The sequence below is a fragment of the Brassica napus genome, chromosome C6 (genome assembly GCF_020379485.1).
Source record: "Brassica napus cultivar Da-Ae chromosome C6, Da-Ae, whole genome shotgun sequence".
Taxonomy (NCBI): domain Eukaryota; kingdom Viridiplantae; phylum Streptophyta; class Magnoliopsida; order Brassicales; family Brassicaceae; genus Brassica; species Brassica napus.
In genome coordinates, this window is record NC_063449.1 from 31,288,460 (window position 1) to 31,412,476 (window position 124,017).

General features: G+C 36.5%; 11 protein-coding genes, 2 long non-coding RNA genes, 2 other non-coding genes and 2 pseudogenes across 28 annotated transcripts; 9 read left to right on the plus strand and 8 right to left on the minus strand.

The window, feature by feature from the left end:
* The first annotated feature begins 2,289 nt into the window (after positions 1–2,289).
* LOC106405001 lies at positions 2,290–4,438 on the plus strand (annotated as a pseudogene).
* Positions 4,439–17,519: 13,081 nt separating this feature from the next.
* On the plus strand, positions 17,520–18,703 carry BNAC06G19880D. The gene is made up of 2 exons (XM_013846758.3): positions 17,520–17,804; positions 18,330–18,703. The coding sequence occupies exons 1-2, from the start codon at positions 17,604–17,606 to the stop codon at positions 18,507–18,509; spliced, it is 381 nt and encodes a 126-aa protein (XP_013702212.1). The 5' UTR covers positions 17,520–17,603; the 3' UTR covers positions 18,510–18,703.
* On the minus strand, positions 18,676–20,971 carry LOC106406153 (E3 ubiquitin-protein ligase RGLG4). The gene is made up of 11 exons (XM_013846756.3): positions 20,732–20,971; positions 20,529–20,613; positions 20,302–20,442; positions 20,114–20,227; positions 19,948–20,045; positions 19,793–19,872; positions 19,591–19,696; positions 19,387–19,514; positions 19,182–19,290; positions 19,043–19,099; positions 18,676–18,940 (listed from the first exon to the last, which is right to left on the minus strand). Exons 1-11 carry the CDS (start codon positions 20,867–20,869, stop codon positions 18,857–18,859), a joined length of 1,140 nt encoding a protein of 379 aa, XP_013702210.1. The 5' UTR covers positions 20,870–20,971; the 3' UTR covers positions 18,676–18,856.
* Positions 20,533–29,358, minus strand: LOC106403804 (metacaspase-7-like). Of its 2 annotated transcripts, XR_007324819.1 has the most exons (14): positions 28,922–29,326; positions 25,536–28,772; positions 25,343–25,411; positions 25,128–25,258; positions 24,984–25,055; positions 24,825–24,895; positions 24,659–24,730; positions 24,518–24,570; positions 23,684–24,045; positions 23,377–23,554; positions 22,854–23,295; positions 22,428–22,765; positions 20,732–22,335; positions 20,533–20,627 (listed from the first exon to the last, which is right to left on the minus strand). XR_007324819.1 is itself a non-coding variant. In XM_013846038.3 (2 exons), exons 1-2 carry the CDS (start codon positions 29,265–29,267, stop codon positions 28,006–28,008), a joined length of 1,113 nt encoding a protein of 370 aa, XP_013701492.1. In that variant the 5' UTR covers positions 29,268–29,358; the 3' UTR covers positions 27,906–28,005. The 2 variants fall into 2 exon arrangements, 1 of the variants encoding a protein (XP_013701492.1); XM_013846038.3 differs by lacking the exons at positions 20,533–20,627; positions 20,732–22,335; positions 22,428–22,765; ... (7 more) ...; positions 25,128–25,258; positions 25,343–25,411 and having other exon boundaries at positions 27,906–28,772; positions 28,922–29,358.
* On the minus strand, positions 22,237–24,160 carry LOC125575472 (probable leucine-rich repeat receptor-like serine/threonine-protein kinase At3g14840). The gene is made up of 7 exons (XM_048759833.1): positions 24,154–24,160; positions 23,684–24,045; positions 23,418–23,554; positions 23,170–23,295; positions 22,854–23,102; positions 22,622–22,765; positions 22,237–22,348 (listed from the first exon to the last, which is right to left on the minus strand). Exons 1-7 carry the CDS (start codon positions 24,158–24,160, stop codon positions 22,237–22,239), a joined length of 1,137 nt encoding a protein of 378 aa, XP_048615790.1.
* A 4,792-nt stretch (positions 29,359–34,150) lies between the features above and the next one.
* TRNAK-UUU lies at positions 34,151–34,222 on the minus strand. The gene has a single exon. It is a non-coding gene; the product is annotated as a tRNA-Lys (tRNA).
* A 174-nt stretch (positions 34,223–34,396) lies between these two features.
* LOC106433655 (nuclear-pore anchor-like) lies at positions 34,397–47,459 on the plus strand. 2 transcript variants are annotated; one of them, XM_022710288.2, is made up of 44 exons: positions 34,397–34,842; positions 34,924–35,070; positions 35,140–35,367; positions 35,465–35,557; positions 35,644–35,709; positions 35,818–35,907; positions 35,994–36,071; positions 36,491–36,594; positions 37,073–37,193; positions 37,286–37,378; positions 37,625–37,673; positions 37,787–37,890; positions 37,964–38,032; positions 38,210–38,350; positions 38,454–38,558; positions 38,629–38,742; positions 38,844–38,922; positions 39,404–39,447; positions 39,562–39,738; positions 39,836–39,970; positions 40,034–40,132; positions 40,212–40,253; positions 40,342–40,395; positions 40,477–40,656; positions 40,975–41,022; positions 41,141–41,188; positions 41,535–41,618; positions 41,693–41,767; positions 41,880–42,064; positions 42,155–42,257; positions 42,536–42,652; positions 42,793–42,885; positions 43,098–43,256; positions 43,349–43,402; positions 43,549–43,662; positions 43,837–43,914; positions 44,037–44,186; positions 44,259–44,330; positions 44,638–44,835; positions 44,941–45,115; positions 45,205–45,281; positions 45,368–45,496; positions 45,601–45,714; positions 45,848–47,459. In XM_022710288.2, exons 1-44 carry the CDS (start codon positions 34,534–34,536, stop codon positions 47,279–47,281), a joined length of 6,228 nt encoding a protein of 2,075 aa, XP_022566009.2. In that variant the 5' UTR covers positions 34,397–34,533; the 3' UTR covers positions 47,282–47,459. The 2 variants fall into 2 exon arrangements, with proteins under 2 accessions (XP_022566009.2, XP_013729935.2); XM_013874481.3 differs by having other exon boundaries at positions 34,398–34,842; positions 39,398–39,447.
* A 62-nt stretch (positions 47,460–47,521) lies between these two features.
* LOC106433657 (YTH domain-containing protein ECT1-like) lies at positions 47,522–50,404 on the minus strand. Of its 2 annotated transcripts, none has more exons than XM_013874483.3 (8): positions 50,259–50,404; positions 49,642–49,712; positions 49,368–49,529; positions 48,918–49,277; positions 48,387–48,827; positions 48,099–48,311; positions 47,883–48,026; positions 47,522–47,768 (listed from the first exon to the last, which is right to left on the minus strand). In XM_013874483.3, exons 2-8 carry the CDS (start codon positions 49,699–49,701, stop codon positions 47,664–47,666), a joined length of 1,485 nt encoding a protein of 494 aa, XP_013729937.2. In that variant the 5' UTR covers positions 49,702–49,712; positions 50,259–50,404; the 3' UTR covers positions 47,522–47,663. The 2 variants fall into 2 exon arrangements, with proteins under 2 accessions (XP_013729937.2, XP_013729936.2); XM_013874482.3 differs by lacking the exon at positions 50,259–50,404 and adding an exon at positions 50,010–50,147.
* A 2,974-nt stretch (positions 50,405–53,378) lies between these two features.
* TRNAR-CCG lies at positions 53,379–53,451 on the minus strand. The gene has a single exon. It is a non-coding gene; the product is annotated as a tRNA-Arg (tRNA).
* Positions 53,452–53,957: 506 nt separating this feature from the next.
* On the minus strand, positions 53,958–56,730 carry LOC106406683 (thiosulfate/3-mercaptopyruvate sulfurtransferase 1, mitochondrial-like). 2 transcript variants are annotated; one of them, NM_001315650.1, is given in 12 exon segments: positions 54,212–54,319; positions 54,437–54,504; positions 54,587–54,653; positions 54,778–54,859; positions 54,935–54,993; positions 55,175–55,234; positions 55,331–55,493; positions 55,599–55,723; positions 55,932–55,994; positions 56,094–56,153; positions 56,239–56,418; positions 56,626–56,730. In NM_001315650.1, coding segments are annotated over 12 exon segments (1,140 nt in total).
* Positions 56,731–57,021: 291 nt separating this feature from the next.
* LOC106402751 (proteasome subunit alpha type-2-A) lies at positions 57,022–59,320 on the plus strand. Its single transcript, XM_013843536.3, has 12 exons — positions 57,022–57,111; positions 57,409–57,474; positions 57,558–57,634; positions 57,736–57,800; positions 57,923–57,969; positions 58,092–58,167; positions 58,342–58,409; positions 58,494–58,563; positions 58,658–58,743; positions 58,815–58,877; positions 58,957–59,022; positions 59,111–59,320. The coding sequence occupies exons 2-12, from the start codon at positions 57,434–57,436 to the stop codon at positions 59,157–59,159; spliced, it is 708 nt and encodes a 235-aa protein (XP_013698990.1). The 5' UTR covers positions 57,022–57,111; positions 57,409–57,433; the 3' UTR covers positions 59,160–59,320.
* A 373-nt stretch (positions 59,321–59,693) lies between these two features.
* LOC106405265 (transcription factor MYB63) lies at positions 59,694–60,971 on the minus strand. The gene is made up of 3 exons (XM_013845839.3): positions 60,734–60,971; positions 60,513–60,642; positions 59,694–60,430 (listed from the first exon to the last, which is right to left on the minus strand). Exons 1-3 carry the CDS (start codon positions 60,870–60,872, stop codon positions 59,956–59,958), a joined length of 744 nt encoding a protein of 247 aa, XP_013701293.1. The 5' UTR covers positions 60,873–60,971; the 3' UTR covers positions 59,694–59,955.
* Positions 60,972–66,812: 5,841 nt separating this feature from the next.
* LOC111206773 lies at positions 66,813–69,598 on the plus strand. The gene is made up of 2 exons (XR_002659033.2): positions 66,813–69,482; positions 69,568–69,598. It is a non-coding gene; the product is annotated as an uncharacterized LOC111206773 (long non-coding RNA).
* A 17,697-nt stretch (positions 69,599–87,295) lies between these two features.
* Positions 87,296–88,108, plus strand: LOC106403805 (glutathione S-transferase T3-like). Its single transcript, XM_022704379.1, has one exon. It carries the CDS (start codon positions 87,296–87,298, stop codon positions 88,106–88,108), a length of 813 nt encoding a protein of 270 aa, XP_022560100.1.
* Positions 88,109–93,705: 5,597 nt separating this feature from the next.
* Positions 93,706–94,911, plus strand: LOC106402486 (annotated as a pseudogene).
* A 6,015-nt stretch (positions 94,912–100,926) lies between these two features.
* Positions 100,927–108,824, plus strand: LOC106403806. 8 transcript variants are annotated; one of them, XR_007324822.1, is made up of 6 exons: positions 100,927–101,482; positions 102,586–104,130; positions 104,298–104,431; positions 104,504–104,675; positions 104,755–106,263; positions 106,348–106,703. It is a non-coding gene; the product is annotated as an uncharacterized LOC106403806 (long non-coding RNA). The 8 variants fall into 8 exon arrangements; XR_007324827.1 differs by lacking the exon at positions 106,348–106,703 and adding an exon at positions 108,682–108,824 and having other exon boundaries at positions 101,316–101,482; positions 103,978–104,130; XR_007324820.1 differs by having other exon boundaries at positions 101,316–101,482; positions 103,978–104,130.
* A 1,336-nt stretch (positions 108,825–110,160) lies between these two features.
* On the plus strand, positions 110,161–112,485 carry LOC106406736 (topless-related protein 2). 3 transcript variants are annotated; one of them, XR_007324828.1, is made up of 5 exons: positions 110,161–110,530; positions 110,628–110,651; positions 110,747–111,273; positions 111,381–111,448; positions 111,535–112,485. XR_007324828.1 is itself a non-coding variant. In XM_013847460.3 (5 exons), the coding sequence occupies exons 2-5, from the start codon at positions 110,793–110,795 to the stop codon at positions 111,560–111,562; spliced, it is 297 nt and encodes a 98-aa protein (XP_013702914.1). In that variant the 5' UTR covers positions 110,176–110,651; positions 110,747–110,792; the 3' UTR covers positions 111,563–112,485. The 3 variants fall into 3 exon arrangements, 1 of the variants encoding a protein (XP_013702914.1); XR_002659418.2 differs by having other exon boundaries at positions 110,171–110,651; positions 110,747–110,828; positions 111,129–111,273; XM_013847460.3 differs by having other exon boundaries at positions 110,176–110,651; positions 110,747–110,828; positions 111,109–111,273.
* The last annotated feature ends 11,532 nt before the right edge of the window (positions 112,486–124,017 follow it).

A 124,017-nucleotide genomic window follows, 5' to 3' on the forward strand; every position in this document is an offset into this window, starting at 1 on the left:
TCTTTGGAAATGTTGATAAATTTTTTTTTGCATCAAACTGTTCTTTTATTAATCAAACTTCAGATAAAATGCGAAACAAAACTAAAACAAAAACAATCAATAAAAATAAAAAAATAACTTTCGATTTCAAAATCTAGCATTCTTGGCTAAGATTGTTATGTTTTCGGTACAAAAACATATAAAGTTGAATATGTGGAAACAGAAATGTTGAAAAAACAAATCAATTTAGATATGTTAAGATTTATCTGTAACTTGAACTAATCAATATGAGGAATTCATAAACTTGTACTTGTAAGTATATAATATATTTAAATGTACATAACTATTCCTATATTCTGTATAATTGTGTTTTTTACTAATTATTCCACCATTCATCTAGATTTGTTACAAAAATTACTCATTTAAAAAAATTTGTTGTCATTTAGTGATTTTATATTGTTCCTGCAACTATAATATTTTGTAAGATGAACAACAAGAATTATGCTACAAAGTAGTTTTATCTATCTGCTTTTCAGAATATATTTTTGCTGCGTTAACACATACTTCATACGTGGAAAGAAATGTGCAACAGAGACTATTAGCATGGAGTAAAATCAATATATCTTGTGAATAGATCCGATACGAGCAGTTTCTTTTTGTACTACACTACGGACTCTTATTTTGAGTCTTTAGACTACCACACACGCCTTTTGGTCCTTTAAATTTGAATTGTTATCATTTTAACTCGATTAGCAAATGATCTTTGTCTTGCTCTTTCGAGGATATATATGCTAATCATTTTAGTGTAATTGTAATTACGATCTCTAGGTGTAATCTTTGTTGGAAAATGACACCATACCTAGTGATATACTGATCCCCTTGATTTTAGTAGAACACTCTTTTTATTTTTATATCAGATAATCATAAGAGCACCATTAGTGGTGGGCTCTAGTAAGATTTCTTATACTTTAAATAATAAAAAATATTGAAAAAGAAGGAGAGAGAACAACAGATGAGAAAATACGATTCTTCTTCAAGGTACTACAAACACCAAAGCTCTACAGATGTCATTCATTTATTTGATTAAGCTGTTAAAAAGTTAAATTGAAAATTAATGTCATAATTTTACTATTGTTGAGAAACATGTATGATCTCTCATCGGTGCTGATGCTCTAAGATGTTGTGTCTTTTGATAAAGATTGCATACAAAGAACAGTCATATCCTATACAATTTTAATATTTTTATATATTCGGGGTGGGTGCTTTGGGCTTCCAAGTTCTCAATTTCTTCTTGAGAAACCAAACTAGTAAGAGCACCTCCCATGGTTATAACTCATGAAAAGTTCTTAAACAAAAAAATATTAATATTTTAATACAATGAAGTTCTTAAAACCTCTTAGTTTAGAACTTCTCTCTCCTCTCTCTTTAATTTTGATTATTTTCAAATTTTTTTTGTAATATACTCATGTTAGATACTTCCATTGGAAGTGCTCTAACCACCAAATTTTCACATAATACTTATGAAATTGTACGAGATTATTTGGAACAGTGAGTGATCAATAGATTCAACAATTCAAAGTTAAGTAGAGAGCTTAAGAACCACAATAAATATAAACATAAATAACATACATACCTCTTGTATTTCAATATGCATGGCAATAACACAAGGTGGCAAGTCACAAGTGAGGATGGTGGCGGACGGCAGACGTAGATGGATAATCTTACAAGCCAAGATTTATCATCATTAGTCACTTTGATAGCACCTTTCTCTATTCATTATTGTTTCTCAAAAATATTTTTTTGAGAAAAGTTTAGAACCGAATCTGAAGTTTAGAAGAACATAAACATTTTCACGTTAATCTTAATAATTCTTTAGATAATTTAGAAGTCTTACTATTTAGTACCTATGTATAATATTCTTTAAAATTTGGAGATTAAAAATGAATGTTTCACCCTGTTGTGTCCAAAACCGACCATGGGCGAGATGTAGATTGTAAACTTTAGAGGTCAAGTTTCATTCATTTCTAGCAACAAGTGGAAGCAGAACATGTCATGGACCACAAGGGTGGTTTGAATTCAAGTAAGAGCCCAAATATGAATTTATTGGCTTTTACTTTGCAGCTCAAATATGAATTTTGAAAGAAACACGTATACATCATCGATAAATAAACATGTCGTGTGGACTTTTCGTAGCCAAACATTTTTTTAATACGCACATGTTTCAATTCCATTATTAGTCAGAAAAAAATAAAGGACAATCTACATACAAATCTCAAAGTCTGAAACACTGATCACTAAAGATCACGATCTTCTGAGTCGTCGACCACGCATTTTATGCGAGATTGGGAAACTTCTCTATAAACAATATATACCACATACCATATTATATAATTCGCCAGGTACAAGTTGATTGTCACCTCTCAGAGAAAAGTCAGCTGAAGAGAGCAACAATGGCGGATTCATCAGCACCATTCTTGACCCATCTTGAAGACGACGAAGAAGAGACTTCTCCACCGTTGAACTTCGACAAGATTTTCGAACAAAGCTTGTCTGATTTCAACTTGTCACAGTTTCTACAAGTGATTCTTGTCGGACTTGCTTTAACATTCGATGCACAACAGATATTCATCACCGTCTTCACTGATGCATACCCCACATGGCATTGTGTTGACCACACTTTGTGCACTCCCGCAACCACCGACATCTGTAAACTCCCTCGGTCAGCTTGGGATTGGGACTGCGGTTTCAAGGGTAAATCCGTCATTTCAGAGTTCGATCTCGAGTGTTCGAGCTCCTTCCTTAGAAGTTTCCCTACGTCTGCTTTCTACATGGGTTCTATCGTTGGAGGGGTTTTCATGGCTATGATTCTAGACGGTTTCTTGGGGAGGAAGCAACTGCTTTTCTACACAACCCTAGCAATGTCGCTCACTGGAATCTCGATTTTCTTCTCCACCAGCATATGGACCTACGCTTTCTTAAAGTTCGCCATCGGAGTCGCGCGTTCTCAGACCGGGACGTACGCGTTTAATCTCATAGGCGAGCGAGTCTCCACCAAATGGAGACCGAGAGCTACTATGGTACCATTTACTCTGTTTGTTTTAGGGTTTATGTCTCTCTCCGGAATCGCCTTCCTTGTTAGACACGCTTCTTGGAGGTTTATCTATCTCTGCACATCAGTTCCAGCAGCTATCCACAGTATTCTTATCTACTTCTTCGCCTTAGAGTCTCCACGTTGGCTTCATGTACAAGGAAACAACAAAGAAGCCATTGAAGTGCTCAAAAGAATCTCACCTGGAAAGAGAGGTTACTTGGAGACAGTGTCGTCTAGGTTACGTTCAAAAGAAACCATAGAACAATCTCCAAGCGGCTCGATCATGGATTGTTCATCAGAAGATGGGCTTTTCGAAGAATTGTAGTTGTTAGGATCATAATGTTCGGGTTAGGAATGATGTATGACGGAGTTCCATTAGCCGTTAGAGACATTAAAGTTTTGAAGTTAATTTTTGGAGAGCAAAAAACTCTATATTTGAAGTTATAGAGTTTCTTTTGGAGATTCTCTTAAGCGAAGCTCTTAACGCAATGGTGGAGTTACCTACCTTTGTTATCACACCGATATTGCTAGAGAAGTTCAACAGAAGAAGCTCCGTGCTTGTGAACTGCTTGGTGGGAGGAGCACTAAAAGTGTTCTGTTTCGTCTTGACCACGTTAGGGCGAACAAACATGGCTTTTGTCTTTGAACTTGGCTCTTTCTTCTGCGCTAGGATCGGGTTTAACTTGACGGCGGTTTATTTGATTGAGATGTTTCCAACATGCGTGAGGAACTTCGCGACGACGATGCTTAGACAAGCGCTTGTAATCGGAGGAGCTTGTTGTCCGATCATTGCTTCGGTTGGAAGGAATGTTCCGTCCATCTCTTTTGCGGTTTTCGGGTTTGTTGTGTCGGGTCTAGGGATTTTTGCTTTGCTTCTTCCAGAGACTAAGGGGGCAAGTCTTTGTGATACAATGGATGAACAAGAGCAGAGTGACCAAGCCTTGAAGACTGGCCATGTTAGTTGCTAAAAATGTTACACTAAACTCTGTTGTGCTACACTATAGAAGTAACCAAACCTACCGGTTCAGCTCCGATTGGTAAAACCATATTTATTTTCTGTCTATTTCATATGTGAAAGTGAAACCTACAATGTTATATATTAATAAATGGAACTCTTTCGATAAATTCTAGGTTTTCTAGCAGACATCTCTCTTTGTTATTCTCAGTATCGTTAGATTAGGGGATTTAGTCTAGAATCGGAAAATATACATTATGTTATAAATCATGGAGCGGATTGCCATTAACCAGATCCGGCCCAAGACCGGCCTAATACCTAGAAGATGGAGAGATGGCTGAAGCCCTAGAGAAAGGAGAGAGAGAGCCGACTTCAGGAGAGAGAGAGGCGGCCACAAAGCTTGGAGAAAAGGAAACCCTTTCCTTTTCCTAGTAGATGTAATCTTTCCATTATTATGTATTCCTAATCCTAGTGAATTTAGGTTTTAGATACTTTCCATTTATCTTCATCTTGTAATCCTTATATAAAGGAACCCCCTTTGATCATTAATAATAACAGAAATATTCAGTCTCAAACCTTCTATTTACAACACGTTATCAGCACGATAGACTCCAAAACCCTGAGACAAAACCTAACCTAAAATCCGCCACACATAAACCCTAAAACAGGCGCAACTTAAAATCGATCGATCTCTCCAACTCTGAGGAACCAGATGACGAGACACATATCATCTTGAAGCTCTCGACGAGACGAATCCATCAGCGCAAACCGTTCGTCAATCCGATCTTAGACTCGCCCACACTCGCAGAAACAATACGCGGCGCCGTCTTGGTCTTTTGGAACCCTAATCCCGAAGAACCCTAATTCGTCCTAGATTGTGTTCCAGATCGTCAGCATCCAATCAGCTCCAGCCCTAAGGTGTTCCAGATCCTAGACGACCTCAGTTTCAAGTTCGCATCACAGCCAGATTGAGTTTCCAATCAACCAACTCGCGAACTCGATAAGAAGGCAGCTCGCGTCAGCGTCGCAGCCCGCGTCCGAGGTTCATCCGTTCATCTTGGAGGTCCGGTTTCTACAATCTGCAAAACAAAGATAATCCTAATTCTGAGAACATGAATTGAACCTGGTTGTTTTGTAAAGATTAAAACCCTAAAAGATAATCTCTAAAACTAAAAGCCATAGGTTAAATAGATCAATCCCCTATGAGTAAATCGAAGCTCTATAAGTTCGATCTAAAACCTAAAAACGAGATTGATCCATTGATCAATTAAAATCAGAACCTTAAAGGTTTTTGAATCTCAAATCAAATCCCCTTGATCAAAGATCAAAGTTTTCGAAATCCCCTAAAACCCTAATTTTGGAAATTCGGTTTTAATTTTTGATTTGAATCTTGAGTGTTTGATTGATCGCCTAGAGCTATGATTAGGATTGTTTTAAAACTTGAATCTGAATCTTGTTTAAACTAAAACCCTAATCTTGATTTATATTCCTAAAGGCCTTGAAACCATAATCTTAAAATCGAATCCTACTAATGTTTAAACCGAAACCCTAGAATTGATTAAGGATTTCTTGCATACATATGAATCTGAATATGGATTGCATTCATACTGTTTAAATAAGAATCGACCAGCATGTAGTTTATACAATCTTGAAACCGTTTGCATTAGATATAACTACATGGCTGTGTGGCTTGATGATTGTTCGCACCATGGTTTTTCATAAATGCGTAAGACATGTTTGTGGCCGAGCTTGTTAATATATCTTGCGGCTGCATGATCACATTGTGAAGCTTAATTTTGAATGATGATGTGATTCAGATGTCGAAAATCTCAAACAGAGACTATGCAGCCCTTAATCTCTCCGGAGATAACTATTTGCAGTGGGCGCTAGATTCAAAGATCAGTCTAAGGTCAAAGGGACTTGGTGATACTATCATCAAGGGCAACAATGAGACCGATAAGAATCGGTACATGGCTATAAGTATTATACGTCATCACCTCATTGAAGGTCTAAAAGATCAGTACATCACGATGGAAAATCCACTAGAACTTTAGGATGCTTTACAGCATAAATATGATCACCAGAAAACGGTGTTACTTCCAAAGGCTAGAAACGACTGGAAGAATCTTAGATTCTTGGATTATAAGTCGGTGGATGAGTACAATTCAGTCTTATTTAAGACGGTCTCGAAGCTGAGACTTTGTGGTGAAGTAGTAACCGAAGAAGAGTTACTTGAGAAGAATTACTCTACATTCCAATCATCGAATGTGATACTGCAACAGCAGTACAGAATGAAAGGCTTTGCCACATATACTGATCTGATCTCGTGCCTGCTTCTGGCCGAGGCAAACAATGAGCTCCTGATGAAGAACAGTGAAGCTAGACCTGTTGGAACAGCACCATTACCGGAAGCTAATGAGGTTGAAAAGAAAGGACCCAACGAGTGCAATTACGTCCAAAACAATAAGAGATCACACGACAATGGCCGTGGTGGTTACAAGGGGCGTGGCAGTGACAATTACTCGAACAGCCGAGACAACTACTCGACCGGCTGGAAAGGAAACCACAATAACCATGGTCGTGGTTCCAATTATGGCCGTGGCCGAGGTAGTTATGGCCGTGGTCGAGGCGGCATATCCAAACCGTCTTACTCGACCAAATCTGTTTGTCACAGATGTGGAATGGGAAACCATTGGGCCAAGAACTGTAGAACCCCTAAGCACTTATGTGAGCTCTACCAAGAAAGTCTTAAGAACAAGAACCCGGAGGCTCACATGGTTCACGATTCCGGATATGAGGCCGATAATGATTCCGACATTGCTAAAGATGACCAGATGGACTTTGAGACTTCTGATTGTCTCAAGGACTAAATTTCGATACGACTTGTCTTATTGTTTTATGATTTGCTTTGATGTTTCACGATTTTATATATATATAATAGAATTGATTTTGAGTTCATTATCTTGCCTGATCTTACTTGAACATATGAATGTTCTTATTGATAATGAATCGCCTAAAGGGCATAAAACCAAGTAAGAAATCATGAATGGGTATAGTAAGCATAGTAAAGAAACTATGGCTAAGGCATTGCCTTAAAAGACATTATACACACCCAAAAGAACATGTGACCCATTGAAGTTATAATGTATGGTTTCCAAGTAAAAACAATGGGTAAGGAAGGAAACAAGTTCCTTTAGATTTTAAGAAGAAAAACGCCTAAGACCTTGAAAGAAAGTGGTCGAGACTATACCTATGATCTCTACTGATCAAAACTATGTTACAGATCAGTATGATAAAGAAACAAAAGATGTGGTAACCATATTGAGATAACACCACGAAATTTTACACTATATGGCATGATAGGATTAGCCATCCTAATCTAGAACTTGATGCAAAGATTGAAATTGAAAAGGCACAAAGAGTTATCCCGTAAAATATCTCACGTTGTGAAACATGTACACAAAGGGAAACTCATTAGGCTTAATTGTCCCAAGCACCACGACCTTATAGTATGGTCATGAGGGGGAGAGAGGATAAACCCATGATCAATACTACAAGTTCGTGTACCACTATGGTCTAAGACCATGTTATATGGCTCGGTCATTACTCGGCCATAAAGGACCATTCCTCGGTCGTAGAGGCCATGAGAGACAACGGCCTTCGGCCGCAAAGGCAATAACCGGCCTCATGTACTACTACGGTCTAAAACCATGTTTAGGACGGCCAAACCATAAAGGCTATTACTTGGCCATGTTATAAATGACTCGGCCATAACCGGCCTTCGGCCACAAAGGCCATAACCGGCCGGAAAGGCCATTACCATAAAGGATCGGCCATGTAAGCCATTACCTATAAGACTAAGACTCTAAAAGTCTATAAAGCTTGGGGACATTAGTAGTTTACATGTATAGAATGATAATATGCATCAGGCCATATAAGTGAGCATAGATATATTCCCATCTCAGATTGAATAAGGGTCATAAAACCAGACATACACCATCTTAAGAGATTTTGAATAAACCACCACATACATATGTGTGCCGTCTAAGATGGAACCTCAGAAGAGGATTGGGAATATATAAGAATAGGATCTTCTCCACGAATTCAAAGGACCGTGAGCCAAAACATGGGTGATTAAAATAGTGGCCAGGTACGGATTGCATGAAACAAATGAATCCGAATTATAAAGGAGAAAGATTATAAGCTGGATAAAGAATGTTAAAAGTACGAATGGTTTTAACCATCATTGTCTTGGTAAGATCCTCAGACTAGAGATTATAATTTAAGACGTCCAAAGAAAGATTATATAAAGCTAGATAATTGAGAAGCTAATCGAAATGCCAGACACTGACCCGAGAAATGACTAACCAGCTTAGCACCAAATGAATGTCCTAGAAGAGACATAATAAAGTTGCTATAGAGTCTATACAAGATAGACCAAGTTTTCCATAAGATAAAGGAATCTCGGATAGAAAAAGAATGGTGCATAGAATACAGATCCGAGATTATAAGAGAAACCATACCAGACATTGAGAAAAGGCTGCGCAGCTACACATCTAAGGTACCAAACCATGTGGCTTGGGACGCCAAGCTACTAGGTAACAAAGGTCCTGGATAATGAAATCTCAAAGTGATCAGATCATGTCTGGAACATAATGGAACCACATGAAAGTGTCGACACACACACATAAAGATATATTTGTATAAAGATGCATAAGAGAATAGCACTTGTACATAAAGAGATAAGCGAGGATCATGAACCCACGAATGAGTACTCATACAATCATAAAGAATAAAGATTATATTGAAAGCTAAACGTGGAGGTTCAAAGTATCTAAAGAAGAGATAGGCGTATTGGCCATATACATATACAGAAACGCCATCTGATCAACCAGTGAAATAGATGGATCTTGTGAGATAAAGAAACCGTGAGAACAGACACATGATCATGAGGTCTAGAGTGTTCATGTCTCCTAATAACAACATTAGATCATAGCTTGTTACACAAGGTACTCACAGAGATCAAAGGAACAGATTATAAGGAGATAAACTCCTATGTGGTGGTTGCTGCTACAGATTTCGAAATTGACAATGATCTGGTCATGAGAAAGAATTAGATACAATAATGATGTAGTAAAGCAGCATATGGATCACTGGATAAAATTGAAAGAACAGCTCCGTTCCTAAGCTGATTCATGGACTGAAACGTAAAGCAGCTGCATATAGTATGTAAAAGAAATTGATCACGCATGATCATTGATCTTGGAGTTGTATAAAAGACAATCCAATACAGTCCATATATTTGAAATTCCTTGTGATTATACTAAACCTAAAAGAGGTTAAGGGCATAGAATAAATCTATGTGGGTGTCCGATCAAAGCGTCCGGCCCCGGCCCTTCAAACTAAAGATGTCCGACTCTGTCCGTCTAAGGGCGTCCGGCTCTTCAGCTAAGAACGTCTGGCTCTTCTACTAGACGCGTCCGTCTTTTAATACTAAAAGACGTCTGGCCCTCCTTTGATCACGGGCTGGTAGAGACAAAAGATCAACCGGATACAAATGTATTGTAATCCATAAGCTTGTAAGAGCCGAGATCTATGACCTAATACTGTATACGTAGCGTGTGATATAATCCACAGCAACAGAGGTCATAAGACACCATCTAGAGATGGATAAGGGACAACAATGTCCGAGATAGATATGGTACTGCCTAAAGGCAAAGAAATCGATGACCACATCCATGAGAGTGTTCGGCCGCAGAGCCATAATAAGAGATTATAAACTCACAACAAAGATCATTGATCTTGAACACTCATGAGACAAGTAGTGGACATGTATAGACAAGGTATATGACCCAGACATGGATCGGCCAGATCGAGACATAGGTTCATGATAACCATGTCTAGTACATTGTCTATAAGTACTTGGTTTATCCGACCATAGTAAAGAGTTAAGAGTAGACGATCACGTCTAGACTATGGACATATGCAAACACGATTTGCAAAGACCCAATAGTGATCTCCGAGGACAATGTGATTCACATTGCTTAGCACACATGCTTTACGAGACACTTAATGTCAAGAGACATGAGAAACGATCTAAGAAGTCGAAATGGTCTAATTACGGTTCAGTAATGAAACTGGCTGATTACTCCCATCCTATACATACAGGAAATATCACGCATCAGATGCGTAGAATGTAGAAACCTACCATGAGGTTCACATCAGGGGGAGTAGTGCGTGTTGTACTATTTTTCCTTCATCATGGTTTTGTCCCACTGGGTTTTCCTGATAAGGTTTTAATGAGGCAACATGAGGTGTACTACGAATCCTGTATGGTTATGGCATCCAAAGGGGAGTGTTATAAATCATGGAGTGGATTGCCATTAATCAGACCCGGCTCAAGACCGGCCCAATACCTAGAAGATGGAGAGATGGCCGAAGCCCTAGAGAGAGGAGAGAGAGAGACGACTTCAGGAGAGAGAGAGGCGGCCACAAAGCTTGGAGAAAAGGAAACCCTTTCCTTTTCCTAGTAGATGTAATCTTTCCATTATTATGTATTCGTAATCCTAGTGAGTTTAAGTTTTGGATACTTTTCATTTATCTTCATCTTGTAATCCTTATATAAAAGAATCCCCTTTGATCATTAATAATAACAGAAATATTCAGTCTCAAACCTTCTATTTACAACACATTAACAATTTACAAAAAAGTTGGTTATTATCAGGTCTCAACACCATCAACTACATATATTCTAAACCAGAGGTTCTAAACCGAAGTATTTAATCTTCATGGGCTCAAAACAACCAAAAAAAATACTAGTTATGTTCTAAGTATTCGAATTTATACACTTCGAAATTTATCTGTAACACGTTTTCAGTTGAACTAATGAAATTTTAATATCTATACTATCTAATCTATTAAAACAGAGTCCTAATTTTTATCTACTTAAAAATATTGTCATTAACTTTTGGACCTATTCATATCTCATTAGAGATAAATGTAACTTCTCTTAACTTTTGGACCTATTTTTATTTCCAATAATTTTGTTAGTAACTACCACTACAAGAAAACAGGGGGATTCTGATGGCCGAAATCGTCGGTAATTCGTCGGAATCGGTCTATTCCGACGAAATTCCGACGAACCCGTCCGTCGGTATCGTTTCGTCGGAAAAAAAACGTTCGTCGGAATTTCGTCAGAAATTCCGACGACTTTCTGACGAATACCAAGAAACGTCATTCTGACGAACTTCCGACGATATTACGATGCGGCTACAGAAGACCGGAGTTCATCGGAAAACTACAATTCCGACGAACGTGGTTCCTCGGTTTATTCCGACGAACTGTAGGCGTCGGAATTTACCGACGGACATCGGTCGTCGGAATATACCGACGAACCACGTTCGTCGGTATATTCCGACGGAAATGGGTTTGTCGGTAAATTCCGACGGATATATGTCCGTCGGTATATTCCGACGACCGTTGTCCGTCGGTATATACCCTTTTTTTTTTACAAATTAATTTTGCATTTTTATATATTTTTTGATATTAATAAATTTAAAAAATTGGAAATTTAAAACTAATAATATTATAAAATTTAAATTCATAAAAACCGAAATAGGAAAAAAACATTCATAAAGTTTAAAATTCATACAAACCGAAATAGAAAAAAAAAACATTCTGAAAGTTTTATAAAGCCGAAATAAACTAAGAAGAACTCGAAGACATCAAACGATCTAGCTTCTGCATAATCTCGGTGTTGAACTTCTTCTGGGATGCCAACTCAGCAAGGATAGTGGCATTCTCCGAACGGATAGTGGCATTCTCCGAAAGGATAGTGGTGTTCTGCTCCTCCAATGCCCCAATCCGTGCATCTTTGTCATGTAGCTCCTCGAGAATCATGGGATCGGCATACGGAGCTTGCGAAGAAGATGCCGGATACGAAGAAGCACGACGGGCCAACCCAACTAAACGGCCTCCTTTCCTTTTAGGAACCGCCTACAAAAATATTTAAAGTAAGTAAATATGGACAAGTAAGTAATCGACATTATAAAAAAAAATATTAATAAAAAAAATTACCTTTTCAACCATCTCATTTATTTGCAATAGAGACAGGTTGGTTGAAGCTCCCGTGGAGTCGCCGTCATCAGAGAGAGGCTGAGATTGAGAAACTATCTCAGCTTCCACCAAATCAACTACACCTCTGATCACGGGGTCCTGAATTTGACCCGTCGTCTTGTTAGTGTGAGCCACCTTAATGAGTTGGAGACGATCAACGGGATTACCGTCATTTGCTTCGATCTAAAAAAACCGCCATTATTAGCCAAAAAATATATAAAATATTTATTTAAAAAATATAAAGATAAATAATAATAAAAAACTTACAAGTTCATCCTCCTTAGTAGACATGGAGCAAGCGCCGAGATTGTGCACATACATACCTTTCCCGCCACGATCGCTCTTCCGGTTCCTGGAGTTCCTAGAAGACGTCTCTGCAGTGTCTTCCCTCTCCCAATGAGCTATCAACTGCTCCCACACCCCCCCGTTGATGAACCGTGGCTTCTTGTTCTTCTGCCAAACTGTCTTCCACGCGTTTATCTGCTTTGTGTAAGAGTCCATGGCCTTTTCGTTGAATTTCTTACGGACTGTTTCCGTAAGATCGGAGTGCCAGTTGAACTCTTGCTACAAAACAAACACAATTTAATAAGTAAATATATGTAAAAAAATGTAAAAACTTAAAAAAAATGAAGGGTTACTATACCGCAAACTGACGAAACCACAACTCTCGTTCGTCGGAAGGGATCACACTCCACTTTGGATATCCAAAACGGAGCATGGAGTACATCATCTGGTTGATGCTCCGGCTAATGCCATTTTTCGACTTGGTGAACCTTTAAAAAAAAATACAAGTTAGCAAGTTAATTAAAGCAAAAAATATAACGGTACAAATAAAAAAAAATACTAACCAAGTGCTATGGCCTCGTCGTGGGTTGGGTTGGAGAAACGGGAGATGCTCTCGACCTGGTTGTTGAACCAATAGATGAACCGGCATGACCCCCGGATCCTGTTGAGCAGCAGCGTGAGGGGCAGCGTGAGGGGCAGAGGGAGCTGGAGCGGGAATATATACCGGAACCGAGTCATGAGACGATACCGATGCACGGGAACCGCTCACTGAACTACGTCGAAGACGGGCTGCGGGGCGGGCTTCATCCTCGGCCCTAAAAAAAAAAAATTAACCCATCAAACATATTTTCATTTATATATTTACAAAAGGTTTTATAAACGTTTTAAAAAAAACTATTAAACCTTTTATATATATATATATATATATATGTATTCAAAATTATAAAAAATTTATAAATATAGAAAATTTTTTGGATTTGGTCGGAAATTTGTCAGTATTCCGTCGCAAATGTCCGACGACCTTGGTGTCCGTCGGAAGATCCGTCGGAATTCGGTGTGTTTTCTTGTAGTGTACCATATATCTGCTGAAGTTTATTAGTATATTAATTAAATATAGTAACTATAATTGATATATGTATAAAATATATTTATATTCACAAAACTGCACTTGTGTATCTAGGAATATGCAAGATCCAGAGCAATTTTCTAAACTTTATTGATATACTATATATACTAATGATCTTATATTTACGGAATGTGATTAATATGTTTAAAATATTTATATACACTAAACTGTATTTATATCATGTAAAGGAATATAACATCACAAAACATCTTTACAAATTATTTATCTATACTATATTAGTAAGATACTTTCACTTTTTTCAAGATATAAAAGTGTCGATAATGAAAGTTCTAAAAAAATTATTTACATAATCAAAAAATACTCACACTAAATATAAATATAAGTTCTATTTATTTAAGAATCTAATTTATTAATTTAGAGTTCTATTTTTTACCTACTTACAAATAATCGAGGTTGGACAATTACATTTAACTAGCTTTACTATAATTTTTATTTATACCTAATTTAATTATTGTTAAATATATGTATACCCTAACCTAACATTAAGGAACAGAATAACTAATCTATTGTTTTTAACGAATTTAATTTATATTAACACTAATTTTAAGTAAATAATCAATTATATTTTTTATTAATATAAAAATAATTATATATACAATTGTACTTTAATTCAAATGCAAGAACCAAATTCTTTAAAAATCTGACCAAATACATTATAATATGATTCTTATAAATAGAATATTAGAATTAGATATATATATATATATATATATGATAAAATAAATAATAATAGTTATTAATGTTTAGTGATATTGTGGAACATGTTATTATTGATATTTTTTGTGAGTATAGTTTTACGGGCTATTCAAAAATATTTATCAGATATAAAACTAACTGAACAAAACATAAAACATACTTTATTTAGGCTCGGGCGTTCATGTACCCGTTGGATACGGGTTTGGTATTTGAAATTTTGGTTCAAATTTATATCACATCCTATGTCTCATTCTGATAAATTTATAAGTACGGATCGAGTTTGAATATAACACACAGGTTTTGTTTCTAATTTGTACCACATCATAAAATCCATAAAGTAACCAGATATTGTTCTGATTCGGGTTATATGGGTTCGGTTCGGATATATCCGAAGTTAAATCCAAAATTTTTAAGCAAAACATAAGAAATAAACTTATTTAAATAGAATTGTATATTTAAGGTGCTTTTTGAAAATTTAAATACTTACTTTTTTATATAATTTCACTATAAATATAGAACTGAATATTTAAAGCACATATTTAAGTTTCACATTGTATTTATATTTGTGATTAATTTGGCTTTCATATCGTTTTTTGGATTTTTTTTTTTTGGTATTTTCGGGTTGTCTGTTCGGGTTTGGCTAATGACACTTCGGGTTCGGATATATGATATATCACCCTACAAGACCTATTCTGGGATTTTTTACATTTCGTACTGGATATGGATCAGGTTCTTTGGTTTAAGTTCGGTACAGACTTTGGTTTACGGATTTTATGCTCAGACCTACTTTGAATAAAGAGAAAATGCAATTATATAAAGTTTTTACCAAAAAATTATTTTGCGCTTTAGCGCGGGTCAAAATCTAGTTAATACTAATATAGAAGTCATGACTTATTTCATGTGCGATTTTTTTTATTTGGACCATCATTAGAAAAATTATTAAATTTTACATAACATAATTATAATATCTTTTAATATCTTTATGTTATTTGAAATAATAATAAATATCTTAAAGAAATGTCTAACAAAATCTTTCAAATATCTTTTAGAATCTTTTTAAAATGTATTTTCGAAATTAGTTATTTAAATTTTAATTATCATAAAGTATAATTAGAAACTAAATTTTAGTTTAGTTTTGATTGTAAACAAATATTAATAATTATATAAAATACTTTTAATAATATTTTAATGTAAATAATAATTTTAAATTGAATTAATTTTCAAAATTAAATTTAAGAAATATTTTAAAAGATGTTTTTAAAAAGAAATATTCATTTCTATTTATAATTTAAAAATAAAATATCTTACCTATTTAGCACATAAATTATGACTGATTTCATATGTTATTTTTTAATTTATATCACTTGGAAGCCATACCTTTAAATGCTTTTACCATGTAATATAATTAATTTACGTTTCCCTTCATAGATGAAATATTTGATCTTAATTTATATCATATATACAAGATTTTAGCCTGTTGTTATTAACGTATGTGTATTCACTTGAATTAAAAGCAAATTCAGTTTCAGGTCGAATGAATACGAAAGGGAGATCAATCAAAGAAACAAAAAAGGCCATAAAGAAGAAGGTTGACTTGGCAATCTCAATTTATGAATATTCCGTAGATTACTAAAGGCAAAACGGGATTAGATACCCTGGTAGTCCATGCCGTAAACGATGAGTGTTGGGCTAACTTCAACCCTTCGCTATTATTTAAGCATTTATACTAATTTGGTTTAATTAATCACTATACACCAAATTCTCTATCATGTAGGTTCAACTTAATTTAATTTTCACGTATATTTCAAATTTAGAAATAAAACAAAATTTATGTAAATCAGTATTGTTACATAATAATGTTTTCAAAATAAATTTTGTTACAAAAATAAAAAAAATTTATAAATTTTATAGTAGCAATATTATACGCCACACAAATATTATTATAAAATTAGATAATATATACCACCAAATTATATTAATTTATTAACATATTTTATTGCATAACCCAAAATATTTTAGTATTAAAGAAAACTTGCACGGTCGTGTGGATCAAGATCTAGTAGTTTATTATGTTTTCTACATTTTTTATTTTTGTGAAAAATGAGAAGATTTTTTTTGTAATAAAACGTGGTGGTAAAAAATGATCTTATGTATACTTCATAAGTAAGATTGTTTTATACTCCATTCGTTTAAGAAAGATCTATGTTTTAGAAAAAAAAAAATTGTTTCTAAAAGATTTATATTTTACATTTTCAATGTATGTAATAATAACAAATTGTAAAATTTAAAGACATTAATTGTGTTTACTGAATTTTTATTGGTTAAAAATCATAGAAAATAGCTAAACACGAAAAACAATGCATTTATTGTCAAAATTTTACGTGTTTTTTTAATACTCCCTCCGTATCACTTTAAGTGGTGTTTTAAGAGAAAAAAAATTGTTTCATTTTAAGTGACGTTTTCAAGTTTCCATGTAAAAAGTAAATGCATATTTATGTTTTTGACTTTTTGTATTGAATTATTTGTACTTATTGTTATTTTTAGACAAACGAGAAAGATTGAATAAAAATTTATAATTTCTTGATCGGTGTGCAAAAACCTTTAAATCCACTTTTTTTATAGGGCAAATCTCCAAAATAACACTTTTCTAAGTTTATGTCACAAAAATAGTCCTCAAAAACTAAAATGACCAAAATAGCATTTTATCTTTTGAAAAATTAAATTTTTTTTTTATTTTTCAAAATTTGAAATCTTATCCCCAAAACCCCACTCCCCAACTCTAAACTCTAAACCCTAAACCCTAAACTCTAAACCCTAAACCCTAAATCTTAAACCCCACCCCTTAACTCTAAACCCTAATGCCTAAATTAATTTACCGTTGGGGTATAAGTGTATATTATCTCTTTTGATAAAACATTAACTGCTATTTTGGTCATTTTTATTCTTAGATGCTATATTTATGACAAAAACTTTTTTATTGCTATCCTAGTAATTTTCTCTTTTTTATACAGAGGTAGTAATTAAGTATGAAAATTCTAGAATATACATTATTTTGAAACGGAAGGAGTATATATTTTTAGCAAAACTAAAATAATATGGTGTTCCTGATCCAAAACAAATTAAGAATGGTGTTGTAACGTTGTTATTCACAAACTAGAGGGAGTCAAAAATAATTTATAAACTAATAAGGTAAACAGTGAAGCTTAAGATATATCCGGGCGCATATATAAATTATATAGAAATATAGGACTTGTTCGCATATACGCCAAAGTGAAACCAGGAAATCAAGAACCCTAGTAGAAACCAAACCAGTGCGTCTCGGAGAGAGAAAAACGATGTCGTTTCTGTACGAGAAGAGCAACGCATGGAGATGGCTAGTGAGGAAGACGCGAGATTCAAGACCCTTCTTCTTCACATTCGCTACTGTATGCGGCGTCATCCCCGGAATAATCGGCTACGGGGTTATGCAGTTCACCAATTCCACTAACCCGGAGCTCGAGGCCCGTCTCCGACAATCCGCCCGACCCGAAACCACCGTACGTACTTGCTTTTTTCTATCCCTGTAAAGGCTCTCCCTTTAAGCATTCTGATTTAGGGTTTCTTGATCTTCATTTTAGGGTTTTTTCCCCCTCTAAATATGATATCTGTTCGGTAATAGAAACATGTAATTTGTCTTCTACTGATACTTGTCGGAAAGGTAGTTTATTTTTGAGCTTTATGGTTACAGTTTGGTCTCTAGAGAAGCCTTGCTGCGGTGTGTTCTTCTCTTGAAAATGATTAGAACACATCTTGATGATGATTGTTGTGTCTCGTGCTTTCTTTCCTGCTGCTTTGTAAAGCGCCTTGGCATTCATTGAGTCCTTTAAGCCCAGTTGTTCTATGGTGAATAGGAGCTTTATGTATCTGAGTTTTCTTCCTCTGCTGGAGTGAAGTTTCTTGATCATAGCTCTGTGTGTTAATAATCTAAGGCTGATTTGTTAAATATGGTTTGTTGATACTAGCTTATATTGGTGTTTTGTGCTGATGAACAACATTTTTTTTTTTCTGAATTGTATGGTCAGATGATGGGTAAAGTAAACCAAGAGAGGCTAGCTGAGTACCTCGGGGAGTTGAAACAGAAGCAAGATACCAACGACAGATACGTGGCTGCTCTAAAGGGAGAGACTCTTACCAGGAAGCCTTACCAAAGAATTCAACCTGTGCCAAAGCCAAATGACACGGTCACAACCAAACCTCAGTAACGATGATGACTTCTTAGAAGGAGCTATTGTAATGGATGCCTCTCACTCTCGAATCTTTCTTCGATGCAAAGATAGCATGTTTCTTCCTTTTGAATCTGGCATGCTTTGTGGTTTTTGGACTGGTGCAAGATTCAGTCACTTCAAACATTTTTTTTGTGACAGTGAATAAAAATGTAAAACCCATGTTTTGTACATTTCTACTTCATCATTCTTGTTTGCAAGCTAACATCTGTAGTACATAGGATATTTAAATGGTACAAGCTGATTCTGGAACATTGTCAGAGACACTTGGTAAACAAAGCTAAAGACTCTAAGATGGAGAAAGACAGTATGTGCAAAGGCACTGATCACGTGTAAAGCCTTAGCCGGCTTGTGATCAGTACTCTGCAGATGGGACAGTTTGCTATCCTGGATCCGCAATCTCGACACGTCTGCACAAAAAGAAATAAAAATGCGAAGGTAAGTAAACTGTTCTTTTCATGAATGGGTTTGAGTAATAGGAAAACAATCAAGACTTCTTAGGTGACACTTACCATGTGACCACAGCCAAAAGCCACGTCTTTCTGGCTAGTCAGGCAAATTGGGCAACTCTGTTTTAACGAAAATCAATATCAGATGAGATTTGATTCGACAAGGGAGTAACAGAGTGAAAGGTGTAACAATTTTTCGGACCTGAGTATGTTCTTCTGATGCAGGTGATGGTAGTTCAGTACGAATAGTAGGTGTGTAAGGAGTAGGTGGTGGCCTCGGGTTTATTTTCTTAGCTAAGCCCGTTGTTTTCCTTTACAGATAAGAACATCATAAGTAGTTTAAGACAGGATAACAGAAAGACAGTAGTTAAGTTCTGTCTCTTGGAGGATAATATCAAAGGGAGTACCCGAGTAAGCTGAGTTCGGTTGCTGCTTGATACTGAAAGGGAATCTCCATTAGAGCAGCAAGAGCAAATGCGGCTTCTTTGGCTGACTCTGATGAATCTCTCTTCATGATCTCTGTGAAATTCACAAACTTTGCAGAGAGCAGATCAAGATCGAAGAACGGGGAAGGATACAAATGGAACTGAAAACTGGAAATGAGATGTTACCTGAAAGTTGTCGAACTCACGCTTAGGGATCTTGTCGTCGAACTTCCTCATGTCCTCCCATGGCCCGTCTCCAACACCGATTAAAACAATCGACAAAGCATATGAGCTGCAAGGTGAAATGAACTCTGGGATAATCAGCTTCTAAAAACAGAGTAAAACAGAGTTGCAGAAAGGAAGAAGAAGCTATTGCATGTTGTTTCACCTCGCGTTAACAATGGCGTCGATAGTTGTTCTCTCTTGTTGACTGAGTTCTCCCTCGGCCTTATCAACACCTCTCGTTACCTTCACTTTCAGAAATGTGGCTTTGTCATTAAGCGTTCATACTCTGTTTTTCAGTTAAAAAGCTTGAAACTTTACCTGCCCATCAGCGACAATCACCAGAACATGAAACTGACCGTTGTTCTTTTCAACAATGTCGACCGCAGCATCGATGAGTGGTCCGTAAGACGTTGGCCCTTTTGAAACAAAAAGCTATTCAGAAGCTTATGGTTTGGCAATGAAGGTAAGAGGTTAAGTTAAAGACCTGATAAAATCAAGTTAGGTGTGATTCTTCTGTAACATGATAAGACCTCTTCAAAGCCATGGCATGGAGAGTTGTCGCTGTGGAAACTGAACACTTCCTCATCATGGGTCGTTGCTGAATAATGGTGAAAGAAAACATAGCGAGTTAAAGATGTGAAGATGAGATTGTTTTGGGAAACAAAAACTCACAGTCGCCAAAGCCGAAACAGGGGATGAGATTGTCTTCATCGAAAGGAGCCAACGTTTGGCCGATCACAAAGATTGCCTTTTCATATGGATTCTGAGTTGCTCCGAGAGCATGAAGACTTTTTCCATTGAAAGATGTTTTCCCTGAAAAAAGATAAATCACTCTGTTTAAATTCAAAGCATGGTTGTAAATTATACAATAAGTTGTATTTTTTATGGAATACTTTTACCAGACCATTCGTTGCTCTTAGTGAAATCAATTCCAAGAATGAGATTAGATGATTCAAGACCAGCTTCTCTCAGAGCTTTTGATACCTTTTATAAAAACACTTTTAAGACTTGAAGAACTCAGAGAACATGGAAGTAGCAGAAGCCATGTTGGTCAAAAGTCAAGTCAACGACAGAACTTGAGTTATAAAGGAAAGAAAGAAACCTGGTCAAGGGAAGAGAAGCGGTCAGGGATGAGAGCGTACTTCTCCCTGGTGGCGTTTATCTTGTCGGAAACTGAGATTGAAGGATCGGACGGTGATGGACGGCTTTTGCCTTTTCCACTTCCCATACCCGTAGACATTTCTCTTGTTCTTCTTCTTCTTCTTTGAGATGGCTACTCTGAAAGACACCCAACTACTATTTTTATTAACTATCATTTAATGCAGCACCAATTACTCTATCTTCTTCTGTTGTTTGTGAACCACTTATTATTGTTAGCTGCCCCCACATGACTGAACCAAGACCCAGGAATGTTCAAAACTGTATGATATACACCGAAGATCTTATTATATGGGTAAGAAAATGACTTTGTGACCAAATATATTCTGTGTTCACACCATGACGAACAATTTTTTTGACAACCATTAGTAGCAAAAACAGTTTTGAATGAAAACAATACGCTCTAGTTAGCATATAAACGGAGCATCCACAAAAATTTCACAACCATTAGTAGGGATAGCAATCAAGGACCTGGACCGCGGGTCTGGCCCGTAAAGACTTGCTACAGGGCGGGATTGGACCTTCATTTGGTAAGCCCGCAAATTTGCGGACCTCGCGGGACGGGTTCAAAGCGGGACGGGTCGAAAGCGGGACGGGTCGAAAGCGGGATGGGTTTAACCTGCGGGATTTTGAAGACCCGCAACCCTAAGTCCCCATTTCTGCTTTCGCCTAAAACATTGAGAGAGAGAGAGAGAGAGAGAGAAAGAAGGTGATTCGACGTTATGTAGCTCCGGTGATGGTGGTTTCAGGGTCGATGATGCTTCTGGTCTCCCAAACGCCTTCAATCTGCACCGGTGGAGCTTCTTCGAGTCATCATAAGAAGTTTGAAAACTCACTTTCCACCGAAGAAGAAGATCTAGTTCCCGCCATGGGTTCTTCATAGTTTTGCCTATATGTATTTGTTCACATTATCATACATTTTGGAGTTTTAGGTTTCAATATATCTTTAACTAACTTCTATTATTCTTATTTGCAGAAGATGAAGTTGATGGTGAAGAAGAGAAATTTCCATCTTTTTGTCGCTTGTTGGTGACAAAGATGAAGAACAAGAAGTGTGATTGGTGTTTTCTTTTTATTTATTTTTGGGATTAGCATCCTTGATTTGGTGTTGGTTTTATTTAATTTTGGATTCAGAAAACTAAAGCATTTATTATGAACTTATGATTTATAATATTTGGATTCAACAACTAAAGTATTGTTTATTTTAAAAATGTTTGGAGTCTAACAAAAGTAAATAAACTAGTGTTTTGATCCAACTAAAATCCAACTAACAAGGGTTTTGCCATATCCAGTTCAATCCTCGACTAAACTCACTTACTGATGCGTTATGAAATTGATAAAGCGTCCTGAATCATGTCTTGAAGCGTTTAGGAGCCATATGTTCGTTTGTAATTCTATGTCCTGCGGGTCGATCCGCAAAGGCCTACATGTTTTGCGGTACGGGTTTGGTCAGCCATTTTGAGGACCGCAGCCCGTGCGGGCCTGACCCGCCGTGACCCGCTCGAAGACGAACCCGCTGCGGTACGAGACGGAACGGGACAGATCAACCTGTTTGACATTCCTAACCATTAGTAGCAAAAACAGTTTTTAACACTGATTTATTATAAATTATGAAAATAATATATAACCGACAATTTTACATTTTATGAAAATTTATATATCATCATCATTGCTTCTTCCCTGTTGTAATCTGTTCCAAGCCTCGGGGCTACTACTTCCATCAGCTTGTTTTGCTCCCTTGGAACATGTAACTGTGGCAGAAATCAAGATTAACCGAACACGCATAGCGAGAGATGAAACCTTCCCTTATGATCCCTAAAATAGTGGTCTTAACCAATCAATTAGGAGGTAGACGGATTGTGCGCTCGTACTGCTTCTTCCATGAACTATTTCAAGAGCCACGACGCCGCCGAAGCTGTAGACGTCTGCTTTATCTGTCAAGTGACCTCTCATTGCATACTCTGGAACCATGTATCCACTGCACAACAAACAGATTGCCTTGGTCACAAGAAATGTAAACAAAGCTGAAACTTCTTTCTTTGTGATTGAATGGTTAAACGACTCACTATGTTCCTGCGGCTTGTGTGCTCATGTGTGTGTTTTCCTCTTCATCAAGCTTAGCAAGACCGAAATCCGAAATCTTCAGGTTTAGTTCCTTGTCCAGCAAGACATTAGTGGCTTTGATGTCTCTCTGCACGATCTTGAGTCTTGATTCCCCGTGGAGGTAAGCTAATCCGCTGGCTATTCCAACGCAAATCTTCTGCCTTATCGGCCAGTCTAGTTGTATTCGAGTCTCTAGAGGACCGAAAAGTGCTCTTGGAAGATACATAGACTTTCAACTCAAAAAAGGATTGTTAAAAGGTATAAATCGTTATTAAACACCTTTCTCCATCTGACTCTTGGGTCTCAAGCAACCTCTCCACCATAAAATGCCAACCATGAAGAGCACAAGAAACACCAACGAAGCGCCTACTATTATGCCAATAGAGGTTCCACCACCAGTGAAATCTATAGCAATATCATGGGAGATAAAGTCAAGAGACAACAACGACAACAAAAAGGGTTTGTTTTGGGTTTAGTAAAGCTTACCCGGATACAGCTGATATGAGAGCGCCATATGAACCACTTACAGGAATAGCTTGAGCGCCCAAAACAATCTTATCTCCAACGTCCCATTTGTAACCATGGCCTGAAAACTCTTAACCACAGCTCTTCCAGCACCTTTTGCCTCACTCACAATATCAAAATCCTTAACCTCAAGTTTACCCTGCACATTACCACACACCCCAATATCTATAAGCATTACAATATTTTCAAATATTATAGACTCGTGCGTCTACATAATATTTCTCATAAGTTAATATATCATAATAAATCAGCTTTAAAAAACCATTACCTGAACATAAATGTCAAAGAATCGTCTCCCCAAACTGCTATACGTTATAGTGTCACCACTGAACACAGTTTCAGCGAAATGAAGATTAACGGTATAACTTCCTTCTCCAAGACAAAACGCATAGTAAGTGAGGGAAATGGCCGAGAGACGGGCATCTGTATAAAGACTACTAGGCTCTGATGTATTAGTCCATATGGTTGGTACTTTGAGATGACGTTCAACATCCAAGAAGCGCCCGGTGTTGCTAGAAACCCAAGTTGTTCTACTGTCATCGTAGATGCTATCAGAATTATCGGCTTCGTACTTAGTCCCGCTGATTGTTAGTTCATCACCCCCACAGTTTATATGAAGGTCATACAAAGCTGACAACATAAAAAAAAAGATAAATCAGATGTGAGTTCATAAATCAGATGTCTACCATCAAAGAAAGATACAAAGCTGACAACATAAATCATTTCTGCATTGTCTACCATCCATTTTGGATTTTGGTTTATTGATTGTATGTTTTGTATTATTATTTTTGATGAAATGTTAAATTTATTGATCATCGTAAAAGAATATATTTACAAGTTTACAAGAATATATTTATTAATAAGAAATAAATATTTGGCAAAACATATGTAAAAATTAGGAAAACATTAGCAAAAATTTTAATAAAAAGAACGAAATGATAATGAAAAAAATAAGAAAAGACCGAAGAAGATGCATAATATGTGTTAGTGAAGTTAATGTGATAATTACATATATATATATATATATAATTCCACAAACATTTGTTATACTAAATATTCATCAGTTATTTTACATCAAATTTACTTTACGGGTCAAACTCACAATGTTTGCATGGATGTCATGTTTTGGGTGGAAATGGAGAACTAGGTCTTCTCCTACAAAAGTTTCAAATTTGGAAAAATGAAACAGTAAATATCATTGACAGTAACAACGAATCACACACGCAAAGTTTAGTGTACTTACAAGTCTGTTAACTTCACAAGAGTACCAATGGCGCAAGGAATCGGTCCAACTAAACCCCTTGCTTGAATAACCCTATAACAACATGCAACAATATTTAATATTCCACAGCTTATTAAGTAGCCAATAACCAAAATGCAAAAACAAAAGAAACTGATTCTTTGCTTACAGTTTTGTAAGTTCTGTCCAGTTCTAGATGAAATCTGGTATAGTTCCGGTAAACTGTTGTTACTTATACGTCTATCAAGCAAAGAAAACAATGTAATAAAAATGTCAGAATCATCAAAACACATCGTCTATGATCTAAGCAAAGCAGATGAGTACTTACAAATCAGTCAACGCAGTAGGTTTGGAAAATGTACTTGGGATGTCTCCAGTCAAGTAGTTCGAGCTAAGAATGCTACGAAGAGAAAATATAGTCTCATCATTAGTAAATGAACCTATTTTAGAGAACTTGGACAAATATTCTTACATTCTTTGAATGTTCTTTAATTTCCCGAGTTCTTGAGGTAATTTCCCTGAGATCTGATTAGATTCTTAAGGGTTGTAATGTTTCCAATCTCTTTTGGGATTGGACCGCTTATCCGGTTTGCAAGCAGTTGGCTGCATTTCATCATCCAACAAAGTTGCTCAACTCAATCTATACACATACACACATGTAAAGTCTAGATGAAAAGAGATACATACAGATTTATAAGTTGCAAGGTTCCCCATTCAGGAGGAATGGAACCGTTGAGATAGTTTCTAGACAGATCACTGCAAAAGAGAAAATATGACAATTAAGTAAGGTAATACTGTAAAAGATAGTGGTTGTAGTGGAATATATTGTAATAATGAGAACGTTTTGAGTGGTAATGATTTTGCTGCTATTCAGTCTTACATCTCTCGCATAAAAGGAAGTCCTGCAAACTCTTTAGGAATCCTTGGAGGCGTGCCTTGAGAACTTTGTTTCAACAAAGACTAGGATACGACGCATGGTGATGCACAACAAAAAAATAAAATGTTATATATATGAAAAACATAAATTATATTTGATAGATCAATATACGTACATAATCATACTATAATCACTCCGTAGATCCAAAGCGTTGCTAATGGCGTTTAATCCGGTAAAACCGAATCAATTAAACCAAAACCGAAATAGAAAAATTGGTTGAAATTTGGTAATACCGAATAAACCGAATGGACGTTATTTTTAAGAAATTACAGTATATGAATATATTTGGTATTTTAACTGTTTCAACCGAATAAACCGATTAACTAAAATATATTAGTACAAATTTTATAAAAGAAGTAATAATATATACATAAATTATTATATGATCTTCACAATTAATTATTTTAATAATTTGTTATTTTGCTCTAAGTTAAAAAGGTTATTTTGTTTTTCTCATTTTGATCAAATTAACTAAAACATAATTTTTTATTTTTACTGATAAAAAATTGTGCTAAAATATAGTTATATAATAAAATAATTTATAATCATATAAACTGAAATTAGAATAATAAATATATATATATATATATATATTTATATATATATTAACATTCATTTACGGTGGCACTAAGAGCATCATTATCACAGTATGCAATTGCCGTACGTTAGCATTAGTTGAATTTAAAAAAAAAAAATTGGGTTAGTTAAAAAGAAACGTATCTTAATTAGGGGAAGGAAGAGACCAGACACGGACACGTGTTGTGTTGTGGGTGTTCAGAAGCAACCCCTGTCTCTCTCCCTTCTTCGATTTCGTCGACGACGATCTCCTCACAGAGCCGGCGATGGAGTCCAGTGTGTCGGAAGTGCGAGTCTTGTAACGAGTGGAGGTGGATTTCAATTTGAATCGGAGGTTAATCTGGATCTGCTCTCCTCCCTTCGTCTTCACAGAAACCATGTCGGACACTCTGATAAATGGATGGCTGGAGCTGGGGGTGGGATCATCGCTCAACTCCTCACTTATCCTCTCCAAACTGTAACGATTCTATTTTTGCGTTCTCACGGCCAATTTCTCTGTGATCTTCCTTGTTGATGATAATCTTCGATGGTGTTTGTTTGTTGAAATTAGGTAAATACGCGGCAACAGACGGAGCGTGATATCAAGAGGGGGAAGAGGAAGCTTGGAACTATCGAACACATGTGCCAGGTTAGTTTTGAGATTGTGTATTGCGCTTGAGAGAGAGTCTGAGAGAATTGATTACTGGATTTTCTTATGAATGTTCGAAGATTTTTGAAATGATCTTCGAGTTGCCTTTGGATTGCATGACAAGTTCTTGATTTGTATTTGAAAGGTTGTGAAATAAGAGGGAGCGTTTATACGGTGGATTGGCTCCGTCTCGCTGGAACCGCGGCGTCACATGTGACATATTCTTGATTTGTATTCTGTGTGTTGAAGTTTTAGGAAAGAGGCTAAACTCGGAGCAACAGTCACATAGACATTTCTTCTTGGAGCTGTGGCTAAACTTGGAGCAACAGTCACAACTTATCCTCTCTTGGTTGTAATGTCACGACTTCAAGCCAAACAGGTCACAACAGGGGACAAAAGACATCAGTACAAAGGTTCTTGGTTGTACAATATTGTCTCCTAATTAGAAGTTAAATATTTCCCCTTCAGCTTAGGCTTGTTATAGCTCCATGCTCAGATAAAGCGCTTGCTCTAGACAGTTGAACGCTTTCTTGTAGCTCAAGAAACCCATAAACCAGAAATCAAAGCCATCCACCGTGACTACTTCTAGGTAGTTCTGACATGGCTTCTTGTGTTCACACTCTGGTTCACTCCATTGATCTTGGACAATGGGATTGACACTTTGTAGTGAACCCTAGTTCAATGTTATGTTATGTTTCTTAAGCTCCGACTTCTTCCAAATAATTCTCGTTTATTTTACTAATCTTTGGTTTTATCTTTTTATTTAAAAATCTATGTTCAAAATGTTATGTTTAATAATTTAATCAATAAATTTGAAGTTTAAAAAAAAAATAATGTAATATTTTTTTTAAGAACCCGAAAATAAGAAACTTGCAATGGACACACAAATATGTTCATCTCTTAACTAAGTCTCTTAAACTCATTTTTTTCCACTAAAAATTATTAAAAAAAAGATTAAGAACTCCTAAACGAGTACGTGGGGTGGGATAACGATGCTCTAATTTTTTTTTTTTTTTTTTTTTTTTTTTGAGCACACAACGATGCTCTAATTACTCTCTATCTTCTTCTGCTGTTTGTGAACCACTTATTGTTAACTGCCCCCACATGAGTGAACCAATACCTAGGAATATATACTCTGTGTTCACACCATGTCGAACAAAAACTTTCACAACCATCAGTAGCAAAAACAGTTTTGAATGAAGACAATAGTTAGCATATAAACGGAGCATCCACAAAACGGTCATTACAATACAATCCTGGTCTCTGAGTAAACCCTTGTTCTTTCAGCATCTCTCTTGCTCTCAAAACCAGTTCCCTATTGGTGATCTTATCTTTCTCCCCACCACCTTCCGACAAAACCATCTGAATCGCGTTACTAAAAGCTCCATAAGCTTCTCCACTCTTCTTCACATCTGCTGATGTCTCATCCGTTTGACACCCACTCAACAGTATCCCTCTGTCTGGAACCAATCCACTGCTTGATCCTCCTCTATAGATCTCACGACCACTCTCAACTAAACCACTTTGATCTAGCTTGGTGAGCATCGCTTTTATGAACTTCTTCACCTTGGGACTCGCATCTTCACCGAACACATCGAAAAGGGTCGGTCTGATTTTACCAATCTCGATGTTGTCTTTGCCAGTTTTCTCTTTGAGAACGTTGATGAAGCTCTCCATTGGCAGATACCTTGATTTGCCAACTTCGTATCTCGCTGTGATCTCAATCTTGTCTTGTTCTTCCTGAGATCTCCAGATCCCACAAAGCGCAAGAAACTTCATCAACACGCTATAAAAGAAGTTCCATATCTCGAGTTCGAAAAAGTAAGCTTTTGGTTCTTGGTTTCGGTTCTTATTGGTGCTCTCTCCAATATGTTCCTTGGCTCCATCGATGAGTCCACCACTGTGACAAGAGTCTGATACGAACGTAATCTTACACCCTGGGGGAACCTGGTCCACTAACTCCCTGAAATCATCATCTGCAAATGCAACACACAAGACGGTACCCATTATTCTATCAATGTCCAAACATCATTCAAAACAGAGTACTCTGTTTCTCTCTGTTTGTGAACAGAGTACTCTGTTCTTTCTTTAGAAACGGAGAACTAAATGTAAATGATCTGCTTACCAGGGATTGGATTCATGTCGCAAGGAACAATACACTCATCAAACCCTGTTTCATCCTCCTCCCCTTCTTCCAGTGGGACCCTCGTACCGTGTCCACTATAATGCACGAACAGAACATCACCGGACTTTGCTGGCGTTATGAGTTCAGACAAGGCATTACGGATGTTTTTGCCTGTGGGTTGCGTGTAAGAATCGTCGGTGTCGATCAGCACCGTGATGTCTTCCTCGGAGAACCCGTACCGGTCAACGAGGCACTTGTGCATCCGGTGAACGTCGTTGACGCAGCCTTTTAGTTCTATCTTAGTTCCTGGATAGTTGATCCCGATCAACACAGCTTTCTTCGCCATTGTTTGGTAAGAACCTTCAAAGTTCTTTGCAAGGAAGAAAACTTTTGACTAGATCTAAATATTCGTTGTTGGGTGTTGTTTAGTGGACTCCATGTTTGTTTATTCAATTGCAAGTCTTTTTCACGTGGCTTGAACTATTTGGAAAATAATACTATTAGCCAACGGACACGGTATTAAAAGTCACGAGCTCTAGTGATTTTCAAAATACATTTACATGAATTTTCCTTTTTTTCTTTAACATTAACTTTTTTTTTTTTGAACATTTTCTTGCATATATTAAAAAGGAAGAAGCAAAAGGGTTACAATGCCCTACTTTTAGTGTTTTTGCCCGAACTAGAATTTAGAAACCCATTAAGAACCTAACTTTGGAAAAGCCGGATCAAGTAAATGCCCAAAATAAAAAGCCCAACAATAGTAACTAGAGAGGAAGGGAGAAGGGAAAAGTACGAACCCTAGTTATGATCTAACTAGTTCCGTCGAGAGAGAACCAAAGTTGTAAAATAGCACTTGCCTTTGTGTTATTCTCAGGTCTCAAGGCAGAGATTTTGTTCTTGATCATGCTCTTAAACCTTTTCCAAAGTGAATCTGTTGATCTGTATTTCCCTCGATGCAGTCTTTCATTTCTTTCCCACCACAGTTCGTAAATTGTCGCTTGCCAAGAGAGGAGAGATAGGTATTTATGATGTCTTGATCCAGAGAGGGACAGGAGAGAGTGAGTTACGTCATTCCAGGAGTTCGAAGAGGAAGTGATACGAAGCCTTGTAGCAAAGTGATTCCTTGAAAATGGGCATTCAAAATACAGGTGATCCCTTGACTCATTGGAGCTATTACAGAGGAGGCAGAGAATATCGGTTTGCAAGCCCCAAGAGATGAGTCGATCACGAGTAGGGCTCCTGTTCAATAGCATTAGCCAAGCGAGAGAGCTGTGTTTTGGTATACTTTTTTGAACCAGATGATATGGTGCCAAGGAACTGTTGGCGTATCCTCAAAGAATGAGTGGTAGACAGTTGAAGGGGAGAAAGTATGCTTAGGCGTGCCATTGACAATCCATTCAGTGGTGCTCGGCTCGTCAGTAAGCGATATAGTGGTGAGGTGAATCTGAACTTCCTCCATCCGTTGAGATCGAGCATGACGCAGTGACCAGTCACCATTGATCCAGAGGTCAGCAACCAAGGTGGAAAGTGGAATGCCCGTGAGACGGGGGGCCTTGAGCTCCGATGAAGGTGATGAGGCGACCATACTGCGTCCAGGGATCCAACCAAAACTTGACATCGCTTCCATTGCCAGGAGAGATCCTAATCCATTTAAGCACTGTCTCGCGTTCCGCCAGAATCCTTTTGAAAATCCAGGTATGACTTTGCCTTGGCTTAATTTCCCAGATGCTCTCATCTTTGATCACATTGTCTTGGATCCATGCCACCCACACTGACTCTTTTCTAAACAGCAGGAGCCAGAGAAACTTGATCTGTTCCAGAGAGCAAGGTTTCGAAGGCCTAGCCCTCCATTCTGTCTAGGAGTTGTGACTTTTTCCCATGCGACCGGAGCTACATATTTGCCTTCCAGCGTACCTTTCCATAAGAATGCATTGCACATCTTATCGATGAGATTGATGCATTCTTTAGGAAGAATAAAGGCTCCACTCCAGAAGTTGGTAATGCCTCCTATTACCGTAGAGATAAGGACCTGTCTACCAGCAAATGATACATATTTTGAAGTCCATGAATTGATTTTTGATTTGATTTGCTGCAGGAGAGGTTCACAGTTGGCGAGGGAGAGCTTCCGAGTGTTCAGTGGCAAGCCTAGGTATCGAATGGGGAAGGAGCCAGCCGGGATACCACTTGTCGAGACAATAGTTTCGATTTCAGGTTCAGTCAAGCCGCTAGAGAAGAAGCAAGATTTCTCAACACTCACTGAGAGACCAGAGAACGCCTTGAACTCCTCGAGGACTTGGAGGAACATTTGGACAGAGTTGAGAGAGCCATCAGTAAAGATGAGGATGTCATCTGCAAAACATAAGTGGGTGAGTCCTGATTCTTGACATCTAGGGTGAAAACCGAACCTTCCTGATTGTGCTGCCTCGTTTAATTTATTAGATAGAATGTTCATGACCAGGCCGAAGAGGTAAGGAGAGAGCGGATCCCCATAATATAATCCTCTAGTCCCTTTGAGGAACCCGTGAAGCCTACCGTTGATTCCCACTGAGAAGGAGGGCGATGTGAAGCAACCAATGAGCCATTGGATGTAGTCTGGGGGCAAGTTGAGGGATTGGAGGCAGGCTATAAGGAAGTCCCATCTAACAGTATCAAATGCCTTGGCAATATCAATCTTGAGGGTGAGTTTTTTCTCTGAGTTCTTGTAACGACCGTGACCCAATATGGGAAAGCCCATTTGTTTTATTTTTAATTAAAACCCAAAATCCCCTTTTTATTTATTTTGTCCCACATTGGAAGTTTAGAAAACCTTCCTCCATTCCCTTCTCCTATATAAGGAACTCTACCCTTTATTTTCATTCTCATCAAGTCAAAGTATTTCTTTGCACGTGACGAGTTGTTGTTGAATTATATGACGACCAGTCACTAGTGAATTTTTCCGGTGGGATTTCCGGGTGAGCTTCCGGTGAGATTTTTGGGCGAGCTTCCGACAGGATTTCTTGACGAGCTTCCGGTGAATTTTTCTTGTAAGTTTGCCGCCTCCTTATTTCTAGTATAGGAAATAGGTTATTTTAGGAAAGTTTCTATATTAGGAAAGTTTCTATTTTAGGAAAGTTTCTGTTTAGAAAACGTTACTATTTTTAGAAAGGTTCTAGTTTAGGAAAGTTTCCATTTTTAGAAACTTTATTTCCTGAGACTATGAGCCTAAGCCGTTGATACTCGTGTTGCAGTTGACGTCAGTTGACCATCTTTCGTTGATCATTCCAGCCAGTGACTAAGGTGAGGGTCTTTTCTCGAGCTTCTCTTACACGGCTTAGTACCACGAATAAGTATAATTTATTTCTAATGTGTTTCCGTCTGCGTGAAATTGAGTCTGTCATTGCTTGTTTAGTTTGTAAGTTCTTTGCTTAAACTGGAACTAGGGTTATAGATGGTTCAACAATACTTGTTCATTTATAATTGGATGTATATTGATGTGATTTGGATGAAAGCCGACCATGGGTGTATCGGCTACATTGGGTGTGGTGTTTGCCGCGGCACAGCGTAGTCGACCTGTTGTGCCAAGGCGGGGAGGTCGATAAATCGTCTACGGGCGTGTGTTACCGAACACATATTCGGTGGTGTTTTTGGCCTGTTAGTGGGCAGTTTGTTTGATCTCTGGGTACTTTAGGTACCGTGTTTGCAACGTGTTAGAATTAAATTATATTTATTCGGAGTACTCTGTCCGGGTCCATGGACTTCGGGTTTAGTATCCCATACTTCACTGAGTGACTCCCCTGTTACTCACCCCTCTTTCTTCCCCATTTCAGGTGAGATAGATGAGTATATGATATTTGGACTGATTGGTGCTACTGGACTTTTTATTCGGATATTTATTTGGGTTTTGGGTGAGTGTAATTGGGTATATGGGCTTTTATTATACGTGATATTGTTGGTGGCCCGCTGTTCTCCGGATTGGAGGTGACGAGTGTCACAGTTCTGCTTATGATAACCGGACACTAACTCGGAGGCTAGGAGGCAATTTTCCAATAAGAGCCTGCCTTTGATGAAAGCGGTTTGGTTAGGTAGGATGATGGTGGGGAGAAGGGGTTTTAGGCGGTTGACTAAGATCTTGAAAATCACTTTATAGAGGGTATTACAGTATGATATGGGCCAGTAGTCTTTGATAATAGTCGCACCAGGAAATTTAGGTAGTAAAGTCAGGATGGTCGCATTTGTAGATGAGGGCATGATGAAGGTTTTGAAGTAAGATGTTATCGAGTTAATGACTTCCTGGCCTAAGAGATTCCAGGCGGCGGTATAGAAGCCTGAGGTGAAACCATCGGGTCCTAGAGTCTTGTTTTTATTAAGCTTAAACATTGTCTTTGTGATGTTTTCAGGTGTGGGCAGCCTGGTAAGCAGAGCTGCTTGAGCTTGAGAGCAGGAAAACCTTGCTGTGCGGATCATGTCAGCAACAGAGGCGATCATGAGGGTAGTTGTTTGTGGCGTTGGGGGTCCCAGAATACTCAAGAAGTGCTCAACCGCCAGTCTTACAATTTCTTCAGGTGAAGATGCCTCAATACCAGTGACACTGATGAGGATAATGATTGAGTTGAAGGCCTTCCTGGCTTTAGCTACCATGAGGATAATGATTAACATTAACTTTCCATAGATTTTTCTTTTAACATTAATTTTCATAGATTTTAAGGTTAAGAATTAATGATTGTCGTTAAAATATAACATCGACATGATTGGGTGTTGTTATTGGACTTCATGAATCATGATTCCCTATTCACATTGGGAGTTTGTACATTTTTTTTGATAACTATATTTTATAAACAAAGAAACAAGTTTTAGAAATATACAGAGATGCACCCAAAAATGACTCAAACAGGCGAGGAGCCAAAATGGACAAACTTAGCTGAAAACCACTAATCAGACAGGAACCATATTATTGTCAAAGTATTCTTAAGCCAAAAAGGATATCCCCTAGCTACATTATATTGGGAGTTTAATTTGTTAATAATATCAGTAAATTGATTTTTTTTTCTTTGATCAAAATATCAGTAAATTGTTTACATAATAAATTTAGTAGCTTAAAAAAAATAATAATTCAGTAGGCTTTTTTTGTTGGTAAACAAATAAAAAAAACACTAAGCTTTAACTTTTTTTTTTGTAACACAAGCTTTAACTTCTTACTTACTATTGGTTCTCACCACGTGGAGATCTATATAAAATAAAAAATAGAAACTACGCCGACTGTGGGGATCGAACCCACGGCCACGTGATTAAAAGTCACGCGCTCTACCACTGAGCTAAGTCGGCTTAACGATTGGTTATCCTTACTAAAGGTAAATGTATTAAATATACGTAACTAGGTATTGTTTGTGCCAACAAGAGGCCCAACTTATGACAACAAAGGTAAATCAAAGTTGTGGCCCAATTTCTAACGACGTCGTTTATTTAATGCGACGTATAAACACGCCTGAGGTTTTTCTCGAACATTGCATCGTTCTTCGCCTTCCCGAAGCGATTTTTCATCTCCTCCGTTGGGTTCTCTCCGAAAGTTGCCGTAGTTAAAAAAAAAAAAGAGCGTCCAAAGTTATCGGAGAGATCCAACGTTAGGGCACGAAAAGATGCCCTTGTTTATGCCAGACGATGAGCTTGCGCGGCTATCAAACGACGCCGCGTCGGTGGTTGCAGAGAGAGCCGACGAGTACATCCGGAAGCTGTACGCCGAGTTGGACAGTGTACGTGCCAAGGCCGATGCTGCTTCCATCACGGCGGAGCAGACGTGCTCGCTTCTCGAGCAGAAGTACCTCTCGCTCTCTCAGGATTTCGCGTCGCTTGAATCTCAGCATGCGAAGCTTCAGTCTGATCTCGATGATCGGTTATCTGAGCTCGCACAGTCTCAGGCGCAGAAGCACCAGCTTCATTTGCAATCGGTACGTTCTTGTGCTTTAAGCTTTTGTGTTGAGTTTTGAGCGTGTTTTTGGGATTTGATTGGGATACTTGTTTGATTGCAGATTGAGAAGGATGGAGAGTTAGAGAGGATGACGACGGAGATGTCAGAGCTGCATAAGTCCAAGAGGCAACTGATGGAGTTGCTGGAGCAGAAAGATTCTGAGATTAGCGAGAAGAACTCTAATATCAAGAGCTATTTGGAGAAGATTGTGAGTGATGCTGCTTCCATAACTTTGTTGCTAATAAAGGAGGGATTGATTTCTTATTGTGTTTATCAGGTTAAGCTGACTGACGCTAGTTCGGAAAAGGAGTCTAGATTTGCTGAAGCAAGCGCTGAATTGGCACGTTCGCAAGCTATGTGCTTTCGTTTGTCTCAGGAGAAAGAGCTTATGGAAAGGCATACTAAATGGCTTGATGAGGAGTTAACATCTAAACTTGATAGTTATGCTGAACTCCGTAGGAGGCATTCTGATCTCGAGGCTGAAATGTCGGCGAAGCTTGTGGACGTAAGACTAATTTCAGTAGCTTATTCTATTGCTTCTGCTCTTTTCTTTTCTGAAATACAGTTTTTAGTTACTTGAGTGCCATGTCATACTCTGTCAGGTTGAGAAAAATTATAATGAATGCTCTAGTTCGTTGAATTGGCATAAGGAAAGATTGAGAGAGCTCGAAACGAAGATTACTTCATTACAAGAGGTATGCATGTCATAAAGCATTTGTCCTCTTTGTAGCACTTCTCTTCATTGTATCTTATATTTACTTATTTTTCTTCATTTTAAAAGGAACTCAGCTCGTGCAAAGATGCAGCAACGACGACTGAAGAGCAATACAGTGCTGAACTTCTCACTGTGAGTTGTCAAAGATTGTGCAGATTTTCTTCATTTCACATTTCAGAGAAAAGATCTCCCTAGTTGTTGTTTAGTTCAATCTAATCCATTACTTGGGTGCTGGCATAGGCAAACAAGCTTGTTGAGCTGTACAAGGAAAGTTCGGAGGAATGGTCTAGAAAGGCTGGGGAACTTGAGGGTGTCATTAAGGCCTTAGAGGTAAGCTTGCTGTCAAAATTCAGAGGAAACTGATCGTATCTTGTATCTGTATGTTCGCCTGTTGAGTTCACATTATGACTAATCAGGCACGCTTGAGCCAAGTCGAGAGTGGGTATAAACATAGACTTGAGAAAGAAATGTCTACGAACCAGAAGTTGGAGAAGGTAATAAGTTCCCTGACTTCTACAGTTCTACTGCGTTATCGTTATTTATAACATCAGGTGCTTAGCTCTGGTGACTCGTTAGGTGGCATCCCTTACTACTTATATTGAGGGGGTTGCATGTGTGAAAAATTGCTGCTAGGGTATCGCGGCACTCAACCTTATAATCAGATATGATACCTTGAGTATACTATGATTGTTTTCTAAAATAAATTAGTTCGTCCTGTCTTTATGAGGAGCATAAGTACCCATAATCTTTATGATTTTAGTAGGTTTTCTTGCGAAATTCTTTCGTCAGTTTTTGATTACTGGGAAGTGGTTTCGGTGAATGGTATACCTTTTGGATCTACGAGTTCTTTTTTGGTGCAATTTTTTATTTATTTGCGAAACAGATGGTTACTTTTTGTGGTCTTCAACTTCAGGAGAACGAAGACATTAAACAAAAACTTGAGAAGTGTGAAGCAGAAATTGAGAAAACTCGAAAAACAGATGAGCTAACGCTTATACCTTTCAGCAGTTTCACAAGGTATGACTCTTCTGCGAACAAGAAATTGTTCATTTTTGTCAGAACTTTGTACAGCCACGCAAAAACATGGTATATTTGCTTTTTATGGGTACTCTTGCCACTCTGGTTTGCTATACTTGCTTATCAAATTGAGTTAAAAACAAGTAGAAGTAGGGATTAGTGATGTTGGTTGCTTTAAAAAATGCACTTCCAATACAGATTTATAGTTTTCACCTGTTATCCTTTCCTACCAACATGTCTGTCCTTTGACCAAAATATAAGGGCCACAAGTTTTATTGGTTTCTAGCTGTTTCGAGAAATTTTAAAATAGTTAAACTTTAGAGACTTTTATTGGGTTTACAATGAGCGAATTAAGAGTGTTTAAGCCATGAATTAGATCATAGTGGTTGTGAAATATGGTTTTTGATTGCCCTAGTGGCTAGTGCTCATGGAACAATAAAATCCTTACAATGTATCTTTTGAAAATCCTTTGCTCCAGAGGGGTTGACATTTCTGGGACCAGCAACATGATAGTGGAAAGCCATGAAATAATTTCCAAGGTTCCTGCTGGTGTGTCAGGAACAGCACTGGCAGCTTCACTCCTACGTGACGGATGGAGTGTGAGTTTCAGTCTTACTATATTAGTTCAGTTCATCAGCTTCTCAACTTTATTGTTGGTGTGTATATATATATATATTTTTTTTTTTTGTAGCTGACCAAAATTTATGAGAAGTATCAAGAGGCTGTTGATGCTATGAGGCATGAGCAATTAGGTCGAAAGGAAGCGGAGTTGATACTACAACGGGTATGAACTAATTGACCTTTGAGTTTAGATGCTGATCTTATCTAGTTTTGTCTTTTTTTTTTGTCTGTGTTTCGTTTCTACTTTTCCAACTTTAGTTCACTTTTCTTTTCCTGTAAACTTATGCAAGACTCTTGGGCTTGTTGGGTAAAAACCTGATGGAAACATTTTAGGTTTCCTTCTCGTCATAGCAGCGTGTCTGGATTTGATCTGTTTGCTAAAGTGCTGGCCTTGAATCCTGCTTTTTAGGTTTTATCCGAACTAGAAGAGAAAGCTGGGTTCATCCAAGAGGAAAGAGGTATGATTCAATTCTGTGCTCCCAAAGATTTCTATCATTTGTGCAGTTTTTTTGTCTTATTTGAGATATCATGCTTAAACCTATATTTTGGACAATCTGTTTTCTGTTTCCAGGTGAGCATGAGCGTTTGGTTGAAGCTTACTCTCTAGTCAGTCAAAAACTTCAGGATTCTGTCTCTGAACAATCAAATATGGAGAAAGTCATCATGGAGCTAAAGGTACTTGGTATTATCATACTAGCTGTCTAAGATGCATATTTGTGCCGTTCTTATACATTTATTTTATTGATAGGCTGACTTGAGGAGGCGGGAACGTGAAAATATTCTGTATCAGAAAGATATATCTGACCTACAGAAGCAGGTAATTTGACAATCTATTCTCCTTTGTTCACCAGGTTATGATTTTATCTGCATGTTTGTTGTGGTCTTAAGTTTCTTGACTTCTATGATTTGCAATAAATAGGTCAAATTTTAGCTCACAGATATATGACTAGCTGGTTGCCTAATCAACTGCTGCTTTGTTGTATACATGATTTAGGTAACGATACTACTGAAGGAGTGTCGTGATGTCCAACTTCGCTGTGGAGCTGCCGGGGATGAGGAAGAAGATGATACTCAGCTTTCTGATGTTGAGATGGATATGGAATCTGAAGCTGATAAAATAATTTCAGAGCATCTTGTAAGTTTATTTCTTTTCTTGAAGTCATGTTTTGTGTTAGATTTTACATGCGAAATAATTTGTGGATGACTAATGCTTGTCCTCTTGTTTGGATGAATCTCAGTTGAAGTTTAAAGATATAAATGGATTAGTTGAGCAGAATGTTAAGCTCAGGAATCTTGTTCGTAGTCTCTCAGAGCAGATTGAAAGTAGGGAAACGGAGCTGAAGGTATGACGGGTTTTTTTCCAGTTTTTGCTTCGGTAGAACTAAGGTTTTAAATGAACATTTGGAATATCAGGAGAAGTATGAGATAGACCTGAAGAAAAAGACTGATGAAGCTTCTTCCAAAGTAGCCATCGTGCTAGAAAGAGCCGAAGACCAGGGTAAAATGATTGAATCACTGCACGCATCTGTAAGTCCTTCCACCCTTCAGCTCTCTTCTCCATTGCAACACTTGCTTAGATGATCTTGGATTTCAGCTCAGTGATTTATCTTGTACATTGTTCTTTTCAGGTTGCAATGTATAAACGACTATATGAAGAGGAACAGAAACTTCATTCATCTAATTCTCTTTCTTCAGATCCGCCTCCAGGTTCGAGCTCTCTATAGTGACTATCATTGGCTAAGTTTAATTAAATGATTTTAGTTTAATCTTACCATTCCAAATGGTTGAGTAGGAATGCAAGTAATATTGATGTAGTTGGTCCAGATCTCAAATTCAAACAAAAAAGTTTGCTCGTTATCTTTTTTTTTTAAATAAATAATTAGGTTAGGAAGCATCTTGATTTTTTTAAATAACTACCAAGTTTTTAAGGTTGGGTAAGCTCTGAATTTTTAAAGTTCGCTCGTTATGCTTTACCTAGTTTCATATGTCCCAACTATCACTGGCGAAAATCAATGCTGTATTTTTAAAACAAATTTCAATTGAACTCTGGCTTTTGAGCATAATTAGCTTTCTTGAAAAGTAAAGAAGCTTCACAGGCTGTTGCTTGCTTTTCTCATAAATTAGAATACATAATTCAGTAGTATTAGCTTTACAATGGCGTGACTGAGATGTATTTTGTTAGATGTAGTGCCAGGAAGGAAGAACTTCTTACATCTGCTTGAGGATTCGCAGGTGTGATAGATTTCTAAATCTTTCTAACTCTTCTTTCTTCTTTCTTCTATCTCTCTTTTGTTGCATCAATGTAGTTGTTTGAGACTCATTTGTGGTCTTGATTGCTTGCTCCAGGAAGCTACTAAGAGAGCCCAAGAAAAAACATTTGAACGCATTCGAAGTCTGGAAGAAGATTTAGCGAAGGCTAGGAGTGATATAATTGCGATAAGGTCTGAACGGGATAAGTTGGCCATGGAGGCAAATTTTGCTAGGGAAAAACTAGAAGGCATCATGAAAGAATCTGAACGCAAGGTGATCTTTCATCTCTGTCACAAATTCATGTCATCAACTTCTTGTGTGAATTGTGCTTTCTTCAAAGTTTTCCTCATCTTCGATGTCTTTATATCAGAGGGAAGAAATGAACAGTGTTTTGGCAAGAAACATAGAGTTCTCGCAGCTGATCATCGACCACCAACGGAAGTTACGTGAGAGTTCTGAGTCTCTGCATGCAGCGGAAGGGATTTCTAGAAAATTATCTATGGAGGTAGTACATCAATCACACTTTATGATTTCTGTGCTTTCATTCTAACAGTCATCTGTGTTATAGGTATCGGTTCTTAAACAAGAAAAAGAGGTGTTATCAAATGCTGAGAAAAGAGCCTCTGATGAAGTTTCTGCTTTATCTCAGAGAGTTTATCGCCTTCAGGTTTGAAAAATAAGAGTAGTGCAAATTCTGTCTTAAGTTGTGCTACTCTTTTTCTTTTGGCTAACCTGGTTTTCTGCAGGCTACCTTGGATACTATCCAGAGTACAGAGGAAGTTCGTGAGGTAACAAAACCACCTTTGATGTTAGTGTACTAATTCTTTACGGGAGATAATACTGATTAAAATTTGACATCCTTACCAAATATCTCAGGAAGCAAGAGCTGCCGAGAGAAGGAAACAAGAGGAGCATATCAAGCAACTTGAGGTCCAATATCATATTTAATAATTCGACTGTTGGCGTATTCCTTAGCTTTCTTATATAGATTTTTGGATTGTGTTTCCTCAGAAAGAATGGGCTGAAGCTAAAAAAGAATTGCAAGAAGAAAGGAGCAATGCGCGGAATAGCACTTCGGACCGCAATCAAACTTTGAACAATGCTGTTAGGCAGGTCGAAGAAATGGGGAAAGAATTGGCTAATGCCTTGAAGGCTGTCTCGGCAGCAGAGTCCAGGGCTTCTGTGGCTGAGGTAATGTTTAAAGTCTATTTTACGTTAATAATAATAACTCGTCTCATGAACACATGGACCAATTCCACACTGCATCGAGGTGTTGCATACTCAAGCTTTTCTAGATCGACCCTTACTGGTTACCTTTTTCTGTTGGCTACTTTTGTCAAGTGAGTCTTTGTATGTGATTTGGTTTGTACGAACGGGTTTTACTAGTTCTAGATATGTCTAGTGTCCACAACTACATTGTCAGATCAATGTCTAGTGTCCACAACTACATTGTCAGATCATTTTTAGCAGACTGTTGTCGTTGATTATTTCTTTATATGTGTAAATTAGGCTAGACTTTCTGATTTGGAGAAGAAGATAAGATCTTCAGATCCTAAGGTAATGTTTTGATTTAATGATAATTGAATTGTGGGGGTTACTTCAAACGGCAGATTCCTGGATGGAATTTGCAATTGCTAATTTGTACGTGTGATGAATTTCGTTTTCAAACTTTTAGGTTCGTGATATGGAGAGTGGTGGAGTCGTCTCTCTTTCTGATAATGAGGTCAGTGAAGTGTGAAGTTCTTCAGCAATAATTTTTTTTAATGATGATTAAATTCCGTAATTACAGTATTGTTCAGATTTCTTGGTTGCAATGCAACTTTTAGTATTCTAAAGTACAAACAATGCTGCTTTTAAAATAAGGGGAAATTTCTTGGAGCCATAGATGTGTCTCAGGCAGGAGTTAGGATCTGCATTACCCAGCTAGTTGAATTATGTCATGCAGATTTGAGACTTTCGCTTAAGAAATTGTGTTGAGTTTACCTTTTACTTGTTGCTATATAGCAATCTAATGTTTGGTGGTTGTAAGGTTGTCAAACTCCTTTTGATGTGGTTGTTATTTACTCTAGATATCCATAGACCTGCATACTGCTAAGGAAGAAATGGAAAAGTTGAGGGGAGAAGTAGAATCTAGCAAAAGCCACATGCTTCAGGTAATTGTTGAATTGGCTTAGATTGTTTTTATTTTCATCACCACTAGGAACTGACCTTCTGGACCATCTTGTAGTACAAGAGTATAGCTCAGGTGAATGAAACAGCTTTAAAGCAGATGGAATCTGCCCATGAGAACTTCAGAATTGAGGTATTGTTATTGTCCGGAAACAATGATCTCGTCTGGCTATTCAGCTATTTCCTTTCTGATAGAACTAGATCTGTTATAGGTTTTAATTTTAAACCTGATGAGTATTTTATAGGCTGAAAAGACACAGAAATCGTTGGAAGCAGAGCTTGTTTCTCTTAGGGAAAGGGTTTCAGAACTTGAAAACGACTGTATACAGAAATCGGAGCAAATAGCCAATGCTGCTGCAGGAAAAGAAGATGCTCTTGTATCAGCATCAGCTGAAATTGCAAGCCTGAGAGAAGAAAGCTTAGTTAAAAGGTAAATGTTCTATTTTGGGTCAAATGTATATTTCGACCCACACGCATACACTTGTTCGTTTTTAAATTTACATCCTAAACTTAATTGCAGTTCCCAAATCGAAGCAATTAATATCCAGATGTCCATTTTGAAAAATGACCTGGAGAAGGAACATGAGAAATGGCGTGTTGCTCAGAGAAATTATGAAAGACAGGTTTGCGAAGGCTCTCTATTTTAATGAAAATATTCACGTTGCTGGCTATAACGTTGGTTTTTATCGGATAAGAGACTGTAGTAATTCAGTACTCATCCTCTTGCTCCACTTCATGAAGCAGTGGTCTTATGAAACTCTATATTATTGCACCTCTGTCTTATGACACTTTCGATATTTCATGAAATACTTGTTAGGTATCTGCCATAGTTTGTCCTGTTCTATATTCCGCAGACATTTTAACGACCTATCTTTTTGCTTCTCTACTTTTTGAAACGCAGGTTATTCTGCAGTCTGAAACTATTCAAGAGCTTACGAAAACATCACAGGCTTTGGCTTCCCTTCAAGAGGAGGCATCTGAACTTCGTAAATTGGCTGATGCAAGGGGAACGGAAATTGTAACATCTACTCATTTAAAACTTCACTATGCTATTTTTAAATTGCACAGATATTGCTGTTCAGATTCGTTAACTGGTGAAAAACATAAACTTAAATGCTGGTTCCTGACACTATTCAATTTACTGTATATTTTTTTCAGTCCGAGCTTACCTCCAAGTGGAGTGAAGAGAAATTTATGTTAGAGCAGCAAAAGAATCTAGCGGAGAAGAAGTATCATGATCTCAACGAACAGGTGGCCACTGCTCTCTGATTATACCTTTTGGCAACCGTATTTTTTCCCATCCATATGGCATTAGCAATACGAATATGGCACCTCTCGTCGATTATCTATTTGACGTTAGTTAGTGTATTTCATTCCTATCATATATGATGAGGATTGTGTAGAGATTTAATTCATTATCGTGTTATGAATATTCCACTCATCTTAATTGCTCTCTGCATCAGAACAAAATACTGCATAGCCGACTTGAGGCTATGCATCTTCACTCGGCTGAGAAAGATAGCCGTTCTGGAAAAATATCATCTGAAAGCACTGGCTCAGATCAACTTGGAGATTCTGGTTTGCAAAGTGTAGTTAATTATTTGCGCAGAACGAAGGAAATAGTAAGAGAAGTTCCTTTTTGGATTGTTTTCTTTTCTTTCTGCCTCGTGTCCGTATTGTGTGGTTTTCTAAGTTTTGAGCATCTTTTTAACAGGCTGAAACAGAGATATCACTTATGAGACAGGAAAAATTACGGTTGCAATCGCAAGTAAGTCGCTGTCCTTTATCGTTGTTCTGATTTTTGCTATTACATCTCTTTTCAAGCAACACCCTGTTCCAATACACGCACACATCCTATATTATTTCAAAGTTATGGTTGCATTATGAGTTTTCTTACAACATGTTATTGTCTAGCTTGAGAGTGCCGTGAAGATGGCAGAGTCTGCCCGGGGTTCACTTAATGCTGAGCGTTCCAGTTCAAGGGCCTCATTATTGACTGAGGATGAAATCAAATCTCTTCAGCTTCAGGTAAAATTGCCTGATTCAATAACTTATGGTCTTGCTACTTTAGTTCCATAATTCATTACTTTCTGCTGTCTTGCCAAATTAAATACTTTCTGCTTGGAGTTTGTCTTTTGGATCCCCTAGCCAAGGTTGGACTGAAACGATTTAATTTTGCTGACTTCAAAGTTCTTCTTGCAGGTCAATGAGATGAACTTGCTCCGTGAAAGCAACATGCAACTCAGGGAGGAAAACAAACACAATTTTGAGGAGTGCCAGGTTCGTAGTGGAACTTTCAGGAAAACTTCTTCTGCTTTATATCGTTGTGTTAAACTCCCTTACAGCTCCTGATCCTGTTAACTGTCTTAGAGAGAGCTGATGAAACTTGTTTGAAACTTCAGAGACTGCGTGAAGTATCTCAAAAGGCTAGGACAGATTTCGAAAACTCAGAAAATCTATTGAAGCAAAAGCAAACGGAGTTAGACTTGTGTATGAAAGAGACGGAAAGGCTAAGGAAGGAGATAGATCTTCAAAAAAGGAGGGTTGATGAGGTAAGACATTTTAAACTTCTCTCGCTATATATTTATTTGCGCATACTTACAATAGTTTTTCATTTTGTGAAGTTGCGAGAGACGTATAAAAACATTGATGTTGCTGACTACAATCGCCTCAAAGATGAAATGCGGCAATTCGAGGTATGCCTCTAAAGAAAAAAGTGACATTATTGAAATATTATTTTTTCTTAGGTGCGCACGTGTGGATATATCCCTATATAAGTGGACTAGATTTGTTACTTTGCAATAAGTTTCAATCTCAATTATGAAATAATACTGCTGAAGGTGGTTAGTAAGGACTGTATATCAATGACACTGTCTAGGAGGCTTCTGTCTCCTTTTTTTAACCTTTGACGCTTATTTACACTATGGCATTTCGATTATCAAACGCCTATATAATTCTAGTGGATGATAAGTGTCGTTTTAACTGTGTTTATATGACTTTTAGGAGAAACTGAAAGGGAAAGATGCTCATATTGAGGAAATCAAGAAGCTTGTGTTAGAGAAGGAGAATAAGATATCTCTACTAGAGAAGGATCTAACAAACTGCAAAAACGAACTGAGAGAGAGGGAGAAGGATCGAACAAAATGCAAAACAGAACTGAGTGAGAGGGAAAAGAGGTTAGACGCTGCTCAGCAAGCACAGGTAGAAATGATAACGATCTCTCTTGAGGGAAATTTAGCTGTTACATGTAGAATGAGAACTACCCCACGTGGATCGGTAACTCTATCTCTGTATTTTTTTTGTCAGGTGACTATGCAGTCAGAGATTGAGAATTTGAAAGCAGAGATTACTAAGCTGAAAGGAGATTCCGAAAGGTTGAGAAAATCTTTTACTAACATTAAGAGAAAGCTCGATAAAGAAAAGGACGACTTAAACAGAGAAAACCAGTCGCTCTCTAAACAATTAGAGGAAGCCAAAGAGGGTAATTATTATTGTTACTAGTACCATTTTCATAATTTGTGTGGCAAGTTTGTATTGGTATTTGCTCATGTTTTCTATTGCTGCCAAAAGCTGGAAAGAGAACAACATCTGATGCTACGGCGGAGCAGGCCGTTAAGGAGAGAGATGAAAAAGAACAAAAGATTCAGGTATTATTAGATTAATCTATTTAATTTGTGTCTTTACTGCTTCATGTGTTTATGTGTGTGTTTAAACGCATGAACATTTTCTGCAGATATTGGATAAGTTTGTTCATTCACTGAAAGATGACCTGAAGAAGAAAGATGACGAATTAACTAAAGAGAAAACAGAACGCAAGTCTGTTGAGAAAGTATTTGGAGACTCCTTGGCCAAAATTGAACAGGTTCGGTTCTCTCCAGCCTCACTTGCGTGTCTCTTGTCACTCATGCCGTGTGTGTCTCCTCACCCAATACCTTATAGCTCATGTGTTCCCTATCTGTTTCTCAGGAGAAAACAAAAGTGGATGAAGAGCTTGTTAAGCTCGAGAGGTATCAGACGGCATTGGCTCGACTCTCTGAAGAATTAGACAAGTTGAAGCAAGCTGATGGAAATCTGCCTGAGGTAACAAACTTCATCTCTTGGATGTATAATAATATATGATTAGTATCCCTTTTTCTTCGTATATTTGTAAATAATATATTCATATTATGCATCCATACATGATTCTAAACTTTTCAATTTTTTTTGTCAAAAGGGTACTTCAGCTGTCCAGGCTCTCTCTGGAAGCGTATTGAATGACCAAGCCGCTGCGTACGTATCAGCTGTAGACTATTTTGAACGCATGGCTCGTACTATTGTCCACAATTCTCAAGGTAGCACAAAATCTACTGGTACGGTGACTGAAGCTTCCCCTGCTACAGTTGAGCCTTCAGCCATTGTCAAAGCCTCTCCTTCAAAAGCTCCGGTGGAAACTACCCAGCAGCCACCCAAAGAGAAGAGATTGGTTTCGCTGAAACCAAGCGCTGAGCTCCGCAGACCGGTTAGGAGGATTAAACGTCCTCAATTTATTAAACCAGAGGAACCTCCTCAAGCTGATGTTGAGATGCCAGAAGCTGAGGGAGCTGGTGATGAAGGAAAACAGCCTTCCTCCAATGTTACAGAGAGCCAAGTAACCACAATGCCACCACCTTTTCAGACACATATCCGTAAACGCCAGGCCGATCCATTGGCTTCTGAGCCACAACAAGGGACTCGGGAAACCAGTTCAGAAATTGCACCACCTGCGCCGAAGAAGCCTAAAGGATCTGAGTCACAACCTGATACTACCGAAAGTGAAACCCTCCCTAAAGAGCCAGACGTGGATGAATCCATGGATGCGACTACTGCCGCTGAGGATGACAATGAAGAAGAAACAGAAGCCGAGACTGCAGAGGAGAAAACAGAGGAAACTACGGAAGCACAACAAGAAAGTGAAGCTGAAGTCCAAGAGAAAGCTGATGAGCCAGTAGAAGAGAATCCAACTGAGACAGAAACCATTCCTACCGAAGAAGAGTTTAAGGATCAGACCGATCAAGAGAATCAAGATCTTCTGGCAGACGTGGAATTTGATAAAGAAGAAGGAGAGTTCGATCTAGACACTCTGGAAGATCTCGAAGAGGCCAAGGATGTAATTACACCCACGCAGTCACCAATTAGGATAGAGAAATCAACGGAGGAAGCTGAAACAACCATTGAACCAGCACTAGAAGATGCTAAGAACGATGAAGGAGCTGCTGAAGAAGCCTCTGATAAACCCGACAATGGTCACAATCAACAAGTAGAAGAAACCGATCTCAAGCCAGAGACCACAATAGCTACAACTGTCACAGCATCCACTTCCTCTACTCCAGCTTCTGCAAGTCCAAGCGAAACTCAAGAAACTGAAGAAACGAAGAGAGCAGCGTCGCCAAGCAGAACTATTAATATAGCTGATAAAGCAAAAGAGCAAGCAGCTCTAAGACAAGCCGGAGTAGCCACTCTAGGTGGAACCCGAACTCCTTCACCAGGCAACCGAGCTGCTTCATCATCCCTCCTCAGAGGTCGTGGCCGAGTTGTAAACACTCGAGGAGGAAATCGACTGAATACTCGTGGTGGCCGAACCCCTCGTGGTGGTGGTGCTGGACGTGGACAACCCCCGAGCCAGCCGTGATCTGTTTTGGGTATGTTTCATCATTTTCCCACCTCTTGAGCGCCATACAGGATTAGCCAGGCAGGCACGTTGAAGAGAAACTTTATGGTCGTAGAGAACTCATTTCATGTCTAAACCTTGTCTACATTTTGTCCTCCGATTTTCAGATTTCACTATAAAACCAGTTTCTATTGATTGATTACAAATTGCAAAACATATAAGCAAACAAACAACACCCAGGAAGCAAAAAAAAAAAAAAAAAAAAAAAAAAAACTTTTATTGCAACGTACAACAAAATAATAGAGCAACACTTGTTATAAAATAAAACCAATCCGGAGCAATCGGACTGTTTATGTTGATCCTTTAAAAAAAAAACCAAAAAGCACTCTATAGCTTCTTCTAGTTACTTCAGAGAATCAAGAGTCCCTGTTATGTCTGTGTTTCCCTCTTTGACTGTATCTGATATCTCCAGTGTTTGAATGTCAGCAACCAAGTCTTCTTCTTGCTTCTGTAATAGAAAAAACATAAGAAGAGACAAAGAGAGGCCATATTTCTAGTTAGAATAACATACATAGAAGGAGAAGAAGATGATTGCAAGATATAAAGAGGAGAAACTCAGGACCTTTAATACCGGATTGAACCTTAGCTTCTTCTGTACCATAACCCTTTCTCTGTTTTCATAAAAATCGAAATCATCTAATATAGATGTCTTTGCTGCATAGCTTTTGAAGATGTTCAACACTTCATTCCCTTGTTGCAACCTCACCTACATTTGAAGGCAACAGTGTGAGATTACAATGATCCACTTTCTTGAGCAACTAAAAGACTATTTTCTTACCTCTTGTGTGTCTCTGCTATTTGTTACAGGCTTGTTCTCATTGTTCTCTAGTATCACATGCCTTAGTTGTGGATTTGGAACATCTTTAATTATGTGCCACTTGACAGGAAAATAGCCAGTCCACTTATCTTGCTGCCAAAACTCCATGCTCTTCTCATTATCCACTCTCCCAGTCATCTCAGCTACACCACAAAACTGGCCACTTGCATTAACCTGAGTCCAATAAAACGCATCAGAGACCAAACAGAGATGTCTGCAACAAATGAATTACTCATAAGACTGCCTTACCGAGAAGAAGAGGAAGACCGGGCACGTTCCACCGTTCTCTGCAACCTTCTTTTGAGATTCTTGATACGCACTGTCCAACTTCTTGTTCCCATTGAGAGTACTAGACCAAACATTGTACTTGATGCTCTTGTGAATGTCGTCTTCGCTATAAGATTTTATCACAAAAAACATTGCTTCTTCATACTTGCTCTGGAAGCTAGGGAGGTTATATTGATCCCTTTTGATCACAGAACCTACACCGTTGCTTCTTCCCTTCCCTTCACCATCCAACAAACAAGACTCGCATTCTCCATCTTCTTGCACATTTTCACTCATGCTACTACCATTTTCTTTGTTTCTCGCTTTCAACTTCTCAGTTTCATCCCGGTCTGAGGCTCCATACTTCTTCTTCAACGGTCCACCTCTTTCTTGATTATGCGGAGGGAGTGGAGCATAGCTGCTCTGCAATTCATATGACATGAACCAAACAACAAAGAAAATATCAGTCAAGATCTTCTCAATATAAGTGATATAGAGAAGAAGAAGAATTACTTTTTGCGGTGTTTTAGGCCGACCTCCCATGCCATGGCCAGTGAAAGAAGTCTTGCTCTTTGAGTAATAATTGCTATAGTTATGACTTGACGAAGAAGATATGTTCTGTTTCATAGATTGGTTGTTTGAAGCAACACCATAGACATAATTGTCTCCAACAGGGTCCCATAGATAGGTAGGAGATGAAACATTTCCATAACCATATTGGTTCTGGTAATATCCTTGAGCTGCATACATAGGTGAGTTGAGTGCCTGACTCGATACACCAGCCGGGCTTATAGGCATGTAAGTGGGACTAACATCATAAGATTGAAACCCTGGCATCATGTATATCAAAGATCCATTTTCCCCTTGCATAACCTTTAAATCAAGATCAAGAAAATGATCAATTAAAATAAGCTTAATTTATTGAGTAATTAGTTCTTTATTAACAAGGAAGATTTGATTTACCGGGTACTGAACATCTGTGCCATAACCATAGTATCCATTATCCTTTGCTTCTCCAAGTGAACCATCAACACTTGGATAGTAGAATCCATAGTAGCCACCATACGGACAAGGCAGGCCTTGATATGTCTCAAGAGTTTCATAATACGGCTCTGACTGGTTCTTCTAATAACCCCAACAAACCAAAACACAAGAATACAAAACATATATTGTTAAAAATATTAAAAAAAAAAACAATTTCTCAGAGATTATACAAAAGAAGATAAAAACGTTTTACCATGGACGTGGAGGAGGCAGCGACCTTAGCAAGAGGATCAACTTTAAGGTTCTTCACCATATCTTCAGTGGCTGAAACATATAAACAAACGTTCTCTATGAGATCAGATTCAGAAACCTTATAAGCATAGATTATACACAAAGATTAGTAATCCTTAATTTCTTATCGGTGTTAGAAGACAGGTTTGAAACGTTGTCTGAATATTTAGTCGTACCGACAAAACTTTTTTTTTTCTTTTGGAAGATAAGACTATTTAGTTTCAAAACAGAGAAAACATCAGAGCACTAAACCCATACTACACGCATAAAGACTAATCAGAACAACATGGACTACACAACGTGTGTTTGCGTGGGAAAGAAAGACAGTACGTTCACGAGGAGGTTTGGGGACATGAGAAGTCATCGACAAAGAAGTTGGTATAAGAAACTAGATGATGAGATTCAAGAAAACTGGTCAAAGAAAAAAGAAGGTAAGATAAAATAAAAACTTTTCAAAACAATACAAAACACAAAATGAATAAGGAACCAAGACAGGATTATCTGTATTACAGAGGTTTATTTATTAACTAATAAAAGAAAATCATGAAGCAGACATCATCAAGAGATTGTCAACTTTACCTGAAACCAAAGTACAGATACGGAACAGAGCAAAAACAGAGAGATGATGAGATATAGAGAGAGGAGAAGAACGGTAATAGCTGGTGAAGAAGAAATAATGAACAGAGTTTTTTTGTTTCTATTTGTCCCCTTCTTTAATTATTTTAGTTGGAAAATATACAAAATATAGAAAATAATCAAATATACAAAATAAGAACTTTTTTATAAAAAAGATAGAGGTTGAGGAGATGTACAGATGGAGGGTCAGCAATAGTCCACGTCATGGATTCTCGTAAGATGGATGAATGGTAACCGTTGGATTAGGCTACATCTTTTCTTGCTAACTTTTCCATCTGGAATCTATTCTTATACAACTTTCTTCTAAGTGCTTCTAAAGGTTATATAAAAAAAGGAATCTTAATTTGGCATTAGTCAGCTAACACAATTAATTCTATTTTTTCCATAGGAATATATATTATGTCGAAAAATATGAAAGCTAGGACCAGTTCTCTTGGTTGGGCAAACAAAGAAAAAAACATAGAATATGGTTTCAAACAAAAAGAATATAATATTAGATAGTTGAAAACAATGTATCCTTCAATCCTAGCAATACCACAAATAAGGTTGTTCAAAAAAAAAAAAAAAAAAAAAAAAAGAAGCAATACCACAAATAAGAAAAACCCAAATGCTTTCCTTTTCCATTAAAATGACATATTTATATTGATGAATTTTAGCATTGTTTTAGTAATTTTTTTCTAAACCATGTATATAATTTAATTTTTTTTTTATGTACATAGATATGTTTTTTGGATGACAAGCCATGAACACAAATATGTTTTTAGCATACGGTCCAGGTGTTGTTGTTTGGATTTTTCCTTCAAAAATGTTATTTAAGAGCGTAGATTGAGATCTCTTGCCCTCGATGTGGTTCCATTATTGCAAATCTGAGATTTCTTTTTAAATTTGTATCATTAGGTGTCAACTGGCCCATTCGTATATATATCTAATTGTATTCACTCAATGTTTTATTTATACTTTTCCCATCAAATACCAGATCCGATTCATAATTATGATTTAAAATAGGTGGCTAACACATCTATTATAAGTTCAACTATCTTACAATTGCAAGAATGAACACTTAAATACGTTTTAGCTTCTCTTTATAAGATTGCGACTAATAATTAAACTCCTGCCTCACCTTACATGCCCTTTTAGCAAGATAAAATGTGTGTTTCTCACTCTCTCCATTAGTATTATATCCCAAGTAGATATTGCTTCGGGATCAAGTATATTTGTCAACATCGCACAAGAAGAAAATCATATGAAACTACTTAATATACAATAAATCCAAATTTTTATGGAGCAGAAGAGAATTACAAGGTTCCACGTTTTGCCTTTGTCATGGCCTAAACGTGTCTGCTTCACATCTATATGTTCTTTTTGAAACTATGTTTAGTTTTCTTTGCGTCTTTGAATTATTTGTATGTATTGATTTTATGTTGTTATATGTGATTACGTACGTATAACAGATTTATAAGATTGCATAAAAGAAAGAGCTCATTTTGTAGTCTACAAGTATTAAACCACTGAATAAATATCTAGATAATGAACTAATCTTAGGGGGTGTTAGTTGACTTCATCAATTTTATTTATATTAAGCTTTGTTGTTATTCTTTAGACAATCTCCAATAATTCAATATATTTTTTGTTCTAAAATAGAATAACTTATAATAGAGTTGAGTTATACTCTAATGGTATTCTATTTTAGAGTCTAAAATGGAGTCACGAACACAAAACAAACAATTTACTCATACATAGAGTAAATCTATTTTTTACATTATTATAGAACGAGAAATAGAATATCATTGTATCATTTTTACTCTAAATTTTATTTTAGTGTAAAAATAAAGTAGAGTGGGAGATGCTCCAAGTAAATTATGAACTAAATTATGAACTGAAGAGTAAGTAATCATCGGCTTTATGAAATGGTCTCAAATTACTTTCGAACATTAGAGGGCTATAATGGGCCTTTTTAGTGTTATCTTAATAGGTCCGTTTTTGCTCTCAAATTGTCAGCTTCCAATAAATTGTCTAAATCTAACACTAGAGTAGTTTCAAAATGTTCTTAAACAGTTGGATACTACAGAATCATCATAATACGTTTGTTCATGCGAATTGCAGGGTCCTTTTGGCTCTTACTTAAAGACACGTGACCAACAAGATAGGTCTAAACTTCTGAAAAAACTGACATGTGTAACATCACCTTGGCCAGCTGTTGAATTTCAAGAACAAGGGGTGAGGGTATATATATAACTTTAGTTTTGGTGGAGTCAAAAAAGAAGATAGAGAGCGTTAGAAATGTCTGGAGCGCAAAGAGCCGATGGGATCAAAGAAGGCGACGACGTACGAGTCAGTGGAAGGAGGACAGAACAAGACAAAGCTTGATATAAGGTCAAAGGAAGACGAAGGTGGAATTCAAGTTGATAAGCACCAAGAAAAGGTCACCGATGCTGCTGGTCTAGGCGGACCTGTATTTGGCGCTGGTAAAGACGACAAGAAGCAGGATCTTGGTGTTACCGGCACTGACTAGGTCTGTGGTTTTGTAATGTAGAATATGAATGCGTATACGTGGGGGGGGGGGGGGGGGGGGGGGGTCTCTTCTTGTCATGTAATCAATCAATAAAGTAATATCTCACTCAGTGCCGGTCCTGAGATATTTCGGGTCCAATGCGAAACCAAAAATATGGGCCCAAAATGACAATAAAAATTTTAGTTACGAAATTAAAAGTGAATTTACAATATTTTCAAGATTGCAAAAGTTTATCAATCCTAGAAATTATCTATTTACTCTTTTTATATTATAGACTAATGAAAAAAATATTCAAGGTTTTATTATGTTGCAATTTGATTAGGATCCATTCTTCCATTTGTTACAAAAAAAACAGTATAAATTGTAAGCTTTCAAGTGTATAAAATTATAGGCCCCATACCAATGTTTCTTGAGTATCTGCTCAAGACCGGGCCTGATCTCACTCTTGGCATCAAACTTGTACATTAACCTCTATATGTCGTTTAGAAAATGGACATGAAAGTTGATAGTTTCAAAAAACAAATCCATTGAAGACAGTAAAAAATTGATAACGACCACGGTGGGACTCGAACCCACAATCTCCCGCTCCGGAGGCGAGCGCCTTATCCATTAGGCCACGCGGTCAACTTGCTAAGCTCCTGTATCTTTTCAATTTGTATTAAAGAATTTATCTCCATAATCTGTGTTGTACCATTTTCTTAACTTATAAGTTAGTAACATCAGTGCACAAAAAAAAAGAAAAAAATAGTAACATCAATGTCTCAACAATTACAACCTGCTGTGGTTTGCTAGTCCAATGGTTGATTGATGATTCATTAATCTTTTTAGACAGTAACTCTGGATTTCGAATTCCAGATTAACATATTCTACGCTAAATATAAATTTTTTTATAGGACAGCTTGCATGATGCAATGGATCTTTATAAACGGCTTTTTATAGGCAGCCTAAGTGTTAAGCTATGCAATTAGACGTAACAAGATAGTACTAATTCATTTAATGTAGTTTTTTCATAATTGTAACATCATATAAAAAAAATCTGCTAAAAAACTTGCGAGACAACTCTGGCACATGACACTAACAATCTCTTGCTGAACACCCATGCCTCAGTTTCTCATCTATTACCCATCTACTAATAAAAACCTTGTTCATAATTGTTTCATGAATCATGACCATTAACAATTTTCTGTTCGTTGATTTTATTCCAAAGACCATAATAAACCTTTGTCCCCCAAAGAAAAAAAATATATTCCAAGATATATAGACAAGAGTCCTCTTATACTCAAGGCAGATTTCAAACCAAGCTTAGATTCATCCTCAAGTTAAAAAAACATCATCCGTGTTTGTGGCTTGTAATCTTGTTGCTAGCCTTTCACTTGAGGACTGTTCATGAAGAAGAATCCTCCCCTTCCATAGGCAAGTCTGGTTGTGTTGCCCATTCAGTCCACGAGCCATCGTAGACTGGCACATCAGTTTTTCCCACTCGGTGAAGCCCCTAACAAGAGAAAGCAACCAAGACAGATTAAGACTCTCCTGCACCGTTTATATATATATATATATATATATATAATATAATCTCAAACAAAAGTGATGGATGAAGATAATTAATTACCATTGCCAGGATGCAAGCTGTCACGCCAGTGCCACACGAAGCCATAATAGGCTTGTCCAATGAGATCTCTGTAACAAAAAGCCTTGTGTAAGGACTGCTTTATAGAAAATAAGATTGTGAAACTCATTCTTCCAAGTGGAGATAGCATACCTTCTTGTTCAAACCGTTTCTTCAGGTCTTCTGCTGGTAACAATGTTTGAGAAGCAGAATCAAACAACTGCAGAAAGAATAAAGTTTACCACACATTAACTCCGAGGATAAGATGCAGCAGAGGAACTGAGGGAAGGAAACAAGTTCTCTAAAATTTGTCACATAACAATAAGAGTTTATTTACAGGTTACCTGAGGATAAGGGACACACTTGCTTCCAGGGATATGACCACTTCTTATTCCCTTACGGGGTTCTGGAGCCGTACCATCAAACCTACCAGTACAGTGATTATCGATTTAGCGAAAGCATTTCAGCAGAAACAAGTGATAGTTTTGCAAATCATAGTACCTGGCTTTGGAACGTGCGTCTACGTGTTGATATGTTTGATCCTCCATATTGTTCTTGACCTGTGAATTGACCAAAAACCAAGTATACAGATATACTCAATTAAAGCAGAAGTGGACTCTTAATCTGATCCATAAACAGGATATAGACACCAGTTAAAGAACTTGAAGCCGGGTCATCTTTAGGACTCTCTTAATGAAGATAACATCAGCACAAAGAGAAAACCGTTCAGAAAATGCCAACCTGATCAAGTGTCCACACTAGATGTGGCTGGAACTTGGTCTGAAAGGTTATTGGACTCACCTGAGGAAAAAAAGAGAAGAAGTCTATCTTCACTACTACAATCTCATTAATAATGCACAGCAAGAAAACATAGAAAACCATTTCCTGACTACTTACGGAATGTCCTTGATAGATTTTCTCTATAGCCTCACTTGCAGCACTGGCTTTCAAAATAGCATCACCTGATGCACTAGATTCAACATCATATCCTGAAGCACGCCATCTCGGTAGACCTCCATCGAGCACCCACACTTTGTCATGTCCAAAAACTCGGAACATCCTGTGTACAGTAAGTGAAAGGAGCACCCATCAATTGTAAAAATATCTGAGAAAAGGATACTAGACAAACCAAAGGAATTTAAAAGACAAACTGGATCCAACTCACCACCATACACGAGCTGCACTAAAGACACCCTTTGCATCATAAACAACCACTCCATCTTTGTTCTCAATTCCAAGAGCAGAGCAACCAGCAGCAAAAGCTTCCTCAGACGGCAACATATGTGGCAACTGTATCAAGAAATAGATATTTTCATACTATTATTTAGATGGTGTCCTTTAAATCACACACAGAAACTCACAAGCAACACGTAATAAGTATAATAAGAATATATCCCACAAAATGGAAATGATGTTAACAGCAAAGAGTCGAGATTCTTTTCAAATGTTGAGTTGAGAACACAGATCTTCAGTAAAAGGAGAGCACAGTGACTCTTACACTTGTCGATCGATCTGATATTCCATCCAAATCGAAGAAGAGAGCACCAGGAATATGAGCAACCTGTAGAGGAGAGATTCGTTTCTTTACTATAGAACGAATATAGCTCAAACAACAGTAGAATCAAGAGCATATCAATAACCTATTTACTCAAATGATCACCTGATATTCTTGGATGGGATTCCTCTGCTCATCTGGCATGTACCATGACGCATCCAAAACCTGAGCACAGAACAAAAAACAGGTCAAACTAAAGTATGCCAAACAAAGTTTTGAAGAAAACCAAATGGGACAAAAGGGGAGCCACCTTCAAATCAGGCTCTCTAAGATTAGAATGGAGCCAATCGACAGAAACAACAGGCTCATTAGTTGGTACAGATGATGAAGTCGAGAAGCCTGCTCTTGCCCCAATTCCAGCAGAAGCCATAGCTCGAGCTGATCTATAAGCTGTAGAGTAAGAGCCTAACTGAGAGAAGAGCCCTCTCCTCTGCAATTATCATCATCACAACACACACAAAGAAAAAAAGAGTCAAACTTTTATAAACAGAGAATCTCATTCCCTAGGTTCCGATACAAAGACGCAGATCTCATCAACAACAAAGTCTAAACCTTTATGAAAGCACCAAACCCCCCACTAGACCCACTGTGATCTCCTAAACCGATGATCGAGAATGAGGATTGGATTAGGACTTACAGTAAGAAAGGAGGCGAGATTAAGGGTCTTTTGAGGGAGAAGAGACGGAGTGATCAAGCGGTGGCTTGCAGCTAGAAAAGTTCTGGAGAAAAGAGTCGAAGCCATGATGTCACCGTTACAATGCAACTAAAGCAAAAGATGGGTTTGATTTGAAAAAGACTCCAACTTTATTGATCCACTCCAGGTAAAGAAGAGAACCCAGCAAGTTTTACTACTCTAGCTGCCGCCACGGACCGGTCTGGAACAGAGGACACGACTTGGGTCATTTTGTAATTATTACTGAGAAGCCAGAGCCTGTAGTGTAAATAGTATTTTGGTCCGAAAGTAGAAATAGACATAAATATTGGACCATTTTGTAAATTAAACAAGCGACGTCGTATGCTTAACTTTTCTTTTTCTTTAAGAAACCGAAGCTTTATTTCTTCTCCTCTTCGTTCATCTCTCTCTCTCCTTCGTCTACTCTGTTGTTCGATCTGTATATCAAAGGTATGATATTTATATGCATTTTGATTTAAAGTTGATTCCTTTGTTAAACCCATATTGAGAATTGGAACCTATCTTTGGTTGGGTTAAGCCTTGTTCAGATTCAATCGCTTCAGTGTAGTAATTTCGTTTGACTCTGCGTTTATAGTAACTGGGTTTATGTTGATGAACATGAGTGTGTGGATCGTTGGATGTTCTGTGGGTTTAAGTTTAGCAGATTCAGCACTTCCCATGGTGTTCCAAGTTTGTGTTTTTCTATCCAGAAGATTTGTTAAGAAGAATGATTTTGCCTTTTTGCAGGTTTTTGAGCTAAGCTTAAGGTGCAATGGGAGACAGTCAGTACTCGTTTTCTCTCACTACCTTCAGGTACGAACTTGTTTATCTTTCAAACGCATCTCCTTCGAGCATTTAGATTGGGGGGTTAATCAGTGTTGTGGTTATGATAACAGTCCATCAGGGAAGCTGGTTCAGATAGAGCATGCTCTAACAGCTGTTGGATCAGGCCAGACATCTTTGGGAATCAAAGGTTTGTTGTTGTCAATGATGAATGTCCTGATGGAATTCTATATAAAGAGATTCTAAGGAACGTTATTGTTTTGTTATCACGACTGTGGTTTCATTTTGCAGCTTCAAACGGAGTTGTCATTGCAACAGAAAAGAAACTTCCTTCTATTCTGGTTGATGAAGAATCTGTAAGTTTGATGACAACATGTTTCTTTCAAGTTTTATAGCAATTAGATCGTTTTCCTTTCTACCCTTGCTTGTTGAACTTTAGTAGGTTGTAACTAATGTTAACCAAATGTCTCTACTTCAGGTTCAGAAGATTCAGCATTTGACTCCCAACATTGGAGTTGTTTACAGGTTCTTCTTCTCCTCAGCTCTTTAATTGAAAATTGGATTTTTATTACTTAGTATCTCTCATAATTAAGTTGCCTTTTCCTTAGTTCATATCAAAGCTAACTTTGATATTTCATTCTGTGAAGTGGTATGGGTCCTGATTTCCGAGTTCTTGTGCGAAAGAGTAGGAAGCAGGCTGAGCAATATAACCGTCTGTACAAAGTAATGTTTAACATCTCTATTCTTATCTTACTTTTCTTGGAGTATAATAATACATGTATGATGAACCTTCACTCCTTGTTGGATTGATGACTCCAGTTAACATAAACTGTTGCTTATTCGTAGTTTTCAACTTCTAATGTTTTTTTTTTTTTTTTTTTTTTTGATTTGTTACAGGAACCCATCCCCGTTACTCAACTTGTAAGAGAAACTGCAACTGTGATGCAAGAGTTCACTCAATCAGGGTAACTATATGGTTACTTCCTCCCATACGCTCAACAAGAGTTACTTGTCAGCTTCAACTTTTGATTTCCTCCTTCTCTTAATAGTGGTGTTAGGCCGTTTGGAGTTTCTCTACTAGTGGCTGGGTATGATGACAAAGGTCCACAGCTCTATCAGGTATGTAGTAGTAACATTAAAGATGTATATAACCATTATAACCGCTTATGTAAATAAAAACATCTTATTACAGAATTTCTTTTTTTTTCACTAGGTGGATCCGTCTGGCTCTTATTTCTCATGGAAAGCTTCTGCCATGGGAAAGAATGTTTCAAATGCTAAGACATTTCTTGAGAAGAGGTAAATAACATTTTTAACTGTTTGTGTATGATCTTGGAAGCATGTCATGTCATCTTAGTCTCTCTTATCAGGTACACTGAAGATATGGAACTTGATGATGCCATTCACACTGCCATTTTAACTTTGAAGGAAGGGTGAGAGTTCTTACCAAGTCCTGTTTTTTTTCAGAGTTTTGACAGAACTTAACATCTTTCTTTCTCGTCTGTTTCACAGTTTCGAGGGAGAAATCTCTAGCAAAAACATTGAGATTGGCAAGATTGGTGCTGACAAAATTTTCAGGTAATGTTTCAATACTCCAAACGAATAGAATCAAAGACAGTTTTGTTATTGCCATCAATGTTCTGAAAAAAGAGGCTGTTATGTGCAGGGTACTAACACCTGCTGAGATTGACGATTACTTGGCTGAAGTAGAGTAAACTTTCACTTGCCCGTCCGTGCAGCTTAGCCCGCTTTGAATCCTAATGCTATCTTTTTCTTTTCTCTGACTGGTTGCACAAACTTGGTTGTTATTGCTTCTGTAAAACTTTTGGAACTTGTTAAGACTCTAGACCCAATTTTAGAATCTGTTTTCTTTTCATTTATTTATGTTCATAATGTCATGCACACAAATTACTTGAGCCAAAACTTGGAAGTTTTTGTCTCCATTGGATTTCAAGAAACATTCCGGAGAGATGAATCATTATGGAGATTAGCTTCTTTATTCAGTAATGATTTGGTACAAAGTTGATAGAAGTGATGGCATGGGGACAGGGACGTTGCTTGAGTAGTTGAAAAATGCATATGCGTTTACTTGTTATTCAACAAAGCTAGCTGGTGGATTGTTGTTAGATGATGGAGAATGATTATCAAGCTCACCAAATACTCTTCTACAAATAACTTTGAATACCAAAAGTTTCAACATTAAGCATCATCTTTGAAGATGGTTTAGTGTCAGAGCTTTTAGTATAGTATATTCTTTGACCAGCTAGCTATATATGTATCATCTACACACTTGAAAATGCCAAGAAGTCAACTGATATACATTTTGTATATTACCAACTTTCCTTCAAGTATTGATATCCAGGATAATAATTTAAGAATATGCCTTAAACCATATAGTAAAATCATAATTTGGATTTGTTAATGTATCATGAGCTCGTAGGTCTTCAAGAGTGATGATGATGATGATTCTTCTTGTGTTCCATGTTTATGCTGTTGATTATCAGCTTCTTCTTACTCTAGTTCGCTTTCCATGTGCTTGAACCATTTCTTGACTTCATCTTCATCAGACTCTTGTTCTGCTCTGAACTCATTTGCACCAGATTGTTGAAGTGAGTTTGAACTATCTAAGAAACTCCATATGTCAGGATCTGAGTCAAAAGGAATCTCTAGAAGATCTGGTTTGTCTACCTCTTGAATAATGTCATTAAACACGCTATACTTAAACAAGAGGCCTATCTTTGGATCATCTTCCTGGTTTGAGTTGTAGGAACCACCAGAAGACACTGAAGTAGTAAAGTCTTGAGAGGTCTTTTTGTTCAAACAACCTTCTGCTTGAGACTTATCTTCTTTCCCACAAGAAACAGAATTACTTGAACAAGGCGAGGTTTCTGAGCTCTGAACAAGTCTTTTCTTTAGACGAGTATGCCACACATTCTTGATCTCGTTATCTGTTCTTCCTGGAAGTTGAGAAGCGATTCTTGACCACCTTATCAAAAATGCACAAAACCAATGTCAATATCAAATCACTTTTTTGGTCCAACACAAGAAGCATGCATATAGTTATTTACTTGTTTCCATAGTTCTGGTGAAGCTTTATGATTGTTTCTTCCTCCTCTGCAGTGAAGTTACCTCGCTTCACATCTGGTCGAAGGTAGTTGATCCACCTTAGACGACAACTCTTTCCACATCTTAGTAGACCTTCGTTATTTTGCATCTTTATTCAGAAGCATATTAAGAAAAGCCATTCAATAGGCTTTGCTTTGATCATGATCAGAAAGCAACAACATACCAGATTGTTTGGGAAGAGATCTCCAGTTCTCATGACCAAACTTTTGGATGAAAGAGATGAGTTTCAAGTCTTCTTCAGGGCTCCATGGACCTCTCTTCACTTTGGTCTTGTCACAACAAGGTGCTCTTCCCTTCCCCATTCCCTCTCTCTCCCTCTCCTTCTATGTGTATATATTTTATATATACAATCAGGATCAATTTTGAGATTTACTTTTACCAAATAGAATTTGTTGTGTTGTTTATATAAATGAGAGGCAAGAGTGTGATCTTGACATCAGAAAGATAAATGAAAATAAATGGATTTGATAAATGTCAAATCAGATTTGTTGATTGTTATTATTTGGTAGAATTCCATTTTCTCATTTTTACTTGATTTGGCATCTACATGATGCATGCAACTTATCTTTTCTTTTAATAGCGACTAGATTTTGACCCGCGCTTTTAAAGCGCGGGATTGTTTCATTTAAAAATATTATATTTTATAAGATATATTTTTATATGAAAAATATATAATGTGTTTTGTGTATATGTGTAGTAGTTGTTTTACATGTTTAGGATGATCATAATTGAGATATAAAGTTTGTAGTATATAATCTGATGCTAATTTATAATATCTATATTTAGAAATGAGAAGTTTTGAAAGCCATAGAATGATTTTGTTACCGTTTTACGTGTTACATACACCAATATGAAAATTATGACATGCTTGTGAAAATGAATCCGACATAATATATGAGTTCATAAATATTGTTTTGAGATATATAGGTCGTTAGTAAAAACACTTACATTCTCATTAGTTATGATGAATTCCATGGTTTCGCCTGATAAGGAAGTATTTTGTTTTCAAGAGTGTAGTACTTTTACATGAACCAACCATCTCGATGTTAGGTTTCAAATCTTTAAGCTCATTTATCTTGATAGTAGAAACCATAGGGTAAAATGCGTAAGGTCAAAAGGCTTGAGAAAATATTTGTTTTAGAAAAGCATTGACATTATCATATCTATACTATTAACAATAGAAGAAGAATATTAGGTGTTTAGGTTAAGTCTAAATTTAGGAAAGAACGTGTAGCATTTTCTAAAATATCCTAAATTTTATTGTTTTAAACTTGATAGATTTTCTGAATCAAATATATCTTTTGAATATTTCTGGATTCTATTTTCTAGAATGGAAAAAATTCAGGGACCATAATTTGAAAAATCATATTAAATATATTTATATGGCACATTCATCAATACCATTAAAAGATGAACATTCCCCTTAATGAAAATTGCAATTTTCTCAAAAATACTCTTATTTTTGCAAATAATTAATAAAATTCATTAATGGCATTTAAGTCTTTTGATTTTGGGCCTACAGATACACTTAAATGAATTAATAAATAATGGGCCTATATATATATATATATATATATATATATAAACGATATGCAAACTTTAAATTTAATATAAATATTCTAAGTATAAATATATTATGAACAATAAATAATTCTAATATTATGCAGATTTTCAATACAAACCAAAACCCTATATCCTACACCAAAACCAAAATCATATATCATATACATATTTGAATATTATTTTTCCGTGTATAATGTCATTTTGTACATAATATCGATATAGTAATTACGGTGTTTAAGAATATTTTAAAAATTATCTTAAAATCAACTTTTAAATCTTAAATAAAAATACAAACTTATAATAGGTTATCAATCACGAAGATAAACTAATATTATCATATCAATAAGATTTTTTATATTATCATTTTTTATTTGGATAACATAATAAAATTGCATAATATTCTAAGGAATCACAAATTTATGTTATATTAAAAAATATATGAGTAATTTAATCAATTTTTTTAAAAAAATACTATTAGATATTTGTGTTTTTTATTGAATCAATGGTATCAGACCACAGGTTAATTGTGAGTTTTTGGGTTTTTACCAGGTTCTATCGAATTTTTAATTAACAAATTTTTCATTAAATTTGAACCGGATTATGTACAATGTATCGGGTCTATAGGTTCAACCACGAATCTAGGTTGGATATGAAAACAATTCTTAAAACTCAAAACATTATTATAAACAACTACCATATTTCAAACAAATACCATATTTTGAAGGAAAAAAAAACAAATGATACAAACCTAAAACCTCAATTGTTATGGTTTGAAACAAAAAAAAAAGTTAGTTTGTAAATCAATTTTTGATAAATAAACAAAATAAAAATCCGCGCTTTCTAACGGCGGGTCAAAATCTAGTTTACGTTAGATGATAATGATTGATTATTGTCTAAAACTATTTTCAAAAATTAAATAAGAGATTGAAGATAATAAAGAGGTCATATATCTAACAAATCGTTCTGTTTCTTTATTTTAAATGATATTGTTCGTTGACCAAGTTTGAAAAACAATATTTAAAAAATATTCTGCGAATAACAAACAGATGATGACTGTTTATATTATTTTTCATTATCAAACTGATTATAAATGATATTAAAACGGGATTGGGTTATGAATATACTCAGAAAATAATTGGAGCTTACAACGATTTTAATATTCAACGGTTAGTAAAAGTGTTTAATACAATGTGAATCAAAATATATTGTAAAACTCATAATCGAAAAATGATAGTTGAATGCTATAAAAACGGGATTGGATTAGGAATATACTGAGAATATAACTGGAATTTAATCATTTAATATCCAATTATAATCAACAAATTTAATACATTGTAAAAATCAAATATTTATTGTAACTTGAAAGATTGAAAACTTGACAAATATTTCATAAATAGGAAACAATTATAAGCTTAATATTACATGTATAATCTCATATGTTACTTCTTTTAGCTTTGGTTGTAGATAGATAAATATTATGTGTAATTTTATAAGATATATTTTTGTAGGCAAATATATAGGAAAAGTGGTTTATAAATATATAGGAAAAGTATGATTTATCCCGAATTGTTATTATTGTAATATAGTTATATTGTGGTTCTTATTTTGACCAAAAAAAAAGTTATAGTGGTCGCCGAAAAAATATATATCTAATGATATCTTTATTATACTAACTTACATAACAAAGTATTTAATAAAAAAAAAATCATGAATCGGCTAAACCATAAAATCTAAACCATACATTGATTAGATTAATATACACAATGTTGGTCTGCATAATCAAAACCAATATACATAATGTTAACTTGACTATATATTATCACACCTTAATGTACATAATATTTATTAGATCATGCCTAAGAAATCGTGGAGATGAAGATTGTCGTGTATCATTGTTTTGGTATGAAAAAACATTATCTCATTTATTGTTTTTAAAAACTTATGACCGCAGGTTCGGTTTGTAATGGTTAAATAATTAATAAGACAGCTGGTCATAGACTCTCGTAGGTTTCATCGGTTTGGTTTGAGAATAATATAAATAATGATTATGATATGGAGCCATATATTTGGATTAGCCCAAAACAAACCTGCGTATTTAGGGTGATATGAAGAGAACGGTTTACCAAAATTTTTGGATTAGAAAATGTATAAAACGATCACGTTTAAAGCAGTGGCATAAGATTGTAATTTTTGAGAAAAACTCAGGGTTATTTTTTTTTTGTACTCTTGTTTTAATAGATTAGATGCTTGTTCACATTTGTGTTGGAAGTAAATATATAATTAAGTTAAAAAAGAGTAAATAAATAGTTATTTTATTCTTTTAATTATTAAAACTAGTTTCCCAAATAAAAGTTATAAGCTTTGAGATTTTACCGGAATGTATTAGGCAATTTTTCTAATGTAAAACTAGGTATAGACAAGTGTTCATTTTAATATCTTATTTTATTTAGAAATCTATTAAAAAAAGAGTAAATCATTTTAAATTATAATAATGGAATTAATCACATGTATATACTGTAAAATAATAATAGTTATGAAGTGAAAAAATTATATATTATTTTTTTTTGGACAAAATATTAGTTTTTTTATTAGGTTGTTTTGTCTAAAGTTTGCAATGAGACTTGATAATAATCTTCTTCTTTTTTGAAAAAGATAATATTGTTTCTTGTCAGCTAATTTTGTCTAACTCACTCACATAAGCAACGTGGTTCCATGCAACATTGCCAACTCTTGAATATAGATATTATCCCATAATCATGTAGTTCCAAGACAATGATTAAGAAATTCTCTCATGAACAATGCTGTCCAAATTTTAATTATGCATCCATCATGCCATGGAATTAATATATTTATATTTTGTCAAGACTATCGATTGCGTACACAAAAACAAATACGCTGCAAAGAAAAATATAAAAGCTATAAATTAAATCTGAGAGCTAAAATAGAATGCAATAGAAACATCATAAAGTAAGTTCAAAATCACATCGGAAAATACAAAAAAAAAAAACGATGTAGTATATGCGAGCAAAGTGCACGATCTCACCAAACTAAAGAGAGTGGAAAAGGTCAGAGACATACGTCGTTTTTGACTTCTTTGATGTTTGGTGGGTTTGGTTTTGTTGTTGGCACTTGGCTACGTTGATTACTTATTATCACCAAACCTTCATTACTTTATTAATTTCTATGCAACCATCCAAAAATGATTCTTAGTAGTTGTAATATATACTTATTCACTACTATCACTATGCACTCCAAAACCAATTAATGGTTGGAGTATTAAGTATCACCCATGACTGAAGTTAACTCGAAGTAAGAAACCAAAGTAGTTGCTAATATTCAGTGATACATATAAGTTATAAATGTTTGGTTCAAAATTTTATATAAATATATACAAGTCTACAGTTTCGACATACAAAATGACAGTACGGGTTTGGCTTGTTTATGAGGCTCTTGGTAATCAGAAGGTTGGTGAACAAATCATATGAGTGGAAACTATATGTGGACAAAAGTGATATAGTTTTTCAACCTCCCTATGGAGTATGGACCTTATTTAGCATATAAGATTTCATAAAGTAAAATGAAAATTTTGTAAGCTTATGATAAAAGCACGTGTGTTGCTGCTACTGGTAATGCATACGTAAGTCAAAATCATTTTGAGTTTACCGACTTTAAAGTCCAGATCTTAAGCTAATGGAACATAGACTCTGTTTATGTGTTGTGGTTGTTCATAATAGGAGTTTAGTTATATATTCTAATTCATATATTTTGACACTTCAAATTCAAACTATATAAGTTTCAAAAAATATCAATCCTATAAACTATAACATACATTATCCGTGAACATGTTAAATGATTAAACGTGATTTTCTACCATTTTCAAAAGTTAATATACTACCGGATCTTGATCCGCACAACCGTGCGGGTGTTATTTTAAGTTTTATTTGCATATATATTTATTTTACATCATTGGTATACATTTGTAATTTTAATCATATATTTAAATGTTTATATAACTATTTCAAATACAATAATTTATAGTTTACATGCTGTAAATAATCAATTGTTTAAAACCGTCACTTGTATTTGTTGTTTATTATTATAGATTTATCTTATTGTATTTGCATTGAGTTATTAAACAAAATAATATGTGCATCAAAAATACATTTGAAGATTATTTTGTATTTAGTTTATGTTAAATTTTTACCCGCCCTTCAAAACTGGATTTTCTTTTAGCAATATTTTTACGTTTATTCATTTTCCATAATATATTATTGTATATACAAAAGTCTAAGATATGTTAATTTTATATATGTATAAATACTTTATATTTATGAAAATAAAATTTCAAATTTACCATATTTAGTTCAATATAATAATTCTATTTTAAGATGATTAATTATGATTATAAAATAGATAAAAGTAGGATATATTTTTAATTTTATAAACGATAACTGAATATATATATTAATGCATAATAATAGTTCATTGCTAATTACAAAATTAGTGAAAATATTTATATAAACTTTTTGACAATTAAGGTATTGTTAAAATATTTAGATCAACATAATAATTTTATTTTAATATGATTGATTATGATTATATATTAGATAAAACATGATAGAATATCCATTTTTTCATTTTATAAACAATAACTGAATATATTAATGATAATAATATTTCAAAACTAATTATGTAATTAGTGAAAATATTTAAATATAATTTTTGAAAATTAAGATCTTGTTAAATATTCTTAAACAGATACTTTCAAAAATTTTAATATATCTATATATATTTTAAATGAAAAGATATCTAAAGATATTATGATTAAAGTAGTTCAAAGATTCTATATATTATTAGTCTTATGAAAATACATTTAATAAAATATTTTAAGGGTAGTTCAACTTAAAAATTACCCATGAAATGAAGTTGTGACTTCTATTTTAATATAATAGATATTTAAATGTTTATATAACTATTTCAAATACATTAATTTATAGTTTACATGTTGTAAATAATCAATTGTTTAAAACCGTCACATGTATTTGTTGTTTATTATTATATATTTATCTTATTGTATTTGCATTGAATTATTAAACAAATTAATATGTGCATTAAAAACATATTAGAAAATTATTTTGTATTTAATTTATGTTAAATTTTTACCCATCCTTCAAAACTGGATTTCCTTTTAGCAATTTTTTTTTACGTTTATTCATTTTACATAATATATTATTGTATATACAAAAGTCTAAGATATGTTAATTTTATATATGTATTATATAGTCTGCTAATGTTAAGCCGTTTTGTCATCATATTATATTTTTAACATAAATATTCATATTTATTAAAATAAAATTATAAATTTATCATATTTAGTTCAATATAATAATTCTATTTTAACATGATTGATTATGATTATAAATTAGATAAAGTAGGATATATTTTTAATTTTATAAACAATAACTAAATATATATTAATACATGATAATAGTTTATTGCTAATTACGAAATCAGCGAAAATATTTACATAAACTTTTTGAAAATTAAGATATTCTTAAAATATGTAGATCAACATAATACTTTTATTTTAATATGATTGATTGTGATTATATATTAGATAAAACATGATAGAATTTATTTTTCATTTTATAAAAAATAACTGAATATATTAATGATAATAATATTTCAAAACTAATTACGTAATTAGTGAAAATATTTATATATAATTTTTGAAAATTAAGATCTTGTTAAATCTTTTTAAACAGATATTTTCGAAAATTTTAATATATATATATATATTTATTTATTTATATTTTAAATGAAAAGATATCAAAAGATACTGTGATGAAAGTAATTCAAATATTCTATATATTAATAGTCTTATTAAAATACATTTAATAAAATTTGTTAAGGGTGGTCCAACTTAAAAATTACACATGAAATAAAGTTGTGACTTCTATTTTAATAGAATAGATATTCGTATATATATATATACACTGTGGCGTTAGCTAAATGAAAAAGAATAGCAATGGAATAACGACCATGTTATTCAATCAACCCAAACGTAAACTAGTAGAATAATTAGCTCGAGAAATCGAAAAAAAAAATCATGAAAAATCACAAAATATAGAATGTGAATATTTTTGTTGATTGAAAAAAATCACGAAATTGTTACAGAAAAAACATGGCCATATATAACCATGATTTTGCCAGGATTATTTCGTGACAAAATAGTCAGAAAATGACTAAAATCATAGTTAATCAACAAAAAGATTTCTTTGCCAAGATTTGGTCACGAGTTTTTATAACTATTTATAAAAAAAGTTATGAATTTGTCACAATTTTTGCAACAAGATATGATCTTATTAGCTTAAGTAAGTAGGTTTAGAAAGGGGAACACAAGAAAATCTATCGATTTTTTGAACATTTGGTAAATGACTTGCAAACTACTTAGATGAATTTTATTTATACTACATTAAAATCATGTTAATGTTTTTGTTTTATAATAAATCATTTTAAAAAAAATCTAACTTATACCTTTTAGTGTATAAATATTAATGAATCTTCGATAAAACTAATAAACTAACAGTCAAAATGTCAATATATCATCATTAACGTGTTATTTAATATCTTGATATAAATCTCTCATTTGTTCATAAAAATCTCGGACTAACGAAGTATATAATATCATAGAGTTGTTCAGAGAAACAAAAACCAACATCCTCTCTCTAAAATTATTTTCTCCTCCTTCTCTCTACCACTTCTCGTCTTCTCCGCCATAGTTTATGGTTTCCGGCGGTGGCGCGCCCTTGGCGTCACCGTCGGGATTTCTTCTTGTGTTCTCTTGTAGGTAGATCTATCCCGCTTCATTGACCTATCTTCTTCTTTTGATTTCTCTCCTCTTGGGTTTCATCGACCTTGTTGAGAGTTCTTGTTAGCAGTTTGGTTTCCTTTTCCGTTCTGCTTTCAAGCTTTTGTTGATTTGTGGTTTATTGATATTGCATGTCCGAGTCCGTTTGGTGCATGTGGTCTGTCTCTCCTCAGCCTAGTCTTGGGGTGCTCTCATGTCCTGTCGCCGTCGGTTATCAGCATCAAGTGTACCTCTTTTTCTGGTCTCTTCAGTATCATCTACGTTCTAGTTGCAGAGAGAAGCTGTTCTTCAAGTTGGTTTGCTTTGTCTCTGAAGGAGAAATCTGGTCTTTCTCATGAAGGTTTGGTTCCCGGTTCACCTCCTGTGGCTCAACTAGGCTCAATGGTCTGATGTTGTAGCAATATAAAAGGATGCAGGCTCTCCTTCTTCTCGTCAGTATATTGGACGGGTTTGATTTCTTCCTCAAGCTTATTCCTAGGTCTGTTTGTTACTGTTTGTTTCTCTGAACTTATGGTCCTTGTGCTTGTGCTCTGTCTTGAAGAATGGTCGATGTTTTGTTGCAGATAGTTGTACGGTTGTTTTCTTGTTCTGCTCTGTTTAGTCTTCCCGTGTTTGGGACTTCGTTTCTCCGTGTTTGGAGCCTGCCGGCAATTGTATTTCAAACCGTATCTCATCCTTGTAATCTTCCAATGTTAATGAAATTCCTGTGTTTAAAAAAAACGAAGTATATAATATTAAAATAAAAACAGACCAAAATTTAATATTTTGATATAAATCTCTCTTTTGTTCATATAAATTTCGGAGAAACGAATGATATAATATTTAAATAAAAAAGACGTAAAAATAATTATAATATGTGAAATGAGGAAGCGTTTTTAATCAAGTGGTTTTTTCTGCTAGAGTTTTTTTTTTTAAATTCAACCCAAACGTGGATCCGGAAACGTACGCTAGCCGAAAAAACAACGAGATCTAGCTAGGTTACAGACGCTGTGATTTTAAACCCGATTGAGAAACTGAGCAAAAATGAAAGATGAAACGGTTGAGGTGAGAAGACTAGGGAGTCACCTCCCATCTCCGTTGAACACGTCGACTGCGGAACTTCACATGGTCAATGTGTCCAAGACCGGCTTAAATCCGTTGCATGCCACCATCAAAGGTACCCTCCCACATTGTTATCCGGCAGCCTATTCACCAGCTTTGATAAACAACAGTCCGACTCCGTAAACCTACCACTGCTAGCTGCCCGAGGATCTTGCCACCGCAAAAGTCTGAAAATTCGCATGCAACCCTAACCCAAGACGTTGGAGATAAGAACCAGACCGGCGATAAAACTAACCTAGGGAACCGCATTCACACAAATTAGATCCACCGGCACAGCTCCCTCACCGACAATCGTACCACCTTCCTCGCTGATGACTTACTTGCAGCTTCCGGTCACCTCTCCGACGTCTGTACCAGAGAGTACCTACTAAGAGCCAACAGAACATGGAGGTCTTGTTCTCGTTTAGAAATCAGTGTTTGAAGTTGTTCAAGAAAGGCCCAACAAGAATCTACATTCCATGGCCGAATAATATGTCAACGGCAATTCCGAAACTGTGACCATGCAAAAGGGCTCGACCAGCCGAAGAGTCAGTCAACAAAACCGTCCAACTTTAGGTCAAGTCAAAGACAACTATTTTCTGGTCATGAGTCAAAGTCTTCCTAGTTTTCATAAATTTTATATTTTCTATGTTTGACTAGAGTATTTAATTCTACAGATTGCCTATTATATAAAGGCTTGTTTTGTATTGTTTCAATTCATTCAACTTTTTAATAAAAACTTTTTTTTTAAACTTGTTGAATCATTTGTTCTTCATCGAACATCTTATCTTTTGAGTCGTCGGAGTGTGTCATATCTTCGGGCTTAGAAATTGGTAATATCAAGAGATTTTCCGCACCTCTTGTGTCACCTTTCGATCCACATCCCTTGATCGTTTGTGCTTTCTAGCTCATTCGGTTCAAAGCTTATCCAATCCACCAACTTTAGAGTGATCCTTCAATTTAGGGCGTATCATGTGGTATCAGAGCCACTCTGAAGTTCAGAGCTCTTCACAGCCAGCCATTCTTAACTCTTCATCTTCTAGGAGATCATCTGTGTTTGGACTACTGATCAACCATGAAAATAAGGCAGCACGCAAAGCACAAGAAAAAAATTGCGAGAATGGAGGTACAACAAACGCACAGCCGAGATGATAGCACAATATGAATGTGACCAAGAGAAGGAAGCCAAGAAGTCACGACCTGAGAGAGACAAATGGAAGAAACCACTCAGCAAAGAAGGTAAACGAATCTCTCTTATTGGTTTAATGGGAGTTAAACCGAGCAGTACAAAGAAGGCAGTCCAAAAGCCACAATCGAAACCGGTTGTAGAGATTCCATTGACCAGAACTGAAAAGAAGAGGAATAAGGGTTTTGAGAAATAGCTGGAGAGTTTCAAGGCTAGGATCCATCAAAGTATCATAAACCCACGTCGATCTTCAGTTTTAGAAGAATATCGAATCGGAGCTATCAACTGTTTATGTCCGAGCAGAATCTAAGGACGATATCAGTCCACTCTTTGATGAAGAGGAAGAGTCATTTGATTACCCACATCAAGGACCACTTCTTGTCACTAGGCGACACTTGGACGATGATCTTGGTCCCATCTATGATTAGGAAGACGATCACTTGAACAATGATTCTGGTCCAATCTTTGATGAGGAGGAAGAACCAGAGACTGTAAGTGTTCTCCTGGCTGTCCAAAAGAGGCTGGAGACGTGGTTGATAGTGGACCAGAAGCTGATCATGGAAAGGATCTCACAACCGCCTATGCTTCAGGTGATATTCTCGGTTCTTTTTCATGTGATAAACTGGTTCAGCCATTTGTTTGTAAGGAGTACGACCCAGTGAAGCTACTAAGGCATGAAGAGGGTCTGCAAAACTTCATATTTGAGCCAGGAGAAGAGACACGTGATCAAAACAACAATAATGAGTCCTTGGCGAAAGAGATAGCAAAAGTGGAGCAGAAGAATGTCGGTTCATTCATCCTAGAAGGTTCAGATTTGAGGACAATTCCTCTTAAAGGAGGAGGGAATGATGCGACCTTGATCAGCCTCGTTGACCAAGGTATGATGATCAAGAACACACCAGCTAATACACTGATCATGGTTTGGCTTAATGGGCATTTTCAAGTCCTTATCGGTTTGATCCATGAAGTTCTAGACCGAGAGAAGCTAATGGGTTTGATACAAAGCATGGATGCCTTTTTCTCATTCAGAAATCAGTGTTTGAAGTTGTTCAAGAAAGGTCCAACAAGAATCTACATTCCATGGTTGAATAATATGTCAATCCGACGGCAATTCCGAGACCGTCGACCGTGCGAAAGGGCTCGACCAGCCGAAGAGCCAGTCAACAAAACCGTCCAACCTTTGGTCAAGTCAAAGACAACTATTTTCTGGTCATGATTCAAAGTCTTCCTAGTTTTCATAAGTTTTATATTTTCTATGTTTGACTAGAGTATTTAATTTTACAGATTGCCTATTATATAAAGGCTTGTTTTGTATTGTTTCAATTCATTCAACTTTTTAATAAAAACCTTTTTCTTTTAACTTGTTGAATCATTTGTTCCTCATCGAATATCTTATCTTCTGAGTCGTCGGAGTGTGTCATATCTCGGGCTTAGAAGTTGGTAGTATCAAGAGACTTTACGCACCTCTTGTGTCACTTTTCGATCCACAGCCCTTGATCATTTGTGCTTTCTAGCTCATTCGGTGCAAGGCTTATCCAATCCACCAACCTTAGAGTGATCCTTCAATTTAGGGCGTATCACAACAGGCCAACAAAGAATCGGACAGCCGTAGAGACCCAAGCACCAGAGATCCAACCAAACCACTGTGACAAGAGAGAGGCACTTTCAAGTACTTCGGACAATGAATATCCCGACAAGTTGCTCAAGATCTGAGTAGGGAGACAAACAACGGTTTCCAGCGAGGGCGCCGTCGATCATTTGGCCTCCAACCGTGATGAACGACGCTTTTCTTTTAGAGAAAAAACGAGAGGGATATGTTAGATTCACTCGTCCAAAATACCTCTTTTCTGATATAATTTGACTCAGCTAATTGTGTTTAACCGCGTTGTGAGATTGACTATAGTCATTATCATGTTATTTAATATTATTTTGATATGAATTTTTTATTTATACATATGAGTTTTGAAACTGACTTACGAAAAAAGTTTTATTTATACATATGAGTTTTGAAACTAACTTACGAAAAAAAATTCAGAAAAAAAAGACTTAAAAATATATTTAAATAATAACAAATAAAAAGGAATGATAATATCTATAACAATAAAGTTGTTTTTTCTCCCTTTTTCTACTGCCACATCAGCAATGAGGGTATGACATTTTTGGACACGTGTCCAACTCTTTTTCTTTGTCGTTTTCGTTTGATTTTTTTTAGCTTCAGAGATTTAATTACGGTGGGCTTATGACGTTTGTTATCGATAGTCAAACTCTTCGTCTTCAAGAACCGCAAATCCAATTCTAGGGTTCGTATTGTTCTTCTGCCTCTGATTTATTAGACCTACCATGGAGTTTCGGAGACTTCAGTTATTCTCCCTGAAGCCCAGGCCAAATTTATCATAGCCACCCTCACCAGGTACTATCTCCTCAAAGAACATGTATTTTTAACACCTGAAGGAAATCTTCTTTATCTGGAAATCTAAATCATAATCTTTGTTCTGAGAGATTTAGGGCTCTGTTCTATGTTGGGTAGGTACGACTGCATATGATCTTTATCCTCTGTCCGCAAAGTATGAAAGGTCGTGGATGCCTTTATTCCCGGAGATCGATTGTCAGGAGAAACTATGGTCTCGTGTCTTTGTCATTGAGTCAGCTCCTGCTTCTCTTATCTGATGTGTATTGTTTTGTCGTTTTATGACAGGTGATACGCTTTTTGCATTTGTCCGCTTTAAAATAAAGACGAAGCTCACAAAGCTTCCACTGCTTTGATGGTAAGATCGTATATCAATTTATGCACTTGGTGATTGGATTTGACATGAAAGCATTTGTTATTGTTTCATGAAGATTTGTCTTAGGTTTTTGTTTAAGTTTCTAATTTTTGATTGTTACACTTAAAACCATTTTTTATATTATCACTGTGTATGTTTTATCTCTTAGAACTTGATGTTTTTTGTGTTTGTTGAGTTTTCTGTTTTGTTCGTCTTGGAATTTCCGTTGTATTTTGATTTTTTTTCCCTGAAGGTTTAGCTACTAAATATGTTTACGAGGACGAGATCTGTGACATTGATATATTTGTCACTCCATTTAGGATATTACACAAAAAAATCTCTAAGCATGTGATTATGTTAAGCTCCCATGATCTCTGATTGCATGAATCAAACAGTGTTAGTCTTAACCTGAAACATACCTTTTTAAATCAAAACCTTAAACATGCTTGCTTTTATGATTTTGGATCTGGGGTTTGTTCTGACATAACAGGCTGCATGAATGTTAGGATAACTGGCCGCACAACGACCTGCACAGCGAGTTTTCGTAGATGTTGAAAAGGCTATCTCAGAATTCGAACTTGTGACAGTCAATGCAAGCCCGCTCAGGTATGTTTATAATCATACCTGGTATTAAAATTTTTCTCTTCCGGTTTATATGAAAGTCGTACTAATTAGTTTCGCTTCCATGAATGTTAGTGACAAAATGCAAGGAAACAACTTCCATAGGAAATCAGAGTTGTTGAGATGAGTATGAATGATTCTTAGCTCCACGACTCTGGACCAACTGTAAGTTCTGTATCTTCTCCATAATATCTATATGTTCGGAACTTATATCTGCTCTGAACGATTCTTAGTTCCATAATCAGTAAGTTCTTTTTACAGCTTTTTGTGTGGAAAGACGATTTTTACTACTCTGGATCATTTCTTACATCAAAAAAGCTAACCAATAGAAAATGAATAAAAGATGACTGAATTACATTGTTACGGTGCCATATCTATGATCTTTTTCCAATTCTTGATCAAACACTTCTAGAGCAGACATCTATATAATTGTGCCTTGAGATTGAAATGAGACTCTTTTTTTCTGCATGTAATGAAGAAATGCAGTTTTTGGTGCTAATTCTGTTAATAACTATTATCTCTCATGGGCAAAGCAGTTTCATGGCTGATATCAATCAAATTACCCTAAGGAGTGATTTATACTCTCTCAAATAAGATGTCGAGTTGTAGTACTTAGGGATCGAATTCACAGGGAGCTAGAGAACCAATTAGATCTAAACAGTTTATGATTAAACTAGGTTAATAGTTTATAAAGCAGTAAATAATTAATGCAAAGCAATAGATAAAGCAGTAAAAAAGTTGAACAAGACAATTGTTCAGATTGGCAAGAAGTTTTTTGATGAAAGGATGGTTGCTAGATCTAGGGTTTCTATTCAGGAGATCAGGATTATAATCCTACAGATGCTTAATGAGTTGCATGCATGATAATGCAAAGCTCAACTACTTGATCAACAAGTCAATCAGCTCTCACATGTTTTAACTTGTCTATTAACTATATCTAATGATCTCAACTATCGTATGTCGATCAATAGAAAGTGTCGATCGATTATGCAATAATGATATCGATCGACTATTTTCTTGCTACAATGTCGTTACTGTTCATCCTTTTTTTGACCTGCAATAAATAAAAAGTTTTATCAGTAACAATCTAAACTAAACTGAAAGAAATTACCTAATAGTGGGTTGCCTCCCACTCAGCGCTTTGTTATAGTCATTTAGCTTGACTTTGGAGATCTGATTTAGTCCGTATGAGGATGAGAACATGCTCCAAAACAAGTCTCAATGTCTGCTCTCTGAAGCTTTATCATTCTTGTGTGAAAGCCTCCTCCATAGACTCTTCTCCTTTGTCTAGCATCTCAGCAATAAGGAGTGTTCGAACCTTTGCAAATGACTTTGAGAAGCATCTGCTGCGCACTCTAGATTTTCTAACACCATTTGAGAATTGAGGAATCAATGATAACTGAGAATCACCCATGATCATTTTTCTCTTCTTCCAATTCCTCCTCTTCTTTCTCCCAGACGTGTCTGATCGCGTGGTGGTATCTCCATCCCTAAGATTTCCACACACATCGAACTCCTTCTGCTCTGATATGTGTCCAGTGTCGATCGATGGAGAAGTGATAGCGTCGATCGATGCTGGTTTGTTGGTGTCGTTCGATGGTATCCGGTCGGTGTCGACTGATGTTGCTTCTGCTGGGCCCTTATCGACTTCATCTCTAAATCGCAACCCTCTCTGAGAAGCTTCTACGTGCTGATGATCATTCAATACCTCGTTGTAAGAGCTGAACTGCATACTTCTATCAGGCGGAATAGGAGATTCGGCTTCAAATACAGCGCATGGAACCACAATCTTCACAGGATCATGTATCCTCTTCACAGGATCATGTATCCTCTTCACTCTTTTGTGAAACCCAACAGCTTCTTCTGTCCAGATAGGTGGTCTCTGATGTTTAGGGACAACAAGGTGTGAGACCTTAGACATGTACATCCTCTTCTCAATCGGTTCCATCTCAATTATGCAACCTGGCGAAACGTCTAGCAATGGACATCGATCGATATTAGGTGGGTGGTGTCGATCGATAAGTGGGGTGGCTGTCGATCGATCTCATCAGGTTGGTGTCGACCGATGCTAGCCTTTGAAGTTTCCAGATCTCCTCTCGAAGTATGATGATCGTCATCAAGCTTCTTCTTAAAATTCTGATCCATATCTTCAAGCCATTCCTCCAGCTCTAAGGAGTCTTCCATAGTGACTTCTCCACCCGAATCCAAGTCTTCAAGCTTTTCTCCATCCTCCAATTCCAAGAACTCTTCTAGCTCCAAGAAATCTTCCATGGTGATTTCTCTGTCTACGTTTGGGTCAGGATAACAACTTGATACATCAGTGTTCTTCTGTGCCGAGTCTGCGATGTCCTGAGGACAACTCAAACTTTCAGGGATTTCAAGTGGTCTCGATCGGAAACAGGAGTCTCTGTCGATCGACGTTGGGATTGTGTGGGCGATCGATTCTGTGGTCGTACCGTTGATCGATGTTGAGGTTGTAACGTCGATCGACGTTGAGGTCGTGATGTCGGTTGACGTTAAGGTCCTGCCGTCGGTCGACGTTGAGGTCGTGCCGTCGGTCGACGTTGAGGTCCTGCCGTCGGTCGACGTTGAGGTCTTGCCGTCGGTCGACGTTGAGGTCGCATCTTCAGTACCAGCTTCCTCTACTCAGCTCAGCTCTCCAGAAACATGTTGTTCATCCCTTTTTGCCATAATGTCGTCAAGCAGCTGTATTGGAATCATATACTCCTCATCTAACGATGCCAAGAACCTGTCCCATTTATCATTCTTCTCCTTTTCTCGAGTTGTTTCAACATCATCAAGAAATTTGTAAAGGGAGGCTCTTTCAATATCCTCCCACCTAGTTAGAGATCCTGGCCGTAGTTGACGAACCAGCTCAATGCATCCCCAGAGATAGAATAAGGGAATATTATGCAGAGCATATGGTATTCAGACACTTCATTCTGCTCACTCCTTGACACGAGATCCTCAAGCTCTTCGATGTGGTTTCTAGGATCTTGGTGAGGAAGACCCTGAAAGGGATCTTGACCTACCAATCATACCACTCTCGGCTCAGGTCATAGACATTCATCTCAGCAACAGCAATCACATCAGAGATCACAGCACCATGAGCATTAATCAACTGTCATGCGCTGTTGCGAGTGCGACCTCCTTCATCTCTTAACATCCCATTCTCGTCGACTGTAAGTATGAGCACTTCGATCTTCTCTGTCTCCCCGCAAGTGGTGTCGTTTTTCACCGGATGAATAGTGTCGGATGAACAGTATCACGATGATCAGTATTTGGATAAACAGTGTCGGGATGAACAGTGTCGATCGACGCAGGATGAACAGTGTCGGTCGACTGAAGATGAACAGTGTTGATAGATGCGGGATGAACAGTGTCGGTTGACGGGAGATGAACAGTGTCGATCGACGCAGGATGAATAGTACCTCGAAGAATAGTACCTCGGTGAACAGTATCATGATGAACAGTATTGGAGTGAATAGTACCGTTGTGAACAGTGTTGTCTGACACAAGTTGGATAGTGTCGATCGACGTAGGTTGAACAGTATCGATTGACATCGGATGAACAGTATCGATCGACACGGGATGAATTGTGTCGATCAACGCTTGGATTTCTACGCTGCCAAACGCTGCTTGGAGGGTGTCAACTACCCTCTTAGACATATGGATCACGCATTCCAAATGCAGTGGCTCTTACTACTAGTATGAGCCATATCTCCTTGTTGCTTCTGGTACTCATATGGATGTACTTGAAACACAAGAAAAAATTTTATCAGTTTTTTGTGAACAGTAGTAAAACCTAGACTAAATATAACTAGACAAGATCTAATGACGATCAAAGCTCTCCGGCAATGGCGCCAAATTTGATATCACTCAAATTACCCTAAGGAGTGATTTATACTCTCTCAAATAAGAGGTCGAGTTGTAGTACTTAGGGATCAAATTCACAGGGAGCTAGGGAACCAATTAGATCTAAACAGTTTATGATTAAGCTAGGCTAATAGTTTATAAAGCAGTAAATAATTAATGCAAAGCAATAGATAAAGCAATAAACAAGTTGAACAAGACAATTGTTCAGCTTGGAAGGGAGTTGTTTGATGGAAGGATGGTTGTTAGATCTAGGGTTTCTATTCAGGAGATCAGGATTATAATCCTACAGATGTCCAATGAGTTGCATGCATGATAATATAAAGGTTAACTACTTGATCAACAAGTCAATCAGCTCTCGCATGTTTTGACTTGTCTATTAACTAGATCTAATGATCTCAACTATCGTATGTCGATCAATAGAAAGTGTCGATCGATAATCCTATAGGGATATCGATCGATACACCTTTTGCTCCGTCGATCAATTATGCAATAATGATATCGATCGACGCGCTTCTAGTTAAGCTTTATGCGCGGGTTGAATGGTAGCTTACTAAGCTCACTAGATCAGCTCTCGCCTTGCTCATAGCAAGAAACTTAGCTCAGTTAGAATGTTTTTAGGATGAGAATGAAGCTCTCGCTTTTATCTATCAATCCTAGGGCAAGTTCTAGGTAGCTAATCTAGAAACAAGCATTAATGAACAATTCTAATGACAATTACCACAACTCAGCAATCTATACTTGGGCCTAATACCTCATCCTATCTGAACCCTTAAACCTAACAGGTGGATCTATTCAGACATGAAGTTGTCACAAAAAGTCATAGAAAGAATATATATAAAACTGCAATAAATTAGATAATAAAAACCAAAAGAGTTCCAGGAGAACTCTGAAGGAGTTCCTCCTTTCTCTCCTAACTTAGAACTATGAATTAAAGAAAGCTTAGCAGTCAACAATGGCTTAGAAAACACATAAATAGGGTTTTAGATCGTCCAAGGGTATTCTGGTAATTTGTGGTTGCTTCTGGGCTTCAGTCGGTCATAAAATACGCTCAGCCCTTATTCTGGCATCACTGTCGACCGACACCAATGCTGCAACATCGATCGACAGTCCTTCATCTCCTCGACTGCTTCCTCTCACGAGGCAGACTGACCACTCTTCAGTAAAACGGGCATAACTTCTGCTACATGATGCTGATTGACCTCAAACCGGTGGCATTGGAAAGCTAACTCAATATCTTGTGTAAAAAATATGGGCTCAATCTAACGGTGGGAAAGTCTTCATCCATAGCTAGACATCCGACGCATTTGTGCAGTTCAGCACCTCAAAAGGCTCCAAAATAACCATATTTCTCCAGAACGTACTTGAACCTGTAAATACTCTAAATAGACTCTATATAGTAGTAAATATATATTAAAACTCTTGTAGACCATGGCTAAAAGTGGGTAAAATCCATGGTCTATCAGTGGCAAGAGCTGGTACTGACAGAAAGGTACTCAACTAATTATTCTTATATTTTGACCATTAACACAGCCAGACACCAATAGACTAACAAAGTTGTTTCTGTTGTCCCATAAACTTCTATGATAGATGATCGGTGGTTGTTGTTGTTTCTTTTATTAATGCAAATCTTTTTCTGAATAAACAATCACATGTCAAGAATTTATAAGTTCCGCAGTCATGTACCCTTCATTAGTACGATCAAATTTAGCATCACTTGCAAGGCTTATAAAACAGATTTTATTGCAGACAATAGACTATTTGTGTGATCTGATCGGTTTGTGGAATTGCACCAAGTCGTTTTGCCCATACTGTGTGAGAGTGAAAGACCTTTTGCCATTGTGCCTGACAAAAAGAGTAATATTCTCTAATCTTCATCACATATTCATCTAATTTATGCCTTTTGTGATGTGACTCGGGTCTTGGTTTTTGTTTGATGTTTAGTGTATGTTTTGTTCTGCTTGCTCTCTTGCTTCTGTATTTGAAATTTGAGGTTAGTTTTTTTTTTGTATTCCTGTTTTTGATCACATTCTCGAAAATTTCTCTGTTTTTTGTTTGTTTGTTTTAAGAGCAAGTTCTGATTGTTCTCTGAGGGCAAAGAAAATTTCAGATTTTTCTACTGCCCCTACATGCATAGGTTTTGTTCATGAAACAACTCTAGAATGTTTCTTTGCTTTCTCTGGAGATTCGAGTTTAGGTTGTCTGTTTGATCTTTTGTATAGGTTCTGCTGACATTCAAAATGTTCTATGTTTCTTCTAAAGATTTTTTAATTCAAGTATATGTTTCTGGGACCATAACACTCGATGAGTATATTACACTAGGCCTGGGCGCAAGCCGAGTACTTGGTCTTTTTGCCCTACTTGCTACTTGACTTGCCTTGTGCGAGTATTAGAATTTTTGGCTTGTACTTGTACTTGATCCGATCAAGTACTTAGTAATCAAGTACTTCCTATATTTTTAATGCTTGCAAATTACTTGGTAACTTGTTTATTTAGGTTTAAAGCTTTAAAACTAAATGTACCAAAACTGATAAGTACAACTAAACATGGAATAAATACTTTTATTTTTCCATATACTTGTTACTTTATTCAATCAATTCAAGTAATTTGATTTACTGTTTGTATATAACCCATTCAAATAAGTACTTATAATATAAAATACCTATAGAATAATATTTTTAATTTTTATTACAATTTCAGAAGTAAAACAAGTATTTTAATAGGTCATATTTATTTTTAGAACCAATAACAAGTAATAAAACAAGTAACGGGTCGAGTATTAGAAAAAAATCGTAATACTTGATACGTGACTTGTACTTGCAAGTAGTAAAATTTGCGGACTTGCTACTTGACTTGACAACGTCAAATACTTGCTTTTTCAAGCCGAGTACGAATCAAGTAGCAAGTATTGATCGAATAACAAATATCGATGCCCAGCCCTATATTACACTGATCCAGACTCACCAAAGAGATCCAAACTCTGTTTCAAATTTTTAAAAGATTTTTCAATTGTGTTTCCTATAAACCAAAATCTTTGCGATTTTCATTGTTTTGTAGCGGTAACCAAACTGCACAGAGACGGTAAGTTGGTTCCTATGTTGACTGAAGCTGGAGCTTTCACTGCACAAGCTTGAACAACTTCTGCTTAATAAGCACATCCATTTGTGATTTGCTTGTTCTATCAGGAATAAAAGAGAACAAGTTTGTGTAATAAATGTCAACTTTGTCTAAAATGATTTAAAGTTGTGGTTATGTCGAAGTCGGTATTGAACTTCAGATACATTTATCATTTATGTTTAAAGTTCAACTATCAACTATTGAATGGATCAATGAAAACAACTTATACTATATTTCTTTGACCTAAGCAACGTCAGAACAAAGTGATACACACTACGGTTGCTAACTGCTATCAAATAAAACGGGTAAATAATTATTTTTTTCCAACATATTTGCATCTTCGTATATTTGAAAATATTCTATTTAGTAAGACTATATAGTTGATTTAAAATTTATTAAAAATAAAGTATACAAACCCGGCACTACCACTAGTGTGAAATAAAGAAGCATTTTAATCAAGTAGTTAAATGATCACTTTTGATTGTTTTCTACTAGAGATCGTCTTAAGCCGCTGAACTAAATCGCGTTTAACCATGTTGTAGGCCCAACTATGGATCCCACGTTTTTACCCAAAAGAAGAAGAAAAACGATGGATCCGACGTTATCAATCCAACTAATGAAAAAGACATGTGAAATGATGTAGTTGGGCCTTCTTAAGCATGCTGGGATTAGTAATACTCTAAATGGATCTATCTATTTGAAACCCGCGAGCTACAAATATTATGGTGTGGTGGCGATGATTGAACTAAATAACGGTAACCATAAGTAATTTGTGAGTTGAATAGGCTAACAGCGAACCGAATCTTTTAGTTTGGCGATGATTGTACAGCTGTTTAGAAATAGTTTAATAATGCCTACATAGAAATCTTATACTTAGTGGGTTTAAGAAACTGATTCTTCCATTTACAAATGAAGAGGGAAGTCGTAGTAAGATAGACGAAGGTGATTTTAGATGCTTAAATAAATATCATATCAGTTGATGGAGGACTAAAGTACGTGAGGATTGAGGAATGAACTTTTATGTAGTGAACATTTTTAGTGCCTGCTTTAGTAAATTCGTAATAGTATACGAGTAGTTTTTGATACAGTATTTTTACTATTGTGCCTGATCAATCTACATCTGGATACAATATTTGGGACGTTTTGTGTAAAGTAAACCTTGTATATCCCAAAAAAAAACTTCTATATCATAGATTCATTAGGTTTGTATATTAATGAAAATTCACATACTTAACAAAAAAAATACATATATGTATCCAGAAATAGATTGAGGATTATAACTTTTTTTTTTTTGATAATCTAGGTATCCGGACCTTAGTCCGACTATCCCACCGCGTCCAACCGAAACTGGCAGGTCATGGCGGCCAAACAGAAACCATGTTAAATCCGTTGTGGCCGGGTCTCGAACTCGTGATGGCGGGCACCTCAGCCGATGTTCCTATACCACCAGACCACGAGGCCCGGTTGAGGATTATAACTTTTCCAATCCAACCTAAGAAATGGAATTCATATCTTAATATTCTGTATATATATTTTGTTACGAACTTACAATTTAGTTCAAGTTTTAAGTTTTTGCACACTGATAAAAAATTAAATAAAATGCTTAAAAATATAACCTCATTTTTCATTGTTTATTAAATATTTTGCCAATAATACTTTTCAAAGTTTAATAACAGGCGTAAAATAATAAATTAGCGCAAAAGATCTTTAAACATAAAATAAATTGAAATAGAGGAATGCGTGAATGAGTAATAACCCCACCAGTCTCCCATTTGAATACGAAATTTAATTGGTGCGGTTACACATTTAGGCCCAGCCGTCTTATTAGGAGAGTAACTGAGTAGCATCCTCCTCATAAACCAGCCGTGTTGGATGTATTGAATGTGAAATTTAAAGTGATTTGATTTTTAATGAGTTTGTAGATAATCGTAGGAGAATTAGAGAATTTGGTGTAATTTTTGTTAAAACCCTCTAGAATCTTATCTAAAACATTGAGATTTAGATTTTTATTTTTATAACTAATAAATTTTCCTCAAACACTCTAGAAACAATTAAAGTACTCTAAAATCTTTAACTTAAATTTTGTTCAATAACAGTAGATTTCAGAGTGTTTTATGAAATAGTAAGTTCAATAACACTAGATTTTAAAGTATTTTTTTTTAAATCCACGTTTGAATAACAATGGATTTGTCATTTTAATACAAATCACTTCAAATTCCTAGTTGAATACACCCCTCCTAAGACTATGTAATTTATATGTGGGCATTATTTAAAATTTTCAATTTTTATAAATTTAAGTTTTACATATAAAATTTTAAAATAAGATTTAAAATATTTGATCTGGAACCTCCAAAATCTCCAAAATGTTGTCCAAACAAATTTTGTGTAACCAAATGTGGTTGTTGTTGTTGTTGTTGTTGTTCTTTTGATGTCTTTTCCGTACGATTTTTTCTTATTCAGATCGAATGTATTCACTGAGTATTAATATCAATTATCAACGATAGAAATTAAGTCATTTAGCAATATTTATTTTCCTCTTTTACTTTTTTGTTTAGATCTAATGTATTTACAAGTTTAAGATCACATGATTTGAACAATTTTTAGTTTGTAATCTACAACTTAAAAATAAGAAAAATTGTCATAAATACCACATTCATAGTATCATTTTTATATTTACACTAATCACTTTTACCCTCACTTTTAATGAAGGGTACAAGACACTTATACCCCTAGAGTTAACTAATTTAGACTTATGGTTTAGAGTTGAGGGGTGGGATAGGGTTTTTGGAATGTGAAATTTAGGATTCTAATAAATATATAAATTAATACTTAAAAAAATATAAAAAATTTTTAGAAAATAGTTTCAAACATAATTTCTATTTTCAAAAAGAAATTTTGAAAAAAAAATTCCGAAAAATTTTTTTAAAAAAAAATTATAAAAAAGTTTGAATTTGAAAAAGTATAATTCCAAAATATAATTTTTTTTTTACTTTTTTATTTATTTAAATAATGATTATTATATATATAGAGAACAATGACATAAGAGTTTTTTGTCACTTAATGAAGAATGTATTTTTGAAAATGTCCATTTAGTGATGGTAAAGATGAAAAGTGGTACTATAGAAGTGGTAAACATGAAATTTCTCCTAAAAATAAAGAGAAATATTTTTTACTTCGAAATGCACTAGTTGATCATATATGCATTACGGAAATAACTTTATGGAATAATACAATATTTTGCTTGAAGTTTAATATTAATTATGTTATTTTTATTTAAATTTTTTATTTTAATATAACATTTTACTAATTAATATTGTTGTCATATTTTTATATATGTGCTTAGTTATTTACAAAAGTTTTATGAATTTAGATTAATTATGAAAATTATTAAGACTATAATATAATATACAAATAGTTATGAAGTTAATTTTGAAGTTTTTTTTTTTAGAGAAGAACAGCTTCAAACTTTAAATATAGAGTTTTTAAAACTTCATAATAGAGTGTCTTTTTGGAGATGTTCTAATAGATAAACTAAAATAACTTCAGATTTACCAAAAAAAAATAAAAAATAAAAAATAACTTCAACTTTATTATTCAAAGCTCTTTGGGTCTATTCATAAATGCTTATACCTTCCTTTTTCCTAAAAAAACCAGTTTTTAATATGTGTCCTTTTCTAGTTGTAATTTAAATATTTTTCCAAATGTTGACTGCAATATTATAAATAAATAAAAGTAATGTTGGTATAGTTTTGCTCATGGTTGTAAATCATCAATTTAAGAAGTGATGCTAATGTGTTCTGAAAGACTGAATGTCAACAATAGGGATAGAAAGTTCGAAAATGGCAATTGAAAGAAGAATTGTTTAAAAAAAAAAAAAAAAAAATCTGCAACGACTTTCGAGCGTAATCAATTACAGAATTAGTCATTAATTATTAATCATAATTAATTAATCACGGTTGATGAATAAAAATGAATTAGTCAATCACTGTAGTAAGAGCATGATTAATCGAGAGTTTTTAGAGTGGAGTTCTTAGCGGAATATAAGACCATGATTATCAATGATCCTTAAAGGAGTTTTTAAGTATAAAAAGTGATTTAATTAAATCAAAACAAAAGAAAAGAGTTATTACCGATCCTTAAATGGGGTATTTTGTGACCAGTTTTGAGAGTAGTGTTTCACACACGTGTCGACAAGCTAGGAAAAGTTTGTTTTTTCTATTTTCTTTTATGTTTTTCTTTTCTCACTTCTCGTCTTCTCGTGTTCTCCGTCACAGACGAAAGATCGAAACTGATCACGATCGAAATCCACCACCGATCCTCCGGCTTCGTTCTCGTCTTGTCGTCGTCTCCGTGACAGAGGAAGGCTCGAAACTGATCTCGATCGAAACCCACCACCGCTCCTCCACCACCGATCCTCCGTCTTCGTTCTCCTCTTGTCGTCTTCTCCGTGACAGAGGAAGGATCGAAACCCACCACCGATCGAAACCCACCACCGCTCTTTCACCACCGATCCTCCGTCTTCAGTCTCGTCTTCTCCGTGACAGAGGATGGATCAAAACCCACCACAAAAGACGACGACTCTCTCGCTCCTCATGGTATCTCCTCCGTCTTCTCTCGTCTTCTTCGTCAGTAGAAGCATCGAAACCCACCATTGATCGTCTGTCTTCTCTCTTTCGATCCTCCTTCTTCTCTCGTCTTCTCCGTCAGAAGAAGAATCGAAACCCTCCAAGGATGACGACTGTCTCATTTTTCACGGCATCTCCTCCGTCGCTTCTCGTCTTCTCCGGCAGAAGAACGATGCAAACCCATTCGGATGATGAGTGTCTCGGTCCTCACGGCGTCGCCTCCGTCGGCCTTTCATCTCTGGCTCACGATCTCTACAGTTTGGAGATCACTTCCCAAGTAATTAACTTGCTCACCTCATCCTTCTGCTTTCAATTTCATTAATCTTAATTAGTGTTTTAAAGATAATTTAGCTTGCGAACTGGTAAAGACTTGGCTATGTATTTTTGCTTTGGCTCTGTATTTAAGCTTATCTCATATCACTGGATATGAATAACATAAGTGCGTGTGTTGAAGTTGGAAAGCGATCTAAGTTCATTGTGTTGCTAATTATGACAGGGTTGAGGGCGATGTGAACATGCTTACACATCCAGTATTTCGACAAGGAAACACAACTTGAGACTGTCGTTGAAGTAACTGTGCAAAACTTGAAATCATTTTCTAGCTATTTTCGTAATTTCTTTGGCCGGATAGTAGTTAGGTTAATAAATGCTTGTTAGATTTAGGATATGATTAGTGGATGCTTGTTGTGATGAATGCTTGTTGTGATGAATGCTTCTGATAGTAGTTAGGTAATAAATAAGTTAGATATATGTCTACTCAGCGCAACTCTATCTCACAAAATCTTTTTCTCTTTTCATCTATAAAACCGGGGTTATTTTTATCTTTCTTTTCATCTTCCAACATCCTCTCCCTTTGTAGTCGTCCTGTAACACATTTCTTCTTATTTCTCACTTCTCTGATTTCTTTCTCACTTCTCTGACTTCCTTCTTCACTTCTCCCTTTGTAGTCGTCCTGTAACATATTTCTTCTTCTTCTTCACTTCTCTGACTTCTTTCTCACTTCTCCACTTCTCTGACATGTTGGGATATGGATTCTATGAATCCATATAGTCAGACCTCCAATTTCGTTAACCTTTTGAACAATCAACAAGATTGTCACTTTCCCGAACCATTTCCTTATGATTGCGGTTCACAACTGCTTGTGTTTAGTACTCAAGGTACTGAAACATCAAGATTCTGTGAAGACTCACCTACACAGCGCAAAGAAAGAAAGAAATGGTCTCCCTCTGATGATGTGCTGCTCATTAGCGCAGGGTTAAACACCAACAAGGATCCGGTAGTAGGCAATGAGCAGAAAACATGGGCTTTCTGGAAACGCATTACAGCTTACTTTGCAGCTAGTCCAAAGGTGGAAAGAGGTGAAGAACGAGAGCCTATTCAGTGTAAGCAAAGGTGGTGGAAGATGAACGATCTTGTTTGCAAGTTCTGTGGAGCCTATGCGGCTGCAACAAGACAGAAAACTAGTGGTCAGAGTGACAGTGACACTGTTAACCTGACATACAAAATATTCTACAACGATCATAAGATTAAATTTAACCTTCACCATACTTGGGAGGAGCTGAAGAACGACCAGAAATGGTGTGCGCTGGCGAGTATTAAGCTTGATGGACCACAATCATCAAGCGCTAAGAAGAGAAGGTGTGAGGATGGAGCACAGTCAGCAAGCTCTCAAGCAACTACCATTCTAGGTGATCAACCAACCATACGTCCTCCTGGTGTTAAGGCATCGAAAGGAGATTCTGGTAAGAGAACAATAGTAGATCAGCAGGCTGTGTCGGAGTTTCAAGGCATGTGGTTTATCAAAGAGAAAGACTTGGCAGCTAAAGAAAGACTTAAATAGATGGGTTTGCTCGGGAGTCTCATTTCAAAAAAAGAGCCCCTATCTGAATTTTAAAATGCTCTAAAAGAGAAGCTAATTACAGAGATGTTGGGTAATTAGTGTCAAACGCTTGTGTGTGGTCTATTTTTCATGTTCTGTTTTGCTCTATGATTCATCTTTGGTCTATGGTGTATGTGTCTTCGGTCTATGCTCTATGTTTGATCTTGTATGTTTCAATGTTTCAATGTGATATGATATGATATGTTCTGTTTCTATGTGCCTGTTCAATATGATGTAAACATGTTCTATTTCTATGTTATGTTTCTATGTGCCTGTTCAATATGATATAAACCTGTTTTGCTTCATTTGCTAACTTGTCTATTATTGTATCTCTTTCCGTGTGCAGAGAGACAGCCACGAGATGTCCGTATCTGTGCCAGAGAAGTCACGAGATGTCATGCACAAGTCGTATATGGAAGTCACAAGAGTTGTCCTTATGTGTGCATGAGCATTGTCACGTTTTGTTTGGACGCCGCAAGTTCTATTTGGAAGTGACAAGAGTCACGTTATGTCTGTGCGTATGCACACAAGAGTCACTTTATGTTTGTCTGTATGCACACAAGAATCACGTTATCTTTGTCACGAGTATGACAGCTATATGGACTTGTAATGTCTGAACCCTTCTCTATATAAAGTATTTTTTCGCCAAGAATTTTAATCTCTTCTTCTCTCCTTCTATCCTCCGTCTCATTTTGGTTTACAAAGCATCGAAAAAACTCTCTCTCTCGTTATACAAAGTCTCATCCTCTCATTGTCTCATTCTCTCCTTTTCCTTGATCACAAAAATTATTTACACTTTAGTATCAAAAACACTTTCTAAAATTTGATCTATTATAGGACATTTTCTTCTCATAACACGTTTGAGAGGGTAGATGATGAAGATTTTGATCAACATTTTGATCAAACATTCGAGAATTTTTCCATTAATTATGGTTATCAAGAATAACAAAGGAGAAGAAGGAAAAAACGAGTTCATATAGAAAGGAATCGTGAAGAAGGCGATGTACGTTTAAATGGAATGATTATTTCAGTGAAACTCCAACATATCCTCAAAATCTATTCCGACGACGATTTAGAATGAACAAGCCATTGTTCATGCGTATTGTTGATCGACTCTCCAATAAAGTTGAATTCTTTCGAAAAAAGAAAAATTCTCTCGAAAGGCTTAGTCTCTCTCCACTTCAAAAGTGTACAGCAGTCATTCGTGTCTTGGCATATGGTACTGCGGCTGATGCTGTTGACGAATACCTCCGACTCGGTGAAGCTACTACTCAGTCATGTGTAGAACATTTTGTGGAAGGAATAATATATTTATTCGGCGATGAGTACCTAAGAAGACTAACACCGGCTGATCTTCAACGTCTACTTGATATTGGTGAGCATCGTGGATTTTCTGGGATGATAGAAAGTATCGATTATATGCATTGGGAGTGGAAGAATTGTCCCACCGCTTGAAAAGGGCAATATTCACATGGTTCGGTAAATCCCACAATCGTTTTAGAGGCGGTTGCTTCGTATGATCTATGGATATGACATGTATTTTTTGGACCTCCAGATATCTTAAATGATATCAATGTTCTTGATCGCTCACCTGTTTTTGATGACATAATAAAAGGTTAAGCTCCGCAAGTCATTTTCTCTGTCATTGGAAGAGAGTATCATTTGGCTTACTATTTCACCGACGGTATTTATCCGATATGGGTAACTTTTATCCAATCTATTCCAATACCACAAGGGCCGAAAGCGGTTTTATTTGCTCAACATCAAGAAGCTGTCCGAAAAGATGTTAAGCGTGCTTTTGGAGTCTTGCAAGCTCGCTTTGCCATTGTTAAAAATCATGCACTTTTTTGGGATAAAGTAAAAATTGGAAAGATTATGAGAACATGTATCATACTCCATAATATGATTGTAGAAGACGAACGAGACGGATATACTCAATTTGATGTTTCAGAGTTACAACAAGGAGAAGACACCGGAAGTTCACATGTCGATCTCGATTTGTCTACAGATATGCCTACAAATATCGCCAATATGATGGGTGTTCGAACTAGAATTTGTGATAGACAAATGTATCAACAACTCAAAGCTGTTTTGGTTGAATATTTATGGAGTAAATTTGGACGCGATGAAGACAACAACTGAGTTCAGAATATTTCTTTCAAATTATTCTCAGTAATTTTATTAATGTTTGTTTTTTTTAACTTTAAAATTTATGTTTAAAATATTCTCTTTTACTATGTTTTATTTAATAAATAAATTTTATCTTTAAAAAAAAAGTTAAACTTTTTTAAGAATCCGTAATTAAGAAACTAGCATTGAAGCACACATTTTAATAGTTTCTTAACTTGAGTTCTTAAGTACAATTAAAGTATAATTAATTAATTAAATAATCATTTAAAAAACTCATAAGAGATTATAGGGTTAACGTTGCTCTAAGAAGATTTTTTCTTGGGTTCACCCCTTCGGGTGAACCTCTAGGTTCACCAACCAATAGGATTGTGTTATTTCATATTCGATATCTTTTAAAAAAGGAAACAAAATATTGTCAAATTATATTATCTTTTTAAAATTAAAAGGTAAAAAGAAATAAATAAAAAATAGTACTAATTACAAAAAAAAAAAATTTTAACGTCGTCAGCAAAACATTAAACCCTAAATCCTAATCCCTAAACCCTAAATCCTAAACTCCAAACCCTTGGGTAAACCCTAAACGCTTAGATAAATCCTAAACTCTAAATAAAAACAAACCCTAAAACTCTAAACTCTAAACCCTAAACTCTACCCAAGGGTTTAGGATTTATCCAAGGGTTTAGGTTTACCCAAGGGATTAGGGTTTAGAGATTAGGATTTAGGGTTTAATGTTTTGCTGACGACGTTAAAAAGATTTTTTTTAATTTTTTTTTTCTGTAACTGCTATTTGTTTTTTTACTTTTTTATTTTAAAAACATAATATAACTTGAAAATATTTTGTTTCCTTTTTTAAAAGATATCGAATTGAAATAATGAAATTCTATTAGCTGTTAATCATGTTTTTAAGGGAACCCAAGAATAATTCCTCTAATAACTTCATTTTAAGAACCCTCGGTTAATCATGTTTTTAAGGGAAAGTTTGAAAAGTTATTACGGAGAGACGATTAGCATTTAATGCGTCTCAATTTCATTCTCTATCGCAATTAATACACTTCGGCTCTTCCTCCTATAAATCCTCCCCACCATTTGACGATTCCTCTTGTAACAATTACTATAAGAAAATAAAAGTACACTCCTATATTAGTATAATTCCGTGAATGCATAATACGACTGATTTCAAGAAATTTAGTAGTAATTTAGAAATTACAACTATTTTTTATTTGCCAAAATGTAGAAAATACTATTTCTTCACTAAAAATGTACTCACATGCAACCATCATCCTGAAACTTGAGTGAACGGCCACAATATCAACAGTAATAACTAATAACAACTACAAGTAGAATAAAATATTAACAAATTATATAAACCATTTTACTATAATGCACAAAATGTAGTGCTATTATATTCTTAGCAAGAAAAAGTGTAGTACTATTTATTCATTCAAAATGTATCCATTTATATACAACTATAATATATATGCTCCTCTACAAACGCAAACCGTGGAAGAAACACAAGCCTTAAGCTTGCACAATATTTGTATGGTTGATGGTTTTTGGACCATCACTAATCAATTTAGTGGAATTAGATGAATTTGGAAGGATAGCATGGAGAAGATCCAACTTTTGGGGACACGAAATTTACAGAGGCGGGAGACATCACTACACTCGGAACTAGAAGCGCTGAAATGGGGAATGGAGAGCATGCTACAACACTCGACCTGTCAGAGATTTGTGACAGATTGAAAGGACCTGATTGCAATGATCGCGGATCTACAAGCTTGGCTAAACTTCTCAACTGAGCTGGAAGTCATCCAAATTCTCCAGATGTGTTTTCCGGAATTTAGGATCATCTACATCCCAAGGGCGCAAAATGGAATTGCTGATTCACTAGATAGAAATGCTCGTTCATTTCATAGATCTATTTGTTTTATTGGTTGTTCTATTCCTGTCTGATTACGTAGACCACCTCAAGTTTGAGTAATAGAATAGCCGTTTGCATGCAAAAAAAAAAATATAACTATAATACTGACTCTGAAGTATAAAACAATATCAACACTAATATAATATTCCTAAAATTATATAACCATCACAATTTTTGGATACCTAATTATATGGTAGACACTTTTTCAAACAATTAATACATGTTTTAGGAGCTTATATGCCAATAGTAGAACCCATTATGTACTCTTGTACTCTTTCCGTTCTATAAAGAATGTTATTTTAATATTTTCACATAGATTAAAATGTAGTTAAAATGCATTTAATTTTTTATTAATTACACATATTTAACCAATATGATTTAACCAATATGATTTAAGATAAATGAAATTATTTATAAAACCAATATATTTGTAATTAATATTAAGTTGAAAGTTATATTAAAATTCTAAAATCACACTTTTTGTAACAAGAAAAACATGTTAAAATGATATTTTTTTTGTAATTCTAAAATGACGCTCTTTTTCTATATTAGTTTTACAGGTTCGAATGATGCTTAATAAGTGTTGTTTACTACGTTTCCAAAATAAATAGTAGTATTTTTTTTTTGAATAAATTATGGTCTCAGTCGAAAGACTTAAACTCTCAAGCTATGGTTTGTAAACTCTCAAGCTTTGATTTTCTTTTAATGACAATAGAAGTACGGAGAAATAGTGTTCTGCTCATGTAAAACCGAGATGTAAAAGGCTGAAACAAGTTATCATCACGTAGTATATAGGAAATGATAATACACATACTTATTTGGGTTGTTTTTTTTTAAGGAGGTCGTTTAAATTTAAGGGAAATTTAATGTAATAAAGATGAAAAATTATACAGTACTTAGAAATTTAAATGTCCGGACGAGGTAGTCCAAGTGGCAGGACGGGCCTGTGGTGGCAACTACTATCCGGGTTCGATTCCTTCCCCATGCGGAAACTACCCTGCCTCTTCTGGACACCAAAGCGATACTGGGTTCGATCCAGCCCAGATAAAGCCCTCCCGGGTGAAGTAGACCGCTGCCTGACCGGGCCCAGGGGAATGATCCGCGAAGCGGGGAACCCCTGGATTATCAAAAAAAAAATAATAATAATTTAAATGTGAGAAAAATATGGTAAGGGTGTAAGAAAACGTGTAGAGCGTGAAGCAGAGAAAGAAAATTAAAAGGTTAGAGAGATCAACACACATTAAATTCATTAAATGTAAATGCTAGTCAATAATGGCACAACGATAAATGTGACCCCCTCATTAAAGTAAAATCAATTTCGAACGAAACTAAAATAAAGCCGAGCAATAAACATTAATCGTGAAATATTGAACAATAAATTACCGTAATTAATTAAACTTTGAAATTATATAACGTTCGCATTTAATTTCTCCCTACACTCAGATTCTACATTTCGTTCGGCTCTTAATATTGACTCCATCTGTATAAATCTCTCTGCGTTTTTACACAACCCATTACTCTCTACCTTTCTCTTAGTATGGCTGCTTATGTCAGCTCCCTCGTACGTTTAGTAAGCGCGCGGTTACAAAGATGATAGAACAGTGGTGAAAGAATCCTCCGGAGAGAAAACAACGGCGGCGCTTATGACTCGTGATCTCCTCGGAAGCGGCAGAGATGGAGGAGGAGGAGGAGGAGGTGATCGGTCACTAGAGCTTGACGTTGACCTTCAAGTTCCCACCGGATGGGAGAAACGTCTCGATTTGATAGTTCATTTTTATTGCTATCTAGGTTTTGTAGTTTATGTTTTCGAATGATTAAAATTTTATATCCGTGTTTAGCAAAAAAAAACAAAAATTTAAATTCGTATGTCCATACTTCTCTGTATGTATTATGTTGGTATAATTTTAGTTCCTAACAAAACTTGAACTTATAACTTATAAGATGCCTATAGCTTAATCTAAGAATTTTTATTATTAGATGTTGGTTTCGTAGTTCTTTTTTAAAGTGAAATCGAATAAACAAAGAGATAGATTTTTAGATGGATGGATTGATCCTTGTGTTGTGGTTTTTGAACAGTCAGGGAAAGTTTATTTGCAACGACGCTCAACGTCGCAAACCAATCAAACAGTACCGACGTTTCAAGATTTGAATATTCCTCCGAGACGAAGCAACTCTCAGGCCAAGCCTTTGCTAAACCTCTTCGACGACACCACGCCGTCCTTTTCCGACCGTCCTCTCTCCTTATCACCGAACCTTAGTTTCCAGAGCGTTTGCACGCTGGACAAGGTTAAATCAGCTCTAGAGAGAGCGAAGAGAGATGCAGTTACGACGTTCAAGAAACGGCAGTCACCGGATGACGATCATCATCATAGCATGATGTTGGAGGTTGCGTCACCGGTGGCAGCAGGATGTCCCGGATGTTTGTCTTACGTTTTGGTGATGAAGAACAACCCGACATGTCCGAGATGCGATACCATTGTTCCTTTGCCTTCAAATTCTTCCATTAAAAAGCCTAAGATTGACCTCAACATATCAATCTGAAACTTAATTATGGTCTTTATTTGAACATCTTTCACTTTTAGGGTCTTAATGAAATGTTGTAAATGATAGATAAAAATATCAGAGGGGTTTATTTATTTAGAAAAAAATATGAAATTCCTGATGTAACTGTATTACGATTGTATGGATGTTTAATTCATTTTTTCGCTAGCCATACTTTTTTTTGATATAACCTATCGGCTGAAAATTGAGCGCTAGCCATACTCCTAGTTTCATACTTTGAATAACCCATTTGAATAACCCAAAGTCCATGCATGGTTGGTTGGACTGTTTGTTACATTCATGTATTTGTTCATCTAACTCCGTTTTTTTTTTTGTAAAAAAAAACACTTTTTTTGTTGATGACAACTATGTTAATTCACTAATCACTATATATATGGGGTACCTTAACTTATCGTAATACCTCTCTTGTCTGACTGGTCATGCTTTTCTAGAAAAGGCAATACTACAATGAAGAAAATTGAGGGAAAACGGTCATTTCATACCCAACATATTGTCATATGTTCAATTTATACCCGACTTATATGGTATTGCCAAAACATATATGAACTTATAATTTTTTTGACGAAATCATACACCAGTCGCCACATCATCCACTTTTATTCACGTGGATGCTATGTCAGCTAATTTTGTTGACGATGATGCCAAGTGTACAAATAATATTTTTACAAAAATAAATTTATAGAAAATGTAAAATTTTATTATATAGTAAAATTACCAAAAATTAATTAATTAATTAAATTTTAATTTTATATAAGAGAGATATTCGAAAATATTTAGATCCTATCACAAACCGTCCTTATAAGAGTTATATATTTGTTGTAATTATTCAAATTAAATACTAGTGTTCGAGTCGTGTTACTCTTAATTAATCATGGATGTGTTTACATTTTAAAAAAATTATGATAACATACCCATGATTAATAAAGAGTACTGCAACACTAGCATTGAATTTGAATCATTACAACACATATATAACTCTTATAAGGACGGTTTGTGATATGATCTATCTCTTATATAAGATTAAAATTTAATTAATTAATTATTTTTTGTTAATTTTATTAAATAATAAAAATTTATAAATTTTTACATTTTCTATAAATTTACTTTATTGAAAACACTATTTAGTTTTTTCAAAAAAAAAATTGTACACATGGTCAGCAAAATTAGCTGATGATGTATGATTTACTTTATTGAAAACACTATTTAGCTAATTTTGCTGACCAGTCGCGAACACAAGTGGATGATGTGGCAGCTGATGTGGCGACTGGTGTATGATTTCGCTAAAAAATATAAATCGGATATGTTTTGGCACAGCCATATAAGTTCAGATATGTTTTGGCACTGCTATATAAATCGGATATGAATTAAATATATCTTGATATGTTGTTGGATATGAAATGACAGTTTTTCCCGAAAATTGATGACTACTGAATGAAACGATGAAGTGAGTTGCATGGATGATGCCTTCAAGTCTTCAACAAGCCAGCCCTTTTTTCAAAAAATAAAAGTCTTCAACAAACCAAAAACTGAAAAACATAGTACTCAAAATTTTTATTATAGAAAGGCCCACTAAATGGGACAACTCTTAAAAATGTATTAAAAATTTAATGTTATAGACTTATAGTAGTAGTTTTACTTTATGTAGTTAAGAATGTAATACTGTACTATTTAATTTGTATCATAGGTCATTACATTCAAAACTATGCTGACCTAATTTTAACTGCGTAGGTCAACTTCAAATGTATGAATAGCTGCAGCGCACGTAATAAATTGCATATAAGTACTAAAACATTTTTCAACTCTACTAAAATATTAAAATCCAATATGTAAACTTTTAACTATATATATAAAGGTGTCAACGATGTAGGAATAGAAATGCAAACCAACTCGAGTTGGCCTAGTGGTACTTGAGGGAGCTTCGGCCCCGATACGGTCCCGGGTTCGATTCGCGTTGGCCACGAGGAGTTTTACATGGGCTGCCTCTCGCCCTCCAGACCATTTCGCGTAACCAGGGGCCTTTTAGTGGACGCTTAAAAATCCTGTAATGGCATGGGCTTAGGCCCGGTGGACTAGTCGATCACGCAAAAGTGGTCGGATACTGGATTATCAAAAAAAAAAAAAAAAAAAAAAAAAAAAGAAATGCAATATCAACAAAAATCGTATATATTATATATGTTACAAAAAAGACCAACATTATATATGCATGGCCCTTTCAAAAAACATATATGCATGGACTATAGGGTTTTCGATGTTTTCTTACTGTCGACTAGATATGAATTTTATTATGGTAGAATTTATATAAACCAAAATGGGACCAGAAATAATAATATTTCGTACGTAGCAAAATTTTGGCATTTTAAGATTTCTGTATTTGTGGCATTTAAAGTTACTCCGTATACGTATAGTAAATGTTTTATGTTTTTTAAACCGTATAATATATGGTTAAATATTCATCTTAATTAATCCAACGTAAAATATAAAATTTCGTTCGTCGAGAGTAACACGCTACGATAATTCCATGATAACCCTATCTTAAATACATAGGACACCCTCTGTTGTGATTTTGGCTCTTGGTTTGGCCTTCACTCTCTTGTACTCACTTGTGTTTTATCTTTAACACAAGCACAAACTCACACTCGCTGTAACCTCTCATTTACGTTTTTCTTTGTTCTTGTAGGGAGAGAAGATATTTTATCTTTAATTGTCTACGTTGTTTTTTTTTCCAACTTCCTTTTTATTAGAATTGGAAACCTTTTACAACAACACATACATACTTATCGTAGTTAAACTCTAACTACTACACACATGTTTACTTGCAACTCTAGGCTCAACAACTCCCACTTGCACCTTACTTCTAGGTATGTGGCTTACAAGCAACTTGCTTTAGCCACCAATATTTACCCCTCTGAAAAGTTATAGGTACCTATATGGGTCTTCGGTTCGGATTCGGGTCGGGTATTATCGGGTCCGGGTCCTTCGGGTCCTAGCAATTTAGACCCATATAGGTACCTATAACTTTTTGGGTCGATTCCGAGTCGGTTCCGGGTCGGTTCCGGGTCGGGTCTTGTCGGGTCCGGATCGGTTCGGGTCTATAATTTTAATACCCGTAAAATACCCAAAATTTTTGGGTATATTTCGGATCCGGGTCGGTTCGGGTATTTAGGACCCGAAATAGACCCGAAGTACCCGAACTGGACCCGAAAACTCTAAAAAATATCCGAAGAACCGCAAAAATACCCAAAAATTTATCCAAAATCAGACCCGAAAACTCAAAACATACCCGAATTTTACCCGAATACCCAAATTATATTTTCTAAAAATCTAAAATTTCACCAAAAACCTACAATTATACCCGAAAATCCAAACTCGAAACCTTAAAAAAAATCTGAAATACCAAAAATATACCCAATCACCCAAATATACCTAGTATATAAAATTATTTGCGTGTACTTCGGGTACCCGAACGGGTCTCGGGTAGGACCCGGACCCGAACCGAGACCCACGGGTCCAAAAAAAAAGACCCAATAGGTACTTAGTATGGACCCGGACCCGGACCCGAACCTGTATTTTCGGGTCGGTTTCGGTTCGGGTCTTCGGGTCCGGGTAAAATGCCCAGGCCTAACTCAAACAACTCCACCTTAATTTAGTTAGCTTACCAACTAACTAGTTACTATTATTCTTCTTACCCAACTTACTTGGACTTCATGTTGTCCATCTTCTTGTTCCTCTGTTTCTCGCACGCCAAGCTTTCTTCCTCTTCCTTGGGTAAGCTATCTCTTGCTTCCACTTCTTTATTCTTCTTCTAAGTGACTCCTTGGTCACTCCTTCATTATTCTTTTCTTGTGTGGCAAGCTTCCTTGCTTCCACTTCTTCTTTTGGAGGATTTAATCAGGGTTAAATCTCAACACTCTCATCACTGGAAATGTAACTAGTCATATATACTTAATTCCTAGTTTCATGTAAGATCAATCAAAAGTTCGCTCTCGTGGATTTGAGATATTACTGTAATGGATCTAAAAAATACTGCTATGAAAGACAAGAAAAACTGAGAACGTCCTGCTAATGGAAACGAATTCAATTAATTTTGACAGAGACACCTATTTAATTGTGAAATCAATGCACCTGCACAGGGGCGGACATAGGTAAGGTGAGGGTGTGGCGTGCCACACTCTATTTTCTTTTTTTTAAAGACTTTTGTTCAAAATTTAGATAAATATCCTTATTTTATAAGGTTATTACATTATATGCCCATGTAAAATATTTATATATCCTTACATTTAGTCTTTCTTTCATTATGTGCCCCATGTTTTATAATTTACTGGGTCCGCCCCTGCACCTGCATGCTTACATTTATGAATTTTGGTATTTCCTTTAAAGCATTTAAAACCCAAGTGTCGGCTTACGGCTACTTTCTTTTATCTATTTTGGCTTTATTATTATTCATTCATCTTTGCTTTTCAGGAAAAACACCAAAATAATACAATAGTATCATATTAAAAATGTAAATTTTCCGATATTTTCATGTGAATATATTAGTAGACCATTATTGGTTGGTATCTAAATAAATTGTATTATTTAAAAAATAAATAAATAAATGCATCAAAGAAGCAGAAAAAGACTTCTTCAAAGAAAAAAAGAAGAAGAAAGCATATCGAGAGATTTTTAAAAGTTTTTTTATTTTTTTTATTGAAATTATCTTGCTATTATTACTAGTCTAAATTTTTATATTTAAAATTTATTAATATTATACTTCATTTTTAAAAACATTACTGCAAAAGTTTAAGATAATAACTAGTTCGTTGAAAAACTAAAAAATAGGTCCACTTTCATCATCGGAAATTTTGAAGCGCTTGAAAAACAGAAATCAATTATTTTCTTCTATACGACGTGGGTTTCGAAAGTGGAAGCTTATTCCATAGTCTATAGAGACCCATTTGGGTCCATTTAAACTCAGCGCTTTCCATATTAACCGAACCAAAATCCTCAAATACCCGAATAGTTATTATATTTCTATATCCGGATAACCGAACCGAAACCGAACCGAAAACCAAACGGATATCCGAATATTCGAAAAAAATCAAGTTTCAGCTTTCTAATATAAAAGTAAACTATCATCAACCCCACTCAAACCCCATGTTGGACAATAAGAGTGAAAACATTATACCACCAGACCACATTATCTTTTATGTTCTTTTTTATATTATACATATATATGGTATTTCTTAGGCATGGGCATTCGGGGTCCCAATCGGATTTCGGTTTTATCCATTCGGATTTTGGTTTTTCGGGTTTATCAAAATCAGCCCCATTCGGGTTATATGAAAGTTTGGTTCGGAACCGGTTCGGGTTCTATCGGGTTCAGGTTCTATCGGATTCGGGTCGGAGTTAGTAAATCTTCAAAGAACCGGTATAACTCATTGTACTTTCGGGTTCGGGTCCCAATTGATTCTTTGGTTTAAAAATACCTGATTAATACCTACTTTGTAACAAAAACATAAATGAAATCGGTTTTTCGGATTTTAAGTACATGATTTGTACCTATTTTAATAGCCAAACCATAAGTAAAATCGATTCAAAAATAAGAAAGGTAAACATAGATATTGATAGAAAAAAACCAAATAAATGAAAGCATAAAACAAAAACTAAGTTCTCATGAAATGAGAAACATTATTCAATGAAAACAAAACCAAAATCTAAAAACTTCAAGCTTCAACCGCCACCTTCAACCATTAACCTTCATATAATAGATAACTATTTTAGAAGTTCAATAATATTTTAAAGTATTTTGGATACATATTAGGAATTAAGATCACGTTTGGTAGAAGTTTGATTTTGAATGTTTCGGGTTCTATCGGATATCCATTTAGGTCTGGGTTCGGTTCGGATAATATACATAACCCAAAATACCATAAAACAAGATCCATTCGGTATTTATGTCGGGTTCGGATCGGTTCGGATTCATTTTTATCGGATCGGATTTGGTTCAGATTTTCGGGTTCGGTTTATTTGTCCAGCCCTAGTATTTCTGTATTAAAATAGAGTAAATACTTATAAAAGTAGCACTTTAATGACTCGAACTCTGATTGAATTAACATTTATGCAAATGTGTAACCAGTAGACCACTTAGTTTAAACATTGATATATTTTGTATATATGTACTTGATTCATATATTAAATGGGTATCCGAAACCAAACCGAAACCGAACCGAAATCGGACAAAAATCTGAAATGGACCAATTGGTCAAAAAAGAATCTCACACATCCTAAAAAAAATCTACATGGACCAAGGAGAGCAAAATGACCATTTTGCCTTTAATGATGGCTCAATATGGACCACTAGATCAGATTATCTCCCTTATAACGTGAACCGTTAGATCTTCAAAAGAAAATGAAAGAGATAATTACAACAATGCCATTAATGAAACTCATCTTAGCCGTCAGATCTTTTCTCTATGTTATAATCTGAACCGTTCAGTCTCCCCATTAAATATTTCTTTCTCTCTCGCCTGGGTCCCACCATAAATTTAATCAATCTTCTTCTTCTTCTTCATTTCATCCTCAACTACACTCAACCACCACGAAAATTCATTCCATTCACCAACCAAAGCTCTCTTCTTCAACTCTCCATCCACAAACCTTTACATCTGTTTCTTATGTCTTTCTACAACTTATGACACCGTGAAATAGCCCATGTGCGTCGTCTTTGGTTATGAAATCGCTTGGTAAGTGTATACTCTCTCCTTCTCTTTTTCAAACTCACTCTTCTCTGTCTCTTTTTATTTTTCTAATGTTTTATGTTTCAGTTTAGTCACATAATATGTATGTTAACGTTATGAGTCATATTCTAAGGTTTAATATAATGTTGTTAAAGTATGAAGCATGATATTGTAGAATAAATCGTTTTCGCCTATGGTACAACTGGTACAACTATTGCCTATGTATCAAACAATACATTTGTACTAGTATAACTGGTCCAACTATGTCTTATTTACCCGACTAGTGATACTGATATAACTAGTACAACTATCCAGGTTCTGAAATTGAAATATTCCATTGGGTATTGCATATTGAAAAAAAATATTAACTGGCCAAATTGGTAAGTTTTAGATAGGTTCCTTTTTATTTGTGACCCATTGCTTTTTCTTTGGAAATTATAATATCATCACATAAGTTTGCATGATCTACCTTATACTTTTAAGGTTTGTTAACTTCTTTGTCCACATAATTTTTGGAAAACGTACATGAAATGTATTTTAACAAAATTAATGATTTCATTGTATTGGGGGAAAGACATGTAAACATAAAAAATGGTACAACTGAGGTAAGTTTAATTTTTATATGGTACAACTAGTGTTTTCGATTTCACTGCCAAAGTACAACTATGTACAAGCCAGTACAACTCAAAAACTAGTACAACTATGTATAAACCGGTACAACTCAAATACTAGTACAACTATGTTATTTCATTTTGGATTGTGCATCACGTTTTAAACGTGTATCATGTTTTAAACATCCTGGTCGAACATTAATGTTGAGTAGTTGTAATAGTTGTATCATTCTTTAAAAAATTGTGTAGTTTAACTGTTGTATTAGTAGTACCTAAATACCTGTAAGAAAGCCAAAAACGACATAAGTTTTCAAAAGCTATTCCAAATAGCTCAATGAAAACATAAAAAATGGTACAAGTGATGTGTTTATATTTGTACATGGTAGAACTCAATTTTTTTTAAAGCCAAAGTACAACTTCATTCAGTATGGTACTAGTTGTACTAATTATACTTGTCATACATAATCCATTTTTTTCTTATAAATTTTTGTCTTATAGGCTTTCATCCTCTTGATGGAAATACAACAAACATTAGTAAGTTATCTCTTCATATCAAATTATGCAAGTTTTACCACATCCTTCTTGCATATGTGTTTACGATTGGTCAATTTCTTATCTTATTTTCATGAATGCTTATGCATCCTTTTCGAACTCATGATGATTTTTACATCATTTTTTGCATACTCTTCTAAATGTCTTTCTACCGCAAATTTCTGGCTCCAAGACTACTTTCTTCGGCTTCGTGACCAAAAATATGATGATGATTTTTTTTCCGGAAATGGTACAACTAGTATAACTAATACAATTTGTAAACAAATCATTATCAAATCAAATATTATTGAAAATAAACTATTTATGTATTTTGACACATTCAATCGGATAAAGATTAGACCAACATGTCTGAGTAGTTCCAAATCATTCTATCTTATAGCATCATTCATAAACTGAAAACAAAAACCAAAATATCACCATATTAATTCCAAAGTTGTACCGTTTATACTTGTTCTAGTTGTACTAGTTTTATTAGTTTGAGTTGTATTAGTTGTACTAGTGATACTAGTAATACTATGCGTTCTTCTTTACCATGAACTCGAACATAAAACACTAAATTCGATTTCGAATAACATAGAATTGATTAAATATGACTATGGGTTGATCGTTTTGAGATAAAGAAAAGAAAATCAGTGAATATTTAAATACAAATTTTGATTTTGTTTTTAATTGAGGAAGTTAAAGAAACATAAATAGAGGAAGAGGAAGAAGAAGAAGAAGGAGAAGAATTTGGGTTAAAACCGGGTCGGATTATTGGGTCAGATTACTGGTTGGATAGTAATGACATAGATAGTAAATAAGTTGATGTCTTTTGATTTTTTAGTTATTTACCTTTATTTTGTATTTAAATTTTAATATAAAATAAAAAAAAAAAAAAGTGAGGGTCAAATCAGATTTTTTTTGATCCATGTGGTCCATACGAGAATTTTGATCCACCGAAATCTCATAAGTACCTATTGGATATAAAAATGATTTATACGATATACCCGGAACCGAATGGTTCCTATCCGAAACCGAACTGAATATCCGAATGCCCAGGGCTACCTGGTCCACTACAGGGACTGTGTCATCTCCTTGATACATTAATTACTATTCTCGTTCGCGGCGCATAAACCCTAAACCCTTTGATCTTTTTCAGTCAGTTTTCATTTTTCAACTTCACTTTAACCTCTCCACTTGCTGCTGAATTAGTGTGAATAATGGGGAAAAGTCGGCGTAAATATAAGATAATACCTCCGCTGCTCCCGGAGCAAGCTAGATGAAACATAAACCTCAAGTTTTCAAAATTTTTGAAAAAAATATATAAATAGATCTCTAAAATTGTTTTTAATTGTTTAGTCCCCAAAATCTCAAGGCATGCCACTGCTGCAGCTTCACCCGGACGTACCTGAAGAGGATATTGAGTTCTCCGACTACGATTTGAAGTTCGTCGAAGAGAACACTGATTACGCCCCTATTCGTCACTCGTATTGACACCACTGCTATTAACAGGTGCTCCTTCATGCTGTGTTAGTGGTTGCTTAGGTTCTCATACTTTGAGTTAGCGAGTAGGTTTAGTATTCAATGCATACATTCGGAAGCTATTAGCGAAGGAGCTAGGGTTATCCTATCTGATCAGATTTGTGCATTGATGAATATCTTGTTTGTGATGATGCCAGGCAATGCGTTGGTGAACAAACGACAGTGGAGGACAGGTATGAGGAAGAGAAAGGGAGTAGTAACGAGATCCAAGTGGATCCTGTTGATGTGCTCCCTGTCAAGACTTAAGATGGCAAACTCCACCAGCGAACTCGTAATCAACGTAAACTATTGTTTAATGATACAATCTCAGGATTGTTATATCTGTAGTCATTCTATGTTACAGTGACAAAGACGTCAAAACTAGCTAAGGGGGATACTGATGAAGCAGAAGAGGATGTTATTGAAGATGAAAATATATTGAACAAATCTCAGAGGAGAGCAAAAGCTAAAAAGAGGCGAAAAAACAAGAGAAGGAATTGCCTAAAGAGGAGGAAACACCTCAAGCAGCAGTTTTGGTGATCCCTGTTTTGAGTCTCTCTGATTTTTCGTTATATTTATTTTTTAACATGTGAATGATTTTTTTTCTTTTGTCAGGCAGAATTGAACGGAGAATTATCTGCTGAAGAGACGTTTGAAAATAAGAAAAACAAACTCGAGGAGTTGGGAATGCAACTACTTTCTGATCCTGAGGCAAACATAAGAACCATAAAGGAATTTGTTCAAAAAAAAAAAAAAAAAAGAACCATAAAGGAAATGTTAGACATCTCCAAAGATGGGAATAGAAAGATAGTGAAACTTGGCTTGTTATCTGTGTTGGCCGTATTTAAAGATATTATTCCTGGGTAATTTTATCAGACCTTTCCCCCATTTTATCTGCCAGCTATTAGAATAGACTTCCTACAGAAAAGGAGCTCGAGATGAAGGTCTCAAAGGCAGTAAAGAAAACCCGGTTCTATGAGTCAACTTTATTAAAAGCCTACAAGGTATGCATGTCAAGTATACTTGATTCTTGATTCTTGACTCTTGATTCCTCTGAATATATTTGTAACACATATGCTTTTTTGCTGCTGTTTGTCCTTGACAGTCATATCTGCAAAAGTTTAGTTGCATTTGAAAAGCAGTCAGTCAGTATATAACCAGGTTGCCTCTCGGTGCATTTGTACGTTGCTGGATGCGAAACCACGGTAGTTGAAGCTCTGATGTCACGTCTCCTTTTTTGTATCTGTCTTTAGGTGTTCATGTCCATACGCTTTGACGAGGATATTGGAAAGCGTGACAGAGATGATGCCAATAAGAATAAATTTAAGAAAAATAAAAAAAGAAATATCCTAGTGGAGCAAAATAATGAGCAGGAAAACAATGTCTAAGACCAGAGACGGGGTATTTTACTTTCCTTTTCTGTAATAGATTAGATGGTGCGAAATTTGACGTTTTGACATTGTTTTCCCTCGTTTTGGCAACTCTATCTCTATGACCATAACATCTAAAATGGGTTCTGGTTCTTACTGTTCCTTTCATCTAAACTTGATGACATTGTTCAGGTTCCTGCTGATTACAAGGAAGTTACGTATGAACCAGATGTTAATTTTTTTGGTTTTGTTTTTGTGGTAATTTATAAATTATAATTGTTGCTTTATTTATTTTATCTTTGTGGCTAACCATATTTTTTGACATTAAGCTGAGTAATTAAAACCTCCTATCACCAATAATTTTACTTGGTTTGTATTTGTTTTAGTAATTAGTTAACGCTATTAATAACATATCTAAAAATAAAAGTAAAACATACTTCACATTATTTTTTATTATAAAAACTTCATGTTGATAATCTTATTACTCCAACAAAAAAAAAAAAAACATAAAAATGAATAATTACATAGTTTTTCTGTTAGTTATTGCTATGTGTTCTTGGTCAAGTGAAGCTTGGATAAAAGAAAATTGCCCTATAAATCGTATAATGATTACTAACCAACTCGGTGGTGGTCAAGTATTGGGATACAAGTGCAGTAATTGGCTAAGTCAAAATTGGCGAGGCGGTTTAAGCACTTTAAATCAAAACAGAACTTGGGAATTCGCCGATGTTACTAATAGAAGAGAAAGAACAAGGTATGAATGTGATTTATGGTTTGGAGCTCGAAAAGAATTTCATTTTGATGAGCTTGAAATATATCGAGCTGCTGCTAATCCTAGATGTAATCAAATACGTCAATGGGCAGCTAGACCTGATGGGATTTGGTTCAGAAGAGATCATGACAAACCGTTAGGCCTTGTCCGCCCCTGGAAGAAAAGATAGATATAACTTCTTCTTTTCCATTTCCTAATATTGAAATAATCAGTAAAGATCTAATAATAATGTGCTATATTGTATATAGAAAAAAATATAATAATAGTGTATAAGTTTAAGTAATACTTATACATGTCGTTGTTTCAAGTTTGTAAACAACAACACAATATACGTATTTTATAATAATTCTTGTTTTGTAACAGAAATGTCTACATCTTTATGCTTTTCTTTTTAGTATGCAAAAGAAATCATGTTTAGAATATCTTATTATCCCAGTCACTTTAGTGATTTCTACTGAGGTGACACTCATATAGAGCTTCTCAGGAAAAACGTTATAATTCTATTGGCTGGTTTTTTAAAATTTTTCTTTTTCATTTATTTTAATCAATCGTTTATGTAGACAAACCCAAAACTATTGTCGATTTCGTTAAGCCTATATATAGTTAGGAGATAATAATTATCGATTTAGTTTAGCCTTGGGTATCTGTTCGGGTTCGGGTCGGGTATTTTGGATTTTCGGGTATTTCGGTATAGAGGTGTAGAACCCGTTCGGGTATTTCTGTACATCGGGTCGGGTTCGGGTATTTTTAGTTCGGATTCGGTTATTTCGGATCTGGTTCGGATATTTAGATTTTGAAAAAAAATTTAAAATTTTCATTTCTCAAGTTTCTTATATTTAAAAATATAACTTTCAGTTAACTAATTTTTTTTTATTTTTAATAGATTGGATAGTTAATAGATTTAGACATAACATTTTAAAACCAAAAAGGCATTAATTCAGTTATTTGTTTTTAAATTTCGGATGTAACTTTTCGTTAATTTTTTAAATAAAAAACTTGACATGCATTTTAAGTGAGTAGCAAATCATTTTTTTCGTAATTGTATGTATATCATATGAACTTAAAGTATGTGTAGTATCAATATAAATATTTTATATAAAATGAGAGATGTTAACTAAAAATATAAGGTTAATTATACATATGTTCGGTTATCTTCGGATATCCATTCGGGTTCGGGTATTATCCGTTCGGCTTTGGGTATCCAATCTCTCCTTATTCAATACCCGTTCGGGTATTTTGCTACTTCGGTTCGGATTTCAGTTCGGGTTTTTCGGATCGGGTTCGGGTGCCACTTCGGATATCGGGTAAAGTGCCCACCCCAACTAATTAGGTTGTTTATTTTTAATAACTTACCTTTCTAATATGGATTACTTGCGCAAGTTGAAATCATTAAATATGCAAATAACCTATTGACAAAATTTGTTTTTAATAACTTACCTTTCTAATATAGATTACTTGCGCAAGTTGAAATCATTAAATATGCAAATCACTTATTCACAATATGGATTACTTGCGCAAGTTGAAATCATTAAATTTTATCGATTTAGTGTACCCTTGGGCAAGATTTAGAATTAAGACAAATATTAAAAACTTTTCTTATTATTCAAACGGTAAACTTGCGCATGTTGATATCATATTTATTATATTGCTTACAAAATATTTTAGTGTTTCTAATTAGGTTGTTTGTTTTTAATAACTTACATTTCTAATATGGATTACTTGCGCAAGTTAAAATCATATCATATGCAAATCATTTTTTGACAATACACATTTAATATCTTTCTTTAAATGATTTTATTATTTATTGTGTAAAATATTAAAATCATTAATATGAGAATAAATCGACTGTATATATATAGGAGACACCCAAGGTCTTAAAATACAAACATTCTCTTTTCATTCTTTAAAGTATTATTCACAAATCTCTCCTCTCATACTATTAAGGTATTACGACAATGCTGATTGTGTGCTAAGAAAAATGTGTTTAGACGCAAAGGCTCCTCATCTTTAGAACCCTGAACTCAACTCTTTGTGTCTTGTCTCCAAAAAGCATGTCTGGTCTATCTTTTCCATGTGTTGAATACTGGTAACGACAATATGGTCTTCCTTTTTTTATATGTAGACCAGGTCGTGAGAGTGATAGTGATCCAGAAAACCTTGATTGAACATGCTGAGAAGCTTCGCCAAGTTAAAGCAGTTCTTGAAGAGGTTCTTTAGTACTTTCTCTCTCTTTGTTGAATATTGTCCGGAAAAGTATTACATAGTATCATTTAGTAATACTATCTTATATCATTTTTTTTTGTTAAATATACTATCTTATAAGTAAGCTAGCATTATGCATTTTTTATTTAATTCATGAGGTCATTTTCTCACAGCAGAGAACCTTTTGGAATGGCGCAGGGAGGAAATTTTTCAGGGATATACATGAAGGTTCAACTGAAGTCGCTGAAGTGGGATGGTGAATTCGAATGCGAAGAATAAAGACATGTAGAGGCCCTTATGATTCTTAAATACGGCGGTGTTCTAACTCACGCTGGTAGAAAACAGGTGTTTACATATTCTACCATTTAATTTGTCATTGTTACATATATATATATATATATATATATATATATGTTTTCCAAATATGGAAGAAATGTTTAACTTATTGACGTTTAACATCACTTGCCATATAATCTAACGAATATTACAAATAACAATTTATGGAAACTATTCTCGAAATTATTGAAAGACTTATAATGTTTTATTTATTACTTTTAATATTTATAACCTATAAAATAAAATGAACGAAAATTTATATAAGATAATTGTAATAGTTTTATCCTCTACTTGATGAACTGTGTTCGAATATAATCATATAATAACTATTTTAAATTTTACAAAATCCAAAAATGTTTATTAATATTATTTTTAAATTATTTATCGTTGTTTAAATAATAAATTTATCATAATTTTAAAATAATTTATAAAATGCTTACAAAATGCAAGATAAAGTTTCACTTTCAAGAGTTAAGTCGAGATCTGGATTAACAATCCTAATAACTGGTAAAGAAGGGAAGCCGGAGACAAAAATATTGAATGTTGTCTACAAACAAGTTTTTCAGAATATTTCGTAGTCACGGTACGTAATTTTAATCTATTTTTTTTTTCAAATACAAATTTTAAAATGAATAAACTGTTGCAATTATTTATTTTTTGTATTTGCTAGATGGGTTGTGATGAGTTAGGAGACCGATGACTGTATGTCAATCTAATATTATTTCATGTTCAATAAAATTTAGAAATTTATAAATCTATCAAATAATGTTAACCCGTCAAATTGCTTACAAAATTTATTTAATTTTTTGCAAGTTTCTAATTGAATTTGCTTTCTTTATCGAGAAATGTACTTCATAATTTATATTATTTATGGATAATATATTGATTTTTATTATATTTTCTTTTAATATGTCTACATAAATGTTTGTTTATAATTTATGGAAAAATAATATTATTCACCCAAAATAAAGAATTACGAAACATATACAATACAATTCTAATTAATGATAATATAAAATCTGTTACTTCTGAAACTATACACTATTTATTCTATTTTTTGAATGAAAGTATCTTCGTAAACACATAAAATATTTTGTGACGTTGCAATTATTCATACACACAATATCTGCCTCTTCATACTGACGTTACTGTGTTCCCTTTCGTGAAGTACGGGCCGAAAAGAATACAGTATGCGGACCGATCATGTTCTTATGTCCGCACAGGGTGCGGGCCGTTCACCTAGGATAAAGTATAGCTTTACTCGCTCCTTAGAGAGACACGTCATCAATTCGTACAAGGAGAGTGCGACACGTGTCCCATCTTTCTATACGCTATGTTTGATTATTTTGGGCCACGGTTATCAGTTTTTGGGCTTTGTGTTTTGCTTCTGAAACCAAGCGCGAGATGATTAGGGTTCATGTTCATCTTCCTTTCTTTGAAGCTAACAAAGGAGATTCTAGGTACCAACAATGGAGTTTCGGGATTGTTTAATCAACGTTAGGCATCGCTATTTGAATCTTCAATCCCGACGTTAGGGTTCATGTTCTTCTATTATTTCTGAAACCAAAAGTGTTGTTCTTCGTTCTCTGATACCAACAACGGAAATTCGAGATACCAACTATGGAGTTTTGAGCTGTTCAATTGACGTGAACCATCTCTGTGTAAATCTTCAATTCTGATGTTTTGCCTTCCGTTCTAATCAATCGAAACGGTACAGCTATTGATTCATCGCCTTTATCATACTTCTTAACATCATCAACCCAAGTCGACCACGATCTGACACTGAATGTGGCTTATCCCTTTGCAAGGCGGTGTCTCTACTCCTATAAACGGTAAGCCTTCTTCCTCTCAACTCAGAAAACTTACTTTTTCTAAAATGGCCAACTCATCAATCCTTCTTTTTGATTCAAATGGGATGTTCTTCCAGAGAATTCTGGGAAGCCAAGAACTTCAAACACGGTGGTGAGCTTACGATGGTGAATATATATATGCTCTTACTGGATTCAAAGGTGATTATGTTCTTAAACTCATGTTCATATCAACATATAAAAGTATTCTAGCGTGTATTCTCAACATTGTCAAGCTGTTTTACTCAGATCCTTATTAAGGTAAGACTCATGTTCATAGTTTTCTTAAAATCATGTTCATAGTATTCCTAAACTTCATACCTTTAATTAACGTGATTCTGTTCTTGAATAAGTGTTATTAAATTCATGTTCATATGACTATTAAACTAATGTTCATAGTGTTCTTAAACTCATATCTTAATAATTTTGTAATTTGGTTGAGGTCATGTTACGCTGGAGCAGGAATCTGTTCTTTTCTAATATTATGCCCTTCGAAGAGAAAGGTCTTGCTGACGAGTGGGAAAAAGTTGGGATGTATCTCTCAGGGTTCAATAAGCTCGATGATAATCGATTCTCTATGGAAATTTTATTTGAGATTAGGACAAAGGTATATTGAAGCTCGAGATTGAGATGATTTGTTCTTTCAATTTATTTCTTGAATATACGGCTATATTCTTCCTTGAAGTAATTATGTTGTTTGTATGTTTATTTCAGAAATGTCAAAAGGTTTATGAAGATCTTTACAAAGAGATGACTCAGCTTCTGACTCGAGATCATTTTAGGTAAATTTAGCTCTAGCCTTAATATAACTGAACTTTCTAAAATGCATACACTTAAGTTTTAAAGTGTGTGTTTGATATCTCCACAGGGAAAAGAGTAATTGTCAACTAGAGTGATACAAAATCAGCCAGAAATATAATGTAAACTCAGTTGAAGAAACTGATAGAGGAATATGCTTTGTTTGATGAGAAGCTTGCCTTCCCCAGTTTCCAGCCTTCTTGCCTGTGAACTTTGATCAATCAAAGGTAAACGTTGTTAACTTGAAGAAAGAAATGGAGCCAAAGGAGTGGTTTGGAGGAGTTTGGGTCTTGGGTAAAGATAAGGCAAGAACTTCAGAGATTGTCTAAGGCTTCATGAAGGTTTAAAGAAGTCTAAAAGTATCATGAAGGCTGTGCAAAGATAGGGATTAAGTCCAGGAAGGCTTATACATCATCTGGAGTAAGATAGGCAATGGTGCAAAGATGGGGCGACCCAAGATCAGATAGGATCGACTTAAGGAGAAGTCTGGACGAGAGATGCAAAGTTAGGGCGAGGTACGGATGGCCTGTCCGTACCATCGACCGTACAAAGCATGTGGCCGTACCAGACTTACCCGGATCGACCAGAATTGGAGTTTGGCTCAGTTAGGGCACAAGGAAGCTTAGGGTATGATCTTGTGACCGTTGGAGCAGCAAGTGGGGCACGTGAGACAGCTGGTGACAGGCTGGCCGTGACTGGCCAAAAGGTAAAGCACCTTTTGGAGCAGGATCACACATGAGACAATCTTGGCTGTCCAATTCAAACTGAGCAAATCCAGCCATTGATTCCTTATCCTATCTTCTCCACTTTACAGCTTGCACAAGACCACTCTAAGACCAGATCCTAATCGTCCATCTTCAAGTCCTTTATCAGCCATTATATCTAGGTTATGTGATTGCAAATGTAAACAACATATATAAGCTAATGTGGGCGTTTTGTAATGATCTAAGGGAGTAAGGGGGATTTCCCCTCTCCACTTCTTGAATCTGAAACTCTAATCTCTAATCTCTTATTCTCCTAATCTCTCATTCTCCTAATCTCTGTTCCTAAGTCTCTTATTCTCTCATAAACACTCTCATTAATCTCTCTTTCTAAATCACCTAGAGCAAGCTCTTATCTTTCTCCATTGGAGTTTATACACACACACATACAACCAGAGAAGAGAACTCTACAAATCTCATATGGTATCAGAGTCAGGTTCATCAGAACCTGAGCTGCAGCTTCCGCAAAGCACTTGCTCTCATCTCAGCTCAAACCAAAGCCTAGAAGACATGTTCATCCGAGCTCAGATTCTTCAAGAAGAAGAAGTGTTAAGCCGTGGACTGTTCTCCTTGTCTCTCTGTCTCTACTGTCTGTCCTGATGGTGATTCTCCTTGAAAGCAAAGGTGTATGGAGGGGCTTAGCAATCCTGCTTCAAATGGCCTTGTTCAAGAAGTGTTCTCTCATCCGGTTTCAAAATGGTGTCCAAGAAGATGGCGCCTAGAAGACATGAAACAAGGAGGGGCCTTTGAGTATGAGAAACAAGATGGTGGCCATGAACTGAAGGAGAAGGAGGTGGGTGATGATCCAGACTCTCAGATCCAACAAAAGCTATGGCCGGTGTCACAAAATGCAAAAGGAATCAACCTGGTTCCTTGTTGTAAGTGATTCTATAATCCATCTTGATAATGAGCTTGTGTTGTTGACTAGTTGTGATGTGATTATAAACATGAGGATTGTTTAAAAGATTACTAAATAAAATGAATTTAGAATCTGTCCCAGGATGCTTAAAGAGCTTGGTTTCCTAGTAATCCTTACATCGTACTAGTTATACTAGGCTTACTAGCAGCAGTGTAAGCGCTTTGAAAAATGTCTAGTAACTTATCAATATTACTAGGATTACTAGATATGTTAATATGCTTAGCTCCGGTTCATAATGATGCTTATTGTGATTGAAACCAAATTGAAAGATGTTGCATATAGTCTTGTGGCTGTCTTACATTGAAACATTAGATTCATGTCTAAATTGCTGTGTAAAGAAACTTTAAAAATGCCTAAGTAGCTTGCATAAATCAGAAAAAGAAAGTGCTTGTGCTTAGAGAGGTTGCTTGCAAAGATAAAACTTGAAAATGACTTGTTTTAATCTGTTGCAATGCTTGTGAGATTGGGAATCAAACTTGATGATTAATCAAGGATTGATCCCAATACTCTTGTGTTTTATCTTTGCTGGAGTTTGAGTGGTGTTTCAGGTTCACAAGAAGTGTTCTTGGCTCAACACCTATCCAAGACAAGAGGAAGACTTGATCCATTGTGTGGAGCAATGGGAAGGTACTTGTGTGTAGAAGCTGGTTTAAGAAGCGCAGGCCACATAAGCTGGTTTAAGAAGCGCAGGCCACGAGGTTGTTGAGCTCCTGGTTCAAGATACACAAGAGGAAGACTTGATTCATTGTGTGGAGAAATGGGAAGGTGCTTGTGTGTAGAAGCAGGTTTAAGAAGCGCAGGCCACGAGGTTGTTGAGCTTCTGGTTCAAGACACACACGAAGAAGAAGGTCACCACCTAAGTCATGAGGAAGGCCGGTGATCTGAGGGTACTTGAAGTTGAAGGCAAAAGGGTGGATCAGTGATTTAAGCGCAACTGTTAGGGTGGTGTGCTCCTGGTCTTGAAGTTCATTGAGACTCATTTCAAGCTTGAACCTATACTCAATTCAAGCTTGCGGTGGGGATTCAAATGAGCAACCTGAAGAGCCAAAGTTTAAGACCGGTTTCCTCCTTATCATTACAAGAGAATGATAAGATGAAGCCTATTGCCAACATTCTGTGGAGAAGTCCACAGCCTGCTCCAAAGAGGTTAGAGAGGATGTTGTGACAATGGAGAGGTGACTTGCGGTTGCCAACATTCTGTGGAGAAGTCCACAGCCTGCTCCAAAGAAGGTAGAGAGGATGTTGTGACAATGGAGAGATGAAGCTTATTGTCAACATTCTGTGGAGAAGTCCACAGCCTGCTCCAAAAAGGGTAGAGAGGATGTTGTGACAATGAAGAGGTGACTTGCGGTTCTATCCATGGTGGTTTAGTCATCATAGCCTACACATCAGATGAGTGTAGAGAGGACAGTAGACATGCAAAGAAGAGCATCACCAGGAGGGTGATGCAATTAAGACCAAGACCATTGCAAGCTGATCATGGAGCTTAGTATGCGTTCACCTTCAAGCTTAGACCTTTCCTATACTCGGTCTCAAGCTTGAGGGGGAGTGTTGGTGAGCTTGCATGATAAGAGAATGAGCTGTTAAGCTCAGCAAGTGAGGGACTCAAGTGGTGTGTGAAGAGCAGCCACTCCTCACCAAAGCAAAAGGAGCTAGGCATGTCTTACCTGATGGATGTGGGAACCTAAATTCGCACTATCGATTTCCGTTTAAATTAGGAAAGTAGGAGAACCCTAGTTTCTCAGAGGTCCCAGATATCTGCTAATACCACACGCCAAACAATCAGAACAAGAGATAACGACGATAAAGTATAAGAAATCGTAAAAAGAGAGCAAAAAGAAGTCTTATTCCGAATTTGCGTATGAGCGTTTACAACAAGGTAAAAGCCTGGGCTCGAGATCTGTCGGCGAGATTCCTAGTTCTAATAACCCTAAGACGGCTAAACCTAATTGAGTCGTAGCTCGAAATAACAAAAACGGAAAGTTGCCTAATTGCTCTAAGTGCTAAGTTTTCTCTGAAAAAGCTCTCCTCTTCATGCCTCTCGCCTAGGACTCCTTATATACTCCCTCCTAGGTCGGTTTACGCTTTTTCCCCTTCTGCCCTTAAGCCGTCATAGTCAAAAATGGAGATATTCCATTTTTCATGATCTTCGTAATTATCTTCAAAATTTTGTATTTATCCGCGGAAACTTGACATTTATCTTTCCTTGCGAACCAAGCGTAAACCGTTCAACGGTTTACGGGCTGTTGGTTAATCGTAAAGTGGGCTTCGAGTCATGTCTTAGGTCCCTTTGGGACGTCTTCTGGCTCGAAGCGTTTATTACAGCTTCTTTCGATAAAAAACGAACTTTCCGCGGTTTTTATCGTAAAGTTTGATTGATGACCTCGAATGTCGAGAAATCATGAAATTGATTTGCTACGGTCTTCGGGAGATAGCATCAAAGGGTAGACGAGAATGCATGGATTCGTGTTGCATTCGACGTTTCAGAAAAGCTCGGTCGCTACGTAGCGACCGAGCGGGACGCTTGGCTCGAGCTCGGTCGCTACGTTAGCCCCCCAGCTCGTTAGAATCGTGGATTTCCGATGAGATTCTAGTGTTCGGTATGGCGAGTTCGGACGAGATTGGCGTATTTGGGTGAAGTTCATATCCGAAAGTCCACAGGTAAATAGCAATTTCTCATGCTTATAAGAAGGGAGATAACTTCTTCATAGTTTTTCACTTGCTTGTTTTCATAAGGAGTTTGAAATAATTTCTCCCTCCTCTCCATCTTCTTGTTTTCACTTGAAAATTACGAAATGTCAAGTAGGAAAAAGACTTCGAAGAAAGGAAACTCATCCGCAAATGTTCATGAAGAGCTCTGTGCGCCGAAGATCGAGTTCGTGCCTCACTCGGTAGATCCGGCTGAGAACGAGGCATGGTGGGTTGCGAGATATGGTTCGATCACACCTCCCAAATGAGAAGTCGTTCCCGGTTATGAACCGTCGTTTGGTCGAAGAAGGTGCACCAAGTAGGAGTACTAACGACTTTCTTCGGACCGTGTGGTCGTTCTACCAAATTCCGGATACGGCGGAATTCCGGGTTCCTCGTGAAGGAGAGCGTGCTAGTAGTCCCCCGGAGGGTTACTTTACTTGGTACGAAGCATTCATAGTGCGCTGCCGCTTGTGGTTCCCGATTCCCGAAATCATCGTCCCCGTGTTGGATCGTTTTGAGGTGTCAATAAGTCAGGGGTTTTGATCTTGAGCTACGAGCACAGTCTTTCCCTTACCGTTGACCACTTTGAAGCGCTTTTCAGGTTGCAGATCATTCGGAATACGGACAAGTATCGACTGGTCCCTCGGAACTTCATGTCTGTGGTCAAGGGGTTTCTTTCCAACTTCAACTTGTGGAAGAGATTTTTCTTCTTTGTTCGTATAGACGCGGCGTCTGTCGAAGAGAGTTGCATCTCACTGCTCCGTAGGCTGCCGAACGATCGTCCCTTCATCAATCCGCTAGCTCCGTTTCCTGAAGATATGATCGCAGTGAGGGATTTTCTCAGGAACGGTCAGTTTTTCTGGACTTCCTTTACGCCGAAGAGAGTTCGAAAGGCATTGAGACTTGCGCATCCCGGCCTTGCTTCGGGCGCGGAAACAGGCAGTGACTCCGAGCCTGATGCCCAAGGTCCCGACGCTGCTCCCACGGTCACGACGGGATTGAACTCTTCGAAGGGGAAAGATATCGACCTTGGTGACATAGAGTTTTCAGTGGATGATTCTATGCTCCCAGGATGGGACCCGGACCTTGCTTACGGCGATGGAAGGTTACGAGCGAGATCCTTATCTCGGACTTCGATGATTTTTTTGCCGTTCTACCCTCGGGTTTCAATCCTCCCCCGCCTGCGGACGAATCGGGAAGGTCGAAAGTCGTTGCGGAAGGATCTCGTATCATCAACGGGGTTAGTTTTCAAGAATTTTTGCCGATAATTTTATGTATTCCTTTTCCCGCCTAAAACGTGTTAATTGGCTTTGCAGGGTCTGAACCTGCTTGGCTCGGCCCTTGAGGCGAGCCATAGAGAGACCATGGTCTATCGCTTTAAAGCGGAGAAGGCGGAGAGGGATCTTGCTCGTATGCAAGGCGAGATGTTGGAGCGAGATGCAAAACTTGCTCGTGATCACGCTAGGGACGTTCGTAAGGCGGAACAGAAGGGCAAGAGGGAGATTGTCGAGGTAATGTAGAGTCGTGCCTCTCAGTTCCATGTTGAGTACGGGAACCTCAAGGATGCTTATACCTTGGTGGGTGACTACCGTGAGTGGCGAGGTTAAGTCGGGAGTCTTTGGAAGACGCAGGCGGAAGACTACGTTTTGGAGGAGGAGATGAGGTTCATGAAAGACGGCATGAAGAACCATGCTCATGCTGAGGCGCTCATTCCCCCGATTGACGGGAGGATCCAGGAATTATGGGCTCCCGTTCCGGTCTCTCCCGATACCGTGGAAGCCGCGACCGAGTTCGCCGGTGATGATGAGGAGGTGAACTATCCCGCGGATGCATTCAGAGAGTTTCAGTCCGGGAATTTTAACTTTGATCTGTGAGAGGTGAGCGTTTGATGGGAAGAAGTTTTTTTTTATCTAGTATTTTGCGGCCGAGTGCGGCTTTCGTTCGTCTGTGTCTGGCCGAATGTGGCCTTTGAACTTTGTACTGGCCTGTTTTGGCTGTTTTTATCTTTGTCAGGGTTTTATGGTCGCGTTCGGACAATTGTTTGCAGAGTTTCGAATTTTAACTTGGCGACGTCTCGCAGTTGTTTTGAAGACTATACGTATATTTTAGGTGCTGAAGAATTATTACTTTGCGATTTGGGCCGGATAAGGCTGTTGACGAGAGTCTAACGTTTTTAGACTTTTTAAGCGTGTCCTGAGACTTTTTGCGTTAATTGGAGCGTAAGTGTCTAATAAAAGATAAATGCGTATTGTAGTAAAGTTTTAAAAAGTTGGAACAATGATGCATCTTTTAAAACGTAGGAGTATACGAGTATACGTACCCACTCCCCCCCCCCTTTTTGGAGAGGGGGATAGCTGAACTCGTCTTTTGACGAGCTGCCTACGTACCTCTTTCGAGGATCAAGCCATCTCGTTGTTCTGTTTTATGCCGCGAGTATTCTTACTTGGCGGTTGTCGTCGTGCTGACCGCCTTGATCGTGGTGACCGTGGCAGGGTTATTGAGCTTTTTTGACCATCACGGGGAGGGGACCATGTAGGCCACTTTGCACTTGATTCGGCCTTCCTTTGGTATGCTTTGATGGCCGAAACCGTATCGTTGCAGTATTGCGATCCTCCGATAATCATGTTGACTCTGCGACGATTGTTGTCGTTTCATTTGTCGTCCGGCCTTCTTCCGCGTTTATCCCCGGATTGGTTTCTTTGAGAAGACTTCTCCGCAGGCGGATTTCTGTCTGTCTTCGGGGGGCGATCAGTCTCGAGGATGAGATCTTTTACGCTGATTATTTCCGAGAGCTCTCCAACTAGCAGTTTTGCAGCCAGCCTCGCTCCCAAGACGTTGCAGTTAGTCGTGGAGTGTCCCCGGAACTGGTGGAACTCGCAGAAGGTGTTTTCGTCATATCCTTGATTGCGAATCCACGTATTACCCATGGTTTGGGCTTAATCCGAACTGATCACGTAATTGTGCGCCCCTTGGAGTTCTTCCCCCTCGTGATGGATGTACTTGTCGTTACGAGAGGTTTTCTTCCTCGTTTTTGGGTCTACATCTTTCGAGGATGGTCTCGTCGACTTATGTTTTTGCGAAAAGACTTTTGTTTCCTCTTCGATTAAGATGTAGTCCGTTGCCCTCTGGAGGGCGTCTTGGATCGTCCGTGGTTTGTCAAGGGCTATCCACTTTCTGAATTTTGACTTGTACCAGAGCGTTTTTCTGAGCGCGTCTATGGCCACCTTGTCGCTTATCCCGTTAACCCTTGACATGACCAGCTTGAAACGGCTTATGAACTCGCAGAGGGGTTCGTTTTCCCCCTGGGACATGCTCCAGAGGTCGACATCGGACGTTTCTCTATCTATGAACATAGAATATTGTTTTAGAAATTCCGATGCGAGCTAGCGGAAACTTCCGATGGAGTTTCCCCTGAGGCGTGCGAACTATTCGAGAGCTGCTCCTTCCAAGTTTTTGACGAACAGACGACAGTAACCGGCGTCCTTTTCGCTATCCTTCGGTCTGGCCCTTCCCATAGTGATGTGGAAATCCTGAAGGTTCGCTTTAGGATCGGTTGTACCATCGTACTTTGGTACTTTGATTTTTCCTGGATCAGATACCCTCATATCGAAGATGCGAGCGGTGAAGGGTGTCTTTCGAGCCCCCTCGAGGAACCTGTCGATCTCAGGGGCAGCACTGGTAGCGTGATGGATCTGGGATTTTATGGCCCTTACTTCCGCTGCAGTTATGGCGATGTAATCGCGAAGATCGAGAATGTCCGACGTCTCGTGAGCAGGTTTCCGAGCTTGTCGGCGTTTGCTGCGAGTGGTCTTGGTTTGCTTTTCGGCCAGCTCTTCCTGTTCGTTCCAATAGAGGATTTCCTCCTCTTCCGTCATTGGCTTATCGAACGGAGAGCTTTCCCGAGCGGATTGGCTTCTGGCCCTTCTCGGATGTCTGTCAGCGTCCTCCTCGGTATCGTTGGAGACATCGTTGGGATCCAAGTTGACGTGTTCGACTTCATTAACCTCAGAGCCCTTCGAAGTTCCTTTTCTCGGTAGGGGAGGTTTCGCTAGGGTTTTGGCCCGAAGGTTGATCCCGCGATGTTCCAGGCCTGTCGAGTGGAGTTGCGAAGTCGAGTCTTTTCCCGCTAACCTTCGTGGTTCCGCGGGGACGGATTGCTCGAGTTCTTGCCGTTAAGGTTTCGACCTGTTTGGTCAAGGTGTTCACGACCTTATCTTGTTCTTCCGACCTTTTTTCATAGGTGACGAACATCTTTTTAAACTCCTCGAGCGTCGCGGCGTTGGCTGGCGCGTTGGCCGCGGAGACATCCGCTGCTGGAGTGTGGAGGTTAGTGTTGCTTCCTCCGTTGAGAGGAGTTTGCACGTTATCCGCGTCTTCAGTTGTCATGTCTGGTTGGGCGTGATATGGTTGAGAGTTAGATTGATCCGTACCCCCCCCCCCCCTCCTTCTAGCGCCAAACTGTGGGGACCGAAATTTGCACTGTCGATTTCCGTTTAAATTAGGAAAGTAGGAGAACCCTAGTTTCCCAGAGGTCCCGGATATCTGCTAATTCCACACGCCAAACAATCAGAACACGAGATAACGACGATAAAGTATAAGAAATCGTAAAAAGTGAGCAAAGAGAAGTCTTATTCCGAATTTGCGTATGAGCGTTTACAACAAGGTATAAGCCTGGGCTCGAGAGCTGTCGGCGAGATTCCTAATTCTAACAACCCTAGGACGGCTAAACCTAACTGAGTCGTAGCTCAAAATAACAAAAAACGGAAAGTTGCCTAATTGCTCTAAGTGCTAAGTTTTCTCTGAAAAAGTTCTCTTCTTTTCATGCCTCTCGCCTAGGACTCCTTATATACTCCCTCTTAGGTCGCTTTACGTTTTGTCCCCTTCTTCCCTTAAGCCGTCATAGCCAAAAATGGAGTTATTCCGTTTCTCCCGATCTTCATAATTATCTTCAAAATTTTGTATTTATCCGCGGAAACTTGACATTTATCTTTCCTTGCGAACCAAGCGTAAACCGCTCTACGGTTTACGGGCTGTTGGTTAAGAAATCGTAAAGTGGGCTTCGAATCATGTCTTTGGTCCCTTTGGGCCGTCTTCTGGCTCGAAGCGTTTATTAGGGCTTCTTTCGATAAAAAACGAACTTTCCGCGGTTTTTATCGTAAAGTTTGATTGATGACCAAGCGGGACGCGCGCTCGGTCGTTACTTAGCGACCGAGCTCGCTCGTAGCGACCGAGCTTGGTTCGAGCTCGGTCGCTACGTAGCGACCGAGCGGGACGTGTGCTCGATCGCTACATAGCGACCGAGTGAGACGTGTTCTCGGTCGCTACGTAGCGACCGAGCTTGGTTCGATCTCGGTCGCTACGTAGCGACCGGGCAGTGTGCATGTTCGGTCGTTGCGTAGTGACCGAGCTTGCCTTGTCCGTGTTCCGATCGTCACACTCGAACCTATCTGTGGCTTGTTTAGATACGTTTCCGTTACCTTGGGACAGCTTGTGTTTGATCCAACCGAGACTTGAACAAGTTTTTCTCTCGAGATCATGTGTCGTGACATTCTTTTTAATAAGAATAACTATCGCAGAAATACACTCACACTTGTTTTTGCGGAGGTTTAGACATTAACTTCGTCGTAACCGTTTTCGACCCCAACAAACCACATTAGTTCTAAGGCACAAGAGCTCACTGGCCAATCCCTAGGCCTTGGAGGCTTTACTCTTTTTCCCTCATCAAGGTTTTGTCCCAAAGGGTTTTCCTTGGTGAGGTTTTTAATGAGGGAGTTCTTCAAGGTTCCAAGCTTGACTTAAAATCAGCTAAAGTCAAGCTTGAGGGGGAGTGTTAACCTGAAGAAAGAAATGGAGCCAAAGGAGTGGTTTGGAGGAGTTTGGGTCTTGGGTAAAGATAAGGCAAGAAATTCAGAGATTGTCTATCAAGGCTTCATGAAGGTTTAAAGAAGTCTAGAAGTATTATAATGAAGGCTGTGCAAAGATAGGGATTAAGTCCAGGAAAGGCTTATACATCATTTGGAGTAAGATAGGCAATGGTGCAAAGGTTGTTCAAAAAAAAAAAAAAAGGCAATGGTGCAAAGATAGGGAGACCCAAGATCAGATAGGATTGACTTAAGGAGAAGTCTGGACGAGAGATGCAATGTTAGGGCGAGGTACGGACGGCCTGTCCGTACCATCGACCGTACAAAGCATGTGGCCGTACCAGACTTACCCGGATCGACCAGAATTGGAGTTTGGCTCAGTTAGGGCACAAGGAAGCTTAGGGTATGATTTTGTGACTGTTGGAGCAGCAAGTGGGGCACGTGAGACAGCTGGTGACAGGCTGGCCGTGACTGGCCAAAAGGTAAAGCACCTTTTGGAACAGGACCACAAATGAGACAATCTTTGCTGTCCAATTCAAACTGAGCAAATCCAGCCGTTGATTCCTTATCCTATCTTCTCCACTTTACAGCTTGCACAAGACCACTCCAAGATAAGATCCTGATCGTCCATCTTCAAGTTCTTTATCAGCCATTGGATCTAGGTTATGATATTGCAAATGTACAGCATATATAAGCTAATGTGGGTGTTTTGTAATGATCTAAGGGAGTAAGGGGGATTTCCCCTCTCCACTTCATGAATGATAAACTTGTTCTTGAATCTGAAACTCTAATCTCTAATCTCTTCTTCTCCTAATCTCTCATTCTCTTAATCTCTGTTCCAAAGTCTCTTATTCTCTCATAAACACTCTCATCAATCTCTCTTTCTAAATCACCTAGAGCAAGCTCTTATCTTTCTCCATTGGAGTTATACACACACACATACAACTAGAGAAGAGAACTCTACAAATCTCATAAACGTCGTGTATCTTTCTTGAACAGAAAGGTCAAGTGATCAATCAAGAACATCTCTCTGATCACCAATGAGAGCCAGGATTTGTAGAAGAGCGTTAGCTCGGGATCGTGATCGTGACTATGAGCGAGACAGGGAATGGGATTGCGATCGTCGGGATTATGAGCATGATCGTTACTATGGCAGGGATTGGGACCGTGATAGGAGTAGAGATCGTGACAGGGATCATGATAGAGATAGGGCTCATGAGAGAGAGAGAGAGAGAAAGACTGAAGTAGCTGTGACTATTATCATGAAGGGAAACAAAGTAAAAGTGACGGGGAAAGGGATAATGATCGTGATGCGTCGCGTCTAGATAATCAAAGTGGTCGGTATAGACAGATAAGAGAAGGGAGGAAGTCTCCAGATTATCAGGACATCGTCATGGACAGTAGAAGTAGCCGAGCAGGGCCTGATGGTGATGTGATCAAATCCTATGTTGCATGGAAGCGTGCCTGAAGAGGTGGTTCCTGGTTCTGAAACGGAAACTGATTCTGAAGCGCTCGGAAGCATGGTGGAATCGCGAATCCAAAAATATAGATTTTGGAAGCGTAATGAAATCTGTGATTCCTATTTGGAAGCGTTAAAATTTGAAATTGGAATCGTAAATTAAAAAAAAAATAGAAAACAATATATGATTAATGTTTTATTTCCTTAATGAAAGCCCTAATTAAAAATTGGCAAAACTATGAATGGTGACCAAGGAACGACTAGGAACAAATGCATTTCATAACATTCCTTAAAAAAATCACCATTCATAAGGAATAATTTTTCCTTTTCATTCCCTACCATTCCTTTTTTTGTAGCGAAATAAGGAACAAATTAATTCCTTGTTAAATATGGGATGGAACAACCATTCATTTTCATTCCTGCAATTTTGTTCCTCTACGTTCCTTTCCTATTTGTTCCTATTGTTTCCAGAATGGTCACCAGGGTCTGACTTGTGACCATTCGGAAAACAAGAGGAACAAATAAAAAATAAATGTACCGGAATAAAATAGTAGGAATGAAAAATAATGATTGTTCCTTATCAAATTTAACAAGAAATAATTTTGTTCTTCTTTAATTCTCTAAAAAAAGGAATGAAAGGGAATGAGAGAGAATTACTATTCCTTGTGAAAAAGTGATTTTTTTCAAGAACGTTAGGAAATGCATTATTCTTCGCCATTGCCTGGTCACCATTCATATTAATGAGTCATCATTCCTTGTTGCTGCTTTCTTCTTCTTCGTACTGGAGCCAAAGAACTAACAAGGTAATTGTCTCAGATGTATTCTTGGTGTTTATCAGAAAACAAAAACAAAACTATTGATA

Excerpts from the sequence above, each read along its gene's own strand:
- LOC106403805 (XM_022704379.1), top strand. The coding sequence starts at position 87,296 with ATGGATTCTATGAATCCATATAGTCAGACCTCCAATTTCGTTAACCTT.
- LOC106403804 (XM_013846038.3), bottom strand. The coding sequence starts at position 29,267 with ATGGCGAAGAAAGCTGTGTTGATCGGGATCAACTATCCAGGAACTAAG. Across the intron at positions 28,773-28,921 it reads CGACATGAATCCAATCCCTG|ATGATGATTTCAGGGAGTTA; the intron begins GTAAGCAGATCA and ends TTGCATTTGCAG.
- LOC106406683 (XM_013847387.3), bottom strand. The coding sequence starts at position 56,146 with ATGCGTCATGGTACATGCCAGATGAGCAGAGGAATCCCATCCAAGAAT. Across the intron at positions 55,235-55,330 it reads AAATCTATCAAGGACATTCC|GTGAGTCCAATAACCTTTCA; the intron begins GTAAGTAGTCAG and ends TTTTTTCCTCAG. Across the intron at positions 54,505-54,586 it reads GAAACGGTTTGAACAAGAAG|AGATCTCATTGGACAAGCCT; the intron begins GTATGCTATCTC and ends TTTTTGTTACAG.
- LOC106405265 (XM_013845839.3), bottom strand. The coding sequence starts at position 60,872 with ATGGGGAAGGGAAGAGCACCTTGTTGTGACAAGACCAAAGTGAAGAGA. Across the intron at positions 60,643-60,733 it reads ATCTCTTCCCAAACAATCTG|GTCTACTAAGATGTGGAAAG; the intron begins GTATGTTGTTGC and ends AAAATAACGAAG. Across the intron at positions 60,431-60,512 it reads CACCAGAACTATGGAAACAA|GTGGTCAAGAATCGCTTCTC; the intron begins GTAAATAACTAT and ends ATTTTTGATAAG.
- LOC106433655 (XM_013874481.3), top strand. The coding sequence starts at position 34,534 with ATGCCCTTGTTTATGCCAGACGATGAGCTTGCGCGGCTATCAAACGAC. Across the intron at positions 38,743-38,843 it reads TTGAATCACTGCACGCATCT|GTTGCAATGTATAAACGACT; the intron begins GTAAGTCCTTCC and ends TGTTCTTTTCAG. Across the intron at positions 39,971-40,033 it reads CTAGAAAATTATCTATGGAG|GTATCGGTTCTTAAACAAGA; the intron begins GTAGTACATCAA and ends TCTGTGTTATAG.
- LOC125575472 (XM_048759833.1), bottom strand. Across the intron at positions 23,296-23,417 it reads TGGGCGCTCAAGCTATTCCT|ATTTCACTGGTGGTGGAACC; the intron begins GTAAGTGGTTCA and ends ATATTGCTATAG. Across the intron at positions 22,766-22,853 it reads ACACAAGCCGCAGGAACATA|TGGATACATGGTTCCAGAGT; the intron begins GTGAGTCGTTTA and ends TTTGTTGTGCAG.
- BNAC06G19880D (XM_013846758.3), top strand. The coding sequence starts at position 17,604 with ATGTCGTTTCTGTACGAGAAGAGCAACGCATGGAGATGGCTAGTGAGG. Across the intron at positions 17,805-18,329 it reads CCGCCCGACCCGAAACCACC|ATGATGGGTAAAGTAAACCA; the intron begins GTACGTACTTGC and ends TTGTATGGTCAG.
- LOC106402751 (XM_013843536.3), top strand. The coding sequence starts at position 57,434 with ATGGGAGACAGTCAGTACTCGTTTTCTCTCACTACCTTCAG. Across the intron at positions 57,475-57,557 it reads TTTTCTCTCACTACCTTCAG|TCCATCAGGGAAGCTGGTTC; the intron begins GTACGAACTTGT and ends TTATGATAACAG. Across the intron at positions 58,564-58,657 it reads AAGGTCCACAGCTCTATCAG|GTGGATCCGTCTGGCTCTTA; the intron begins GTATGTAGTAGT and ends TTTTTTCACTAG.
- LOC106406153 (XM_013846756.3), bottom strand. The coding sequence starts at position 20,869 with ATGTCTACGGGTATGGGAAGTGGAAAAGGCAAAAGCCGTCCATCACCG. Across the intron at positions 19,515-19,590 it reads GTGAGTTCGACAACTTTCAG|TTTGTGAATTTCACAGAGAT; the intron begins GTAACATCTCAT and ends CTCTCTGCAAAG. Across the intron at positions 19,291-19,386 it reads ACCGAACTCAGCTTACTCGG|GAAAACAACGGGCTTAGCTA; the intron begins GTACTCCCTTTG and ends TTATCTGTAAAG.
- LOC106406736 (XM_013847460.3), top strand. The coding sequence starts at position 110,793 with ATGGTGAATATATATATGCTCTTACTGGATTCAAAG. Across the intron at positions 111,274-111,380 it reads TATTTGAGATTAGGACAAAG|AAATGTCAAAAGGTTTATGA; the intron begins GTATATTGAAGC and ends TGTTTATTTCAG. Across the intron at positions 111,449-111,534 it reads CTGACTCGAGATCATTTTAG|GGAAAAGAGTAATTGTCAAC; the intron begins GTAAATTTAGCT and ends ATATCTCCACAG.
- LOC106433657 (XM_013874482.3), bottom strand. The coding sequence starts at position 50,043 with ATGACTTCTCATGTCCCCAAACCTCCTCGTGAAC. Across the intron at positions 49,530-49,641 it reads CTGCCTCCTCCACGTCCATG|AAGAACCAGTCAGAGCCGTA; the intron begins GTAAAACGTTTT and ends TGGGGTTATTAG. Across the intron at positions 47,769-47,882 it reads GGTTCAATCCGGTATTAAAG|AAGCAAGAAGAAGACTTGGT; the intron begins GTCCTGAGTTTC and ends TTTCTATTACAG.